Source organism: Diceros bicornis, unplaced genomic scaffold, assembly GCF_020826845.1.
Source record: "Diceros bicornis minor isolate mBicDic1 unplaced genomic scaffold, mDicBic1.mat.cur scaffold_100_ctg1, whole genome shotgun sequence".
NCBI classification, from domain to species: domain Eukaryota; kingdom Metazoa; phylum Chordata; class Mammalia; order Perissodactyla; family Rhinocerotidae; genus Diceros; species Diceros bicornis.
Window position 1 is genome coordinate 599,237 of NW_026690940.1, and position 131,286 is coordinate 730,522.

General features: G+C 36.9%; 1 long non-coding RNA gene across 2 annotated transcripts; it reads right to left on the minus strand.

Moving 5' to 3' along the window:
- Nucleotides 1–4,597: 4,597 nt before the first annotated feature.
- On the minus strand, nt 4,598–53,263 carry LOC131402401 (uncharacterized). Of its 2 annotated transcripts, XR_009218635.1 has the most exons (6): nt 53,128–53,263; nt 47,987–48,263; nt 42,945–43,079; nt 41,247–41,380; nt 32,174–32,337; nt 4,598–4,903 (listed from the first exon to the last, which is right to left on the minus strand). It is a non-coding gene; the product is annotated as an uncharacterized LOC131402401 (long non-coding RNA). The 2 variants fall into 2 exon arrangements; XR_009218634.1 differs by lacking the exon at nt 53,128–53,263 and having other exon boundaries at nt 4,599–4,903; nt 47,987–50,853.
- Nucleotides 53,264–131,286: the final 78,023 nt, after the last annotated feature.

The following is a 131,286-nucleotide window of genomic DNA, read 5'->3' on the forward strand; positions in this document are numbered from 1 at the left end:
AGTGATAGATTAGTTTTGTGGAATTAGGGAAGGGAGATGTCAAGGATCATTTCCAATGTTTTAAAATTTATTTTTATTGAGGTATAATTGACATAACATTATTAGTTTCAAGTATACAACGTAATGATTCAATATTGCAAAATGATCACCACAATAAGCCCAGTTAACGTCCATCACCATACATAGTTACAAAATTTCTTTTCTCATGATAACTTTCAAGATCCACTCTCCTAGCTACTTTCAAATACGCAATACAGTATTATTAACTATAGTCACCACCCTGTACAATACATCCCCATGGCTTATTCATTTTATAACTGGAAATTGTACATTTGGACCCCCTTCACTCATTTAGCCCACCTCCTACCCCCTATCTCAGGCAACCATCAGTCTATCCCAATTTTTTATTTCTGTGATAGGATGAGGGAGGAGAAGGTTTGAAGGGGGCCAGGGCAAAGACCAAGAAGTAGAGTAGAAGATCCTGGAGTTGGTTTAGTACAGGTTGAATTTGATAAGCCTTTGAGTCATCAGAGGATAAATGTCAGGTAGGCAACTGGATATACATTGAAAGTGTAACAGGAAAAAACATCAGCAGTGGAGCTTCATCTCTCATTAATCAGGACCTGCAACTTATACTCCAACAACACTGGTCTTTAAAATGTCCCTTAAGTTTTTTACATCTATGTCTTTTATCATGTTTTTCCCTCTTTCTGGAATGTTCTTACCCAATCTTCTTCATCTGAATGCCAGATTCACATCTTTAAAGTTCAGTTGAGATGAAATCCTCTCCAATAAGCTGTCATAAGCAATTAGTCAACAAACTTGTTTTTATTCCTCCTAATTCACAGCTTCCCTTGAGGTTAGATGCGGCCATGTGACTAAGCTGTGGTCACTAGACTATGTCCCACTTCCAGGCCTAGCCTATAAAAAAAAAAAAAAAGACCTACAGGCCTTCTTGTCCCCTGTTTCCTGCCTGATGCACAGGATCCAGCAGTGGACTCTGAGGCCCTAGGAGATGCCAGAGCCATAGGATGGGAGCATTTAAAACACCAAGTGAGAGGGGCCCCACCAAGTATATCAAATATATAGAAATACACGAGCTAGAGAAAATCCTACTGTGTTAAACCACAATAGTTTAGAATTATTATGGTAATTAGCCCACCCTTATGTCTTCCTAATTTTCCATGACCATATTGTGGCCCCCTATGTTCACAAAGCCCCATGGCACATTTGTATTATTATACATTCCATATAGGGTTCCACATTGACTTATATGCCTGTGTCTCAGAAACTAGAAGTTTTATGAGGGGAAAGTCCATGTCTTTCTCTTCTTTTTATCCCTAGAGCCTAACATCTTTCCTGAAATAGTTGGCTTGTGGTGAACATTTTTAGAATGAGAAAATGAATGAATTATTCATTTCATTTCGTTCATCCAAAATTTTCATGATGTTTCCCCCAAGACCAAGTTGGTGCCATAACACAAATTAACACCTATGCATTACTAGGGTTTCAATTCCTTAATCATATATTAATTTCTTATTTGTATTTGTCTTCCTTGATTCTGTCTCCTAATATCCAACTCCTCTTGAGTTGTTGGAAAAAAAATTTGAATTCTCTCCCAGTATATATTATTAAATGGATTTTGATATGTTAAAATTTTCTAAGACCATAACTCTTCCTTATGAAATATCTGCATTTCGTTGTTGTCTTTTTTTCTTTCCACATTAACATTCTTGCTTTGTTTCTATTTCAGCCAAAATAATGAGCTTTTGATTCTATCCTTTGGATAAAATTTATCCTCTGCTTTTAGATTTCTAAAAACATTCCAATCAATTTTAAAAAATGAACAACAAATACTTCCGTCATAAGTGCCGGAAACAAAAATTACGCTCTATTTTTCCTTAGCCCTAATGCCTTGCTGTTTTCTAAATTCAGCTTGGCATCTTAAAGTGCCATGAAATAATTAGAGAGATCACAGAAGGCTACTCCTCTCCTTGGCTAGGGAATAAAACCTGTCAGATCACCATATGCTACCCCTACACGTCAATGCAACCTTCTGAAAACTCATAAATTTCCCACTTCAGCGTTTCTAAGCAACCACTTTAATATTTTCAGCCACGAATTGGATGAAAGCCTCAGTGACAGCACACAAAGGAGAATTCACGGAAAGAACCCTAGGAAATGCCATGTGCACGCTCAGACAAAGGGGAAGGGAAAGTGCCTCCTCAAAGGATGTCTACGTGTTGCAGGTGCGTTCTAGGCATCACAATTAACGAGCGTTTTACTGTAACAGCAAATGCTGTAAACATCAATAGTTTTAAAGGAAGCTTAACGCTTAACGCTGAGTTTTTCTCATGTCCTCTTGGCATATTTATCGTTTTAGTACATTTAAGAGTATGAGTGACTTAAACATTTGTGTATAAAAGAATAACGTGGCCCCTAGAAGTAATATTTTTCAGAGATTCAATTTTTATAAGCATTTAAGTTTTGTTTATTTGTTTACTCATGGTGTCAGTATGGTGTAAAAATGTTTGAATTTCATGAAGCAGAAATTTACAATATAATAAGAAAGAACAGACATAGAATATCCAACTTGCAATTTTGTCACAAAGATTTATCAAACATAGAGTCATGCATTTCTCTGAAAGATGTTCAGTAAACCAAGGAAAATTTTGACATGAAGAAACACTGATCAAGGATTGGTGTTTGGGAATCAGAGATGCAGGCAAAGAACATGACATCTAGAATTAGAATCATCTAGATCTGAATTCTAATCCACCACCTACACGCTGTGCAACCCTAGTCTAGGTATTTAAACTCTCTCAGCTCTAAAATGAAGATTATGATACCTATATGGATTGTTGTAATGATTAAATAAAAATAAACATGAAGTCCTGAGCTACTATTAATTAATAGCTATCATTAGTATTTATATATGATTGACCTGTATCATCCCTCCTAATTATCTAACTGTTCTGTGGAGAAAACTGTGTGAAAATATTTTATTCCTCCAGGAAATGAACTCTCTGCCTTTCTGAAAAGGCCACTGTGAAATTCATCAAGCAGCCACAGAGCTTGTCAGGGCGTGTGCTAACCACTTCTTATCCCAGCCCCCTCAGATGGCTGTTTACTTTCTGCTGTCATTTATTGTACTCTAATATATCAAAGGTCTTTGGCCCATCTATTTCCTTTTTCTTTCCCAGACTATCTGGCCACAGCAGTAATCAAACCTAGCCAGTGAGTGAGTAATGAACAGAAATGTCACATATGCAGCAGGACTCTATACACAAGCAATCTCCTTATTCTCTGTCAAAATCCTGCGCCACTGTGGACTGCATGTGTTCCCAGAGGGACAGAGCAATGCCTCTGGTCCTAAGTGCTGTGCCTCTGGCTCCTGTATCATGCCTGCAATTGTTTTATTAGAAGTGTCCTCCAATTGATGTTCGCCTTACTCTATTTATTATCACCCAGAAGCCAAGAGTTTATCCATTCAAGAATGAGGGAATACTTTTATGGGTCTCTAATACAGTTTATATCTAGTTTGTAGCTTTTCTCTGAAAATTTCATAACTCAACTGAATATAGTCTGTGACTAACACCTATGACTTGCATAATGCTTTTGACTTTTCAATATGTTTTCACGTGAATTTCATTTGATCCTCAGAACCATCCTGCAAATTAGACTGGACAGGTACTATAATACGACCAGAGAATGTGATTGAAACTTAAATTGACTTACTCAAGGCCACAAAGTGAGTTAAAGTCTGACTTGGGTCTCCTCTGCCAGTGACTGTCTTTTCTAACACATTATTATTATAAATTTTCTTAATAAAATAGTATCTGATCAATAATGGACCGAGATATTTCATAACGTGCCTCGAACATTTGGTATGTTGTGAGTTTTGTTGTATAGATAGTTTCTAATAATTTGACTTTCTTTGTAATCTCAAATTGTATGTAAAGGTGGTAACAAATGGGTTGCAGCAGACAAATGTTAATTTTGATTGTTGTTATGAGAACTATATATCGTTGAAAACAATTGTAATGAATCACATAACCTTACGTCATGTGATATTGTGATTTTTTAATAGAGATATGTATTTAGTCTTCATCCCCATTTCCAGTACAGAGCTCCTAAAACCCTCGGAATTTCCTAAGTGATAAAAGCAATAAAAGTGTCTTGATATTTATAATAAGCCCCTTTCAACCACACCTGAGTTTGGTCTGTCAAATGTTAATGAGGTGACTTTTGGACTGCACCTAAAGATGGAGGCTGGTTGCTAGGGGAACCAACCATGTGATTAGAGGGTTGGAACTGTCAGTCCCACCCCCAGACTTCCGGAGAGGGGAGAGGGGCTGGAGATTGAGTTCAATCACTAATGGCCAGTGATTTAATCAACCATGCCTATGTAATAAAGCCTCCATAAAAACCAAAAGGAGGGGGTTCCGAGAGCTTCCAGGTTGGTGACCACGTGACTGTTTGGCAAGAGTGAAGAGTGTGGAAGCTCCACGTCCTTTCCCCATACCGTGGTCTATGCACCTCTGCCATCTGGTTGTTATAAACTAATAGTCTAATAAGTAAATGTTTCTCTGAGTTCTGTGAGCATTCTAGTGAAGTAATCAAACCCAAGGAGCGGTCACTGGAACCTCCGATCTATAGCCAGTCCGTCAGAAGCACAGGTGACAACCTGGACTTGCAGTTGGCATCTGAAAGGGGCGGGGTGCAGTCTTGTATCACTGAACCCTTAACCTGTGGGATCTGACACCATCTCCAGGTAGATAGTGTCAGAATTGAGTTGAAGTATATGACACCCAGCTGGTGTCCAAGAATTGCTTAGTGGTGTGGAAACCCTCCACACACATTGTAATTGGAGTCAGAATTTTGCATCTACACATTTTAATAGCTGTAAAAAAAAAACAAAAAAAATCTTTCACAATCATTATTGTTTCATTTGGAAAATCATCATAATATTATGAGGAAGGGAAAGCAAGTATTGTTCCCATGATGTGTGTTCAGTAAATCTATGTTGAATGAATGATTGTGAATGAGTGAACTCTTACCCCATGTTTGATGAGGGGGCTGACTGTTATGTAATGGACCTATTTCATCTTGAGACCAATTTTTTTGACTTTGTGTGAAAGATTCTTTTTACTACCCCATGCTTAAACACAGTCAAAATCTAACTCAGGCATTTAACACTGATTTTATTTTAATGACACTGTGCAAGGCTTTGCACAGAGAGAAAGATGTAGGTCTGGTTTTTGTCACCTAAGAACTTATATTCTAACTAGAGTGCATTGAGGCAGGCATATGAGTGCAAAAAACACAGAGGCATAAAAAATATTTAAAACAATGAATTTTTGAGATATATGGATGCCCAGTGGTTCTCTTTAGGGCTAGAAGTAAATATTTTCATATGGAATTCTGAAAAGTTAGAAGACTGATTGTCTATGAATATCCATCAATAGTTAACACAGAAAAGAAGTTGTGGGAAAACTATGGTCTGACCTGGCAGAGGGCAGCTGGCAGATCTCTATGTAATTTGGGAAGAGTTTGAAAGAGGTAAAAACTTGGAGCTACTCAAATAAAACTAGAGAAGTTAGAAGGGAAAAAGTGGAAGAAGCCAGAGTAGGAATAAACTGCTGTGATACTTCTAAAAGAATGGGGTAAGGAGCTTGGTTGACCTTCTCCCCAGAAAAATATCAATTCCACTGGTGAAAATTATAAAAAACAATCACTTAAAGTCTCTGGAAATTGTCACAAGAGTATATAGAAAATGCATAAAAATTCATTCAACAAAAGCTACTCAATATTGGTAAGAACACTGAGAGTCTGTGGAATTTGAGCCAACCTCATTTCATTACCTACCTCCACTCTCCAGCTCCACATTATAAAAGCTCTACCCTAGGGATGGGCAGCCAAGAAGACAGGGCTCCCTCTCCCCCAGATCCTAGGGTCTATGATATCATCCCAGGAGCGGCAACTGCTGGCATTTCTCATCCCTCCCTCAACTCCTCCCTCCCCCAGCCCCCACAGAACCTCTATTCCAAGCAGGTGTGGTAAAGGAGACCCTGGTCCCTCTTCCCCCATCTCATCCCCACTCTGCCCCAGGCGGAGGAGGTGGTGGATACTGGGGCCCATCACCTCTGCCCCAGCACCTGTTAGAGTGGAGATTCAATGCCCAGAAAGGCAAGCCAGGAAGACCAAGAGCTACCACACACACACACTCCGGTGCCTATAGTGGATTACAGATGTCACTTTGGGAAAAGCAGATTTCTGCCCCCAGCTCCGGTATGGTAGCACAGGAATTCTGTCCAGGGAGAAAGGCAGGTCATGAGGGTGAAGAGGTTCTCAGCCCTGCCTGAGGAGAATAACGTTATTTGTAACAGGAAATAGAGAACTCTAAGTGTCAGAAAGACTTTCTGCGTGCACCAGGCTGCACCCACTCAGGGGCAAACACAGCAGGATGTGGGGCAAGCTTGACAGCATTCCCAAATGATACACAGACCCATCAACACAGGGCGAAAGTCTGAATGGCAACAGAGGCTGACAAGTTTGAATTTTACTGGAACCCTCTCATCCTGGAAAACCGTCATGGTTAAAGAAATCCCCCACTCCTTGTGTTCTGGAAATAAGTTACTGCAAAGGAACACCCTTTCCCATATGACTTAGATAAGACTCACATATGTCCCCCTCATTGACCTATGACAAGACCAGACACAGACATTCCAAATTCCCATTCTTTGCCTCTTAAATATTTGCTGAACTGCTTGTCCCCACTGATCAATCTGAACAAAGTACTTGTTAACCAAACTTTGGTTAAGTTTCTCTCCTTCCTGCAGACCCCTGAACTTTGACCTACCCTCATTCTGAGCCAGCATACAACTTCTCCTAAACAGCCCCTCCTGAAAATAGGCTGACATCAAGATAAAATATTCGTTGATCCGCTATCCCATCACTCCACCCTTTCATTCCCCTTACCCACATCAAGTTCTTTCTAGCCTTGTTTACTCCTCCCTGTAAAAGAAAAACTCCTTTTGCCTAATGCTTGTTGCTAAAGTTGTTGCATCCTCCCTGTTACAATAGTCCCTTTCCTCCACTTTGCAATAATCTCTTCAATAAAGTCTCTCCTTACCTAAATCTGGATACCTTTATGGTGGTGCTTAAACACAACTTCTGACTAAACACGGAGTGAACAATACTCTCATCCAGGGTTGACACCTAAGAAGCCAGGATTTAAAATAATATCACAGTCATCCTGGAAGTCTGGAAGATTGTGTGACGCCCAGGCTGTGCTTTCCTGTGAGAAATCAGAGACTAAAGCTCAGAGAAATCAGAGAATAGTACCAGGCTGAAGAGGGGACAGAAAAGACATAGAAACTCCCTGAACTGATATAGCAGCCTTCAAGCACACACGTATACCAACAGTAAAGGATAAAAATCTAACTAAATAAGGAAGCTTAAGCAAAACTTTAATCAGTTAATTGTTATGCCAAACCAGAGGGTTCTCCTAGGTAGCTCGGATAAGAGAAAAACAAAAAGCAAAAGAATAGTCTTAGCAGGGATGTCAGAGGTTGCACATGGCAAGGGAAAAAGACATTACAGAATTTAGGTCAAGTCACTCAGCATATAAACAAATGACCAAGCAAAAGCAATAACTCCTTGGGAAGGTCAGTATCCAGAATTACTGCAATATACTATCTGAAATGTCTAGTTTTCAATAAAATCTGACAAGATATGCAAGGAAACAGGAAAGTGTGACCCATACTCAGGGGAAAAAAAGCAGGCAATAGAAATTGCCTTTGAAGAAGTCCAGATGGTAGACTTAGCAGACAAAGATTTTAAATGACCTATTATAAATATATAGAGAGAGTTTAGGGAAACCATGCTTAAAGAATGAAAAAGATATATAATGATAATGTATCATCATATAGAGAATATCAATGAAGAGACAAAAATTATTTTAAAAAACAAAAAAATTCTGGAGTTGAAAAGTACAGTAACTGAAATGAAAACTATTAAAGGGGCTCAAAAGCAGATTTGAACTGGTGGAAGAAACAACAAACTTGAAGAGAGATCAATAGAGATTATACAATCTGAAGAACAGAGAGTAAAAACAATGAAGAAAAATTAACACAGCTTCAGAGACATGTGGGATACAATTAAATACACTAACATATATCTAATGGGAATACCAAAAAAAAAAAAAGAGGAGAGAAAGAAAGGGACAGAAATAAAATTTGAAGAAATAATGGCTGAAAACTTCCCTAATTTGATGGAAAACGTTGCTTTACACATTCAAAAAAACGAAATTAATTCCAACTGGATAAATTCAAAGAGATCCATGGTTGAAGTGTTGAAAGATAAAGAGAAAATCTGGAAAGCAACAAGAGGAAAATGACTCATCTCGTACAAAGGAATCCCAATAAGGTTAATATCTGGCTTCTCATCAGAAACAGTGGAGAACCGAAGGCAATAGGATCACATTTTCAAAGTGCAGGAAGTGTCAACCAAGAATCTTATATCCAGTAAAATTATCATTAAAAAATGAGGGTGAAATAAAGGTATTCCCAAGTAAACAAAAACTGAGAGAATCTGTTTTTAGGACATCTTCTTTACAAGAAATACTAAATGAAGTTCTTCAAGCTGAAAGAAATTGGCACAAGACAGTAATTTGAATCAACACACATTAAAAAAAAATGTGTCAGTAAAGGTAATTATGTAGGTAATTACAAAAGACAATGTAATTGTATATTTCTTCACCTTTGTCCTTTAGACTAATTTAAGAAGTCTCATAAATCGATGCATATAAAATTGAATAGACTTTTAAACATGTCGTTCGAAGAATAACGTCCCCTTTCCCAAGATGTCCACATCATGATCCCTAAAACCTGTGAATATGTTACCTGACCTGGAGAAAGGGATTTTGCAAGTGTGATTAAGATGAAGGATTTGGAGACAGGAAGATTATCCTGGATTATCCAATGGGCCCAGCCTAATTATATGAGCCCTTAAAAGTAGAGACCCTTTCCCAGTTGAGGTCCATTAGAAGGAATGTGGAAAGAAAGTCTAAGGAATGCGATGTAAAAAAAAAAAAAAAAATGCGAAAGTCTAAGAAGAAAATATTTACTTCTAGCCCTAAAGAGAACCACTGGGCATTCATATATCTCAAAAATTCATTGTTTTAAATATTTTTTATGCCTCTGTATGCTAAGGCTGCTTTCAAAGATGGAGGAAGGGAACCATGAGAAAATGTGGGCATTCTCTAGGATCTGGAAAAGGCAAGGCAACTTATTCTGACCTAAAGCCTACAGAAAGGAACACTGCCCTGCCTATGGCTTGATTTTAGATCAATGAGACATGTCTCAAACTTCTTACATAAAGAACTGTGAGATAAAAATTTATTTTGTTTTAAGCCACTAAGTTCATGGTAATAAGTTATGACAGCAACAGATAACCATTACAAGTGGTGAAATCTAGCTAGTAATTTTTAAACTACCCGAAAAGAAAAGACTCAGGTAGAACTCAGTTAGACTGAGTGAAACTAGACTCAGCTTCATTCATGTATTCTTTCAAACATCCAAAGAAAATTCATATAAGTCCTTCTCAAACTCTTCCAAAAAATCAAGTAAAGGCAACACTTCACAATTCATTCTATGAGCCAGTATTACCCTGATACCAAAATGAGACAAAAATATCACAAGAAAATGTAACTACAGACCAATATCTCTTATGAATACAGATGGAAAAGTCCTCAAGAAAATACTAGCAAACCAAATTCTGCAACATATAAAAATTATATTATACACTATGACCAAGTGCGACTTGTCAGGAATGCAAGGGTGGTTCAACATAAAATCATTCACATTAATAGGAAAAAGGGAAAAGCCACATGATCATGTCAATTGAAGTAGAAAGAACATTTGACAAAATCCAACACCTTTTCATGATACACACACTCAACAAACTAAGAATAGAAGAGAACTTCTTCAATCTAAAAAAGGGCATCTATATGAAACTCACAGTTAACATCATACTTAATGGTGAAAGTCTCAATACTTTTTCCCTAAGGTCAGGAACAAAACCAAGTTGTCTGCTCTTGCTACTTCTATTAAAAATTGTCCTGTAAGTTTTAGAAAGAGAAATTAAGCAAGAAAAATAAATAAAGCTCATCCATATTGGACTGGAAGAATTACAGCTACCTCTATTTTCAAATTATATATATATTCTAAAGAGTCCATTAAAAAACTACTAGAGAGGACGTCAGGAACATGGTGGAGTCAGCTGTTCCCTGTGTCTCTCCCCTTTGAACTACAACTAAAAGGACATTCATCAACCATTGGAGGATACCCACACAGCACACCAGGGTGCCTGAGAGACCCAAGCAGCTGTACATCTGAAGGTGGATGGACTATCCCCCCAGGAGGTGATGAAGATAGGTGAGCACCCTCTGGACTCCAGGCAGCCCAGTGCACGTGTGTGACTACTTTCCTGGCTGGAGCAATCATAGCACTGCTGTGGCCCCAAGGGTGGGAGCATGCCTCAGCATGACTGTGGAAACAGGTGATGGCAGCCCTGGGCCCCCCATGTGATCACTTCCTCATGTAGAGGGGGAGCCCTCAGGGCCATGCAGTCCACAGAGAGCAGCACAGGCTTGCACCCAGTGGGGAAGCCCCACCCACCAAGCACAAAGACCAGTGCTACCAGGAGCAGAGGGCGGCTGAGCTGCTACTGAGGAGAACAAGCTCCCAGTTGCCATGAACACCCCTAGTATTGCTGCAGTTCCAAAGGGGGGAAAAGTGTCTCAGCAGGATTGTGAGAACAAGTGGCAATGGCCCTGAGCCCAGTGTGATCACTCGTTCATCTAGTGAGAAAAACCACAACCCCACCATGGTCCCAGGGAGGGGCTTCGGCTCGGTCCCAGAGGGGAGGTCCCACCCACGAAGCACAATGGTTGGTGCCACCTAGGTGTAGAGGGTGGCTGAGATCCCAGTCCGGGTGAACAAATTCCCAGCTGCCGTGAACACCCATGGTACTGCTGCAGCCCCAAAGGGGGAAGCGTGTCTCGATGTGACTGTTGGAGCTGGCGGCAGTAGCCCTGAGCCCCCATGTGATCACTCTCTCATCTGGTGGAAGAATCTACAATCCCACCTGGTCCCAGGGAGTGGCCTTGGCTCAGTCGTGGAGGGGAAGTCTCGCCCACCAAGCACAATGGCTGGTGTGACCTAGGAGCAGAGGGCGAGGGAGGCTGAGATCCCAATCTGGGCAAACAAGCTCCCAGCTGCTGTGAACACCCATAGTACCGCTGTGGCCCTGAAGCAGGGAGCACAGCTCTGTGAGTCTATGGGAGCAAGCGGCAGAAGCCCTGAGCCCCCCATGTGACTACTTCTCCATTTGGTGGGAGATCCCACAGGGCCACTGTGATCCCAAGGAGTGACCCAGGCTCAGACAGCCACACCTGACAGGGATCGCAGCAGTGGGCTCAGACTACACAGCTCCTGCACCCCCTCAAGTGGCAGCAGGTGGAACCTGCATCCAGAAACTATCACTATGCATCAGCACAAATCCACTCCATCAAATGGTTTAAAGAAATATATCAATACTCCTGACCAGAAGGAAAAAGACAAACACCCAGAAATCCCACCCTGAGGGCATGGAAATCTATGATCTAAATGACAAAGAATTCAAGACAGCCATCCTAAGATAACTCAACGAGCTACAAGACAATTCTGAAAGACAGTTCAATGAAATCAGGAACCAAATTACTGAACAGAGGGAATTCTTCACAAAAGAGATTAAAACTATAGAGAAAAACCAAACAGAACTGTTAGAGATGAAAAACAAAATGGATGAGATAAAGAAAAGTCTGGAGTCCTTAAACAATGGGGCTGATAATATGGAGGACAGAATTAGCAATCTGGAGGCTAGGAAGACAGAAATGCTTCAGATGGAGGAGGAGAGAACATAGACTAAAAAGAAATGAAGACATTCTCCAAGAAATATTTGACTCAATTAGGAAATGCAACATAAGGATTATAGGTATTCGAGAGGGAGAAGAGAGGGAAAAAGGAGCAGAGAGCTTGTTCAAAGAAATAACAACTGAGAACTTCCCAAACCTGGAGACGGAGCTGGAATTACACGTAAAAGAAGCCAACAGGACTCCTAAGTACACCAATGTAAAAAGACCTTCTCCAAGACATATGTTAGTAAAGCTGGCAAAAGTCAACAATAAAGAAAAAATATTAAGGGCAGCAAGGCAGAAGAGAATAACCTATAAAGGAAGCCCTATGAGGCTTTCAGCAGATTTTTCAACAGAAAGCTTGCAGGCGAGGAGAAAGTGGAATGATATATTCAAAATTTTGAAAGACAAAAACTTTCAGCCAAGAATACTATATCCAGTGAAAATATCCTTCAGATATGATGGAGAAATAAAAACTTTGCCAGATAAACAAAAGCTGAGGGAGTTCATTGCCACAAGACCCGCCCCACCCCACAAGTTTGATCAAGAAAGCCCTCGTACCTGAAAAGAAAAGAAGAAAGGGTTTACAAAGCCTTGAGCAAGCAGATAAATAGGCAGACAAAATCCAAAATTGCAACTCTCTATCAGAACAGATTAGCAAACACTTAATTATAACTCTAAAGATAAAGGAAAACAAAACATCAAAAATAAATATTATCACTTCATTTTAACCACAAATTCACAACACATAATGGAATAAGTTGTGACAACAACAACTTAGAAAGGGAAGAGGAAAGGGACGAAACCTACTTAGACTAAGGAAACAAGAGGCTATCAGGGAATGGACTATCTCATCTACGAGATCTTTTACACAAACTGTATGGTAACCACTAAACAAAAAATCAGAACAAAGACACAAATGATAAATAAAGAGAAAACCATCATAGACAGCCACCAAACTCAATTAGCAGTCCAAAATTCATGGGATGAGAAACAAGGAAAATACATAACAACTGAAAAACAAGAGATAAAATGGCAGCATTAAGCCCTCATATATCAATAATCACTCTAAATGTAAATGGATTGAATTCCCCTATCAAAAGACACAGTGGCTGGATGGATTGAAAAACCAGACCCAACAATTTGCTGCCTCCAGGAAACACATCTCAGCTCTAAAGACAAATACAGGCTCAGAGTAAAGGAATGGAAGATGATACTCCAAGCTAATGGCAAACAAAAGAAAGCAGGTGTGGCCATACTTATAACAGACAAAGTAGACTTCAAGATAAAAAAGGTAATGAGAGACAAAGAAGGGAAGTATATAATGATAAAAGGAACACTCCACCAAGAAGACATAACACTTGTAAATATATATGCACCCAACACAGGAACACCAAAGTACACAAAGCAGCTATTAACAAACCTAAAAGTAAATATCAACAACAACACAATAATAGTAGCGGACCTTAACACCCACATACATCAATGTATAGATCATCCAGATGGAAAGTCAATAAGGAAATAGTGGACTTAAATGAAAAACTAAACCAGATGGACTTAACAGATATATATAGAGCACTCCATCCAAAAAGAACAGATTACATATTCTTCTCAAGCACATGGAACATTCTCAAGGATAGACCATATCTTGGGAAACAAGTCAAACCTCTATAAATTTAAGAAGATTGAAATCATAACAGGCATCTTTCCTGACCATAATGCTATGAAACTATAAATCAACTATAAGAAAAAAGCTGGGAAAGTGACAGAGATGTGGAGACTAAACAACATGCTACTGAACAACCAATGGATCATTGAAGAAATTAAAGGAGAAATCAAAGAATATCTGGTGACAAATGAAAATGAAAATACACCATACCAATTCATATGGAATGCAGCAAAAGTGGTCCTGAGAGGGAAATTCATAGCAATACAGGCCCACCTTAGCAAACAAGAAAAATCCCAAAAAAGCAATCCCCAACTACACCTAACAGAATTAGGAAAAGAAGAACAAACAAAGCCCATAGTCAGCAGAAGGAGGGAAATAATAAAAATTAGAGCAGAAATAAACAAAATTGAAACCAAAAAAAACAGGAGAAAGGATCAATGAAACTAAGAGCTGGTTCTTTGAGAAGATAAACAAAATTGACAAACCCTTAGCTAGACTCACCAAGAAAAAAAGAGAGAAGGCTCAAATAAATAAAATTAGAAATGAAAGAGAAGAAATCACAATCACCACAGAAATACAAAGGATTATAAGAGAATACTATGAAAAACTATAGAAAAACTATATTCCAACAAAGTGGACAATCTAGAAGAAATGGATAAATTCTTAGACTCATATAGCCTCCCAAAACTGAATCAAGAAGAGATAGAGAACCTGAATAGACCAATCGCAAGTAAAGAGATTGAAACAGTGATCAAAAATCTCCCAAAAAATAAAAGTCCAGGACCAGATGGCTTCTTTGGAGAATTTTACCAAGTATTCAAAGAAGATTTAATACCTATCCTTCTCAAACTATTCCAAAAAATAGAGGAAGATGGAACATTTCCTAACACATTCTACAAGGCCAACATCACCCTGATACCAAAGCCAGACAAGGACAATACACAGAAGGCAAATTACAGGCCAATACCACTGATGAACATAGATGCAAAAATACTCCACAAAATATTGGCAAACCGAATACAGCAATACATTAGAAAGATCATACACCACGATCAAGTGGGATTTGTACCAGGGACACAGGGATGGTTCAACATCTGCAAATCAATCAATGTGATATACCACATTAACAAAATGAGGAATAAAAACCACATGATCATCTCAATAGATGCAAAAAAAGCATTTGAAAAGATCCAACATCCATTTACGATACAAACTCTCAACAAAATGGGTATAGAAAGTACCTCAACATGATAAAGGCCATATGTGACAAACCCACAGCCAACATCATACACAATGGGGAAAAACTGAAAGCCATCCCTCTGAGAACAGGAAAAAGATAAGAGTGCCCACTCTCGCCACTGTTATTCAACATAGTGTTGGAAGTTCTGGCCAGAGCAATTAGGCAAGAAAAAGGAATAAAAGGAATCCAAATAGGCGATGAAGAAGTGAAACTCTCACTGTTTGCAGATGACATGATTTTATATAGAGAAAACCCTAAAGAATCCATTAGAAAACTATTAGAAATAATCAACAACTACAGCAAAGTCGCAGGGTACAAAATCAACTTACAAAAATCAGTTGCATTTCTATACTCTAATGATGAACTAACAGAAAGAGAACTCAAGAATACAATCCCATTTACAATCGCAACAAAAAGGATAAAATATCTAGGAATAAATTTAACCAAGGAGGTGAAAGACCTATACAATGAAAACTTTATAGTTTTATAAATAATTTTATAAAACTATTATATAAAATTATAAAATAGTTTTATAAATAATGTCTATAAAACTTTATAGTCATTATTGAAAGAAATCAATGGTGACATAAAGAAATGGAAAGATATTCCATGCACATGGATTGGAAGAATAAACATAGTTAAAATGTCCATACTACCTAAAGCAATCTACAGATTCAATGCAATCCTAATCAGAATCTCAATGACATTCTTCATAGAAATAGTACAAAGAATCCTAAAATTCGTATGGGGCAAGAAAAGACCCCGAATAGCTAAAGCAAATCTGAGAAAAAAGAACAAAGCTGGAGGCATCACAATCCCTGACTTCAAAACATACTACAAAGCGATAGTAATCAAAACAGCATGGTACTGGTACAAAAACAGACACACATATCAATGGAACAGAATTGAAACCCCAGAAATAAAATTCACATCTATGGCAGCTAATCTTTGACAAAATAGCAAAGAACGTACAATGGAGAAAAGAAATTCTCTTCAATAAATGATGCTGGGAAAACTGGACAGTCACTTGCAAAAGAATGAAAGTAGACCGTCTGCTTTCGCCATACACAAAAATTAACTCAAAATGGATCAAAGACCTGAAAGTGAGACCTGAAACTATAAAACTCTTGGAAGAAACTGTAGGCAGTACACTATTCATCATTGGTCATAAAGGGATCTTCTTGAATTCCGCGTCTACTCGGACAAGGGAAACAAAAGAAAAAATAAAACAAGTGGGACTTCATCAGACTAAAGAGCTTCTGCAAGGCAAACAAAACCAGAATCAAAATGAAAAGACAACATACCAACTGGGAGAAAATATTTGCAAACCATATATCCGATAAGGGGTTAATCTCCATAATATGTAAAGAACTCACACATCTGAACAACAAAAAAACAAATAACCTGATCAAAAAATAGGCAGAGGATATGAACAGACATTTTTCCAAGGAAGATATACAGATGGCCAATAGGCATATGAAAAGATGTTCAACATCACTAATCATCAGGAAAATGCAAACTACACTAAGACATCACCTTACACCCATGAGAATGGCTATAATCATCAAGACAAAAAATAACAAATGTTGGAGAGCATGTGGAAAAAAGGGAACCCTCATTCACTGCTGGTGGGAATGCAAAGTGGTGCGGCCTCTATGGAAAACAGTATGGAGATTCATCAAAAAATTAAAAAGAGAAATACCTTATGATCCAGCTATCCCACGTCTGAGTATTTATCCAAAAAACTTGAAATCAACAATCCAAAAAGACTTATGCACCCCTATGTTCATTGCAGCATTATAGCCAAGACGTGGATGCACCCCAAGTGTCCCTTGAGTAATGACTGAATAAAGAAGATGTGGTATATATATATACCATGGAATACTACTCAGCCATAAAAAAAGACAAAATCATCCCATTTGCAACAACATGGATGGACCTAGAGGGTATTATGTTAAGTGAAATAAGCCAGACAGAGAAAGACAAACACTGTATGACCTGTCACATATGTGGAATATGATAACACACAGACAGAGAGAACAGTTTGGTGGTTACCAGGGGAAAAGGAGTTGGCGGGTGGGCACAAAGGGTGAAGGGGTGCCTTTATATGGTGACTGACAAATAATAATGTGCAACTGGAATCTCACAATGTTATAAACTATTATGACATCAACAAAAAATTTAAAAAAAAATAAAGTAGGCTTTAAAAAAAAAGTCACAACAACAAAAAAACTACTAGAACTATTGAACAAATTCATCAAGATTGCAGGATACAAGATCAATATACAAAATTTAATTGTATTTCTCTACACTAACAAAGAGCATTCCTAAAATAAAATTTAAGTAAACAATTCATTTAAAATAGCAACAAAAAAGAATAAAATATTTAGGTATAAATCTAACAAAATAAGTACAAAACCTGTATACTGAAAACTACAAAACATTGGTGAGAAAAATTAAGAATATCTAAATAAATGGAAAGACATCCCATGTTTATGGATGAGAAAACTTGTTATTGTTATGATGGCCATACTCCCCAAATTAATCTACTGATTCAAAGCAATCCCTATTAAAATCCCAGCTGATGTCTTTGCAAATTTATTTGGAAAAGAAAAGGACCCAGTACAGACAAAACAATACAGAAAAATAATCATAAAGTTGAAAGACTTAGACTTTCCAATATCAGAACTTATGGCAAAGCTACATTAATCAATACAGTGTGGTCTGGGCATAAAGACGGATGTATAGATCTGGAATAGAATTGAGTCCAGAAATAAACCCTTGAATTTATCATCAATTAATTTTTGAAACGGGTATGAAGACAATTCAATGGGGAAAGAATAGTCTTTTCAACAAATGGTACTGGAACAACATGATAGTCACATGCAAAAGAGTGAAATTGAACCTATTAAAATTAATAAAGGGAAACTTCATTTAAAATGGAATCAGGAAGCCCTGTAGGGGGAGTTCTCACACACACACCTTCCATTGCAGCTTACTTTACAATTTGGGGCAGGAAGTGCAACCACTTTACTACTCCAGAAGGAAGAGGGAAGATTTTCTCCCTGCCCAGGAACAGCCCAGCCAATGAGAAGCCATCACCACCCTGAACTCTTACCTTCCTTCAATGAACTTTCATTTAGAACAGCCCCTCCCACCTCCCACCTTTAATCTATAAAGGCAAGCTCTCCTGCTTTGTTCTCTGGACTTGCTTATGGTTCACCATAGTTTGCATTTCCTGAACTGCAATTCCTCTGCTATTCCTGAATAAACTCTTTTTGCTGGTAAAATAACTTGCTAACTTATTTTAAAGTTGACAGACCTCTACCTCACACCATATACAAAGTTACTCCAACTGGATCATAGACCTCAATGCAAAAGAAAGCAAAATCTAAAAACTCTCAGAAGAAGACACTAGAGTAAATCTTCATGAGCTTGGGTCAAGCAAGCTTTCTTAGATATAACACCTGAAGCACAGATGGCAAAAATAGATAAATAAAACCACATCAAAATTAAAATCTAAACTTCTTTGCTGCAAATGATACCATCAAGAAATAAAAAGATATCCCACAGAATGGGAGAAAATATTTGCAAATCATATATCTGATAAGAGACTTACATACAGAATATATAAAGTTTATACAATTCAATAATAAAAAGACAAATAATACAATTAAAAATGGGTAAAGAATTTGAATAGACATCTAAAAAAGTATACAAATGGCTAACACACATATGAAAAGATCATAAATGTTATTAATGGTCAGAGAAATACAAATCAAAACCACAATGAGATATTACTTCATGCTGACTAGGATGGATGTAATATAAAAGACTGACAATAACAAATGTTGATGAGGAAGTGGAGAAATTGAAACCCTCATGCATTGCTGGGTGAGAATGTAAAATGGTACCCCTACTGCGGAAAACAGTTGGTGGTTTCTTAAAAAGTTAACCATAGAGTTACCAAATGACCCAGCTATTCCACTCCTAGATGTATACCCAAGAGAAATGAAGACATATGTCCACCCAAAAACCTGTTCATGAATTTTCACAATAGCGTTATTCATAACAGCCAAAGTTTGAAAACAACCCAAATGTCCATCATGATGAATAGATTAAAAAAGATGTTATATACACGTAATGGAATATTATTCAATGATAAGAAGCAATGAAAGACTGACACATGTTACAACATGGATGAACCTTGAAAACATTAGGCTAAGTGAAAGAAGTCAATCACAAAAGACCAAACATTGTATGACTCCACATATATGAAATGTTCAGAATATGCAAATCTGAGGAGACAAAAGAGTAGTGGTTGCTTAGGGTTTGAGGTATGGGCAGCATAAAAAATTAATTACTAAGGGAGTTTCTTTTAGGGGAGACAAAAATATTTTAAAATTAGTTGTGGTTTAGTCAGAATCCTGTGATTAAAAAACAGTGAGGGGGCCGGCCTGGTGGTGTCGTGGTTAAGTTCGCGCACTCCGCTGTGACGGCCTGGGGTGTGCGGGTTCAGATCCCGGGCATGCACTTACACACTGCTCAGCAAGCCATGCTGCAGCGGCGTCCCACGTACAAAATAGAGGAAGATGGGCACAGATGCTAGCTCAGGACAAATCTTCCTCAATAAAAAGAGGAAGATTGGCAACAGATGTTAGCTCAGGGCTAATCTTCCTCACCAAAAAGAAAAGAAAAAAAAAACACATTTAATTACACACTTTACACGGGTGAATTGGATAGTATACAAATTACATCTCAAAGCTATTTTTAAACGGAATAAGCTGCTGCTTCCAGAACTGGTTAAGGATCTTTGAGTAAAAGAGAGAGAGATCAACTCTGTCTAAACTAAGCAAAAAAAAATGTTGGAAAAAATTGGGGCATTTTACTGAAACGAAGAATAGAATGCATAACCAAGGCTTCACTGAGCAACCACAGCATCCCTGAACTCGTTTATGGACTCCACCTACGTTCATGCACAGCATAACGACGTTTCAGTCAATGAGGGACATATACGATGGCGGTCCCATAAGATGAGTACCACATAGCCTAGGTGTGTAGTAGGCTACACCATCTAGGGTTGTGTAAGTACACTCTACGATGTTTGCACAACGAAATCGCCTAATGACGCACTTCTCAGAACATATCCCAGTTGTTAATTAGCACATGACTGTATTTAAAAGAGAAAACAACTTGTCTAGGACAGCATTGTCTTGAGTTTGCTGTCATATGTAGCTGAACCTAGCTCTAAGTAAACATGCATTTTATTAAATGAAGAAAACTCACTTCTCTTTTTAGCTTGCTAAGGGTTTTATCAGGAATAATTGTTAAATTTTACAAAATGCTTCTTACATATGGTTTTCTTTATTACCTTAACTTAGTGAATTTCTTAACGACTGTATTCTTGTCAAATCTGAATCCGTTGTTTATTTCTTCTTACTCTTCCTCATTGCGAAGCTTCCTCCTATTATTTCTATGATACCCTTGTTATGAGTTTATTTTTCTGGAACTTTATCTACCGGAATTTTTTGAGTCCTGCAATAAGGTCCAATCTTCCAGAGAGGATTTTCATTCGCCTCTGTCAACTAAAAAGCCAGGGCTACTTTACAATAAATTCTGAAGTTTGGGGTATTCAGCCATCCACTTTTTTTGAAATCCAGATCTATAGGCACCTTAGGGACAGCTTACATTTAGATCTGCTTAGGGAAAAATATTCCCCCCTCCACCTACAACCAATGGTTGTAAATGGCATGTTTCACTGACGGTGTTAAAAAACAAAATTTAACCGAGTAAATTTGAAGCTCTAATTGGCTTTACTAAATGATTCATGGAACAAGCACTGTCCCATCTAGCAAGTAAAAGTGTGCTGCAAGGAGTTGTACAAAATGGAAGGTTTTTATAGGCAAAGGGAGGGTGAGGTAAGGAAGTTATTAGCAAAAGAAAAGAAAGGATTGTTTCAGGCCAGGACATCTTTTGAGAGGAAGGGAACAGTGGGAGTTTTATCACACAGATTACCTCACTAGTGCTGATCAGAAAATTTCAGATTGACTACTTAAAATCACATTCTTGGGAGATGTTTAAAACTGAAATTATATCTTGGTTTGCTGTCCTGGAGGCAAATTACTCCATTTGGGGCCTGTTAGTTCTTTTCTAACAACAGCGTGAAATTTTTTATTTGTTTATTTATATATGAATATTTGTTTAGCTTTTCTATTTCATTAAGTTGACTTTATGCAGAAGTTTCCAATCTAATGGCTTATTGTGTTTGAGCCCTAGGCTTTGTCTTCTGTTCCTCGCAGAATAAAGACCCATTTGAAATGAAGCTCTGGGCGAACAGATATCGAGAGGCTTCTGTGTTCACTTACCCATCAGGATTTGTTCTGATCTCTTTTTGGTCTTCAGAATTTTCCACATTTTTTTGCCTTCTCCTCTGCTATGTTTGTAAAACGTGCTTTTAATGTTTATCCAACACCTTAAGAGATTTGTTCTTGCCCACTTTCTATTCATTTCCTAGACAATATAAATATTTTTCACTGGTTTTTGAACTTTATATAAAGCTCAACATTGTGATTGTAAGAATTCTGTTGCTGGTGGAGGTGTAGTTCATCCAGTTTCGTGGCTGTATAATAGTCCAATGTACAATTATATAAAAACATTTATTTTTTATATTGCACATGAATATTTTGATGTGGAGAGTTGTAGAGTATTTCAAAAAAAAGGTTGCTATGAAAAATTTTTTACACATATATCCTCCAGCATATGTGCATGCATTTCCTAAGTGGATATTCATAGGAGTTGAATTTTTAGATGTGTGTACATCTTCTGTGTTGGCAGATTGCTTACTGACGTGGATGTACCAATTTCTATTCCCACCAGCAGTGAATGAGAGTTTCTGTTGCTCCACATTTTCACCAGCATTTGATTGTGTCACAGATTTTTTAACGTTGCTAATTTGGGGGGTGTGTAACAATATCTCGTTATCACTCTAACTGGCGTTCCCTGATTGGTAATGTGGTTGAGTATCTTTTCTTCCATTGTCTCCTCTGCTTTTTTTTCTTCTGTTAATTGCATGTTTCAGTATCTTGCCCATTTTTCTATTGGATTATCTGAGGTTTTTTTTTTCAACACAGGTTTTCTTTATCTCTTAAAACTCACTAGGAAGGACACAAACTAGGCTGGGTTGGAAAGTTTTCTTTTCCTCTAGATATGTATTAGCTGACACTTCTAGGAAATATGCACAAAGGGAAAAATAAGGAGCTATCTGAGGAGCACAAACAGGAAAATTCTCAAGGAAAAAGAAAATATTAAAATTACGATGTAAAGAAGATAGATGAAGAAGTGTTATCACATATCTGGCAGCTCACATGGAAAGAAAAAAATAAAAGAAGAGGAGAGGAAATCATGATTAAGACTCCCCTAGAATTAAAAAAGGAAAAAGATGATGTAAGCCTACGGAATGAAAGTTTTCCTCACAAAACAAATAGGATAGATAAGGGGAAAAAAAATACAGTTTTTTAAGATCAGAAGCAAAGAGACAGCAAAAGAAATCAAAAGAAACAAATTATCTATAAAGGAACACAAATTGACTCTGGATACAAGATGACAATGGGGCGATATTCTCAAAGTGCTGAAGGAAAAAATATTTGAACCTAAAATTCTAACGTCCATTTAAACTTTCTTTAGATGCAAAAACAAGATAAAGTGGGTCTTCAGACACACTAGACCCAATTTAAAAATGGTTTTCAAGAAAAAAGTCAAAAGAATCCAGGAGGAAATACTATGGAATCTCTTATCATGGTGATATAGTTATTCATATTAAGTAAATTTAAGAGGCATTCATCAATAAGGAGAACAAAAATATAGATCTTTAAAGCATAGATGCATATCTCTGACTATATGTTAAATACATTAGACTGGCTGCCCATGGTGGAGGGAGGGGTCGGTGTAAGAATGGGAATGCAGAATGAAGAGGAAAAAAATACACAAAAATAAATAAAACAAGAACCAAGTTGCGTACACTGTTGAGGCTGATGTGCCATGATTTGTGTACCTGCAGTCCCCCCCCCACCAAAAAACTGAAGCAAAAATGTTACAATAGAACCACAAACAGCAAACAAGGAGACTTTGAATTACACAGTTATCGTTAGAGAATTTGTCACATTATTTTCAGAAACAGATGAAGCTGAACCCAAAATAGGGAAAGACAGAAAAGACTTAACTAAATCAAGAATTATGAGTTAATAGATATAAACATGCATATAAACAATGCATGTTTTCCAAGCATTCAAAACCACCACAAAAATTTTGACTATATTGAAATTAACATTTCAGTTCAATAAAGAACGCCATATACAAAGTTAACCGTTCCAGACAGGAAATGGCATTTCGAATGTCTATGCCCAACAATTAATTAATATCAGGAACATAAAAGGTTCTGCTGATAATATACAACAAACCGAAAATCTAACAGAAAAATGAGCAAAGGCCATAAATAGCCAACAAACAATAAAAGGAAATTCAAATGACTTAAAAATAGGAAAAGATGTACTCGGCCTCACAGATAATTAGAGAATAATTGAAACAATGGCATAGCACTTTCACCCTTAAGTTTGGCGAGAATATTATTAAGTAATTCCAAAGATTATCAGATGTGGGAAAGCAGAATCCTTCATGCTCTGTTGAGAGGAGGCCAAACTGGTGAGCCATCTGAAGAGCACTGTGAAGCATTTCAGGGAATTATGTAGGCATGTACACAATGAGTCAATAAGCCCCCCCTGAGTATATGAGTCAGAGAAACTATAAACAGATTCATTAGGGTACAGGTATGAGGCTGTTCCTCTCTGCACTGTTTGAGGTAAACGGGAGCTGAAGCAACTAAGGTGAACTTCACTTGGGAAACGGGAAAGTCAAAGATGATAGATGTATAAAGTAGAAAATCATACAGGAGTCAAAAGCAATGTAATACACACACACACGCGCACACACGCAGACAGACACCATTAGGGATATAATTCAAAATGCAGAACCGTAGCCTGCTCTCACCTGCTTCTGGTCTATCTCTCTCAATCCCCTCCTCTCAAAACTACTAGATCGGTTGGTCTAGAATTTCAGTTCTTGATTAATATGGGTTTTTTTTTTTCTTTTTTTTAGAGTGGGGTTAATCACGAAAAAATTGTTCATCTTTTTTACTTACCTTTATTTTCCATATTTCCTTTGGATCTTGTGGCAAAAAGAGGTTGTGTAGATCAAAGTTACAAATGATGAGATTCTGGACTAAGAAAGTGGTATTGTAAGGACTAAAACCCCTCTCTGGCTGGTCATGGAATTTCAGGGTCGCTGGAGTATCAGAAATGAAACATTTCAAAGGATTATCAGTTCAGCATTATTTGACGCCTGTTCTGCCCAAACTAGCACATCATGAGGAGCAGCACAGATTGCTACCCTACACAGAAAATGAACAGAGCCATTCTCATGACCACCCCCATTCTTAGGTAAAACTAATCTTGCCCCACCCAGTATTGCCATAAAATACCAGGACCAGCTGCTTCTCATAACCAATGCTTCTTAGCATAGAACTTTTTAATGTGTGTCATTATGTAGTAGTAATCCTTTCAGAGCAGAAGATGAAGACTGTGAATGCAAGAGTCTGAGCATCTGCGTTAGTTTTGCCACGGTGAATCCAGCACCGAAGTCAGTAGTGCAGCTTAACTAAACCAAAAATATTAACCAATTCAGTTGTTGCTGCTTTTAAAATTAGTTATTTGGTCACTTGTATACTCTTCACGTGGGAATAGATATTTTTGCCACACCCACCTGATTTAGCCACCTTTATCTCTTTTATTCTAGTACACATTATTAATCCCATCAACCAATCATCAACTGGAGGAGATAGAAATGGATAAGGCAAGTAAATATTGTTTTGATAGAGAAAGAAACATTTAATCTTGGTATTTACCAATTTAGGCATGGTAAATTTTAGCACGGTAAAAATAATTAAAAAATAAATTAGTGTACTATATGAGCATGCTAAGTGACAATTGTATGTGAACAGTTTTGCAGGCTGAGCTCTTTTATGGATCGCTATGTGGTTAAACCAGAAGCATCTTTGTACTTCAAGAGGGCTCCCCATCTTATCCCTGTTAATTCAAGAGTTCTGTCTTTGAGACTAGCATTCACACATTTTTTTAAAGGAAATTTACATATTCTGAAGCTGTAACACCTCCCAGCTTTTGTCCCACAACCACACACAGGCAATACTCTCAAAAACACCAAAATTCTGTTCCTTTGTGGAACATGTTGGACTATATCCCTTGTCCAGTGTCACATTTCCCTTGTAATAGATTTAAAGCACAAACCCAGCTCATTCCAGGCAGTTCCCGGTATCATCACTGTCTAGGCATACAAGATTTGTGTCTGATCTCCCAGTTTTCTGGACGTGCAGTAACTTCCCTCCTTTCCCAAAACTGTTCTGGAAGAAACTTCCCTAAGTGAAGTAAATCACTTTCTTCTCAGTCTAAACTTCACACTCATCAAGTCTTAGAAGCCATCAGAAAACGTCACTGGAAATGTCCCAGTTGAAAACAATCACATTTTCTGACCCTGACTTCTCAGTATCTGGGTTGCCTTATCATCACTTCTCACATTCTAGGAATCCACAAATCACAATGAATCTGCTGCCTGCCTGGCTGACTCTTTACCAGCACATAGGTCACCAGCTTGGTCTCAGCAATGGTTACCACGTGTCAGTGGTGGTATAATGGCTCCCCTCAGTATCCACCAATTTGCCTATATCTCTCAAACAGTTGGAGTTTCCTTTTTTAATTAAAATGCCATAAATTCTCTCTATTCAACATTTTATGTCCAACCCTTTCTATTACACACACACAGACACATAATTTAGAGAAATACGTATGTACATACAAGTAAGTACGTAATCATGAGTGCATTTACATATTTATAGTCAAAAAAATCCTAAATCATTTAATTCAACTCTACTTATATTGTGTGTATATAACTTCCTCTATCACATTTCAGGCAAGAGATCATTAAATCTCTTCTTAAATATCCTCAAAGATATAGAATTGGTTATCATTCAAAATTCTGACAACTGCAACCCTATAGAGTTAATTCCCATAATAAATTACTCTTTCTCTATATAACATGTACCCATTGGTTCTAGTTTTCCCTTCCGGAACCACACAATGTATTTAATCCACCATATGATTAATGACATGCAGTTTTTCATGGCTACTTTTTATGCGCATTTTAGTTTCCAAGACAAACTAAGGACAAATTAAAAGAAAAAATATTTGAACAAAAACTGGCCGGCCACCAAGCCAAGGTTCCTTGCTTTATGATTATTTGACTAATAATGATATGGGAATAAATTTGTGAAAAACTTATGATGGCACCAGTGGAACTATTTCTAGTACCAAAACAGCAGGAAGCCATTGAAAAGAGGATAAACATTCTAGCAGCTTCCTGAAAAATGTCTGAAAAAATGAAATCTAATAAGACAAATCCTTAAAAAGAAGAAAAACTTGAAAATAAAAGTTACTAACAGTAGGAAGCAACATGTAAAGACAGATGTGACTTCCGTTTTGCTTCAAAAGAGCATTTAAAAGTTACCTAACTCCTTAGATAACAAGAGTTCTAAGAAAGCTGGATTGAAAGCCGTGACAGAGGTTCTCACAAAATAAATTGCTAAATTATTCTTTTTCCCAAGAGAATGAGTAGTAGAAAGAAGAATATCATGTTTCCTTATATCGCCTGGGGATACATATCTTAGTGACATTTTAAAAACAGGTTTTGGTATAACATTTAAAAGAGGAACATTGTATCAAGGGTAGCAGCAGGGAATAGGGAGGTGAATTATAACTGCGACTCCATGACTTTTTCCCACTGGGGCTACTTTTACCTCAACTCTTAGTTATTCAAATAGACCTAATTGTGCTCTCAACTTTGAATTTTAGTGTACTAAAAAATGAACGAATAAAAGATGATTGGTGATGTCTTATGAAAAGAACAAAACTTAAAGGCTCAGAATAAAAATATATTTGGTCTGGCAACAACACAGTTGATAGAAAAAACCCCAAAGTATTATATAAACATTATTCCAACATCTCAGTGCTTAGTTCTGTGGATGGATTGTTTTATTTTCTCTTTTCCTTCAATTCTTTACGGTTCCCTCCACCATCATCCTGGGCCAGGAAAGCTGATTTTGTCCCATAGAATAACCAAATCTATTCTGTCTATCAAGAGTCCCAGACATATATCCAACAATTCCAAGAACAATACTGTTTACCAATATTCAGATCTTTTAACTCATTTTAACTAATATTATTTGAGCAGCTATGTGCCAGACAATTTAATTGTTGCTGGAGATATGAAAATCAATAAATATGACCACTACCCAACAATAGGCAAATATTTATTCAAACAATTATCAAGACATTTAAAATTCATCAGACAATTTTACAATATTCTGCCTCATTTTAGTTCTGCAAACATACTGTGTGTGTGTGTATGTATGCATGTGGGTACATGATCTCAAGACATATATGATCCTCAGCTCCACCATTTATGACTTGAGACTTGTTATGTCTCCTAGAAACTCATTTCATTCTCTCTAAAACAGAATAGTCATGATTCCCCGTGAGTTGTTGGGGAAGCACATGAGATAATCAATATACACATTGCCTAGGCCATAAGAAATACTCAATAAACATTAATTATATTTTGACTATTATTAAATAGAGTTATTTAAATGAATAAAATGTCCTGGAATCATATAATTTTAGAGTTCACATATTTCAACAGTTTCTTCATAGTGTTCAGATAAACTGGTTACTCTAGGCAACGAATCATTGACAACTCCAAAAACATAACCCAGGATTCTTTATCTCAAGATCTTTTTATTTATATTTTTATTTAGTCCTTTTACTTAAACCTTACCTCCTTACCTCTTCCTTCTCTAGGGTACTTGTATATTTTAAAGTAGATTATCTACAACTTAGGCTACATAGATAAATTGTTCAAGTTTTTATAAACATTTTTAGCAGAAGCAGGACAAGAATTCAGATCGTGACTCCTCATTAACTGCTTTTTTGTAGATACTACAGGCTCTAAGTAACCACCTACCTACCGAAGTAAGTACATATATATATACACACTACCATAGCAATGAGAACTGTGTTGCGGTGTGAATAGAATTTATGTTAAGATTTCTAAAAACATACACACTTTTGTTTTCCAGTTATTGTGGCAAAGACAAGGACATAAAACGTCATTGCCTATTAGTGACTTTTACTTAATACATGAAGGAAATGTCTCTTCTCCAGGGTGAGTATTTCACTATCACTACCAATATGGGTAAAATTATCACACTTTCCCTTAGGTGTGACCATTCCGAGGTAATATTCTAACGGCGCCATATATTCTTGTAAGATATACGCTTTCAGGAAAAAAGTACTGTGGCAACCTGGAGAAAGATTGCCTGGGAACGTTAGGTCAAGAGAAGATCGTGACGCTCGAGCAGCAAGAAGCCAGCACTGGCGGGGCCTTCCTGAAACCCTCAGTCGCCTTCACCACACACGTGAAATGGGTTTTTGCTCTTAAGCAAGCCCCCTACTTCCCCCTCCTCTCGATCACATCGCCAGAGCTTTGCTTCAGACGCTCGTCACGTCCTGGTTAGCGTATTACAGGCATCAACCTACTTCGGTCTCTCCACCCGGCAGGCCAGCCTTCATCATTTTGTCTCCGCAACACGATGTTTAAAACCCCCAAATCAAGTCACTCTGCTCCCCACTGGCCTCTCCTTTATTCTCCAGCCGCTCAGCTCTGCTTTCTCAAACAAATATCTATTCTTTTACTTTGTGTGTGTTTTAAAGATCACTGTCTATGATCTTCTCAAGAAGAAAAAATATCATCCTCTTTCCCTACTCCTTTAATCCAGTTGCATTGTACCTGTCTTCTCCACCAAAGTTCCTCGAGGACTGTAGGTCAACCTTGTATCCTCCTCTACATCCCAAACTCTGGCATAGTACCTGACACGCAATGTGCACTCAGGGAATGCTTGTTGAATGAATGATCGAATTGAATAATATGCTATATTTTGTATACTACAGAATAAAACTGTTATAACGTGCGCTAAGTATATGAGTATTAAATATGAGGTTTTTTCTGGATGAGTTGGTGTATTATCTTCTCTCTTCAAACTGTGATATGACTGTGGAACTATGTGCATAATGACTCAGAAATAATGGAAAGTGGCAAGAGAGGACAATTGCTCCTGCCTTGGGTTAGACTGAAGCATAGATGACTGTCTAGATTCTTTTATCTAAGGATCATTTGAAAGGAAAGTAATATGTAATTTTTAAATTAATTCTATATTTTTTTAATATTCAGAGGAGAAACTAGCCTCTTAAAAAATAAAAAGCATTACCTATCAGAAACCAAACAATAACAACAAAAAATGGGAAATATAAAACTTCAGTAAAGCATGGCTTTCACCCCTGAATGCTACTTAATAAATGCTGCCTAAGATCTTAGTTATCAATTATCTTTGCTTCAGTCTCCATTGGTTCATTCCTTTATTCAATAAACATCTATTAAAAGATAAGAGTGGAAATTTGGTAAGAGCTTAAGTTCAAGCTTGTAGTTTGCATCTCACTTCCCACCCTCTCACTTAAGGCGAGACTCAAGGTGTCATAATTCCAACACATGAAGTATTTCTCAAAAAGAGTGGGTCAGGGGCAGGAGGGAGAGAGGAGCTAGTCACTTGACCTAAGATCTTAGAGTAAGGATGTCAGTAACAGAAAAAAACAGACCAGGAAGGGAAGATGGCAGAATGCTAGAAATAACTAACCCACTTCATAAATACTTGCAAAATGTATGAATTAACTCTGAACTTGAAGCTTCCACACACATAACCTCAGGGGGGGAAAAAGTCATGAGAATGGTACCAAGGAAAATACGACATTTTTCACTATCATCGGCAAGAACTGACTTCTCAGCCACTAGAACTGTCCAAAGAATAGAGAAGATCCTGGATGAAAAATGTGAGAGAGGACTCCACTTAGAAAACCCAAGTCAGCCCACCAAAGATCCTATCCTCTTCAAAGATAAATCTGCACATTTCAACTTTTCATTCATGCAACATTTTTAAAAATAATTTTATTATGTACCAATCACTATATTCACCAGAGGGGATACAAATATTCACAACAGACATAACTTTTGCCCTCATGATGCTTACAGTAGAGTAATGGAAAAATATAAATTCATCAGTTAGCCAAAAACAAATATAAGATTACATTCTATTGTTGTTAATTGAACACATATTTAGTGAAGATACAATCAGCAGTTTGATGGATCAAACATAGAAAGTGGACTGAGTTAAATAGAGAAAACTTTTCATTTATTTAAAAGGATTAGTTAAATGTCTACTATATGTCAGGCACATCAATGGATCTGGTGGAAAGAGAAAAAGAGTATGTGTAAAACATAGTCCCTAGTCCTTCAAGAAGCATATGGCTTAACGGGGGAAACAAGTATGTAATCAAATAGATACCAACACACACATATACAATATGATGTAGCAGTAGAAATACATAATAATCATTTGTACATATATCTATTATATGCACATATAATCAGAACACAGAGAAGGAAATGATTATTACTTTAAGATACTATTATTTTGACATGTTTAAATTCACTATGAGAGAAAGCTGATACTAGCTCCGACCCTGCCAAACCTTCTGGGCTGCGTGCATTTCTTATTCTTACCTTCGTCCCTCACTGTAACCTCAGTCCTTCCCACTAATCCAGTTTTGACAAAAGTATATAATCTCACCTCAAACCAGATAATTCTCCATCTGAGACCAAACCCTAATCCTTAGCCCTGCCAAAAAATTAATCCGATTTAACCTCCACTAATTTGGCCATCCCTTTTACATCAGTCCCACCAGTACCCAGTGCTACCACTTCTGTATACTAAACCAAAGTCCTATAAACCTGTCCTCTCCTGCTGTAGTTAGCTTTTGGAAATGTACGTTGAGTCCATTCATTACACAAATACTCATGGAGTACCTACAATCAATTGAGCTTGGAAAGTAGTACAAAGGTGAGCAAAATAAAACTCCTATCCTCAATAATTTTCCATTCTAGTGAAACAGACTCTCAAAAAGGGTTAATTTCAGTAGCGCGTTAAAAGCATATAACATTGATAAGATACAAGGACAGAAAGGAGTACCTAACTCAAATTAGGAGAGATGAGGAGACAGGAAGACCTTCATCAATGGGGTGACCATGAGTCCCATATTGTCCTGAGCAGTGCTGGTTTACACTTGTCTTGACATAGCTTTTTAATAGTGTCTCATTTCACTTTAAAACGTTTCCTGCCTCAGATGAAAATCAATATTCATAAAGTGGTTATACCTTAATGTTATAAAGAAAAATGGGGTGAAACCAAGTGAAGTCAGAGAAGGATTCCAAAGATGTGTAAATGTGTACCATGTGTAAATCATGGAGGTAGGGAAGTGTGAAACGAGTAGTTGCAAGAAAATCAATGTGACTAGAATGTGGCATTCAAAGATTGGCAGCGTGTGAAGCCAGCAGGTAAAAAGGAACTACCTAAAAGGGAACTGAGCCTGATCCTTCAAGTAATGGGGAGGCTTGAAGGGTTTCAAACAGACAAATGATGAGGTGAGATGCGACACCATTTGCACTTCGAAAACTCAGTCTGTTGGACAAACAGAGGAGGATTGAAGTGGTGATTTTGAAGCAACGTGATGCAGAATAACCATTAACATATAGGTTTTGGAATCAGATCAATCCAGGTTTAAATTACCCTCTGATTTAAATCCTGATATTGCCACTTAGTAGCTTTGTTAACAAGCACAGACTCCAGCGTCAGACAGTCGGGTCTGAAATTTAGTTCAGATACTTAGCAACTCTATGACCTTTAGGAAGCTACTTAACCTTACTGTGCCTCAGTTTCATTACCTACATAATAAGGAAAATAATGCTTCTTACCTCACAGTATTTTAATTAAGGTTAAATATGTTAATACAGATACTTTCCTTAGAACAGCGCCTGAAACAGGGTAACCAACTTCTGTTCACATATATTTTGCTCAAGACTTATTCACAATGAAATACGTATTTGTTGAAAAATTTTATGACTATTGTAAGTTAAAAGTTTGATGACATAATATTTATAGAGGATCTAAGACATAGCTTAGTAGCAAAAAGAAAAGAAAAATTAGTTACTGTTCCAATGCCCAAGAGGAGCTCTGCTCTACCTACAACAAAAGGATGGATGGCAAAGATACTCTTTTAGATGTCAGAAGCATTTTTCCATTTTGTTAGCATGATCCCCTCAAAGAAAAACGTCTTGAAGAATTACAAGAAGAGATCTTCACTGAAATGATGTCTTCAGAATTACATAGAGCAAATTATCTCCAGCCTGTTAGTTAATAGCAACAACAAGATGTTAGAATGTACTTACCACATATGTGTCATGAGTGGCACATTATGACTTTTCCAAATTTGTTTCAAATTTTGCAAATTTTTAAGTACTGGGTTATTTTTGATCTCAGAGCAATTAAATTACAGAAATATACATCCTTATATTTAAAGTAGCTGCTTGAGAAATTATAAATTTAAGTGCAAATGCACATATACATTGGATACTGTTGGTGCCCCACACCACACGCTGCAGGACCAGCTCTACCTTCAGCTATAGCTGTGATGGACAGTTCTTGCACATACTGCAGGCTCCCCTCCTCAAGCTCCCAAAGTGTCCTACTCTAAAGGCACAGTCCATAAGTGCGGTAAACATACATCTCCAGGAGCAACCTTCAGTCAGTGAAAGATGGGTGTCAGTAGGTGGATGTCCCAGCCTCATATTCATTGGAGGGACTGTTCTGAGATTCATTCTACATAGTTCCCCAAAGGGTCCCCAGTAAGACTGAGCCCAGTTGCCTAGAGTTATAACCAGTTCAAGAACCCACTTTTGATTGGGTTTCCCTCCATCCCTGTCTCACTCCCCCCACTGTTTCACTCCAGCATTCTGAGATCACCACCCAAATAAATACTCTGTGCCTAAATCAAAATCTAAGAATCTTCTTTTGGGAGAACTCAATCTATGACAAGGATCCTATTACTTTAAATGTTCAATCTGATCATCTTTGTAATTCTTGATAAGTTGAGGGGATAATCACATCAGTTGGTCTCCATGTTAATAATTCTAAACTGTTTTCAATGTTATGGCTTCCTTCTGTTATCCCCTGAATCATACTGCTAATATGAAGATAATTGCCTGTATCTTACTATTTCTATCACCATACCTGACTCATCATTATTAGAAAGAGAAGAATCTTTTGTAACATCTATTTAAATGTTCTATTGTAGAAAAGGGGTTACTATTAATGACACTGGAATAATTTTCAAATTTCAAAGGAAATGTATCTCAACAACAAAAAAATATTTCATGTTGGAAATATGAACTCTTCACTTTGCACGGCCCTTACTCCATATCCATACAGTTCACACAATATTTTGCTCAAGATTTATTCAGCAAAATAGATATTTCTTGAAAAATATTGTTCACTTTCTTTCCCTGCCAGATTGTCTGTTGACATGCCAGTGAATTGTTTATAAAATGAATGCTGTGTCTTCCTTTCAGCTGACAGGTCTCTGTGGTTTGCTGTTTATTAGTTTTGTTTGTTGTGATCTAAAATGCACGAGCTATTTTTCCCCAGTGTTGTTGTCATTTTTTTTCCTTAGTGAACTAGAAGAAGATAAACAGAATGTTCTTATTTACAAGTAACTACTATGTCCTTCAAACCCACTTTGAATTTCCATTAATCCCTCCCTCCATGCCTCAAATCTTAAAAATATAAAAGAATCTAGTGCACAACTTGAGAAGTTTTTATAAGCTCTTTGTGTTGGAGTTGTAAAATATAGAAATTTATTTCTAGGGTCAGAAAAGTCATGTCATTGAAATCTCTTGAAACTGTTGGCATTGAAATGAGAGCAAGACTAATGATATATTCAAAGCAATTATTTTTGGAAAAAGGCAAATTTTTGTCATTCATCTCTCCATCCATCCATCTAACCATTCATCAAACTTGTAATAAATATCTAATAGGCCGGGCTTTGTGCTCAACGCTAGAAATAGCAGAAATGAATATCTCAGTCCCTGACTTGAATAAGCTCAATCTAGTTGAATAAACAAACATGTAAAAGATGATTGAATTTTAATGTGACAGGTGCTATAATAGAGGTATTTTCTAGAAGCTGAGGGCATGTGGGAGCATAGAGAAGAATCGAATTCTCTCAGGGAAGCCTCATTGAAGATGTTATGCTTGAGATGAGTCTTGAAGGCTGAGGTAGGCATACAAGAGTAGGTGGGCATTTCAGGTACATGCAAAGAACAATGTATAACATACAGTTTTTATTTTTATTTTGTGTTGTTTTGTTCACATTTTGTTGGAGAATACAAATCTTTGTCCTAGTACAAAAAAAGAGTAGGAAAGAATCCATGCTGGCACAGAAGGCAGAGGTCTGCCTTAAAGGAATTTGGATTTCACATCATAAGTAATTGGAGTCCTTAAATAAATTTGAGCACTTTAGCAATATTTGTGTTTAAAGACCTGTGTTAGAAAAAAAATAATCTGAAGTCACTGTGGAGAATGAATGATAGGAAGTAGCGTTGGAAGGGGGAGGAGATGTGAGAATAGTTTGGCTTCTGATCATCTTCCCATTATCATTGGCATAAATGTCACCATGTGAGAGGGCTTCCTTGACTACTATCTGAAGTAAGTCCCTGGCACAGTGACTAGCTCATAATAGATTCTCTGTAATGATTTTAAGAATATATAAATAGGTAAAAAGAAACACAATAAAGGATGCAAAAAGTAATAAAGACTTGAAAAGTGGAGGTCAGAATGGAATGGAATAAGAAGACATTTAAAAAATATCTTCAATACAAAATAATATGGTTTGGTCATAAATCTGAAGAAAGTAAGTTGTGATCATTTTTGAATTTTTTTTAAAAAAGTAAAAGTTGAAGTCAAAAAAAAAAAGAAAATTGAGACATTGACAAGACCCTGAATTTACTAGTTGAGAAACTGGTTTGATGATATTGCTAATAACCTGTCAGAAGTAGCAGATTCAGAGATTGTTGTTGGATGCAGTGGACATGTTGTACGGAGTAAACGGGGAACGTTTTTGAATAGAGAATGCTATAAATAAGCCTTCTCTTGGTTTGTAACCTGGTGAGTTTTAGATACCTCCCAGGACATTCAGGCAGACATCTCCAGTAAAATAGCTGTAAAAAAGCTGGGAATAGACAGGTAGGTAGGCAGGTAGATAGAAAGATAGACGATAGATGATAGGAGACAGAGAATTACAGTTTAGAAAATAGACTGGGCAGGATTCACAGGCGTGATAAATGTTAGTGTTTTGTGATGGTAGCTGAATGATTGTTGTGGATAAGTTTTCCTCAAAAAAAGGATATAGAGTAAGAAGATAATCAAAGGTATGAGAAGATCTAGCAATACAGACAATAAAAAAGTGGGAAAAGAAGCAAAATTGAGAGTTCAAAAAGAAGTTCTAAACAAAATGTTGTCAAATGTGACAAATGCTAAAGAGATCGTGTAAGGTATGAATAATGGAAGATTTCCAGTTCGTAAATTCATATATTTTCTGTAGCAATAGATAAATTATGTAACAATATTCATGCTTTCCAGATGAAAACTAAAAATTCTAAAATTCAGTAGCATGAAAGACAAAATGTTTTCAGTGCTACCATAGACCTGGTAATATGTTGTAGTAAGTCACAGCTCCCATAAGCTAAGATAATAACCTAGCATGTTTTGAATAGCAAAAATGAAATTCCAAGGGTGAACTGGCCACTGTTTGTATACTTACACATCCTTTTTTTCCTAATGTATTCCTAAACAGAACACATCTAGTTTGTATTTCTGATCTTTTTATTTAGTGTACAAAGTCTCAGAATTATTCCCAAGCACATAGTGATAAATGACTTAGAACTTCAAAGTGAAGCAATATTCTTCTACTCTCAAAGCTAATAATCATCCAGCATCCCATTAACTAGAATTAATTTTTGTCTGACCAAGGGAGCAGAGATATAGTGAATAACATGGCCCTTTGCCTAGGATATACGTATTTATTATTACATATAAAAATATAATACTTATTAGACTATATTTATATATATTAGAATTATTTTATTATATATACTAAAATAATTATGTAAGTTGTAAGCTACTTTCATATTTCAGATATATATTATATTCAACAGTGTTTCCTTTAAAAAATTATATAAATAAGAAATATATTTGTTTACCCATCGAAAAGAAACACAGAACCTAATTGAAATAATTTCTGTTAATGAAATATTTTACTATACATAAGCATTATAAAATTGGAACTATTTCCTCAAAGGAAGATCTTATACCATTATAAAAATAATACATAAGTATTACACACAACAACTATTTTTAATTATCTTTAGAGAAAAACAATTTTTTACCATTATATCTTTGTGTTCTCATTGCTTATGACATCATAGGTTTCAATCAATATTTGATAATGATAATGATCATACCAATGGTATAAACCAAATAACCCATATTACTTTGATCACACAGTTATTTCTCTGTCATTATCTTGCTATTATAGTAATTACTATTCATTGAGCACTTAACACGGGATAGACTCTGTTCTAAATGTCAATCCTGTGTTATCTCAACTAATAGTTTCAACCATTGTACTCTTGAGGTAACTGTGGTTAAATATTCAGTTAAATGGGGTACAGCTAGCAAGTGGTACAGCTGGTTTTAAACTGAAGTCTTTTTAAATTTGTGGTCTTAATCACTATGCTAAAATGAGCTAATTCAGAATATACTTAACCAATCCATCTATTTGTTAAAAAAAGTCATACTTTCACATCCAATCTAAGATGGAAGGCTGGAAACATGTATTTGCCTTTTATCTACCCCTACAACTACTCTTGGAAGATTTTGAAATACAAAATAAATAATTTCCTACCAAAGAAAAGAATGAGAGGTGCATCAGAGAATACAAGAGATTAGAACAAACTTTTCAAAGATGAAGGTATATGTGAGCAGATTGACAGATGAAACAGAGGGGAAAAAACTACAGGCCAGAATATACCATAAAAATACTGCTGAGTAGTTGTGAAAATATTCACTTGAAAGCAACCTGGGGAGGATTTGGGCTCAAAGTCAACTGATGCAACAAAGAACCAAAGTGAGAAATAACATTGAAAACAGGAAAATTCATTAAAAATATTATATAAAATAAATTTACCAGTCAGCAACCTAATTTCTCTTCCAGAGCCTCTGCATAGACAGCCAGGCTTTCCCCCAGGCATGACACTTGATAACATACTCCAAAAAAAATTGAAATCATCTGTTTAGAGAAAGTCGAAGTATGACTCTGAAGTAAGTACCCTCCAAAAATTCTTATTCTTACACTTTGGCCCACAGTTGATCAGATAGCTCTCTACCTGTGCTCCTCAAGGTCTATCAGTAAAATGCCCCATCTAGTCCCATACCTTGCCCCAAGGTGAAATTCTCAACCACCTAAAGAAACAGACCTATTTAAAAAGAGTCAAAGGAAACCCACTACACTCTCTCAATAACACTGTCTTCAATATGAACATAACGAAGAATCACTATATATAATTCCAGAAACATAAAAGCTAAAATTCAAAATAAACATAGTAAAAGTGACCACCAGAGAAAACAGGTAATTCAGAACACAGAAACCAACTTTTAAAAATCTTTAATTATGTAATAGTGAGTTCAAGAATATATTACACCATAAAACAATATCAGAATACCATTGCTTAAAAAATAAACAAGAAAAACCTCTTAGAAAAAAAATTAAATTTCTCCAAAAGAGAAGGAAATTGAAAAGAAAACAAAATCTCCTAAAATATAGAAGAAAAAGACAAAAAGATGGGAAATATGAAAGAAAACATAAACAATACCGAAGAGCATTCTACGAAATCCAACATGCGACAGTGGAAGGGAACAGAGAAAAATGAAGGGAGAGTGGACATGGTAGCCCCAGAATCCCAAATTTGACCCCGAAAATGGTAAATATGACAAGATATAATGAGATGTCACACCTGTGACTATGTTACGTTCCATGGCAAAAGGGATTTTACAGACGTAAGTAAGGTTGTCAATCAGGAGAGTTTAAGTTAATCTGGGTGGGCTTAATCTAACCATATGAGCCTTCTAAAAGCATAGGATTTTCTCTGGCTGGTAGCAGAAGAAAAAGTCGAGATTTGAAGCATAAAGGGAATTCAACATGTCATTGCTGGCTTTTAAGATGGAGTGGGGCCATGTGCCAAGGAATACAGGCAACTTTTAGGAGCTGAGAGTGGTGCCCGGATGAGAGTCAGCACGGTAACAGGAGACTCAGTTCTACAGTCACACGACAATGAATTCTGCCGTCAACCAGAATGAGCAAGGAAACAGATTCTCCCCTCCAGCCTAAAAGGAACATAGCCCTACTAACGCCTTGATTTCAGCTTTGTGAGACCCTAATCCAAGAACCCAGCTGAACCCACCTGAACTTCTGACGTAAAGAACTGAGAAATTGTAAATAGCCATTAGTCTGTCGTAATTTGTTACATAGCAACAGAAAACTAATGAGGAGGGAATGATGATAATGATGAGTGCTGATGAGGACTATGAAAGGGAATTCCACAGATTTGAACCGGCCATAGTTTTTAGATTGAAATGGCCTTTCTGGTGTTCAACAAAAAAGAACCACAACTGGATAAAATAGTGCAAAACTTCAGAATGCCAATTACAAAGAGAAGATACTAAAGTCTTCCAGTGGGAGAAGTAAAAGCTACTTAACAGAAATATTAAAAATGAACTGGTGGGCCGGCCGGGTGGCGCAGGCGGTTAAGTGCGCGCGCTCCGCTGCGGCGGCCCGGGGTTCGCTGGTTCGGATCCCGGGCGCGCACCGACGCACTGCTTGGCAAGCCATGCTGTGGCGGCGTCCCATATAAAGTGGAGGAAGATGGGCACAGATGTTAGCCCAGGGCCGTCTTCCTCAGCAAAAAAAGAGGAGGATTGGCGGATGTTAGCACAGGGCTGATCTCCTCACAAAAAAAAAAAAAAAAAAAAAAAAAAAAAAAAAAAAATGAACTGGTATCAGAGGCAGTCGATCCATGCCTCTGGTTTTTAATCTAGACATTCTAATTTGAATCCTGACATGGCCACTTACTAGCTCTGTGATCTTGAGAATGTTACTTGTCAGTCCCCAAGTTTGCTACCTGTAGAATGGGTATAATAATATTATCTCACAGGGCTGTTGTAAGGATTCAATGAATATATCCGTGTAGATATGCTATATAGCTATAGATAGACATAGGCACAGATAGAGCTAGGGTGCTAAGAATAGTTTCTGCACAAATAAAACACTTTTTCCGTCTTTCCTGGATCATTTCCGTTGACTTACAAACATGTAAGCTCTCTAGTCCCAATGAAACAAATGAAAACAAAAACCTTTCTTGACTGCACATCTCTGTCCAACTATAGACCCATTTTCCAATCCCCTTTAGAGCAAAACTCCACAGAATTGACAATTTTTGTTGTCTCTGACTCCTTTATGCCCGTTCTGTCTCAACCGGTCTAATTTTTGCCCCAATCTCAAATTTATACTCTCAAAATAATGTCTGAAAAATGACAGGTAAAATGAAAACGACTCTTTATAGTAAACAATCAATAGATATTTTATTAAGTTGGTAAAGCAGAAAATAGAGGCATGATCACATTATCTAGTTAAGAAGATCATAAACAGAACAACAATTTTAAAAGACTTCCTCTGGGCCGTGGGTCAGGGGGTAGGAGAGAAGAGGGTAGTGATTTTTACTTTGCATCACAAGCCCTTCTGATCTGCTTGATTGGTTACTACGTATATATATGATTTGAGAAAATAATTTAAATTTATAACAGCATAAGTCACTCATTTTCTGCTATTTATTAGCTACAGAACTTTCCACACGGGAACCTATGAGCTATCTTTTAAAAAACAATCATTGGTCTTTTTCATTTCTAAAAGTATAGACTTCTGTTATAGTTGAATACTTTTATTCAGGAAAACACTATTTCTGAATATTTGGGGATCTGATTTTTGCCATAGAGGCCCTACACAAAATGACAACCACGGCATTCTAAATGTAAGCAATTCTCAGTGACATAATCAGTACATTTCACTATCCTAATAATACAAAAACACATGATAACTTTGTAATAACAATAACAACCAATATTAGCCAATGAATGTCATATGGTAGGACCTGGATCAGAAAATGGCCTGAATGAGATATTGCACAGGCTCTCTGCTGGGGGTGGAGAGCAAGTGAGGGCCCACACCCCCAGATACATCAGCTGAAGCACAAGGAAGGATCGCTTAACTCACACACATGACCTAGGAACAGAGACAGTCCCTTTAGCCTGAATCAAATGCACGCTTGTGTGCTCACACACACACACACACACCCCTCCTATAGACTTCTGACCTGGGAAGATCTCATGTCTTTTCAAGATGAATCATAATCAAAAGGGATCCAGCATAGGACCTATGTCAAAAACCACTAGTACATAGAAGGAAAGGAACAGAAATAAAAAAGCAAATGACAAAAGTTTTGCTATAGAGCAGGTGAAAATGGAGACAAAGGATTTTCCCAATCACTCAAAAAAAATAAATTTGTAAGTGTCTTTATTTAAAAAGAGCTCTAAGCAGAAGGGGCCCAGCAAGGAATATGATGACAAAAAAAATAGACGAAATATGAGCTGGAGGAAAGAGTGAGCCTGGACACTACAGTTAAAATTGAGCATGTATAGAATTTTTTTTTCTACCCTCATCCTGGACATTGAGGACTCTACGGAGCAAGGCTCCTGCCCCATGGAAGAGTCCACAAAATGGCTTTCACTCCCTCATTTTCCTTGCTGTAAAATATATAAGAAATAAAATCAGAGTTCTCCTTTTGTAATCATATCCCAGAAGGGTTGAGCCAGCAATTTATGCAAACCTGTGTTTTTCTTGTCTGCAAAACTGCGCATGAGAACATTTCACCGTGTCTAGACAGCATTAGATGATATGACGATCAGCACCGGGTTATTTTAACCTTGACTCCAATTTGGGAGACAGGAATCCATGGGGAGGGAGATAAGTTTCCAATGCTCTTTCCAACGAATTATGTTACTTTTGAGTTGTGTGTGCTCTGAGAGCAAGCGGGACGATAAACAAATAAAAATGAAAATAAAAATAATTTTAAAAAAAGAAATAACTCACGATGTGACATAACTTTCACCTACTGGTTTTCTCTTGTCTGTCTGCTGGAGTGCTCACTTTGAGAAGGGGGGAGCCCCAAGTTGTCGTCCACACCAAGAGAAAAAGCAGAAGACCCTGCTTCTAGATTTTGTGGTCTAGAAAGAGAGAAGGAAATAAGCATTCATCCATTACTTTCACCCCGCTGCCTCAGCCTCCTCACTCGGACAGTGCTCAAGTGGATCCGTAATATTTTGAGATTTAAGTTTCTGGCGTACAGAATTTCTGAATCCTAAGGGAAATTGAAAATGGACGGCAGCAATTTCCTTCTGCTTTTTGCGCGGAAAAGGTGCTAAAACCAAAACATGAATATTGAAAAGGAAAGAACTCTTAAATGTAGACACATTAACCTAAATATGTAAAGGAAAAGACTCCTAAGTAAAACACTAGTTTTAAGCAACTTTAAAGGTAGAAATTATCTTCTCTCCATAGCAGTGTTTCTATATCCTCCCAAAATTCTAGAAAATATTCACATGGAAATGTGACTCGTCAATGGCTGATGTAATAGCGGTGGCCCTAACCCGGAATTCCACTACACTCATAATGCCCCATCATCATCTGTCCCTGTGCTGCTCCGGTCAGCAACAAATAGGAAAAAAGACATATAAAATTAAGTGCAAAGTATAGAAAATTGTTTAGATATTTAGTAATAGCAAAAACAACAAGATGTACATCAAGATACATGAATTCCACTGGAGATAAGCACATACTGACGCCAATAAAAACATTAGGCTTTTGGGGTCCGCCTGGTGGCACAAGCTGTTAAGTGCGCGCGCTCTGCTGCGGCGGCCTGGGGTTCGCAGGTTCGGATCCCCGGCGTGCACCGACGTATTGCTCGTTAAGCCATGCTGTGGCGGAGTCCCATATAAAGTGGAGGAAGATGGCCACGGTTGTTAGCTCAGGACCCATCTTCCTCAAGAAAAAAGGGGAGGATTGGCATCAGATGTTAGCTCAGGGTTAGTCCTCCTCACAAAAAAAAATAAAATAAAATACTAGGCTTTTTTTCTTTTATGTTCTTTCTTATTTGTGTTAAACAGTGAAATAATAATTATGGTACATTTTAATGAAGATGAGAAATAAATAAAAATATTTTCAAAATATAATACAGATAGTGATATCTTAAGGAAGTTTAAATTTTAAAGGATCAAGATGGATATGATAGATATTTGTCCAATGTCCAAATCATTATGTTACTTTTTCCAAATGAATACCCATTTTTTGGTCATCTCTACATAAGGAATAAAAATTAACTAAACGAGTAATCAGAGATATCATGGTATAGCGCAAAGAGCATGGCCTTTGGAGTGAGACAGTGTAAGTTTCCGCCCCTTACTTAGCCATGTAAACTTAGGCAAGGTATTTAACTCCTCTGAACCATAATTTCCTAGTATGTACCAGAGATTATGATCCCATTTTTTTAGGATCAAAGGAAAGATTCAGATTAGGAAAAAAGCTCCTAGCACAGAGCCTAGCACACAGTGAGTGACGGCTGCCTAGCTATTTATAAATGTGTATGTGTGCATATATGTAACAAGCAATAAAAAGATTCTCTCTACCTTCCTTTCTCTTTCTCCTCCTCACTTCATCTCTTCCTCACTTCCTTTTTTTCTGCAACAAGTGAAACTATCTGACGCATAAAGAGAAAGTATCGTGGGAAAGTACCTCCTTTTTCTCTTAAACTATACACGAGCTGTGGTTTGAAAAGCAACAGCCTCCCCAACTCTCTTTTTATCCTCTAGGAATGTAAACATATTTTTTGTTGCTAACATCTGGTCTTTCTCAATGTCTCACTAAGTCCTGTTGTGGAAAAAATAGGAGAAATTGAGCTTTGGCTCAGATGGGGTTAAGAAAGGGAAGTTAAAAGGATACCAGGATTCAAACCCCTGGAGTGTCACTCCCAAAACAGTTTCCAGAGTATAATCTTTGGAAAATTTCGCGGTGAAAGATTCTGGAGGAAGACTTTTTTAAGAGACACATTCAAATGCCTCGGACCCATAGGGGTGCCAGGGAACTGACGCAGCTGGTCATTTCATGAACCATTTAAGTGAGAACACTTGGTAGCTACATACAGATATTTCTGCCAACTCAATTCACCAACAGAAATATTTTCCTGACTTTATGCAGAAGCCTCTTCTGCCCATTAACCATAGGACGGATATGAGACTTCCCCTTCTATATCATTCAGCTGCTCAGTGCGACATCTCCCAGCAACACTCGAGACTTTTTAACACCAACAGAGATCACAAGACTGCCAACTGAATTCAGAGGAGAAACTCCTGAATCTGTATTTTGGGATAGGATTGGGGACACTAGGCTACTCTAGAGTGGACAACCATTTTTAATATATATTTTATATAATAGCTAACATCTATTTAGCACCATGTGCCAGGCACTGAGCTAAGTACTTTACAGGTACTGATTTTTCACAGTAACTCCATGGGGTAGGCACTATAATCTTCTCCATTTAACAGATGGCAAAATAGAAGCCTAAGAAGTTCAGTAAACTGCAAGAAGCTCTCATGTATCAGTAAGCAATAGAGTCAAAATTCTACTCCAGGTGTGTCCAACCCCAACATCCATTCTGTTAACCATTAGAAATGGATTAAGAGAGACCATTACTCCAGAAAGCCAAGAGTGAAGAAAGGATTGAGGTGGCGAGGTAGAGAGGTGGGGTAGTGATGCTTCCTTATCCTGAACTCAAACCAGTTATATAGTTGCTCATTGGGAAGCTAAATCTTTTATATTAAATGTATATGGTACAGATGAATGTAACCCCATCTTGTTGAAAGAGTACGACTGGACATATACACCTTTGACAGTAACTGGTGTGAGTGTACTTACTTCCGAAATGCATCCTTCTTTTTATTTAGTTGTTTGGTAGGCAGCTCCTGCCTCAGCTTCTATATTATCCAAATCACAGATACACATCGATGGGTCTCCATGAGGTTTCCATGCAGTGCCTCTAAATAGATTTGAGATGAGAAGAAAACAATCCACCACCCCAACACACGCACACACTTCTCTACCTTGGGGAGGGAGAAGAACACTGAGCATACCAATTCTGAAGAAATCTTCAATCTCATACTGCTTAGCCTCTCTGACTGTAATCACTTTATTGCTTTGGATGGGTGAGGGAATAAGTTTCGAGCACCAGATTCAGGCCATCTCCCTTGTAAGTCATGTCTCAGTTGTCTTTCCTACTTTGTGTGTGTGGGAGTAAATAGGATCTGTCTTCTTGGAGATTTGGCCAAACCTGAGATCACAAGAGTTCTATGTGAACATCAGTTGCTCCCCAAAAAAGAAAAGAAAACTTGAACTCTTTTATTCAACAATAAATCCATCTTCTTATCTCTACCATTTCATAAACTTCACTTTTTCCTTGCTGGTTATACAACAGTAGATCTGTGATGGGAGTAATGACTTCCATTGTAAACCTATGCAAATGAATTCCAAGTGTGCTGTCAGATGATGAAAGGAAAAATGATGACAATTTTATTCTACTTGTTCTAGAGTAAACAGTGGTAAACTAATTACACGATACACCTCAACTAAATATCTATGAATGGAGGAAAAGTCTCTGATTACTGGTTTTGTCTTTATTTCTATTTGATAAATTACATTTAATTATGGTGTAATTAGACAACACCTTTAGCATTAAAAATATAAGCCATGTAATAAGGTATAATTTCTGAGAACAGCATAAATTCTAATGACTGTAAATAAAGAGACCACATGATAACTCCGTGAATTCATCAGAACAGTTCGGTTTATATATTTTTTAAAAAGATTGTTTTGCATAATATGGAACTTTATTCAAAGTGTCAATTCTAGAATTCTTTATGAAAAAGCAATTGAAGAAATCAGTCTTACATGCAAATGCATTTTATAATAGATAGAATCTACCCACTAAATGAAGCCTTGGAAATTAAAAAAATTACCCACCAAATTCTCCTCTAATTGAAGCAACTAGTAATTAAATCAAGTGCTTAACTAGTTAATTACAATTAAACAGTAAATTTCAAAGCCTCTCGAAGTTGACATTGAGCCAGGAATTGCCTATGTCTCTTCAGTCCCCTCACAACCCCCCACTGCTTTCCTGCATTTCACGTCCAAGTCAGCAGGGTGAGATATCTGGAAACCACTTCCAGCAAGGTCCATTAGTCCAAGGATATTTCTATAAATCTTTTTGATCAAAATACAAGAAAATGACACTGACTGCTATTCATAACTCACTTTCATATTCTGTTATGTAAATATGTGCAGACTTGGCTGTTGGCAGTAACAATGGTGACTCCAAATCTTGCTACCTTACCAGATTAGAGGCAAAGGGGCAGAGGAGAGAAGGGCACCTTGGTACCTTTCATCCAACTGCTCATCTATACTTTTCCTACCTCTTATCTATTTGGAAGTGAAGAAAACATTTACTCAATGCCATGTAACATTTGGGGACCAAAGACAAAACTTCCAGAATACATCAGAAATTATATCTTCTTTTGCAAGTCTTGGCATGAAAGTTCTAACATTGCTCTCTTTGATCACTTTATAGTTATAAATTTCCTGTTGAATGCTAGCTCTAAAAAGCCTCTATACTATACTCTCTCCTTTCAATTTATTATTCTACAGTGATCAGAAAGTCTCTACTGAAAATGATATTTAAAATTCATGCCACTGCCATCTGGAATGCATGCCTCATTAACTGAAGATTCTGGATCATGGTCTCAATCTCCATTCCAACTCTTATGTTTGTCTTAGATGATTCCAAGGCAATGTCGCTGACCCAAATTACACAGCAGTCTTGCATCACCACCTTGCTGTCTCCAAGATCTCCACTTTACCTCATCTGTTGACTCCTCTGGGCGCCCTCTGGACACTGTCATCTACAAAACTTTCCCAGCTTTGCAATACTAAATTCAAATATCATCCTCCCTGAACACATCTGCCTATCCTTCTGTCTCGTTTCCTGAACCATTTCTGCTACATCTGTTCTCCTAACACACTGGGACTATTAATCCACCAACCCCTCTCTTTCTTCCTGTATATCAGTTCCCTGTTTCATAATATTGTTCCTGAATAAAGAAGGTAATGTGATATGGCAATAGTTCCTATTCAGACAAGACACTGAGGTAAGCATCTCCAGCTGTTGAGAGAAGTAACCAAGGAGAGAGAGAGAATGAGAAGAATAAAGACAAAAGGTGGATTTAACTGTCCTTTTCCCCCAACCAATTGGTATTGAACTCCTCTATCAACAAGCCATCTGAGAAAGATGAAGGCAAGACTCCTTGAGATGAAGAGAAACATTCACAAAAAGAATTCTGAACTTTGAATTCATGGGATATGTGTTCCCAAAGAGACTATTTTAAAGTACAAGATTCAGTTATCTTTAATCAGCAAATTTATTTTACTATCCTTAGTGGAAATGGGAGGTCCAGCTCAAGATGAGTTCAGGACTGAAAAATTCAGATACACTTTTTCACTTTGAAGTCATTGTGTGTAATTCCAGCCTACCAATTACAGTCTGTTGTCATTAGTTTAGTCATTCTTTTACTAATACTCTGACACAATTTCCCTGTTGTCCTTTAGTTACACCTCTCCCAACACCCGAATCCAGGACGCAGCCAACCATCTGTCTCTCCCGTGCAAGCTGTGGGGGCTGATGGGAAAGTTCACACATCTGAGATTAAAACCATTGCAAACTGATTGGGATTTCAGTCCTGCCCAGGAATCCTGCTAGGCTTCTCTTGTCGACGCTCTCTCACCTCCTGTCATTTCTCTCTCTCCCAAGAGGTTATCTCACTGCCTACATTTATCTATATATTTCACAGAGACTATAGAAGCCTTCAGAAGATAACCCAACTTTGCACCACCATACCCATAAGCCTACCTGAAATTGCTCTCTTCTTTTCCACTTTCTCTCCCATTACAATAGATGAGGTATCGTGGGAGGAGGTCATCAAGCGGATGTGAACAACTGGTTGACCTATCAGCTGGACCAGCAATCGGAGGCTCCTTACCCCCTCCTCTGCCCTTGGGATGTGTGTTCTGCCCACCGTTCCCACACTAGGAGTCATTTCAAGGACACAGCCTTGAGAGAGTAATATGTTGCTGAGACCATCTGGACAGCATACACGACTGAACCCTGTTAAGGCTTCTATATAAACTTTTAAGATTCTGGTGGGCAGTTGCAGGTATCTACTTGTCTTGGGGCCTCCCAAGACAAGCCTCATATGTAAGATTCCTTGCTTATTAAAACTGCCACCTACCAATCTGGAGTAGTCTGCCTCTTTCTTCAGGCTCTCCCTGCCCTCTGCATATGGGGGCCAGTTTTGAGTTTCATCTGGGGATCTCCTGAGGTTGTGAACCAACAGGTATCTCCATTCTCCAAGAAAAGAAATATTTCGATTTCAAAGAAAACTCCCGAATACTAACCTAGCTTCTCCTTCTCTTCGTAGGCAATCCTCTTTAAGGAGTTTTTTATTCTTAATAGTCTTCAGTGCTCTCCTTTCCTTTCTCTCCTATCTTCTCTAATCTGAAAATCTGTCCCATCACACAGTTGACAACCTCCCTGTGCTCTAGAACTTCAGGGACCAGGTATAAGGCAACTGAGAAAAGTATCAACTTCCGTTTTGTTCTCATACAGCTGCCATAACCATCCACGGGAAACCTTACAAGTTGAAGAGCACAGCACGAATGCCGAGTGTACACACATCTTGTACAATGACAGCTGCTTCTCTCCCCACACCTCCCCTCTCCATGCCTCCAACTTCTCCTCATTCCCCAACTCCTGCAAAATTTCCTTTGTGCTGATACAAGAACTTTCTTACTTGACTGTTGTCTTCATTGTGTTGTGGTTCTTCTCATCCACATATCCTTACCGTGATGGAAGAATACGTCTTCACACTTGGCAGAGTTCCAACATCAGACTTTGTGGGCCAAGCTATAATTTTGACTAGGTCTTTAACTATCCAAAAATGGGAATATTACCTGAAAAACATGTTAACTTGTGAATTTTACCTAGTCATAGATTAAATACAATTCGTTTAAGTCACACGTTTACAACGCTTACACATTGCACCACAGAGATCACCTCTCACTAGGGTCACCACCAACAAGCGTGTTCTAAATCCAGAAGGAACTTTTATTATTATTACTTGACTTGACTTTACAGAGGTATTTGACACAGTTCATTACGCGTTCTTATATACTCGTCATTTTACAAGCAAACAAAACACCTCAATTCTGTGACCATGTGACCACACCCTCCCCTGACATTCTCCTCTGTCCTAAGCCACTCTTTTCAGGCTCCTTTCTCAGCTCTTCCTCCTCAATTTGACTATTAATATTTGATTTGTACACGGCTCTAAAGTAAACCTCGTTTTCTTCTCACTCTGTGTTCTGTGCCCAGATTGTCTCACTCCGTCCACAGGCTTTAATTTTTATCTATGCATTGATTATTCCCAAATGTTTTATCTATAGCCCAAATTATTTTTCTGAGCTCAGATCCACACACAGACATCTAAAATTCACGATATGCAAAATCAAACTCATCATTCCCCCCTTCCCCCTCCAAAAACAGACTTCTCCATTATTCTTTATTTCAGTTATAGCACTAGCCTTTACCTAACTGTTAAGCCAGAAATCTGAGGTACTGTTTTATGAATACATGTGTGTATCTGAGAACATAAAATAGATTTCTTAACTTGAGTTGCATTCAGAAAAATGTTTGAAGGCCAAATTTAACATATAAAGTGCTTAGGAAAGTGTCTGACACACAGTAACTATTGTAAAATGTTAGTAATTATTTTAACTATTGTCATTAACCCCTCATTCTTCTTCACTGTCTCTTCACAGCCAATGCATCACCAAATCTTCTTGTTTTATTTCATAAACATACCTTTATCTCATCTACTTTCCTCCAAGCCTTCTGCACTGGCCTACTCTAAACTGCTATGTCTCTCACCCAGCCCACTATAACAGCCCCCTAACTGCTCTTCTGATGACCACTCTTGCCCCTCCTCAGATTCTTCCCCATCCGGCCTCCAGGTTGACCTGTTCGTGAAACCAATGTGATCCAGTCCACACCTCTCCCTCCTCCATTAGCATCTTTCAAAAAATTCATTATTAATATGGTCTATATAGCTTTGGTTTATATGCATATCGATTCACTCATCACTCTCCCACTCTGCCAATATATTCCAGCTATACCGTCCCTTCTCTCGGTTTCCTGATCTCACCAAATTCCTTTCCAATTCTGGGCTTCTGCACCTCTGTTTTCTCTGCCTAGAATACAACCATACACTGCCACCCATCCCCTACTTTTTGCCTAACTACGTTCTACTTATTTTCTTAGTCTAAGTTTATAGTTTAAAGTTTACATTCTCCAGGAAGCTTTACCTGATATCTTTCAATTAGTAAATTCCAAACCATACATCATGGCCCACAGTGTGTTATGGAATCAACTCAGTGTATCTACAACCAGTATTTTTCAAAAAGTGTTACGCTATGGTGTGAATTGGGAGGGGTGGGATGGATAGGATGGATACATAACGCATTACATGCAGTTAAGGTAAAGTACTATTTTAGAAATTTGTGTGTGTGTGTTGGTGATGAAAGAGAGTATATTTTTCTCACTGATTCACATTCAAAAATAAGTTTAAAAGCACAAGTTTGAAAACCACTCTTCTAAGTGATGTTCATCATTTATTTCTTTTTATAACACCAGCGTTTGCCTTTTAGTAAAATGAACACACTCAGGCTGTTATCTGTACATATCTGCAGCAGAAGTGTTTGTCTTACATAAAATTTAGGAAGTAAAGTATGCTAAGACTTAACCTCCATTAAATAATGTGTCAAAACATAACCTCCATTAAATAATAGATTATTTTCTAAAGTTGGGCCCTCATCACTGAGGGTTTCTTTTTTCAGCACCTATCATAAAGCCATAAAATGAGGAACATAAGGATGGATCTTTTGCTACAGGTGCTGCTACCCCTGCTAATTTCAGGTTCAGCAACCACATAAACCCGGGCCGGCAGGCAGACATGCCAGAGTTCCAATGCCTTCTCTGTTGGCTGCCAGTTTAAAACTTTTTGCAAGTTACATAACTCTTTGAAGTTTTTTGTTTCCTCATCTATTTTTTGGAGATGACACTCTGCCTTATTGAGTTATAAATGTTAAATGGGACAACATGCGCTTAGAATAGTGTCTTTCAAGTGTCAGGCCTTTAATAAATGTTGGTTCCATTCCTCTTCTCTATTTCTTTTCCTTCTCCAATCCCTAGATGTTGTTCCTTTTCTAAGTACAGTCAGCATCCTGAGACGACTGGCTTGGTCTCCTGACAATGGCTTTTCTAACATATAATATGTGATCCTATTTCACACTTATTTGCTAATGTAATTGTAATGTAATCAAATTAATTTCAATTACAATATAAGCCAAACTAATGACATCATGAAGTTTTTAATTTTTTTCATCTTATTCATATTCTCTTCTATTCTCCTATTTATAGCTGAGCAGGCCACCCGTTTGGACAATCTCTCTCAGTGATTCTACGATTCACATTCAAATATTCCAAGTCAGGTGTGGAAATGTGGAATCTCTTCTGTATAAATCGGACTGTTTGCTATACAATGTAGGTGTGCTGTCACTTTCTAGCAGATTATGCCCATGGGTTGAGGGAAAATAAAGTGTGTCTCAAAAGGAAGATCTTATTATGGCTCCACCAAAATGTGCTGTATGAAATAACTGAAATGGACATCATGATTTGATTGACCTAACAAAAGTTACTATTTTACTCATCCTCAGTTCAGGACTAAAGAATCTATCATCATTTCTTAGAGTGTCCATGAAATTCTATACAGATAACCTATTAAAGAAATAAGATGAGGAAAAAAAGATAGATATTTAACAACTCAATGGAAGTTGTAAGACAAGAAGCATTTCAAATACTAATAAAAGTCTCATTAAAATAACGATAACTGTAGTTAGTAATTTAAGGAAAGTGGGATTGAAAAAGCTTGATTCTCTTCTGTACACCTGGTTGCATTGATTTCACATGTCCCTCAACGTGGAAGACATACAGAAGAAATGAACAAAAGTGAATTAACCACAACTAATTCCCAAAATATCCCCAGAAATTCATATTAAAGCCTCAAGCATCAATACTAATTCTTTAAAGTTTGTTTCTTGCCTTTTAAATAAAACTCTTTTCATCCAGACATGCCTCTGTGTCTGGATGTCAAAAAGAAAAAGAAAATTGAACATAATAGTTTTAAGAGACATAACTTTGAAAGCAGCATCATCTTTTGAGCAATCTACTCCTCAATTTGTAACAACTCGGATTTTCTAAATGTGCTTATTTCATAAGATGTTGAAACATTTCTAAAGCCTGGTAACAATATTTATTCAAGTCTACATAGTCTTTATTTTAGAAAGTGTTAGGCAGTTTGCTCTTGAACAAGGTCACGCATTTTAAAAGCTGCTGTATAGAGAATAGGTAATAAGCATAACCACAATTTCTCTTTATGTTAGACATATTCATAAATAAAATAATGCTTCATAATTTAAAATATCTCCATTTTATTATTATTATTTGTTATATGTTATCACCAACAAATTCATGTGGGGTCCGGAATCCTCACTTTTTATAAGAAAAATATAAAGAGATATTCCTTGAGTGATTTTCCTAAGAGAGAAAACAAATCCTGGTCTCAATTTTTTAAGTCTGTAGTAACTAAGTAGGTGTCTGCTCTGTGAACTGAATACAGAATTCAGGTTTCTATAAACAAAAAGTTCTGTTAGAATTAGAAAAAAAAATTATGGTATTATTTCTAAGTTGACTTGCTAAATCGTTGTCATTATACACCTCCATCTGACTCATCTATTTTACGTACTTTATTTCAGTTTTCTCCTAAGTTCTGTTATCTAACTCCAGAAATCAGAAAGAGGCACCAGAATCATAATTCTAGATAGAAATTTGACAAAATTCTCTTTTGTAAAAATATTGAATTTGAATATATATATATATTCTATGTCTTTTATCTAATCCCAGGAACTGGAAAATCTCTTAATTTGTGAAAGACTGCATCCAGTTACACAAAACGAAAACATCGGTTTTGCTAAGTTTTGAATTAAATTTTCCCAGTGAAAAACTAAACTAATCAAGAGTGAATTTTTTAAATGATTTTTGCCACAATTCCTCATTTGGGGAATAAAAATCAGGTCTCTGAAATTTATACTTTAAAAACTATAATATGTCTGGGGCCAGCCCGGTGGCGCAAGCAGTTAAGTGCATGCACTCCGCTGTGGCGACCCGGGGTTCGCTGGTTTGGATCACGGCCACTCACCAACGCACAGCTTGGCAGGCCATGCTGTGGTGGCGTCCCATATAAAGTGGAGGAAGATGGGCATAGATGTTAGCCCAGGGCCAGTCTTCCTCAGCAGGAAAAAAAAGGGGAGGATTGGCAGATGTTAGCATAGGGCTGATCTGCCTCACACACACACACAAAAATATATATATATAATGTTTGAAAATTAATGATCAAACAATGTTTTTGTTTCCCAGATGGCTAACAGATAATTTTGGTTATTTTCTCTTGGGTCTGAACTGAACCATCTTTAACCACTATCAAAATTCTCACCTACTCCTTATACATCAATTATTAATATGGAAAGTAAAAAGGGGGAGAGAAAAACTAACATCATTGAAGTTTATAACTAGGAAGTTGTCATTATGCTGAACATTTTATATTTCTTATTATATTTATTATATATTACAGAAAATAAAAATTAATCAAGTAATATGTAATAATAGTAGTTTTAAGTCATTTGCAAAGAATTAGAGTTTCACCTTAGATTTCTAAAACATGATCTCTCTCTCAACATCACTTCCATCACCAGTGAAATATTTTGATGTTGTACTAGAATCATGTAACATAAGTCATTTTCACTTCTTGTCCTCAGTAGCATTGAAACATGTATATTTTAAATTAATTATATTTCAATTAATTTTGACTTGCAGCTTCTTTTCTATCATAATGAATTCAGAAAGTTAATTAACTTGATGACAAGATATAAAAACAGCATTAGGCAAAAGGCCCTTATCTAAAACCATAAAAGAAATAAAATGTCATCCGGCATTTCAATTCATTGTACCTTATCACTTAACTATCAAATGATATAGTTCTGACATTTAGAAGAAAGATGATGTGCATAATAAATGTCAGGGCTTTTTTCCCCTCCAAATACAACTTTATTTTCAAAAAGCATAACAACAAAATGCAGGTGTCATGTAATTTGTTCTTCTTTTCACATGGTAAGCTTTGCCTAGAAACAAGCATCAGCCAAACCTGATATCTGTTGCCTAGCAACCATCTGACAATTGTATGACTTAGATGACCTGGATATATTTCTGACTGTTAACGCTTACACAACTGAGTTACTTAAACACTTAAAAACTCTTAGGGTTCCCTGGTCAAGAATATTGAAATGAAATTTAATTTTAACCTGCAATTATTTAATTAGGTTAATTTTTCTTATTGAAGGAATTAAAGAATTAGAATAAACACAGTAAAGAGTTCTAAAAACAGCAATAAATTATTTAAAAAAACATTGAATAATGGCTTGAATTTTCTCATCTAGTAGGCTTAAGAATAAAAAGTACACTGAGTATCTCTTGTAATTAAAGCCTCGGTTTCTACCTTTATCATCTAATTTATATGCATCTATGTTTTCCCAAAATTTCAATGTCACAAAAAATTCTGAAAAATAAGATCATTGACATTAGTTCAGCTTTGTCAATAACAAACTTCTCCAGTGCTTAAAGCAAAAATTATAAAGCTAAACAAAGAGAAGTTAATCTGCCTGGCATTCAGGCAAACATATTAATCTCTAATATAAATATGAAGCAATAAAATTAAGGATTGCATCTGTTAAAAATAGTTAGACTTCCAAAAAATACATTTACTGCATATATTGTGTGAGCACTAGCAAATGAGGGATAAAGAGACAAAGAAGAAAAAGACTCAAAGTTTTTGCAAAACAGTGACATTTAAATAAGTACAATTTTCCCACTTCTTGAGGCTAAAAAGTACTCAAATGCTTTGCTGAACTCTCTGACAACACTGTGTCTTTAAAATGTTAATTTCCACTTGTAGGAACCAAGTGTTTAAAGTTCTTCCAACAAATTGAAGTAATTATAAACAAAATAATTTTTATCACATTAGTCAAACTACTATTAAATTTTATATGGATTGCAGTAGGCAAAAAAAAGTGTGTGTCTGTCTATATACAGTAATTAAGAACAAAACTAACTGGGTACTTGTATATTTAAATTTTAAAATTATTAATGCATAGGATATCTTCCTATTATAATTGAATAAATTCACTATAAAAATCAATTTATTAAACCCTGAAATAAAAAGCAGACTCATTTGTAAATGGGCCAAATGTTTGCAATATTGGAAGATGGCCCCTACTCATTGCAGAGAAACACTGATTCTCCAGGGATAATTTATAATACAGCTGATTGGAAATGCTTCTATGAATATATGAAGTATCACTTTAAAAACAAGAAATCAATTTGTATCATTCAGGCAATTTATAAAGTCGTAAATGTAATTCAATTGATGGTTTTTAACTCAATGATATATTTAACTCAATGAAATAGCTTAAATCGTAGAACTTGGAAGGTAATGGGAGAAAAATTAAGATAACCATATGTCCCAAGAGTTTTGCATCAAATGGAAAAAGAAAGGATGGTAATTAAAAGAAAAATCAGAATCAAATCAGGATATTTGTTGTTATTTTTATAGAGAGAAAAAAGAATATTCTCAAAGATAGAGATGAAGAATAAGGGCAATAATAACAATGAAGAAAAAGGCACCATTTATAGAATGAGAGGATGATTTTTGTGGAAGTAAATCTGAGAAAAATAAGGAAAGGAAAGGTTCCCTAGAGACGGAAGAACATCACCTGGTGTTGGGATTAAGGAGTGAAAGTTAGGGACTCCATTTATATACCGAGGTGAACATTGGGAAGGGAGGAGTATAGAGATGTAAGGTAAGTTTCATCTTTGCATTTCTCTTTACCCGGACATAGCGAGCTGGGTCTTTTCTGACCTTCTTAAAGATGAAGGAAAGACAAACAACCCTCCCATTACAAATGCTCCAGTGCCGTCTGACCAGTCTGTCCAGGAAAGACCTCTTCTGCAGCAGTCATGGCCGTGTTCCAGCTCTGCCCTGGGTATGAAAGCCCACCTGTGGGAGGGCAAGGAGGCCAATGCAACTGGGAAGGAGCCAAGAGCAGTTGGAGTGTCTTCACACAATCTGGTGGAAATGCCATTAAATTGTCCCTGCCTTGTTGCCGCAAACATCATACACTCTGTGCTTGTGCAAATCCAAAGGACACAGAACAGGAGGACGCTGATCCTGTAGGACAAGAAGGGAAAAGAAATTAACTTTAATGGATACAGACTTTATTCCAGCTGTTTGAAAATTGAACAGTTATGACCATTGAATTTTGGTATCAGATAAACCCAGATGCCAGTGTAGGCTTTCCAACCTGTGTGAACTTGGGCAAGTTATGGAATCTTTATGAGACAAGATATTCATTGCCAATTAAAAAGACCAATACCTTATTAAAATAAAATGAAATGATGTATGTAAAGCACTTAGGATACTGCCTGGCACATATTAAGTGCTTGAAAATAAAGGGGAAAAAATGTGTAATTGGGGGCTACAGGATGGAACAGATATTTTGCACTTATAAACACGTTCACAGATATTCCCATGATATGTAAATAAGAAATACAAGACTTTCATTTCACATCCACTCTGTACTCAATTTGAGTATATTAACTCATTTATAGTCTCAAAACTCTTTGTGAAGTAAACACAATTACTGTCACTTACTAAATGAGAAGCCTGTGATTAAAATATTTTTTGTAACTTATCAAAGTTGGCTCATCTAGCAATTTTTAGAATCTGTTTTGTGCCAAGTACTTCTCTAGATGTTCAGTATACAGAAGTCAATAACTAAGGCAAAATGAAGGCTGCCAGCACTAGTCTTCTAACCTGGGTCTTGTTATTCCAAATCCTCTGTTCCTTTCGTACACTTCTTTCTAATTTGAAACAGCTAAATTGAATGCCCTTTTCCCTGGTGGTGAGCAACCAAGAGAATTCTAAGGTAGCCACAGTTTTAATCAGCATGAAATATCTAAACCACAGATCGAGTGGGTTTAGTGTATAAATCCCAGAGGAAAGTTAATGAAACCAGAATGTTGAATATTGTTACACATATATAGTCAGCCATAATTGGCCAACAGTAAATGTTGGTTTTATATAAGCAATCAAGCTAAAATAAGTATATAGTTTTAATGTTAGTAAGGATTCAGCTTAAAGGTTAATAGAATAGCTCGTGCATTCAACGAATATTTATTGAACAATTCCTAAGTACCAAAGTGTAATTCCTAACTCCTAAATTAGGAATTACAGAGGTAAAGATGAGCAAGACTTAGAGTCCTGTATGGGATGTAAGTAAGCAGGGAATGACCATGTAGTGTGGTATGGGCTATGATGGAGGAAAGCAGGGTGTTATGGAAGCAGATAAGAGAGTAAGAATGCAATCTCATCAGGACTCGGGGGCCACGGAAATTTTTCTTGAGAAAAGAGTATCCAGAATGAGACTAGAAGGGTGTGACAGTTAATTTTATTTGTCGACTTGACTGTGCCACAGCGTGCCCAGATTTTTGGTTAGACATTATTCTGGGTGTGTCTATGAGGGTATTTGTGGATGAGATTAATGTTTGAATTGGTCGACTGAATAAAGCAGCTTGCTCTTCCCAGTGTGAGTGGGCCTCATCCAGTCCATTGAAGGCCTGAATAGAACAAAAGGGCAGAGTACAGGAGAATTCACTCTGTCTGTCTGTCTTTGGTCTAGGACATTGGACTTCTGCCTTTGGACCCTGACTCCAGCTAGAACTTACACCATCAGCTCTCCTGGGTCTCCAGCTTACTGACTACAGATCTTGGAACTTCTCAGCATCCAAAATCATGTGAGCAAATTCCTTATAACAAATCGTGTGTGTGTGTGTGTGTGTGTGTGTATCCTATTCATTCTGTTTCTCTGGAGAACCCTAACTAAGATAAAAAGTGAATCATAAAGATGGAGTAGAGAGAGAAGTGTCTCAGGGAAAGAAAACGGCAGGGCAGAATCGCTGAAGCAGGATAGTGAATGAGCTACTCCAGGAACCCGAAGAGGTTCAGTGGAGCTGTAGCAGGGAATGCTGGGAGGAAGAACACAGAGATGAGGCTGGAGAAGACAGCTGGAACAGGATCATAAAGGAAACTGTAACCCATGTTAAGGAGTTTTAACCTTAATTTTAGGGCAGGGAAATCCATCCACGTGTTTTAGGCATGGGAGTGAGGTGATATAAATAATTCTGTGACTGCATTTTTATCTACACAAGAAACAGGCTAACCAAATAGCATGCTGTTGCAGTAAAATGGGTAAATGATGCTGATGGCCCAAAAAGTGGTAGGACTGTGGGGATGGAGAGAAGGAAATAGATTAAGGAGGCAGAATTCAGAAAATGCAGTGATTGACTGGACATGGAGGTTGTTTATGGAGAAGGAGGCATTTGGATGACACTGTTTTCTCAAAAAATAAGCAACTATATGAGTGGTGGTAACTTTCTTTAAGATTTGTGAAGGAAACAGTGAGTTCAGCTCTTCATAACTGTAGTTTAAATGCCTGTAGCAATAAACAGCAGGCAGTTGAGAATGCAGGCATGGAGTTCAGGAGAAAGTCTTGGGTTAACTGCATAGACCCAGAAGTCTTTGGGACATTGCAATTGAAGCCCTTGGGGGAATGAGATCCTCCCAGAGAAAGCACCCCCATAGCATTCTTGTGTTGTAAATTGACTGAATATTAAAAATATGTAGAAGAGTCAATAACTTCATATAAGTGCTTTCCATTATTAATACAGCATTGCTAGTAAGGAGAGGATTTTATAGTAGACTGGAATCAAATGCTAAAAGTCATTGTATGACAACAGTTCATATAGAAAGAAACAATTAGAGAAGGGAAGAGCCAGCATTGATAAGAAGATATAAGAAATTATTATAACTAGTGTTACTTAGAGCAGGAGAATGTTGATATCAAATAAGATATATTTTCAAAGAAAGCGCCAACCTGTTAACCTCATATAATTTAATGAACACACAAGTGGCCATGGTTTGTTTCATTTTCTTCATAATGCGTTTGAACAATGTATCTAGCCACCTGTATCGAAACATGACTACAAATTTTATCTCAAGGTGAAATCTGAAATTCCCATTTCAAAAAACTTCATATCATTCATGAAACAAAATTGCATCTTGATGGTAATCACACAGCAGATTTCATGCATCATGTTACATTCAATTATTGTTAAATGGGTCAAACACCAGTATGCACTATTAATACAATGAATCACTCAAAGGCCAAGTAGTGAATCTAAAAATATCAATATCATAACAATTCATTTCTGAATGCACTTTGCTCTTCAAAAATTTTCTTTCTTAAATACTATCCAAATAAGACAAATATAGTTTCTTTTTTTTTTTTTCCTTTCCAACTTTTCCTTAGTATTTAATGATGTAGTTTTTCTTCCACTTTACCCTTTTTTCACTTTTCACCTTTAGGAACTCATCCTCCTGAGAAGGACATCAAAAAAAGCCAGTTCCTAGATAAGAGCATTCTCAGCATACATTTAGAGGAGAACAATATATATATGAGCAATTGGAAGCATAAAGAACTTTATTGGAGGGGCCGGCCCGGTGGTGCAAGAGGTTAAGTGCGCGTGCTCTGCTGCGGTGGCCCGGGGTTCGCCAGTTCGGATCCCGGGTGTGCACCCACGCACTGCTTGGCAAGCCATGCTGTGGCGGCGTCCCATATAAAGTGGAGGAAGATGTGCACGGATGTTAACCCAGGGCCAGTCTTCCTCGGCGAAAAAAGAGGAGGATTGGCAGATGTTAGCTCAGGGCTGATCTCCTCACACACACAAAAAAAGAACTTTATTGGAAATGGAGGCAGGAAATGTTGGGGTGGAAATATAAGGGTAATAATTTTAATGATGACTAATATTTGTTGAGTGATGTTATATGACAGACACTCTGCCAAATACTTTAAAATGCTACAAATGCTAATTAAAACCAAAAATGTAAATAATAAAGCACGTGGTACAAAAGAAATGGTGGCCAGAAATAAAGAGAAAGGATATAATGTTTGTTGAACACCAACACTGTGCCAGAATCTTTGCCCATATTACTAAATTTACTCTTCTCAGCAACCTTATTGGATGAAACTGAGATTCAAGATGGATCTGTTTGGCCACCGAATCCTCATGCTTTCCTCTGACTACGCTGCCTCTACCTGTGTCCTGTAGCCTCATGGAGGAGGGAGAGACCCCGGTCCTAGGGTCGCTCAAATTCATGCTGCTGGGGAAATTATCAAGAGAAAAAAAAAGGCTATGGAATTAAAAAGGAAGTTTGACTTTAAAAAATACAACAAACATGTCAGAACTGATGGTGTTTCTAAATAAAGGAAAACAAAAGAGGGCCTTGTCAACGGTACAGTCATTGGACACGCAAACTAAGAGCCAATGAGGCGTTTTCAGTAGTGAGAAATGAGGGGCTGCTGTTTTGAACAGAAAAGTAAATCTATTTACATAACTTGGGACATGGAAGTTCATCTTTTTTGACAAACAAGGGTCTTCAGAAGGAAAGCACCTAGAAGACACATTCTTAGTTAGCTACTTTCTAAAAGAGTAAAATTGTTAATGTTATGAAATACTGGACCTTTCAACACAATCTTTTTAAATGATATATTTTTTAAATGATCTGGGGGTAGTTTGAAATATGATATGTAACCATGGTTATTTTTAGTTGCATTTAAAGAGTAAATTATTGGAGAACTTGTCCTAAAATAAGAAAAAAATATCAGAGAAAGGCCAGATTTTACCTTGCATACATGCAGAAATAAACCACATAGCTATAATTCCAGGATTCCAGGGAAACAGGCCAAATCAGAGGGTCACAAACAGCCAATTTCTATTCCACAGATCAAGAAAAACTCAATCCTGAGATCTACTAAGTTGTGGAAGAATCTTTTAAGAGAAGACATGATTCTAACTCTATTTATTGTCACTGGATTTTTTAAAGATGCCCCATGGAATAAAAGTAGAGGCCAAGAACTCTCCTACAATAGATGTATACAGAAAAATGGCATTGAACATCGGGGCTAGGAAAAGAGATAATCAGTATTTCCTGTTAACGTCAGATATACAAGTCTGGAATTTTTGTCCGGGTATATTATTGAAAGGATATCTGGGAAAATACAGGCACTTTAATGAGTCATTATTCTTTCATTTGGGGGGGAAATAAAATTGTAACCCTAAACAGCATGTCTCGCATTCTAGTTAAAACAAGGTTGCCACTGGGATTTCATTTTAAATGACTATAAATTGACAAGTCAGAGGAGGAGATGAGAAACTGCTTGACTCTGATAGTGCAATGAGCTGGAGCACAATGTGACAGAAGCCCCGAAAGACAGGAGCGTTTGGAGTTGGTTCTCTCCGTTGACTTGTTAGCAAACATAAAAATCACGTCTGCACCACCGTCTGCTACCCCAGATACATCTGGTTGAAGAGAAGGAGGTCATTAATGGAGATACCATTAAATTGCAACATACTCTTTCATTATTCTATTAATTTCCCTTAAATTTGCAGGAATGTAATTCAGCTATCTTTAAACTTACAATCTTAATAAATATTAAAGACTTTTCAAAATGCAAACATAAAACTTGCCGTTTTTGTCAAAGTTGCCCTAGTTTGTTTTTCTTTAAATAAACACAAAGGAGAAAGTTACTTAAAACAGAGAAGAGAATTTAAAGAGCCATACCTCTCTACATCTGCAAATATCTAGACCTGCATATATTTTATATAATGAATTGATATTCACCCTAGCTTTTCCTTGTTTGAATATATTCCATGTTCCTTCCCCAGCAGTTAATTCAAATGTCTAGAGTTTTACCGTTTTTGTAGAAAAGATCTCTTGACATTGTGCCTCTGACAGAATAACATGCAGAGCACACGCCCACGCACTCACACACAATGGATGTCAAAGAACAGGACGTGACAAAACCAAAGCTTAATATCCTTTCGATCATTTCAAAATTTCAAACTCCATGGAATTTGCTGTGCTTCTGAGAGTTTAACCTTGTGAACTACAGCATGTTCTTTTTCTAATTATGTAAATTTTCAAATATATACAAATGTGAGAAAATAGTATAATGAATACACATTTTATCTACTATTTATCTTAACAAGTATTAACATTTACCAATCTCAGCATCTTTTAAAGTTGTATGCCCTTATAAAAGAAAATAAACTCTGAACCACAAAGCAATAAAACTACTACTATATTTTACATTATTCATTATAATTTGGGTTTAACTGGATCCCATAAACCCAAGAGTTTAATATACTTCCCTTTCATTAAACTATTGGGTTTATAAGATCCAGTTTAAATCTAAATTTTATATGTATATAAAATTTATATATATATATATCTCCTCTACCCTCTTTCTTAAGAAAGAAACACCTAGTGGATGCTAACTTCAACTGGAAAACATAGTATCAGAATTCTAGTTCTGGGTCTGTCGCAACAGATAAGATAAACATGTGCAGTCAGTTAGGTATTACATTTTCTGGTATCAGTTTCCTCCTTTTCAGACATAAGAGGTTAAAATCACTTCTAGCTCTAAGATCTTGTGATTTCAAGAGAGTACACTTCAGTTGCATGCATACTGAAATTATCATTATCATTTCAGGTCTTGCTCTAATTTACATGGCTTTACTACAAAATGTTGATTTTTCTTTTGTTAAAAGATGCCGATTTAAATCATTCAAGTGTGCAGGATGTATGTTCGACTAAAGGCAAACTTAAGTGATAAGCAGGAAATATGTTGTATACCCCATTAGAAATTAAATATTTTTTATTATTCTTATTTTTTCAGTATGTTATAAGGAGAATTTCACAAATGTCATAATTTTTGCAAATTCTTCCATCAGTAGTATGAGACTGCAAAAGAATATGTAAAAGAGTAAGATTGAAATTCATGACATGAAACAAACATGGAGTAAATGTTCACAAATCTAAGGACAGTAAAGAGCATTCTCCCCAGATTAAAAGGAAAGACTTTAACTCTGAAGACCCCATTGCAGCTCAGAACTGGATAGGAGTTTGTAGTAGTTTTCTATATTGCGGTAACCACAAATTTAGTGGCTTAAAACAACATGTATTTATTATCTTATAGTTCTCTAGGTCAAAAGACTGACATGGATCTCACAGTGCTAAAATCAAGGTGTCCACAGGCCTGCCTTCCTTTCTGTAGGCTCTAGGGGAGAATCCATTTCCTGCTCATTTTGGTGTTGGCAGAATTCAGTTCCATGCGGTTGTAGGACTGAAGACTTCAAGTCCTTCTGGCTGTCGACATCTGGGGCCATCATTAGCCCCTGGAGGCCTCTCTCCAGTATTTGCATAGAAGCCACTACATCTCAGAACCAGCAATGGGGTGTCAAGTCCTTCTCACACAGCCATCTCTTTCTTAATCAACCACAGAAGGTTCTCTGATTTTTAAGAACTCATATGCTAAGATTGGGCACACCTGGATAATCTCGCTATCTCAAGGTCCATAACCTTGATCTGCAATGTAGAATAATACATTCAGAGTTTACGGGGATTACGGCATGGACATGTTTGAGGAGCCATTATTCCACATACCACAGAATTACATCTTCAAAAACAACAGTAATTGGCCTGCTCTGCAAATTCCAAACTCAGGAAGAGCACCCTGCATTGCACACAAAACTTAAAATAGCCTCCCATAATGCTGAGCCTCCAAAGATTATAAAGAACAAATTAGGAAAAATTCTCTTTTCATGGAGAGATTTCCATTCATTCATTTGTCTGTTTATTTGTTCATTTATTCATCCATCTAGTAAATGTTTATTATGTGCCAGGCACTATACCAGGTGGTAAGGAAATACCTATAAATGAAACAGACATCATTCATCTGCCTTGGAACTTAAGTCTAGTGGTTGGTACACGCATGAGACAAATAACCATATAAATTCAAGTCCTGCGAGTAGGTGCTGTGAAGAAAACCACACTGTGGTTTCATTAGGGCCTGCTGCAGAGAGCTGACATAGCACGTGCTGGTGAGGAGAGCATCCCTGGGGAGGCAACCTTACGCTAAGAAATGAAAGATAAGTAGGAGTTTGCATGAAAGGTTGCTGGCCAGAGGAGTAGAGAAGCCGAGGATAAGAAGGCATGCAAGACAGAGAGAACAGCGTGTGAACAGGCTCTGAGGGGTGAAGAAGCATTGCCTATTTCAGGAATAAGTAAAGGACAAGAGAGAGAATACAAAGACCAGGCCTCCCTTAATATCTGCAGAGTCCAGGGAAGAGCAGCAGTGCAGGCTCCTGACTATCACCTCCCTCCACCCCGGACCCATCATGCCCTTTGCAGGCTTCACACACATATATATGGACAGCCCAGGCTACATGTCCAAATTTTTTCCACTGTCCTCCAAACAGCTACCTCTTGACCGATTATTGGGCAGAGGGGTGCACACACTGGTGACTTGACCAGTCATTGAAAAAACATACTTGGGAAAGAAGCCCCTAAAGACCTTAGAAGTGAGCTGGGTCCATTAGCTCAGAGAATTCTGGGGTCCTGGGAGGAGTGCAGCGTTCGACGTGGGAGCGTCTCTTGACCCTGCAGATTCCTCGCCCCATGAGGAGGGGAAAGGCTGAAGCAAAGCCATCATATATAATGAACATCAAAACTCTTGCAAATGCCAAGGTTAAATTTGGAACGCTATTAGCATTTTTCTGTTTTCATAAAGGGTAACTTCAATAAGGAAAACTTTCACTGTCAATACTGAACGTGAAATGCTAATTTGCTAAATCGAAGTTTTACTTTATCAGTTAATGATAAGGATTTTTTCTTTTCTGGAGTAGATGCTTATTAAATGGCTATTGATTGATTTGTTGATTAATGAAAATAAAAGAGACATGTGAGGCTGCATGAAGATAGTAGACTAAGCACTATGCACTGCTAAGGGGTATGTATCATGACCCGGTAACCTCTGTATTGCCATAGTAGCTATTCGAGTCCCCAGCAGGTAATACACAAGTAATAAATGTATGTCAAATACAATTGACTTAAACTATCCAACCAAAGGCAATTTTTCCCATTTCAATGCACTGTATTCAGAGGAAATTGCCTAGATACTAAGTATAGAATCATATAATCTTAAGTTTAGAGTCATCTACTTTCAGCATAGGAATCTCTTCTGCAGCTTCCTCTGGTTCTAAGGTCTTGCCTGTATCATCCCTTCACTTTGTCCCCCAAAGCTTCATTGTCTCCAGCTGATTTTAGCCTCCAAATCCCATAACTTTTTCTGTTTAAATGAATTCACACTAATTTCATATTGATAATTCTAAAAATTATTTAACCTTATAGAAAACAGAAAGATATATGTGAACACTGTCAAATTAGAGATCCTGATTTAATTACTCACACAATTCTCTACTATCATTCACCTTGTGTGCTCTCTCCCATAGTTTGAATATATACCCCAGAGTCGTCTTCATACCATTGTCAGGACAGTTAAGAATTATAAAAATCTTAATGTATTAACGAGGATTCTACACTTCTTTAATCATGTTAAGTGTCGTTTTTCTTATTTCAATCATTTCTCATGGAAATCAATCTATGATACATATCTTTATACTTCAATTATAAAGAATAATATATGCTTTTTGAAAAAAATTGTAAAATGGATAATTGCAAATAGTGAATACTTCTCATAATCACATCATCAAAGGAAAAATAAAACAACCTTTGTTTAAACTTTTATTAAATATTCTTTCAGAACTTTTCTATGTGTTTAGAAATAAAGGGTTTTATTTTGTTTGAATCAAAATAAGATTACATTAAACATATTCTCGAGGAAGAAGTCAAGATGGCAGCGTAGGCGGACTCTGAACCCACCTCCTCCCCCTGACACGGCCAATTTACAACTACTGGTGGAAAAATTACCCCTGAGACGGAACTGCAAACTGGATAAGAGGAACTCCTGCAACAAATGACAATCCTAATTGAGGTGGAAGAGGCAGAAACTCCCTTCTGGAGAGAGAAAACGCCGCCTTCACAAGCCGCAGCACCTCACGGCTGCGGGGAGCAGCCCACAGGTACACAGGCTCCCTGGAGGCGTGGGGCCCCCAGCCGGGGAGCGCCCCTGCCATGGGCATTTTGTCGACCCAGCACAATCAAGACGAGTGGCAGAATATCTGACTTTGCCTGCTACTAAAACATTGCGGAGAACCCCCAGAAAAGCTGGTTCACAAAGATATTAAAACCGGCTCTTAAAGGGCCCACACACAAACTCACCCATTTCAAAGAGCAACCTAAAATCACTAGAAAGAAAGGTGCACAACCCTTTGGGGAAAAGAGACTCATATGATAGGTCCTGAGCGCATCTGGGTGAGAGGTGAGACCTCTCCAGGGACTGGGACATTGGTGGCAGTCATTATTGTGATCTGGTGGGGGCATGCTGACATAGACACCAGCATATGCCATTGGAGTTCTCCCTGGGGCCTGCTAGCCCAGGGTCTGCCCCACTCACTAGAGCACCGATTTAATCCAGCTCAACCAGGGCAGGCAGCCCACCCTAGAGACTGGCCCCACCCAACAACAAGCCCTCAGGGAACTTGTGGGCCTGCATAGATTAGTGACTGGATTCTTTGCAGCCTGGTGACTGGGTCCACCTCTGTAGGGCAGGGTGTGTGCAAGGAGGGGGTGGAGAGTGTGGGGCAGTGGTAGAGAGTGTGGGGCTCCTGTCTTGGAGAGACAAGGTCCACCTCAAGAGGTCAGGGTGCACGCACGGGGCAGGACTGTGTTGACTGTATGTGTGGGCCTGTGGGCGGCAGGGCTTGTCAGCTGCAGAAGACTTGTGCTTCTCAAAGACCCACGTAGGAGGTTGGCCCCACCTTCCAAAGCCTGAAACAATTGGGAGCTCCCATGCCTGAGGCCAGCCCCACCCAGCTGCAATCCTCAGAGAGCTGACAAGAGACCTGAAGGATAGAGGCTTATAGCAATTGTAAGCTGCTGAGCCTAACAACCTGCCATGCTGGGGGCCTACTCACTTAATAGAAATACAGCAACAGGATTGTGCTATTAGACCTTGCAGCCAACTCTGCTGGGACACCCCACACTCGATAAAGAGACTGAAGGGCCCACAACAACTACACGCAGCTGAGTATTACAACAGCTGGCCAGGGGCATAGCTCAGCCTCCCTGGGCACCTATGGGAAGAACAACCCTGCCACAACAGAAGGACACACGTAGCCCACACAGGGGTCACTCCTGGAACATTTGCAACTGGAGAGGAGAGGGAAGCACACTGCCACTCCTCCTAAGGCATCACTTATATAGGGTCACCTCTTCGAGAGCAGGAGATGTGGCCAACCTACCTAATACATAGACACAAGCACAGGAAAAGAGGCAAAATGAGGAGGGAAAGTAATACATTCCAAGCAAGGGAACAGGACAAAACCCCAGAAAAGGAACTAAGCACAACAGAAATGAGCAAGCTACCCGACAGAAAGTTCAAACAAAGAGTGTTAAGGATGCTCACTGATCTGGGGAGAAGAATAGATGAACTCAGTGAGAATGTCAACAAAGAAAGGGAAGATATAAAAAAGAACCAACCAGAAATGAAGAATACAATACTGGAAATGAAAAATTCACTAGAAGAACTCAAAAGCAGAGTAGAGGATACAGAAGAATGGATCTGCAAGCTGGATGAAAGACTAGAAGAAATCACCCAAACTGAGCAGATAAAAGAAAAAAGAATTAAAAAGACTGAAGACAGTCTGAGACCTCCGGGACAACATCAAGTGCACTAACATCCATGTTATAGGTGTCCCAGAAAGAGAAGAGCGAGACAAAGGGGCAGAAAATATGTTTGAAGAAATAATAACTCAAAACTTCCCTAACCTAAGGAAGGAAACAGCCATCCAGGTACCGGAAGCACAGAGAGCACCAAACAAGATAAACCCAAAGAGGCCCACACCAAGACACATCATAATTAAAATGTCCATAATTAAAGATAAAGAGAGAACCTTAAAAGCCACAAGAGAAAGACAAGTTACATACAAAGGAAACTCCATAAGGCTATCAGCTGACTTCTCAGCAGAAACCTTACAGGCTAGAAGAGAGTTGCATGATATATTTAAAGTGCTAAAAGGAAAAAACCTACAGCCAAGAATACTCTACCTAGCAAGATTATCAGTCAAAATGGAAAGAGAGATAAAAAATTTCCCAGACAAGCAAAAATTAAAGGAGTTTGTCACCGAGAAACCAGTACTACAAGAAATGCTAAGGGGACTTATTTAAGGAGAAAAGAGAAGACCACAAATAGAAAAAATTATCTATTTCCATGATGAGGGGGTAATGGATACAAATGCACAAAAATTAGGTTAGATATTATATCAAAAACATAAAATGTGGGAGGAGGGAAGTTAAAGAGTAGACCTTTCAGCAGAAGTCAAATTAAAGAGACTATCAAGTTAATATAGATTGCTATATACATATGTTACTATATATGACCCCCATGGTAATCACAAACGAGAAGGCTATAATAAATACACAAAAAACTAAGAGGAAGGAACCCAAACATAATACTAAAGAAAGCCATCAAACCACAAGGAAGAGAGCAAGAGAAGAAGAAAGAAAGGAACAGAGAGAACTACTAAAACACCAAGAAAAAAAGTTTAAAAATGGCAGTAAGTACATACTTATCAATAGCTACTTTAAATGTTAATGGACTAAATGTTCCAATAAAAAGGCATAGGGTGGCTGACTGGATAAAAAAAAAAGACCCATATATATGCTGCATACAAGAGACACACTTCAGACCTAAAGACACTCACAAACTGAAAGTGAAGGGATGGGAAAAGATACTCCATGCTAATGGCAATAAAAAGAAAGCTGGGATAGCAATATTCATATCAGACAAAATAGACTTTAAAACAAAAACTGTAAAAAGAGACAAAGAAGCGCACTACATAATGATCAAGGAAACAAACCAACAAGAGGACATAACACTTGTAAATATCTATGCACCCAACACAGGAGCACCTAAATATATAAAGCAATTATTAACAGACATAAAAAGAGAAATAGACAGTAACACAATAATAGTCGGGGACTTCAACACTCCACTTACACCAACGGATAGATCATCCAAACAGAAGATCAATAAGGAAACATTGGCCTTAAATGACACTAGAAGAGATGGACCTAGTAGATATATACAGAACATTCCATCCAAAAACTGAAGAATACACATTCTTTTCAAATGCACATGAAACATTCTCCAGGACTGATCACATATTAGGCCACAAAAAAGTCTCCATAAATTTAAGATTGAAATAACACCAAGCATCTTTTCTGACCGCAACGGTATGAAACTAGAATCAACTATAGGAAGAAAATCAGGAAAGCCACAAATATGTGGAGATTAAACAAAATGCTACTGAGAAATGATTGGGTCAATGAAGAAATCAATGGATAAATCAAAAAATACTTGGAGACAAACGAAAATGAAAATACGACATGCCAGAATTTATGGGATACAGCAAAAGCGGTTCTAAGAGGGAAGTTTATAGCAATACAGGCCTATCTCAACAAACAAGAAAAATCTCAAATAAACAATTTAACAATGCACCTAAAGGAACTGGAAAAAGAAGAACAAACAAAGCCAAAATCAGTAGAAGAAGGGAAATAATAAAAATCAGAGCAGAAATAAATGAAATAGAGACAAAAAAAAATAGAAAAAATTAATAAGACCAAGAGCTGGTTCTTTGAAAAGATCAAAAAAATTGACAAACCTTTAGCTAGATTCAGCAAGAAAAAAAGAGAGAAGGCACAAATGAGTAAAATCAGACATGAAAGAAGATAAATTACAATGGACACCTCAGAAATACAAAAGAATATAACAGAATACTATGAAAAGCTATACGCCAACAGATTTGACAATGTGGAAGAAATGGATAAATTCTTAGAATCATACAATCTTCCAAAACTGGATCAAGAAGAAATAGAGAATTTGAATAGACCAATCACCAGTAAGGAGATCGAGAGTGTAATCAAAAACCTCCCCAAAAATAAAAGTCCAGGACCAGATGGCTTCCCAGTGAATTCTACCAAACATACAAAGAAGACTTAATACCTATCCTTCTCAAACTCTTCCAAAAAATTGAGGAGGCAGGGAAGATCCCTAACTCATTCTACGAAGCTGACATTACCCTGATACCAAAACCAGACAAGGACAACACACAAAAAAAAGAAAATTACAGGCCAATATCACTGATGAACATCGATGCAAAAATCCTCAACAAAATACTAGCAAATCACATACAACAATATTTTTAAAAGATTATACACCATGATCAGGTGGGATTTATTCCAGGGATGCGGGGAAGCTTCAACATTTGCAAATCAATCAACGTGATACACCACATTAATAAAATGAAGAATAAAAATCACATGATCATCTCAATAGATGCAGAGAAAGCATTTGACAAGATACAGCATCCATTTATGATAAAAACTCTGAATAAAATGGGTATAGAAGGAAAGTACTTCAACATAATAAAGGCCATATATGACAAACCCACAGCTAATATTATCCTCAATGGTGAAAAACTGAAAGCAATCCCTCTAAGCACAGGAATAACCAAAGAGGTGAAAGATCTGTACACTGAAATCTATAAAACATTGCTGAAAGAAATTGAAGAAGACACAAAGAAATGGAAAGATATTCCGTGCTCTTGGATTGGAAGAATTAACATAATTAAGATGTCCATACTTCCTAAAGCCATCTATAGATTCAATGCAATCCCTATCAAAGTTCCAACAACATTTTTCACAGAAATGGAACAAAGAATCCTAAAATTTATATGAACAACAAAAGACCCCGAATAGCTAAAAGAATCCTGAGAAAAAAGAACAAAGCTGGAGGTATCACACTCCCTGATTTCAAAACATACTACAAAGCTATAGTAACCAAAACAGCATGGTACTGGCACAAAAACAGACACACAGATCAATGGAATAGAATTGAAAGCCCAGAAATAAACCCACACATCTATGGACAGCTAATCTTCGACAAAGGAGCCAGGAACGTACAATGGAGAAAGGAAAGTCTCTTCAACAAATGGTGTTGGAAAAACTGGACAGCCACATGTAAAAATATGAAAATAGACCATTACCTTATACCATACACAAAAATTAACTCAAAATGGATTAAAGACTTGAATGTAAGACCTAAAACAATGAAACTTCTAGAAGAAAACATAGGCAATACGCTCTTCGACATTGGTCTTAGCAACATATTTTCAAGCACCATGTCTGACTGGGCAAGAGAAATGATAGAAAAAATAAACAAATGGGACTACATCAAACTAAAAAGCTTCTGCACAGCAAAGGAAACCATCAACAAAATGAAAAGACAACATAACAATTGGGAGAAGATATTTGCAAACCATTCATCTGATAAGGGATTAATCTCCAAAATATATAAAGAACTCATGCATCTCAACAACAACAAAACTAACAGCCCAATTGAAAAATGGGCAAAATACCTGAACAGAAATTTCTCCAAAGAAGATATACAGATGGCCATCAGGCACATGAAAAGATGTTCAGCATCATTAATTATCAGGGAAATGCAAATCAAAACTACAATGAGATATCACCTCACGCCCGTCAGAATGGCTATAATTAACAAGAGAGGAAACAACAACAAGTGTTGGAGAGGATGTGGAGAGAAGGGAACTCTCATACACTGCTGGTGGGAGTGCAAACTGGTGCACCCACAATGGAAAACAGTACGGATATTCCTCAAAAAATTAAGGGTAGAACTGCCATATGATCCAGCTATTCCACTGCTGAGTATTTATCCAAAGAACTTGAAAACACCAATGCGTAAAAATACATGCACCTCTCTGTTCATTGCAGCGTTATTCACAATAGCCGACATGTGGAAGCAACCTAAGCGCCCATCAAGGGAAGAATGGATAAAGAAGATGTGGTATATATACACACTGGAATACTACTCAGCCATAAGAAACGATGAAATCCAGCCATTTGTGACAACATGGATGGACATTGAGGGTATTATGCAAAGTGAAATAAGTCAGAGGGAGAAGATCAAATACCGTATGATCTCACTCAGTAAGTAGTAGATAATAACAACAAACAAACACATAGAGACAGAGCTTGGATTGGTGGTTACCAGAGGGGAAGGAGGGAGGGAGGAGGATGAAAGGGATGATTAGGTACATGTGTGTGGTGATGGATTGTAATTAGTATTTGGGTGGTGAACATGGGAACATGATGTAATACATGCAGAAATAGAAGTACAATGATGTACACCTGAAATTTATACAATGTTATAAAGCAATGTTACCACAATAAGCCAAAAAAAATTTTTTTAAACAAAAATAAATTAAAAAAAAAACATATTCTCTAGTAAGTTGCTTTGTTTCCCTCATCACTTGTATTAACATATATAACACGCAATTTTGCAGGTGCCTGTGCATTTGTGCATGCATAGAGGTAATGTATTTCCGTGTCTATATACGTAATGTTATCAGACTCAATTTAATAGCTATGATTCACTATTACAAACAGTGCTGTTACAAATCATTTTGTACAGTATAGTAAATGGTTGAGAGCATGAACTCTAAGGTCAAACTGCTTGGATTTAAACCCTGGTCTGGTCAAGTACTGGCTGTGTGTCCTTGGGCGTATTACTCAACATCTCTCTTCTTCAATTTCCTCTTATGTAAAAGGTAGATTATTATAGTACTTATATCAAAGGGCTGAAGAGAGGGTTATTTATATAAAAAGTATATAAACGGTGCATGGCATATGGTAACAATTTGCTACAATAGAGAATGAAAAAACAGAGGATGTCAATGAAGCCAAAAGTTTGTTCTTTGAAAAGATTAACAAAAGGGACAAAACTTTAGGTAAACTGACCAAGAGAAAAAGATAGAAGGCTCAAATTACAAATCAGTAATGAAAGAGGGAGCGACCCTAACGACCTCACATGACTAAAAAAGAGTATAAATGAATACTATTAACAACTGTATGCCAACAAACTAGATACCTTGCACGAAACGGACAAATTGTGGGGCCAGCCCAGTGGCATAGTGATTAGGTTTGTGTGCTCCACTTTGGCAGCCAGGGTTTGTGGGTTTGAATCTCAGGAGCGGACCAACACACTGATCAACAAGCCATGCTGTGGTGGCATCTCACATACAAGGTAGAGGAAGATGGACACAGAGGTTAGCTCAGAGCCAATCTTCATCAGCAAAAAGAGGAAGACTGGCAACAGATGTTATCTCAGGGACCAATCTTCCTCACAAAAATTAAAATAAAAAAATAAAGAAAAGGAAAAATTGCTAGAAAAACATACTACCAAACCTGACTCAAGAAAAACTAGAAAATCAGAATATACTATAACAAGTAAAGAAATAAAATAATCAAAAACATCTGAAAAAGTAAAGCTCATGCCCCACTGGCTTTACTGGTGAATTCTGCCAAATATTCAAAGAAGAATTAACTGCAATTCTTCATAAACTTTTCTAAAAAAAATAGAATAGGAGGTAACAGTTCCCAATTCATTGTATGAAGCCAGTATTATTCTGATACCAAAAAACAGACAAAGATATTACAAGAAAAGAAAACTATACAACAATATTTCTCATGAATACACACACAAACATCTCCAAGTTACTAGCAAACTGAATCCAGTTTATGAAAACTGTATATGAAAAAGATTATACATCATTACTAAGTGAGATTTCTCCCAGAAATCCAAAATTTATTCAACATCTGAAAATCAGTTAGTGTCACACATCATATCAATGGAAAACATGACAAAACCACACGATCTCAATAGACAGAAAAAAGCATTTCACAAAATCCAACACTCATTCATGATAAAAAACATTCAACAAACTAAGAAGAGAAGGAAATCTCCGCAACCTGATAAAGGATATCTACAAAAATCCCTACAGTTAACATTATATTTAATGGGCAAAGACTGAATGCCTTCCTCCTATGACTGGAGACAAGACAAAGATCTGCTTTCACCAATTCTGTTTAACACTGTACTGGAGGTTCTAACCAAGGCAATTGGGGAAGAAAAAGAAATTTGAAAATATCCAGATTGGAAAGGAAGAGGTAAAACTATCTCTATTCTCAGATGGCATAATCTTATGTATAGAAAATCCTAAGGAATCCACTAAAAAATTATTAGAACTAACAAATGGATTCATCAAGGTTACAGGACACAGATCAAAGTAAAAAAACCAATGGTATTTATATACAGTTGCAATGTACGATTAGAAAATAAAATTACGAAAACATTTTCATTAATAACATCCAAAGAATAAATGACAGGGATAAATTTAAGAAAAGATGCAAAACATACTCTAAAAACTATGAAACATTGTAGAAAGTAAATGCAATCTAAACAAATGGAAAGACATTCATGTGTAAGGATCAGAAGACTTAACATTGTCGAATGGCAATGCTCCCTAAATTGATTTTCAGATTCAACACAATTACCATCAAAATGCCAGCTAGTGGTTTTTGCAGAAATTGACAAGTTGATCTTAAAGTTCATATGGAAACACAAGGGACCCAGAGTAGCCAAAAAACTTAGAAAAAATAACAGAGTTAGAGGACTCACACTAGCAGATTTCACAATTTCCTACAAAACTACAGTTGTTAAGACACTGTGGTATTGCCATAAGTAGACATATAGCTCAATGGAAAAGATTTTAGGTCCAGAAATAAACCCTCGCATTTATGGCCAGATGATTTCGAGTACCAAGACAAATCAATGGGGAAAGAATCATCTTTTTAACAAATGATGCTGAGACAACTAGATATCCACACACAAAAAAATGAATTTGGACACCTTTCTCACATCATACACAAAAGTTAACTCAAAATGGATCAGAGAGCTAAATGTGAGAGCTAAAATGCTAAAACTTTTAGAAGAAAATATAGGAATAAATCTTCATGACTTTGGATTAGGTAATGGATTCTTAGATATGACACAAAAACACAAGCAACGAAAGAAAAAGTAGATAAATAGGACTTTATCAAAATTAAAAACTTTTGTTCTTTAAGGAACACAATTAAGAAAGTGAAAATACAACCCACAGGATAAGACAATATTTGCAAATCATATATCTGATAAGGGACTTGCATTCAGAACATACAAAGAGCTCTCACAAGTCAACAATAAAAAGATAAATAACCCAATTAAAGATAGGCAAAGGATTTGAATAGACATTTCTCATAAATAATATACAAATAGCTAACAACCACATGAAAACATGTGCCATCACCACTAGCCATCAGAGACACACAAACCAAAACCACGAGACACGCTTCACACCCAGCAGATTGGCAATAATCAGAAAGACAGATAAAAACAAGCGTTTGGTGAGCATGTAAAGAAACTGAAAACCTCATATACTGCTGGTGGGTAGAGAAAACAGTCTGTCAGTTCCTCAAACGGTTAGACGTAGAGTTGTCATATGACCCAGCAATCCCTCCTAGCCAAGAGAAATAGAACACACATCCACACAAAAACTTGTACGTGAATGTTTACAGCAGCATAATTTATAACAGCCACAATGTGGAAGCAACCCAAATGTCTATTAAATGATGAATGGATTTATCTATTTATCAATAGATAATAATATTTGACTTATCTATATAGTGGAATATTATTTGGCAATAAAGAATAAAACGTAATTAAGTGTTGATCTATACTACAACATGGATGAAGCTCCAAAACATCATCCTTAATGAAAGAAGTCAGTCACAACAGACCACATGTTGTAAGATTCCATTCATATGAAACGTCTGGAATAGACAAATTTTGTGTGGGACGAGGGTATGGGGTTTCTTTTTTTATTAACGGTACAGGGTTTCTTTTTTGATTGATGAAAATGTTCTAAAATTACATTATGATGATAGCTGTACAACTGTGAGTATACTAAAATTAATATAAAAATTCAATTGTATACTTTAAATAAAGGGTGAATTGCACAGTATGTGAATTATATCTCATTAAAGCTTTTTCAGAAAGCATCTGCTATAGATTTGTGCCCAGCAACTTGGCTGTTTTGTATATTGCTTTCAAATTCTCATTCTTTCATTGCTTTTTGTTATCTTAATATGTTTACTAGGATCACTAGCCTAATGTTAAATAGAAACAATCATCAATGGTCTTTCTTCAGTCCTCATTTTAAAGGAAAATTTCTAACCCTTCACTGTTAACTACTATGTTTGCCGTAGATTTTAGGAGATACCCAACTCATATCTTACATCCTCCATAAAGAATTTTCAGCGCATTCCAGCCTTGAATCATGTCTTCCTCTTTGTGTGCCTTTGGTATTTATTGTCTGCCTCATGGATGTAAAGATAAAAATCTTTTGTGTTCTAATATTGCTTAACATGAAACAACCTTCGAAGAGTAAACCAAATGCTTGTAAAACTTCTCAGATCATAACAGCATAGAATGAGCTACTTCCCTTTAAATGCCCACACCAGTCACTTAGGATATAGCACTGCACAGATTTAAAACAGCTTTTGCATGATTATCAATTATATTTTATGTATCTTTTATGACTGGATCTTATTTCTCTGATCAAGCTCCTAGTGGGCATGGACTATATTTGTTTGTATTTCCATGAAGTTTTACAATAAGTCCTCAATAAATATTGGTCAAGTTGATGTAATATAGTCCTTTGAAGGCTGGTATTACCATTACCACCCCAGTGTTTTCTATCATATCCAGCACTTCCTCCATGTCTCTACAGGACACACATTATTTTCGAAGGTGAGGGAATATGGATTGAAAGCATTGGATGAATCAGTGTGAGCCTGGGAAGGGAGACTCTGCTGTACTTAACAATTCGTACAACTTCAAAGTCAGCAGCAAAACAGTCTTGGAGACAAGGGCCTGTAGAACGCCCATTTGGAAATGGGACACATCTTTGTTTTCCTTTTGTGGTTCTTTTTTAAATTTGACCGTTCTGTTTTAATGGTCAACAGCTTCAGCTCCAATTTTGTGCAGCAACAGAATCAAAGCAATGTTAAGAAGCTATTCTTGAGGTGATTCAGGCCTATACTTCTCATTTTGAAGGTGAACAAAGGAAAGAATAAATCATCCACCGAGCTCTTGTAGTGAACTACTGCAGCTAAACCACCCCAATTGTGCTCTACTGAATGAGCGACAAAACTACTACCCACCCGCTTTACTTTCCCTCTCCCACTCAAGACGTTTCACTTAATGAACTGGTTGAGGAGATTTGAATTGTTGCCATTCCCTGGGCTGCTGAGTTAAAAATACCCAGGCTTTATGAATAAGAATTATACAGCTAGATTTTCTCAAGTCTGCCAGTATCACCATAAAAATGTGAATAACATCTTCAGATCAAATAGTACATAAAGGAAACTTTAGCAATAAAAATTAATAGTGTATCCACTCACTGCTTTATGGTCTGCTGCTTACTGAATTAGTCCAGTTGCCGAGGATAAAATCATAAAGCTTACTAAAGAAAAATAACATAAAAACGTATTTGTTTATGATCTTTCAATACCAAGAGAGGAATCAAATCTGTGATTTGAAAACCATTTTTCAGAAATATAGTGGAATATGGAATAAAAGGCAATTTACCCTTCCTCAGTAGGGTATAAGGTATTAAGACTGCAGGAATAAGGCCAAGAAACTCTCCACCATGTGCAGTTTTTCAAGGTGAAAGAAAATCCTTGTCAAACTCCAGCAGTGAAAAGAAATGAGGAAGGATGATTAATAACACTGTTGGCAGGGCAAAATAAACCTTGAAATCTAAACAATCTTCCATCATACCGAAAGAGCATGCATCTATTGTCTCTCTGCATTTTAATTGTTGGTTTGTTATTCCTAAAGTACTGTGGCATCCTGTTTAAATGTGTGCAAATATTTCTCAGCGTGAAAGCAGAAACATGGAAATTGTTAGTGAGCCATATAAATATCCGATAGTTCATATTGCTCTCAAGTACATATAAATCCTTTAGCTTCTCCAGCGTCATTTAGCAATTCCTAAAATCTACATTGCTCACCCACTGTCTCACATAGTTATAGGTGTGAGTAAAGTTTCTAGCTACATAAACTAAATATCATGGCTGTGTGGAATGCTCTCCTCTGCAGCATTACTTGGATTACTATGCCTATCCTTAAACAAACAAACACAATCACAAACATCCTCCCCTGAAATAGTTCACTGATTAACAAACTCTTAAAAATTATTTTTCTTTTTTATTTTTGATTTATAGATTTTGAGGGATGATAAATTGTGTCTTCTCTGAAATAGGATACTTCTGTTCCATTTGAGATTGCTCAAATTTGAACATTTATTTTTCCTAGTAAGAAAATTATAAATAGCCAAAACTTGGAAGCAACCCAAGTGCTCATCAACAGATGAATGGATAAAGAAGATGTTTTATATATATGCAGTGGAATACTACTCAGCCATAAAAAAGATGAAATTGTGACATTTGTGACAACATGGATGGACCTTGAGGGTATTTTGCTAAGCAAAATAATTCAGATGGAGAAAGCCAAATACCATATGATTTCACTCATATGTGGAAGATAAAAAACGATCAAACACACACACACATAGATAAGGAGAGTAGATGGGTGGTTACCAGAGGGGAAGTGGATGGGGGGAGGGCAAAAGGGGTAAAGGGGCACATATGTATAGTGATGGATGGAAACTAGACATTTGGTGGTGAACACAATGCAGTCTATACAGAAGTTGAAATATAATAACATACATCTGAAATTTATACAATGTTATAAACCAGTGTAACCTCAATAAAATAATTTTAAAAAAAGAAAATTATAGTAATAGTAGGAGAGAACTCTCACCCTCTCTAATTGTACAAGTTAGGGTAACACTAGCTGTTGTTAACAGGTGTATCCCCAAATGATCTAAACGCATTAGATTATTGTGTTTTTCACACCACATTACCGGACAGGGGAATGTGTTGGCGGGGCAACTTTCATCCACACAATAATTCAGGGACTCATGTTCTCAGCAGCTCAGCAGTCTTCAAGGTCACCATTGATTGTCTCCAACCCAGCCAGCCTGAAGAGGAACAAAACAAGGAGGACTGCATGGAAGAGGCCTTTAGGAACCAGCACTAGAAGAGGCATGCAATTCTCCTCTCGCATTGTACTGGCTAGAATTCAGTCACATAGCCACAAATACCTCCAAGGAAGGCTGAGAAATAGCCTTCCTATGTACCCAGAGAGCAAAGGGAATGCATATTTTGATGAACAACTAACTAGTTTCTTCTTTCACAGTTAAATAACTTAAACCCTTGATACTTTTTAACTTGATGAAAAATGAATGTTTATATTCCATTAAAACCCAACCAATTAGGTCATTTATAAATTAGGCATAAATTCAGAATACTTTATCTGATGTAACACATTTTATGATGCATTATATCTATTTTTTAGGTAAGAAAACTTGGGCTCAAATGAGTCTCATGACTAAATCTAAGGTTACAAGTTGCCTCATCTTTAGGTCTAGCTCTTTGACTGGAAGATTTCAGCATCTTCAGTGAAAAATCAAGAATACTAACAAAGTAGTGTCTACTTTGCATCAAACCTACTTATTCATTTTTCTTTCCATCGATACCTTGTGCTAACTTAAGCCAAAACTCACTGTAGAGGTAATAAATGTATTATAGAAATTGAGAATATATGTGAGAAAGTGACCAATATTTCAGATACATAATATGCGCTCAATTACATGTTTTAAACATTATTCTGACATTTTAACAAGGGAAAATCCAGACTCAGATTATTTCAATGGTGAATTCTTCAAAACACTTAAGGAAGAAACAATATCAATTACACATAATATCTTTCCAAAAATATAAGAGGATAGAACACTTTCCTCTTATACTTTTGTGGGGCCAGCATAACGTCAATACCAAAAGCAGACAAAGATATCACAAGAAAAGAAAACTACAGACTACTATCCCTCTTGAACACAGACACAAAAATTATTAACAAACTATAACAAATTAAATACAGTAATGTATATAAAAAGGATAATATGTCATAATCGAGTGGGTGTATGGGTATATCTTGGAAATGCAAGGCTGATTCAACATATAATCACTCAATATAGTTCATCACATAAACACACTAGAGAATAAAAACCATAAGATCTTTTCAAATAATGCAGAAAAAGCATTTTATAAAATTCCACATCCATTCATAGTAAAAACAAACAAACAAAACCCTCTCAGCAAACTAGAAATGTACAGGAACTTCCATTAACCTAAGTAGCATTTAAAAAAATTTACAGCAAACATCATATATAATGGTAAAAGACTGAATGTTTCCCCCCAAACTTGGGGAAGGCAAAGATCTTCACCTACTCCTATTCAACATCAAACCACTAAGACAAGGAAAAGAAATAGGCATACACAATAGAAGGGAAGAAATAAAACTATCACTATTCATAAACTACCTGATTATCTACTTAGAAAATCCTTATAGAATCTACAAAAAAAAAAAAAAAAAAAGAGAGAGGGGACTCTTGAAACTCTCAGTGAGTTTACAAAGTCAAAATTATAGAGTCAATATACAAAGTTCAATTTTTTTATATACTAGCAATAAACAATTGGAAATTAAAATTTAAAAAGTAACAAAATGAAATACATAGTTATAAATTTAACAAAATATGTGCAGCACTTGTATGCTGAAAACACAAAATATTGATCAAAAAAATCAAAGGGAACCTAAATAAGAGAAATAATGTGTTCACGGATTAAGAGATTTTATATAATAAAGATGAAGATTCACCTCAAATAGATAGACAGATTCAATACAATCTCAGTCAAAATCCCAGCAGGATTTTTTGTTTTTTTGTCAGCAAGCTAACTCTAAAATTTATATGGAAAGACAAAGTAATTAGAATTTCCAAAACAATTTTGAAAAAAAGAACAAAGTTGGAGGACTCACGATACCTAATCTCAAGGCTTAATATAAAGCTACACTAATCAGTGTGGTATTAGAGAAAAGAATGACACACAGATCAATGAAACAGAATCAAGTCCATAAGTAGATCCACACCTATATGGTTAATTTATATTTTACAAAGATGCAAGAGCAATTCAATGAAGAAATGATAGTCTTTCAACAAATGATTCTGAAACAACTGGACATTTTATTTATTTATCTGTACTTCAATTTATATCTCACACCTTGTACAAAAACTAATTCAAAATGCATCATGGACCTAAATGTAAAATATAAAACTATAAAATTTCTAGAAAAAAAGTAAGAGAAAATCTGTATTACTTGATGTTATACAAAAAGATTTTAGATCTAACACTAAAAGCATGACTCATAAAAGAAAAAATTAATAAATTAGACTTTGTCAAAATTTAAAATATTTGCTATGCCAAAGATATTCTTAAGAGAATGAAGAGACAAGCCATACCCTAGGAGGAAACATTTGCAAATCACATATCTGACAAAGGATTTACATCCAGAATACTATAGAAAGAACTCTTGAAACACAGCCATAAGAAGTCAAACAACACAATTTTTAATAAATGAGCAAAATATTTGAACAGAAATATCTTCACCAAAGAAGATATAAGGATGAAATATAAGTAGACGAAAAGATGTTCAGTGTAATTAGCCATTAAGGAAATGTTAATTATAACCACAATGAGATTCCACTACATATCTATCAGAATAGCTAAAATCAGAAAAGCTGACAATACTAATTACTGTGAGGGAGTGGGCAGCTGGAACTCTCACTCATTGCTGGTGAGAATGCAAAATGGTACAGTGACTCTGGAAAACAGTTTGGCATTTTCTTATAAAGTTAAACATACACTCACCGTATGGTACAATAATACAATCAATTCTCCTTATTCACAGATTCCACATTTGTGAATTTGCCCACTTGCTGAAATTCATTTGTAACTCCCAAATCGATACTTATGAGGCTTTTGTGGTCATTCCTTGGCGTGTACAGAGCAGTAAAAAATTTGAGTCACTCAACATGCACATTCCCAGGTGAGATTGAACAAGGCAATGCTCTGGCTTCTTGTTTTAACTCTCATATTGTAAATGTGTCCTTTTCTCAGTCTATTTAGTTTTCTATGGTTTTTTTTTTTTTGCATTTTTGTTCTTTTTGTTGGTGACTTTGCTGTTTAAAATGGCCCCTAGGTGTGTAGTGCTGAAGTGCTGTCTAGTGTTTTTAAACTCAAGAAGGCTGTAAAGTGCCTTATGGAAAAAATGTGTGTTAGATGAGTTTTGTTGAGCCACAAGTTACAGTGCTGTTAGCCATGAGTTCAGTGTTAATGAAGCAACAATGTGTATTAAATACGGTGTTCATTAAACAGAAAACACATGTAAAACAAAGTTACGTATTGATCAGTTGACAAAAACATTGCGGCTAGAGGCTCACAGAAACTTAACCCTGCATTTCTCCTAGGAACAATGTCTCATTACTCGCTAACTCAGTGTTCAAGGTGACTTTATAGAACATAACTACCACAAATAACAAGAATTGATTGTGACACCCCGAGATATTTACCCAAAATAAATGAAAATTTGTGTTTAAAAAAATCTATATTTAAGTTTTATAACAGTTTTTTTCATAATTGTCCCAAACTAGAAACTATCTATATTAATTTTCTGTTACTATCATAACAAATTACCACAAATGTAGCCACTTTCAACAACGCAAATTTTTATTTCACAGTTTCCATAGATCAGAAGTCCAGTCGACTCAGCTTAGAATCTCACAAGGCTGAAATCAAGGTGTTGATAAAGCTAAGTTCCTTTCTGAAAGTTCTCGGTGGCAGTCCATTTCCTTGCTCGTTTTTCCATTTTCTTTCCTGGCTGTTGACCTGAAATTTATCATTACCATTACATCTGGTTAAAGATTAGGGAGATTAGGGCAGTTTAGTCTTTGCATTGGCTAAAGACCCATGGGATCTGATGAATGCAGGATGATCACTACCAAAATGAGGATGGGGCTCTATATGCTGAGTCTGGATGAGATGGTGACCAACGCGAACAGAGTTGAGATGGCACTGAGCTGAGAATTCAATGAAGAGATATGAATGATGCAGATCTCCTTCTGACTCCAGGTATTTCATAGCTGCAGCTCCCAGGTCTGTAGAAAACTACTCGGAGCGCTGAGGTCTCACCTCTCTATTCTTGGGTATGTTCCCCTCCCACTATGGAGAAATTAATGTAAAAATACTCATTTCCCTATCTCTTCCCCTCCAGGTCCTCCCAATCTCTCTAAGAACTTAGTCTCTACCTAGACAATTCCATTTGCTTCACTCGCAAGAAAAGTAAAAGAAGCATTATGGAGCTGCGTTTTTTCTTCTGTTGTGGATCCATTTTTATTAGGCAAGCTTGAGGAGCTCAGAAAGGGGAAGTGCTCAGTCTAAACTCTGGGATGGGCATAAACTTTGCCTCCTAGGTAAGATAAACCTTCGCCTCATACCTGCAATTATATCACTCTTGTCCAGGGATATAAGTAGGTACCAAAATAAATCATAGAAAACTAAGACGAAAGGTTCATCATTGAATCTATGTGGTTATTTGTATATGTACATTTATGTATGTATGAACTACTAAACCTTGATCACCTCACTAAATTCCCAGACATTTACCACAATGTAATAGTAGTTATCACAAAGTAGTTCTTGAATATAGGATATTTAACTCAAAACTCACTTATTTATATCAATCTCAACAACAGGAACTTGAGAGAGAAACTTCAATTTTCCTGCCCTATATCTTTCTCCATCCAACTAGATGATCCCCTGGCCACTACATTAATCTACCCATTCCTCTGCATAGCCCCAAATGCCAATGAACCCCTGCAACTGGAAGTCTCTACCATAACCTTCATATTTTTTAGAATCAAAGCCTTGGTCTTTCTCTACTTATCATCTGCCCCTTTGGATTTATTATTTCTAGCAGTTTCACTGTTTTTCATTTAATGACACAAACTAAAATTCTTGAATCTTATTTCATTTATCTCTTTCTCTTGCCTATACCACCTATATACACTCAGTCAACTTTTTAAAATATTTCTCAATTCATTCCTTTATTTTTATTCCCATTGCCACTGCCTTGGTCTAGCTCCTTTGCAGTCCATTCTTTGGCTATTGAATTACCTCTAAATCAGTCTCCCTGGCTTCAGTTTTATTTCATTCACCCATCAATCATCCCAGGTACCACAGGCAGATTGACCTACCTAATAAATGGAAGAGATTTAGTTTTTAGCTTATTGAAAGCTACCAGTGATTCACAGTATAAAAAACTCAATATATATTTGTGAAATGAAAGAATAAATATTACTCAGATTGTCTATCATGGAACTTTGCATATGAGAGGCACTCAAGAATTGGAATAAATTTCCAATTGATATTAATTTTTAATAGATCTTGAAAGAGAAAGTCTGAATGCATAGAAATCTAAATATTTTCCTCATAAAGAAGATAATCAGAATTGTCTCCTAAAATATGTCTCAACAATATTCCAGCAACACTCCCAGATCTTTAAAATGATCCTTTTAGCAACTTTAGTGCTAACTTCATCATCTTAGTGAGCTCCTGGTATGCTTAGTTTCACGTAAGGGTCTTCACAAAGTGAAATTTCCCATAGATTCAAACATTTCTCCCAAACTTCTGATTTTTTTCTGTAATATTTCAGGTATGTCACTATCATAGCCTTTGTTAAATACAAACACACACACTTATGCACACACACATGCATTTAATAAATGAATTAATTTTTGAAACATAAAAGTAAAGCTTTATGCCAATTGCAATATTTCATTTCTTAAGTATTCCTTCAAGTTCAAAATTAGAGTAGTTTTATTTATTTTCAGTGTAAATAGAACAACTGAAATCCCTCATTAGAATTCTAAATACCTAAAAGTCAAAACATATATCAATTATACTAAACCATTTAGTCTATCAGGCAGTTTAATAATTCCCAAAGGAAATGAGAAAGCTAATTACTTGGGTAATATAAATCCCCAAAAAGCTAGTCTCAAGCATAAAAATAGAGGAAACAATAACACTATACAGCAAGGATAGAAAGTAATTTTTTCTAGAAAATCCCTTTTCTTCAATTTTCATGGTTCAGGTTATGCCAGTCGTATTCAATAGCTATGTAATTTTCTCTCTCTAACCAGTGACGACTATTTTTACAGTGGAGAATGAGTTCTGTACAAGGTCAAAAACAGTGTGAATGATTCTATAAGGAAAGTTCTTTGAACAAAGTTCATTTAAGACCATTTACTAGCAGAGGCAGAAAACTGTTTCCATTATCCACATGAACCAGCATTACTGCTGTAAGTCGGAAGCACGGTTGCCAAGAGTGATGTGAGTCATTAAGCTTCAAGCAGACGCCAAGACTCAAAGGTCCAGGGTGTTGCACGCTGTTCCAGTATAGTGCAGCCCTTATCATCTAGGCAATCAGAGGTCAAATGAAGAAAGCATGAGTCTACTATTACAGAAGATTATTTGGCATACACTCTCAATTTTTTACTGTCTTCCCTGGTGGTCAATAGCGTTAACCTGAAATGCCATAAATTTTATACAGAACTTGCCATAAGAAGCATCATTCCTTTAGATAAAACTTGAAAGTGAATTGCCTACATCATGAATAACTTGCTACTGCATGCCAATTTACTGCTTTGGGATGACCACTGATGCTCTATTTTTAGTGAAAAGAAACCTAATAATTTCACTAGTCCCAATCTTCTCATCACCACACTCTGATCTCTGCCCAGTCAGCATTAACACAGAGAATGTTCAGTCGGGAGGAAGCACCTGGTATTGCCTCCTTATGCATACAGCCGGAGGGATGGGATATGGAAGGAAGAACCACAGACTTCTCTTTGTAAGCTGCATCCTAAATATGAGCCAGAAGAATGAATATTTATTACACTGACTTTCAAAAGGAAATATTTAAAATTGAAGACATAATGAGACAGAAACAGAACACCAAACATACTAAAATTCATCAGATAATTTAATGGTTTTCCAGTATTCTCAGTCTCTCCCTCTATGACTTCTCCTTTTCTGCCTTCAAACATGTTCATTACTACTTTATTAAAAATCGATTTTTAACTCATGCTACCCATCGTGCCAACTAATGTTCTTTCTGTTTCTAACACTCAAATTCCCCTTGTTTTATGCCTTCATCCCTCTCTGTTCTCTCTTAGAACTCCATGCTCCAGCCGTACCAGACTAGGGACAATTTCCCAATGGGACCCGATCTTTCGTTCCTGGCCTTTGCCAATGCTGCTCTCCACTTCAAAAGTTTTCCATGCTTACCTTCCTTTCTTAACAAATTCATACTCTAATCACCTCCTCTTCCAGACCTGTTATGACAGTCCAATAGGTTCAACTTCCCTATGCTCCATTTGTATCCAATTTTTATTTCTATTTCATCACTTTTCATGCTGTGTTTTACTTGTCATATTATTTGACTCAAGAGTATATTCTCCTTGAATATAGGAACTGTGTCTTTTATCTCTCTAGTCCCGGCCTAAGCACAGTCCCCAGCACTCAACAAGTACTGAATATTTATTGAATAAATAAATACAAATAAACAAAATGTATTCAAAACAATGATTTCACTGTGCTTTTGATCCACAAATTCAGTCTCTAGGAATTTATCTGAAGTAGTCTATTAGACAACTGTGTAAAGATGTCAACACATACAGGGGACACAACTCTATGGTATTGTCTTAAGTCTTGAGCTTAGTGGTGAGTATATGTACGTCCATTTTATTTTCCTTTATATATTTTTGTTATGTCTGAACTATATCCTAATGAACTTTAAAAATATAAAGATACATATAAAAGCCACACAAGAAAATATTATTTATAATAGTGAATAACTCGGAAAAACTAAAGTATATTTCAATAGGATACTGGTAAAATTAATTATAGTACACGGATATAAGTTGAAGTCTACATAAGCATCGAAAATCTTAGATCATCTTTTTCATGGAAAAATGACCATGATATATTATTCAGTGGGAAAAACAAGCAGATTGCAAAACACAAATTATATTATGACCCTATTTATTTTAAACTGTGTATTAATACAAAAGGTACCTTAAAGGTAAAAGGTTCATTGTGGTTAATTCTGGGTGGTAAGATTTTAGGATATATACATATTCTGCTTTAAGTATGATTTAAATGTTTCTAAAATAATTGATTAATATTCAGAAAAAAATGTTGTTTTCATTTGAAAAACAATTTCCTCAAAATATTAGGTAATTTGTTTTTTATATTTCTTTCAAAATCAAAAGGAATCCAGAGGGTGTTTTGTTGCTGTTTTTGTTTTTATTTTGATTTTTTATTTGTTTGCTTCAAAACAGGTAATGATCTATAGTTAAATAATAAACCAAGGAACACACAACAAAACAAATTTATTTTTTAAGATAATATATAAAACATCTCATTCTTTCCTCTTTATGTTATAATTAGAAAGCACAGTTTTCCTATGTTCCTATTTTCTACCCATATTGTGGAAGGAGAAACAGGGGAGGGACAGGAAAGGGGAAAATGAAGACTTGATGAGACAAAATAAGGCTGACATATAAAGATAGAATAAGAATTCTCAAATTTATTCAGTCCCATTCCTCTTTGAAAATCTCATGAAAAATGTGTATCCTCACCGAAAAAAAAGTCTATTCACGCAGCCTTTGCATATAACTTGAGTGGATTCATAGATTCTGTGAAGCAGATGCACACCTCAGGACACAAGACGTGATCTAGAGAGACAGAAAAAGCAGAACACCACACAGAGCTAGACGCAAAAAACTGGAGAAGCAAAGTCTAGATGCAGATTATCTGTACGGCAAACCTTTCTCATCTCCGTTAGTTATAGTTGCTACAAACGCATTTTAAAACCAGAGAGTCTTTATCACTTCAGACAGGAGTAGGCAGTAACATTTCTTATCACTTGTCTTAAAAAGAAGATTTTCTTTTGAAAAGGGTGGATTCCAGCTCTAGATGCAGAAATGCGGAAGTGAACATCTGCACCCATGCTTTAACAACTAGAAAAGATATGAGCATAGTAGGTTCATAACAGGTGACACTCTGAATGGAATTTCATCAAGCCAAGCTTTGTGATCTTGAAAGTCTGGTTTCCCATAATCCAAATCTAGAAACCTTGGAAGGAGAAGATGCATGAGGTAGGGGTTGGGGATTGAGTGTGGGGAAAACATGGAAGAACAAAGGAGGCTTAATCAGAATTTAATTTAAAAAAACAGTTGAATGGGAAATTAGACAATTTTGCAGAATGATATCTGTGGGCTAATTTCAATAATTTACATCTGAGGAGCAGTTGCCAATTTTTATTCATACTGTAACCTAAGGAACTAAAAGTTTGTTATATAACAAACTTTTTAATATAGGATAGAGTTTGTTATTTTGTCTACAACTAATCTATTCTTCCTACTGTGCCCCCCGTTGTTTGTGAAGTAAATACCCAATCTAATCTAAAGTTTAGTCTGATAGCAAAAAAGAGCCCCTCAGGACAAGTTCAGTCTCTTAGATAAAAACGCTCAGTCTTGCAGACAACATCCCTCCAGCCGCTTCTCTCCCTAAGATGAGACAGCTGTACTGCTCACATGCTCTAGACTAGAGGCAGAGGGGAGCAATTTACGATTCTTGAATACAGGTTGCTTCCCAACCTGTCGTCAGGCTCCTCTAGTCTCCAGCACAGAAGTTGGCCCTGGTAAACTTTTGGTCCATTCTTCTTTGGTTGGACCCATGTTTCTGCTCAGGGTTCAGGGACAGAAGGTCTCGTCGTATCTCCTGCTGGCACTAAAGATAGTTCTAAGGCCTGACTTTGATCCTACCACTTCCTGGCACAGATGATCCATCCTATGGCCATGGCTAAAGGGCCATGCTGCTAGTCCAGTGCTTTCTGTCAAGTTCTCCCAGCATGTGGTGTGGGTCAGTCTGCAAAGTGCACATCTACCTTCCTCCCAGAGTTGCAAAGAAGGGCTTGAAGAAGTCCCACCTCTCTTTACTATGTGATATACATATATATATATATATATATATATTTTTTTTTTTGCTGAGGAAGATTCACCCTGAGCTAACGTCTGTGCCAGTCTTCCTCTATTTTGTATGTGGATTGTCATCACAGCACGACTGATGAGAGGTGTAGGTCCGCCCCTGGGATCTGAACCCATGAACCTGGGCTGCCGAAGCAGAGCGCGAGAACTTAACCACTAGGCCACGGGCTGGCCCTTACTTTGTGATATTTTTATCTATCTGACACATTACCTGCTCTAGATTGAAGTCTGGAGAATAGAAATTGAGACCCCTGTGGGGTTTTTTTTTTTTCTTTTGGTGAGGAAGCTTGGCCCTGAGCTAATATCTGTTGCCAATCTTTCTCTTTTTGCTTGAGGAAGATGGTCACTGAACTAACATCTGTGCCTATCTTCTTCTATTTTTTGCATGTGGGACCCCGCAACAGCATGGCTTGATGAGCAAGTGTGAGTCTGTGCCTCAGATCCGAACCCAAGAACCTGGGCCACGGAAGTGGAGCACGAGAACTTAACCACTACACCACCGGGCCAGCCCTAGAGACCCCTGCTTTTGACCACTTCACACGATACTTTGTCTCTTTCATCTTTCTCCTTCCCACAATCCCTCAAGACTGGAAAAGTGAACTTTCCCCTTTTCCTCTTCTACCTATCAAAATTTCTTCTATTGAAAACCCAGTGTTCTAACCTGCTGAACAAGATTTCTCCCATGTTTAAAGAGAAATAAACTTTAAACAGTTCATCAACCACCAGCCTGGTTTGCAAAGCAAAGGATAGAAGCGAAAACTCTCCTTTTGAATTTCAGAACCTAAGATCTCTTCCTGGATTCATGGATGCTCAAGTGAACAAGAGTGAAGGAAGGCTCAGGAGGTCTTCAAAAAGGGAATCACGTTAAAAATTTAAGCTATTAACGTTGCTCTATATCCCACGTCATCCCTCTGTTGCCCCTGTGCACACTCAGATAAATTAAGCATCCCTTAACAGCAAAAGTTAATTTACAGGAAGCATTGACAGAAAAGTAATAGATAGAAATACCAGCGCCTGCCCCCTCCTCTACTTTCCCACTTCTGGCCCCAAGGCATGCTGGGATGGCTGTGGTGCACAGCTAAAGCAAAGATCATTGTTCCTCCTAAACCATGGTTCGGCTTCCAGCACTCAGTTCCGGGAGGAGATTCAGTGGAATTGCACTGAGTCTCAGGGCATCACCTTGACTGAAAGCAGGGAAGCACTTAACACTATGTGAATTAGCCTCCGCCAATGAACAAAACTATATAGTTCCTTTCCCAATGTCCGTCCATCAGAGTGGAACCTGTTTTATAATTCTCTCTCTCCCAAGGCTCTCATAGCAGAATTATTTCCTCCTGAGACTCCGAAAGAAGAGACTCGAATTGTCTATTAGCTCAACTACTTTATCTTACTTAAAAAGACAAGTTTAATAAATCAGAACATGCTTATGGCTGAATCCTGTCTGCCAGTATCATGCTATCTTTAATTCATGAGTGTACGGACGACACGAAATTTCAACAGTAGTATGGCCTTGAGTCTTTTTTTAATCTCTGGGGGAAAATTCCCAGGTACAAATTAAAATCTTATTTCACATTTTTCATCCCTACTTCCAAGTTGATATATTCACATCCAGAATCTTTAGAAATAAAAGAAGGTAAAAGCGATTCATGGTGAGAAGCAGAGGAAAAGAGGGCAAAGTTCAAGTCTACTTTTCTAACCACCCTAGAAAAACCAGATGTTCTCTGAAAAACCACATTTGAGAACATGGTGAGAAGGACATAACAATTTGCAGATGTTGGGGATTGGGGCTGGGACATGGTCCCATACAGAGTTAATAGTTAATGGGGAGAGGAAAAATTTGTTCCTTGTCAGGGTAAGCTGGAAAACACTTCCAGGGGATATGCCTTAGTCCATTTGAGCTGCTATAACAAAATGCCATAGACTGGGTGGCCTATAAACAATGCAAAGTTATTTCTCACAGCCCTGGAGACTGGGAATCCAAGATCAAGTCCACTGGAAGATTTGGTGTCAGGTGAGAATCTGCTTCCCCCCAGAGGGCTGTCTTGTTTGCTGTAACCTCACATGGGGAAAGGAGCAAGGGAGCTCTCTGGGGTCTCTTTTATAAAGGAACTAATCCCATTCACGAGGTCTCTGCTCTCATGACCTAATCCCCTCCCAAAGGCCCCACCTCCCAATACCATTACACTGGGGATTTTTTTTCAACATGTGAATTTTGGGGAAACACAAACATTCAGTCCATAGCAGGAAATTGGAAAAAAGAATTCAAATTTGTTAGGCTAGAGTTTTCAAATTCATCATCATTCCAAGAGGTTTTGCTCTGTATTAACAGGGTTGTCACATTGTGAGGCAAGTTGCCCGGCTTCTGTTGAAGTATTCTGTCAAAACATTTAAGCTTCTCACCATCTTTCTCACTAAATCCTTGTGAGAATTATTCAATTTAACCCTTGCAAAGTATTGATTTCATAAAATTTTTGAAAACACAAAACATTTTTAAAGGAAAAATTCTACTTTAATTACCACATATCTCCCCAAGTAACTGAGCTCATTGAAGGCAAGTAAAGAGGTTTGATCATCGCTGGTCAACACTATGTTACACCTGGCATATGGCAGGCACTTGAGAGAAGAAGAAGGGAGAGAGAGAGAGAGAAAAACAAAAGAAAGAACAAAAGAATGGAGAGAAGGAAGCAAGGAGAAAGGAAATAAAGAACAAAGGAACACAGAGGGAAGATGAATAAGTAAATATTAGACAGACATAGCAATGTTTCCTGACTTATACAAAATAGTAAATCTTGTATCAGTTGCTGACAGAGAATACCTCAGGGAGTAACTGAAGGAAAACTGAAAAAAAATAAATATCTTTTAGGCCAGTAGTATTCTGAATATTTGAGAACGGTCAGGTCTGGGCCTGAGGAAAAGTCCTCAGATAGCAGATTTGGCCACGGCAGATCAAATCTCTATACCACGCAGTCACAGGGGTCTTCAACGCCTCGTGTAACTGGGGAACACACGCTGAGAATGTCCAAATAGTCCGCCTGTGCCACAGACACTACAGCTCTGGAAGCTTTATTAATTCACAGCTGCTCTCAGAGCTGATGCTGTAAAACAAAGAGATCTGTACTCTGGGAGGGGTGTGTGTGTAAATATGTGCTCACATAAGTGTATGCAAGCAGAAGGATCAGTCTTGTTTCATTACCTTTTGTGTATAATATTCAGTAACTTTGGATAGCTTTCTTCTGGTTACAAAACTAAAATAATGATTAAGAAATTTTGGAAAATCACACCAAAAAAGAAATAAAAATTATTTATAATGTCTCAAATAAGCACTATTAATATTTTGGTATATATCTCCCAGGATATTTTCTACTAGGATTATACTATGCATAACATTTTATAAAATATTCACATAATATTAATCATCCTGAATATTATTGCCTGCCATGAAGTATATATTCTTCTGCCATGCATTATTAATGCCTATAAGTATTCCCATCATATAGATTCGAGGTCCTTCAATAATACTCTATGGTTGTAAATGTGAGTAGTTTAGATTTTATTTTATGTTTGCTGTTAAATATTAGTGCTCTAATTCACATCCATGATTATTTCCTTAGGGTAAATTTTAGGAGAAAAAATTACTTGATCAAAAGATATTATCACTTAAAATATTCTGATACATATTACCAAATTGTTCCACACAAATGTGTCACTTATTCCCTTCTATAACATGTAAGTCACATTTACCTGAACTATTGCCAACACTGGCTATCATTTTTCCTCAATTTTTCATATTTTAAAATGAAAAAGGTATAGATTTTTATTTTCTTCAATTAATTGTGAGGTTAAATAAATCCTGTTCTTTTTTCATTTTGTATTGCTTTGTTAGCTCATGTCCTAATCACTTTTTTGTTATTTGTGTTTTCATTACTCATTCTTTCATTATTTTTTGTAAAGGCTCTTTATTTCATGAGAATATTCACTTTTTGTTTTTTTTTTTAATACTTTATCAAGTTGTTTTTTATTGTGGTAAGAACATTTCACATGAGCTCTACCCTTTTAACAAAATTTTAAGTGTACAATACAGTATTGTTAACGATAGGCATAATGTTGTGTAGTAGGTCTCTAGAACTTACTTATTTTGCATAACTGAAACTTACTTTTTTTAATTTTTATTCATAATACGTTGACATTCAAGAATTTTGAGTTTTTTGTAGACAAATGTACCAATTACCATTGTTTTTACTTTTAACGGATCATGATTTGAGGTAGAGATCTTATTTTCTTATATTTGATAATGCTTTCAGCTTCACTGTTTAAATAAACTGTTATTTTCCTACTGATTTGAAATTTTACTTTGCCATATATCAAATTCTGATTACAATTAAAGCCTGTGGCTGACATTTTTATTCAGTTCCATTAATCTGATTGTTGGGATTTGGTGGTAATCACATGCTGTTTTGATTACCATGGTCCAGTTTTGATATCAACTACTTGGTAGTGCTATTACACCTTACCCTTCATTTTAAAAAAAGAAATGTATACCCTTCTCCCCTTTTTTGTTCTTCCATTAAACTTTTGTATGACTTTAAGTTCCAAAAAATTCTTTGGAAGTACATAATGGAATTGAATTAAGCCTTTAAATTAATAGGATAAAATTAACATCTTTACAATATTCATACTTCCCATCCTGGAACATGATATACATTTATCTAATCAAGGCTTTTATTGTGTCTCAAGTAAAGTGTATTAGCTCTATTTATATAGGTTCTACACTCTTCTTGTTCATTTTATTAGTCCTTGATCATCCAGAAAATATTTTGGGGGGAGCCTTTCATGAACCAGGCAATGTGTTAACTTATTCCTGAAATTCTGCTACTAATGTGAATGAAAACTGTTCTCCACAACGTTTCGTGATCATTGATGATAAATAATATAGCTCTTTATTTTTCTACGTGTATTTTATAAATATCTAATTTCTTGTTAACCTCAATAATTTTGAGTTATCTGGATAGCAAGTCACATTATCTACAAATAATGATAATTTTGCACCATCTTTTTGAATATTTTTACTTCAAATTTGTGTTTCTTTATAGTATTTGGTAATGGATTCCAGAATAGTATAAAGAAGGACATATTAGTAAGCCTAGAATTAATCATAATAATCTTTGTCCCTATGATCAATTTTCATTCTTCATTTTGTGTATGTTTTCTCTGTTTTACTTCATTTTTAATTATGAGAGCTTTGTCAATTTTGTTAGACTTTTTAAGGAAGCAATTTTTGATATTAATCTATAACATGTGAAGATTTTTCAAATTATTAAAGTCTCCCTTTTGCCCTATTATTCGTGCCTATGTTCTCCTTAATTTTTATTTTTGGGATTAAAAAACATATTTTTAATAGAACACAATTATTTCATTTTCTTTCTTCCTACTTTAATAAGGAAGGTTTCAAGGTATAAGTTTTTCTATTATTATATGTATGGATGCATTTTCTAAACGGGACAAAATTTTAATTTAAATTTAATTTAATTTTAATTATTTAATTTTTTCATTTAATTAATTAAAAATTAATTTTTTTAATTTAAAGTAGATTTAATTTCTGACCATGAGCTACCAGCCTGTTTGGTGCAAAGAACTTTCTCAAGTCTTTTCTGTGTTAGACTTTACACCGGTGGTTCACAAGGAGTCCACTCCCGGTACTGGGGCCTGTGGAGTTCTCTCCCATATTAATTTTGAGCTCGGACATGAGACTGGCTTTGGCCCCGCGTCAGCAGCCATGATGCGAGCCGAGGGTTGATAAGCATTTGTACACTGGGATTGTCTTCCTGGAACCCAGTCTCCATGCTATGAGGAATTCCAGGCTATTCTCCTAGGAGAGAAGACACACGAAAATCTTATGGAGGATAAGACACCACGTGGAGAACCGAGGTGATCTGGCCAAGCTCCCAGCTTCAAGCAGCTGACACTACATGGAGTAATACACCACCCGGTCAACCAAAAGGATCGTGAGAAAAAAATAAATGCTGTTATTTTAAGCCACTAAGTGTTGAGAATGTTTGCTATGCAACAAGAGAAAACTGACAGTTTTTCTGTTTAAACTTGATCTGACTCACTGATTTTTCTCTTTAGCCAAGTTTCAGAGAAAGCTGCCGAGCAGGAAGATATCTCAGTCTCCACATGTCAAGTACGCCACCACACCAAGAAGGCAGGAATGTCCACAACTAAATGTGGATTGAAGAACCATTTTTTTCTCTTCTGTTTTCTGGTGCTGATGAATCCTTGCATCATTTCTGTATCATTTTGTTAGGGATCCAACAGAAACACAGGGGATGACTTCCTAAATATCGATACTTTCAAAATCCTTGAATGTAATTCTAAATCATATCTCCTTTTGAAAATGTAAGATGTCATGCATAACATTTGACCAAAGATGATTTGCTGTGAGTTATAGATCTCTCTAAATAAATGAGAAATTTGTGTGCCCTCTCCTCAGAAAAATATGTCTGTATGAAGAAAGGAATTATTACAAACAGTTTCAGCAGGTTCATGGATCACCTGATGCAAAATCATGGACTCATTAAGGAAAATATGCGGTGATTTTCAAATATATTTTAGCCAACTAATCTGCCCTCACATAAAAGCTTACTGGGAAGAAAAACAAATAAAACAGAAAAAAACAGAGCTATCATAGTTGAAACCAAGGTGGTGTCTGACAACCCTCCTGTTGCCTCTATCCCTCCATCTACTAACCACCACCACACGTCCCTCACAGAGGGACCACTGTTTTAAAATGACACGATAGAATTTAATACATGCAAGAAAGAGGTAAATACGTGATGGGATGAGAGCCAGGGAAGTTCTGACCCAAGCTAAGGGCAAGTATAGAACAAGAAGAGATTGAATTCATTCAAGTAAACGTAAAAGAAAATACTGTATGAATCACTGTGGACAGAGGTTCAACATGGAATTAAATCATCTGCTGCTTTCAAATAAGTTGGATGACCATTGCACTTACAAATTTTATGTGTCAACTTGACTGGGCCATGGGGTGCCCACATATTTGGTCATACATTATTCTGGGTGTATCCGTGAGGGTGATTTTGAATGAGATTAAAATTTAGGGCCCGGCCCGGTGGCTTAGCGGTTAAGTGAGCGCGATCCACTGCTGGCAGCCCGGGTTCGGATCCTGGGTGTGCACCGACGCACTGCTTCTCCAGCCATGCTGAGGCCGCATCCCACATACAGCAACTGGAAGGATGTGCAACTATGACTTACAACTGTCTACTGGGGCTTTGGGGAAGGAAAAAAAAAAATGAGGAGGATTGGCAATAGATGTTAGCTCAGAACCGGTCTTCCTCAGCAAGGAGAGGAGGATTAGCATGGATGTTAGCTCAGGGCTGATCTCCCTCACAAACAAACAAACAAACAAATTTAAATTGGTGGACTAAGTAAAGCAGATTGCCCTCCATAATGTGAGTGGGCCTCATCCAATCAGTTGAAGTTCTAAATAGAACAAAAGGCTGGCCCACCCGGAGTAAGAGAATTCTCTTGCCGAACGACCTTCAAACCAGGACATCAGCTCTTCTTGGTTCTACAGCACTTCCAGCCTTCAGACTAGAACTGGGATATGAGCTCTATAGATTTTGGATTTTCCAGCTTTCATAAGCTCATGAGACAATTCCTTATAATAAATCTCTTTATATATATAATACATATAAAGAACCCTGGAGAACCCTGACTAATACAACCACATGTCCCAGTGTGTCCAGGACAGACTAGGTTTATGCCTGTGGTCCAACTGTGAACATGAATAGCTCCCCTTTTCACTCACATATGCATCCAGTGTTTTGTTTTTGTTTTTGCAAAGCAGGGAGAGGTTGTGTTTGCCTGAAACGCATCACAGGCAAGACTGGTGGTGGCCCCAGCTCAGTTTAGAGGGCAGGAGTTGCACCGAGTAAGGCAACCAGCGGACCTTCTGGGGCCCTGGGGATGAAAGCCCCCACGGGTGGCAGTGTGGGCAGGTGACAGGGTTGGCTGGCTGGGAAGAGGCGGCTGTTGGCCCTACCCAGGCTGTTTTTTCCAGGGCCAGTGGAGGCTAGTGGCAGTGTGGCCTGATTTAATGCTCCCTCCCAGCCCTGCCCTGCCCCTCGGGCATCTACAGAAGACCCTGGTTCTTACCAGGTTGTTCTAGTGGACGCAGCGGTATCGAGGTGTCTTTGCTCCTCCTCAGGGCAGTATGTTACAGCTTAAGCAAACCCTGCAGCACCAGCAACCCAAGAGGAGAGACACCAGTGAGACGGGACACGCTACTTAAATAACCAAAAAAGAAAAAGATAAGAGTTCTCGTGAACAAAATTCTCAAAATTTTTTTTTTCTCAAAGTTTACAACAATGGCTTAATGGAAATGCTATACCTTAGGTAGAAGGAAACACAAATAGGTTTCACATTCACCTTTTCCTCCACACAAGTGAATCGAAAGTTCTAAAGCCTTAAAATATATCACCATTTTAAGTTCCATCCTATAGGATTATATCTTCACACTTTGGTTCTTTTTCCAATTAATGGTCCATTTGCGGAATGCATATGTAGTTATTTCAGTTCTGTACAACTCATTAGAGAGCCCTCTCAGTAACGGGCTTCACTCCCCTCGGTCTGATGTGAATGTATTCATTAAGGACATACCATAAAATAACTAATAAAGTAAATTTGGAACATTTAAAAAGAATAAAGCACAACTTACTTTCCTTAAAGAAATAATTTAATCTGTTGTGACTGTTTTAAATATTTGAAATAGGGAAGAAATTCTTTACAGGTGGTTTTTATTGTAACTTGGAACTGACTCCTCATTCAAATGTGCATATTAATGTCTAATGCATATCAGAGCAACTCCTGTGGGAAGAATAAACGTGTTAGACTGTGCAAGTATAAAGAATAAACATGAAACCTGGCAGAAGGTCAGATGGGTGGAACTTCCATTCTGTTTCTCTTGCCCTGAGTAATTGCCCAGTTTGCAAGAAACCGTTGTCCCATTTAAATAGCAGGGTTGATCATGATGTAGTCTGACTTGTAGATGAAACCCTATGTAACTGTGTTGCTCATGCAATTCTACTCAATCATTTTTTACTTTTACTTTTCTATTGTTTCAAGGAGGGGCCAGTTTGCACCTTCTTGATTAAAGAATGATTTCTTCAGCAAAACTCTCCTACCTCAGACACGTTGACAGTTATATATTGAGAATAAAAACCCTAGATTTTTCACTGGCAACCAAAAATTAGATGTTTTTTCCTTCTCTACTGACAACAGGAAGTTAACAATAATTAAAAGGAAAATATTGAATAAAACAGTAACTATCCTAGATGCATCCTATAATATGAATTGTATATGACATATTAAAAGCAAGACTAAGTTGTTAATTGACAAATTGTGAGACTGTTCATTTGACCACAAGTACTGTCACTTACAAATAAATAATTCAACTGTGAACCAAGATCTAGAGATACCCTTCACTGCTTTAGACATAACATGGTTACCAAGAAGGTGTCATTTGTAAGGCAAGTTCCCTCAAATTCACACGTGTGCTGTTCCATTAAACTCCCTGTCAATCTAGTCTTATACCCACATTTAACATTCAAATTCAAACCATACAGACAACAGTAAACAAAACCAGTGTACTATCCTTAACGTGCAATGCTAACAAACTTTTGAAGAAACAACCATTTTCAACTTATCTCTTTCTGGTGTATTGCTCCTGAGCTAAGATAGGTATTTTTTAAATGAGTATTTCAGTATCAGTGATAGGTGATACCACAGCTCTCTTGTTTTCAATATTGCCCAACTCATATATAATTGAAAGAGAGACAGGACATGGAGTTGAAAAAATGATGATGTTATTCTTAGCTACACATTATGATGGTCATAGATAACTGTAATAGTAAAATACCAAAATATATTAAGAATTCTATTAGTTTTATGAAATACACATCGAAACTCAGACTTCAAAAGGTCTGAAGTAGACTATAAATAAATGACATGAAGTAGTTTTCATAGGGAACATATAAATTTGTTTAGGTGAAATTAGGTCTTTAATTGACAGGATGGCAAGTTATAAATAGTCAATTCAAGAGGGTGGAAAGTAATAGGCCATTTAAGACCATTCTCAGACTTTTGAATCTCTAAATTTCTGTTTTCTCTGTCTTACCTCTCCCATCTCCTGCTTCAGCCATTTATAGCAAGGCATCTAGCCTCAAATAGGCTGGCTGGTCATGAATAAACCATCCATCTAGCAATGCATTACACAACCCTCGTATGGAAGCATATTCGTTAAATATTTAAGATATTTATATTCTGTTCTGGCAAGAAGGCTGATTCCTGGATGCAAGATTCAGGGTCACTGGATAAAGGGGAGCCACTCCTGTTATTAGCCAACCGAGGCAAGACAGAATGCAATGGAGAGGCCTTTGTTTAAAAGTAAAAATGATGCATACTAACTTGATAGACTCCTTCCAACCTGTGCTTTAATTCAGTGCATTTGCATCTCAGCCCAAACCAAGTAAGACAACTTATCAAAGCCCTTGCCTCATCAAACGGCAAATTTTAAAAAATTTTTGTACCTCCTTGGTACTGTTTCTCTAAATTTCTAAAACCATTTGTATGTCTCCCATGGGGAAGACAGGTCACTTACTTGATCCCTACTTTCTGTGCTTCTTAGACACCCAAGCCTTCTCTATTTTCTTTGACCCTCAGAGTCCTGAAGTTCTAATAGTCCAATGGCCCTGTGCAGCTTCTGAAGCCAATTTACTAGCACATTCCACCCCCCCCATCATCTTAGGTGAATTTTCCTAAATTTAAAGCTCCTTCATCTCACAAAGCCGTACCATTCCCCTGTCCCACCTACTGCTTTCCCCTTGAGTCTCAACATCCACTAGAAAAAGATTGGATTTGTAAAACCCCTGACTGAAGTTGGTCTATGAAAATTTTGGCCCACTGAAAGAGCCAAATTCACTTCACCTCATCTCTCCTGTACACTTTTTATTGCTTTCCCTTAACTTTCCTTCCTTACTTGGTCCACATTTGTTTACAGCATATGAGCTAGCAGTGATATAAATGTGTTACCAACAAAGAACACATTTCTTTTCATTATTAACATTATCTGCCCCATAGGATTAGGCTCAGATAACTATAAAGTAGAATTATGATATATTCAAGTTTTCAAAAATTATCACCACACTTCTCCTCTTTTGACAAGGGATTGAGTAGAGAGTTTGGCAATTTAAGACTTATATCCAATTAGAGTAGAAACACAGGTATTGCCATACATCAGTGCTGCAAAATACCATTTTTGCAGCCCTATGAGTAATATTATTTTCTAGTAAGCAATCATTTCTTCACTTAATCCCATATTAGATCGTACCTCTGTCAATGTTTGTAATGAAGGTGAGCAGTTTGTTTTTGGCCCCAGGACATGCTGTTAGAAATAAAATGTGCAACTTCCACTGTGCCTTTGGGAAGCATTTAGACATCTGTACACTTTACATCGTCTTTCCTATGTTGCCATAGAGAGTATCATCTTGTCTTCTTCTTTGGCAGCTCTGAGATAACATACAAAGCTGGTGTTGAGTTATGGAATGCCATTTGGAGACCCCTCAAAGCGTTCTCAAATATAATTCACTTCCTTTGGAAATATGTATTATCCGTTCTTCCAAAATACAATTTAATTATGCACTTTCATAAAATGTCATCATCCTAGTACACTTGACATTTTTAACACATATTCTATTCCTGTCATCTCTATCAATGACAAATGACAGAATAAAGGCCTCGTTAAAAAATTATATCATCCAAGGCATTTTATATAATTAGGGGCAATTAGAATTTATAAAACATTTAAATGAATTTAGCTTTTCTTTTAAAGCCGATGAAGCTCATAAGAAAGTCAAAGCAAGCACTGGACACTCAATCTATCAATCAAAAGGCGCGATTTGAAGCAGGTGCCAGATGGCATCCTGGCAGCATCACTACCTCACCTTTGACCTTAGACGAGCACCTCATCCTTCCCAAGATTGTTTCTTCATTTGCAAGACTAGAGAACTAAATTACAAGCTTTCTAAGATTCGTTCAGGCAACGAATTCATAACCTCTTAATATTTACTGGGTATCTATATGTCCAGAACTTACTAGATGCTATAAGAGATCTAGACATAGCTCTTATCTTGAGTTGCTAATAGTCTATTTTTGTAAGAAATAGGGAAAACATTAAAGCACAATAAAAGACAATTAATAAACAATTACCGGAGTATTTACTAGAGATTGTGTGGTAGCTAACCTGTGTTATAGAAACTAAGAAAAGGGAGAGATAAGTAACGGAAATCTCTGCATTTAAGTTTAATAAGAGCATCCAGATTCTCTTCAGGTGAACTATAGCCCGCTTTTCTTAGAAAATCTACACCAGATGAAATTATATCCAATTCAACTTGTATCTATTGAATACTTTCTACATAACTAGTTAACTTATTTCAACACAAAATTTTCCTTTCCTATTTTGTTTCATCACTGTTAGTTCTTCTACTAAACTTTGAATCCTCAAAAGCTCTTTGGAATTGTTTTTAGTCCTTTCTCCCTTAATCTAGGAAGTCACTCAGTGTCACCCAGCAACAAAGTAGTGTAGACAGAGTTAGGATTCAGGTTTTCTACTATTTAATTCTCCCCTATGCCCAGTGCCTCTATTACCACACTCTTCTGGGCGAGCTCCCTCTTAACAGTGCTTCCTGCACACTGCCACAACAAGCATCCTCAAATCACCCCTTTCCTGCAAATCCCATCAGACTATACCAGGCAACTCAGGCAGTGAGAAACCTTAGAAATCATCTAGTCTTCTTTCTCTCCACCACCCACAGGCACATCCTGTAGCAACTACAGAATGGCAGCGTCCAGTGCTATTAAGTGATTACTTAGTGCACTGACACTGTCAGGATTTCATCCCAAATTGGGACTTTTCCCACAATCAACCAACATAAATTTTCTCATTTATGAAAATCAAAACCTAATTCCTACCTTAAGAGTTACCATGAGAAATAAATGAGATAGTTTGTGCCTAGTATACAGTAAGTGCTTCATGCTGTATTAACCATGAATTTTTATTCTCTATATGCTGATGCTTTGACATCTGGGGCCCTAATGACCTGGGAGGGACTGCCCTTCTCAGGGTTAGCTAATTCCTAGTGATATCGAACAACTTGCCCATGAGCACAACTTTCACATGCAAATCAGTCAATGCAGAGCCCACACACCCAACCCTCTCTTCATCAGCCTCTCACATTGCAGGCCACTATCCATCTGCCCTAATCACCCTAGGGCCAGGTACCAAACTATTGGGGAAGCTCCTATACCCCATAGCCCACTGAAATCATTCAAACTAGCCAAAGCTAGTCTGCTTACCCTGCCTTGCCTATTCCTTCTCATGGAAACCACAACAAAGGATCTTGCCCATATTTTCCCCTCAGCGTGAGCAACTGACCCTTCTGACTGACACTGGTGCTTCCCTGTGAGGCCCTGTGTTGCGTGCCATGCCTCCTGATTCTAGGGGTCTGGGAATACAATAAACTTCTTCCTTTATGACAATCACTCCCATGTCTCAGCTTCCCATAAAACAAATACATATTAATTTTCCCCTTTCTGACCCTCCCCAAATAATGGATATCCCATCCTTAAACTTCAGCATCCCCAACTGTGACTCCTAGAATTCTCTCCTGCCTAGTAAACTCATAACCAAGACATATTATGTTCTATTTACCTATGGCCTGGCTATCTCCCCTGTCCCTCTTTCAATAGACACATCCAGTCGTGGGTAGAGTTCTACATTTTTCAAATGGTTTTCCCATGTCTCAGGTCGTTTTCCTCCTAGATCTGATGTTCTAACCTACCTTCTAGATTTTTTCCTATGTAGTTTTTCTTTTCTTAGAATAAACAAAACTTGGTTTTAGTCTCAAGTCTAGAAACTTTGTCTGTGTAGGTACTCCAGAACCCTCGTCTTACCTCTCAACACACTCAAAAATGAAAAGGCAGGATTGTGTCAAGAGTGAGAACAATGGATTAAGAAAGACTTGATTTTAAAAACTGAATCCACTGTCTGCAGTTCTTGGACAAACTGCCTCTCCGAGGCTCAATTTTTCACATGTAAAGTGCAGACAATCATACCACCTATATCATAGAGTGCTTATAAACATTAAATGAGATTAACGTATGTAAAGTATCTGATATACAGTATGCTCTAAAAATGGTAGCTCGTATTGCTGGGATTTTAATTGTGGTTGGTATGATGGTAATGTCAGTAGTAGTGATTATTACAAAAATAAGGTCATCACTGAAAATAAACTTTGTAAGCGCCTTTAAAATGTTTATATCTGTCACCTTGGAAAAGTATGGTTCAATATTTGGTTTTAAAATAATGGGCTTTTTTGCATACCTCCATGTAAATTTTTTTTTTAATTTTTTGTTTATTGCAGTAACATTGGTTTATAACATTGTAAAAATTTCAGGTGTACATCATTGTACTTCTATTTCTGCATAGATTACATCATGTTCACCACCAAAATACTAATTACAACCCATCACCACACACATGTACCGAATTATCCCTTTCACCCTCCTCCCTCCCCACTTCCCCTCTGGTAACCACCAATCCAATCTCTGTCCCTATGTGTTTGTTTACTGTTGTTATTATCTACTACTTAATGAAGGAAATCATATGGTATTTGACCTTCTCCCTCTGACTTATTTCACTTTGCATTATACCCTCAATGTTCATCCATGTTGTCACAAATGCCTGGATTTCATCGTTTCTTATGGCTGAGTAGTATTCCATTGTGTATATATACCACATCTTCTGTAAATTTAAAAACAAGTCCAACCATTTAAACATCTATCGTGTGGAGGCAATTCTTTTTGGATCAAACTTATTTTTTAAAGGAAGAGCATCAATTCGTTGGATGTATGCGTTCAGTGTTCATTTGCTTAAAACATGTCTACCTCCAAATATACAACAGAAAAATAAAGATTAAGTTTACATTTGTGTAACTCTGCATAGGTTGACTTTTCTCATGCGTTGTCATTGGATCCTTACAAAAATCTAGTGATATGAGCATAAAAAGAGTGTCATGAGCATAAAAGCATCATTATCACCATTTCACACATGAAGAAGCTGAAGGAGGGAAAAGTAATTAAAATTAGTAGAATGTCTAACTTCATATATAAATGATTTTCATAATAACCGTGACTACTCCACTAAAATGGCTCTTGTCAAGGCCACTTAATACCTCCAAATTAACCAATCCATCAGTTACTTCTACGTCTTTATTTTATTAAAGCATTTGACAAAGTTGACCCCTTCTCTTTTCTTGAAATATTTTCTTCACTTAGCTTATTTGACACTGAATTACATGATTTCTGTTCCCACTTTCTCTTGCTCCTTCTTGGTCTCTTTTTGCTGGATGCATCCCTTAGTCCTGACTTTAAATTATGGAGTAGCTCCGATTTTTCTCTTCTTTTTCTATAATTTCCATTTAGATGACCTCCTGCAGTCCTACTGCCTTAAATATCATCTAAATGTTGGTGACACCCAGACTCATGCTGTAGCCCCAGACCCGAACCCCATGAACTGCAGGCCTGAATATTTACTAACTTACAGTACATCTCCATGGAGGTCTTACAGACACCTCAAAACCTAACTTAGCCAAAACAAGTATATTTATTTCTGACCCCAACTCTAATACCATCTCCTCTCCCAATCTTCTCATGTCTAAAATGATTCCTATCATCCACCCAAAGTCAGAAACAGAGTCCTCATTTTTCCTAACTTCACAGAGCCAATCCTTCAGAAAATCTTGCCTGCTCCAACTGCACAGTATATCCCCAATCTACAACTTCTTCTTTCCACAGCTATCTCTCAGGTTCAAGTTTAATTATTTCTTACTTGGACTACTGAAATACCTTTTCACTAAGGTCTCAGCTTTTATTTTTGCTCTCCTACATTCCATTCCCTATGAAAGAGCTACAGTAACCTTTATAAAACATACATAGATTGTATCACTTATCTGTTTAAACCCTCTAAAGACTTCCCATTATTGGCAGAATAAAGCTGAGCTCATTATTGTGGCTCCAAAGCTCCTACATAATCAGTTCCTTGCCTACCTTTCTGATCACTTCTGGTACAATACTCCTCATTTATCACATTCCAACCATACGAGACACCTTTCTCCGTTCCTTGATCTTGTCAAAATTCTTCCCACCTCAGGGCTTTTTTACAAAAATTCCTCTGCCTGAAATGCTTTCCCCCTATATTTTCAAATGGTTGAGGGCCTCTCATCATTCAGGTCTTTGTTCAAATATATACCCAGGACCTAGTAAGAGCTCAATCAATGTGGGCTGAATCAGTGGCATGAATGAATGAAGTGGCACCCCCTCAGAGAGACTCTGCCTGAGTATCTGAAGTACACCCATCTAGGTATCTGTCTCAGTCATTCTTTAACATTACTATGTTTTATTTTTCTCACAGAACTTATCACTCTCTAGAATTATTTATTTTCAGATTACCTGTTGATTAGCTGCATATGCCACAAAAATGAAATGTCATGAGTGCAGGGATCTTCCCTGTCCTATGCTCGACTGCATCTCCAGTGCCTGGAACAGTGCCCAGTTAAAGGAATATCACAATGATAGCCACTTTGTTGAATGAATAACGAGTGAATAAATAAATGAACCCATTTTGCAGGTGAAGAAAATGTGACTCAGAGAGGTTAAATAAATTTCCTAAGATCATATAGGGCATATAGATTTGTGGCTAAACAAGGATTCCACGCCGAAACTGTTGGACATCAAATTCCTTTCCATTTCCAATATGCCATGGTAGGTGGAACTTGAGATCTGGACAAGATGTGTAGACTCATTTCTCCCTGTTTCTCCTACTAACTATAACTATAAATTCCAGAAATAACACAAGAGGCAATCAAAAGAAAACTCTGAAAGGCGACAAAAGGAAGAAGAACTGGTTTCGGATCCCAGGACTAGAAAAAATAACACAAGGGCAATTTACATGCACACTCTTCTCAACCTAGCAACAGCAGACAGGCTCATTCTTTCCCTCGGTCGTTTGGAAGTCTCTCCGACAGCACCAGGTGAGCTCAGCAACACCCATAAGGGGACGGATAGGGAACCACACTAACAATAAGCTGCCAGAGGAAGTGCTCTCCTCTGCACAGGGCCCGACATGCCCCTCCTTCACCAAGAGATATGGGTAGCTGGAAAGAGGGATCCCGCCACAACCCCACTTGGACCTGGAAGACTCATAGTCCCTGTGGGCTGAGGCTCCTCCCCTCCACCCAGAGACGCCAGCTCCCCAGCCCCAGAAAACCCCTTGAGTCCTCTTGGGCAGCACCAGCAGGGCCCAATAGCAACCACATCAGTAACCGATTAACCAAGTAGACTAGAATAACACTGCAAATGCTCTGAAAGTTAAACTGAACCATAGACCAAAACTGTAGCTAAGGCCTGTGTACTAATCAACAGGGTAACTGCCTGATAAATATGAGATTTAAATAGGATCCAGAGTGTCCTATCAAAATAGATGAGATGTTCAGGATACAATCAAACATCACTCATCATGTCAAGAATCTAGAAATCACAACTTGAAAGAGGAAAGACAATCAAGTGACGCTAACAGCAAGATGAAGCAGATATTGGAATTATCTGACAAGGATTTGAAAGCAGCCATCATAAAAATGCTTTAACGATCAATTACAAATTCTCTTAAAAAACAGATGGAAAAAATAGAAAATCCCAGCAAAGAAAGGTAAATAATAAATATTAACTAAATGAAAATCACAGAACTAAAAATACGATAATAGGAATAATAAACTTGCTGGATGGTCTCAGTAATAGTGGAGACGACAGAGGGTTGAATCAGTGAACTTGAGGAAAGATCAATAGAATTTAGTCAGTATGAAAAAGAGAGAAAAAAAAACAGGAAAAAAAAATGAACAGAGACTAGAAGACTTGTGGGAATATAACAAAAAGTTTCAACATTCATATCATTGGAGCCTCGGAAATCAAGGAGAAAGACAGTAGGGTTGAAAGGGTATTCAAATAAATAGTAGCTGAAAGCTTCCCAAATTTGGCAAAAGACACAAACCTACAGATTCAAGAAGCTACATAAACCTTAAACAGGATAAACCCAAAGGCATTCTTGGCAAAATCCATCATAATTAAACTTCTGAAGTCTAAGACAAAAAGAAAATTTTGAAAGCACTCAGAGAGAAATGATGAGTTACTTATAGGAGAACGCTCATTCTAATGACAGCAGATTCCTCCTATGAAACCATAGAGGCCAGAAGGAAGTAGCTAAATTTCAATATTATGTTTTTTTCCTAAACAAATAGGAAGAATCATTAACTATCACAAACATGTAGATAAATCTCTAGCGCTACTTACCTGGAAGCAATCTAGATCAAGTTGCAGTGTGAGAAGCAGCTCTGTGCAAATCAATGCCTGGAGTTCCACTGGAGGCATCTCTTTGAGGGTCTCCTGGGTCTTCTCTACATGAATTTCTTATTTAATGCATAGCCTACGTGTTATGTCCTTAGCAGGATTTCTAAATTTGAGAAAATCTATCCAACCACTTTCGCTATATGCAGTAACCATCAGAGAGAAACTTAATTTTATTTACATAGATTAGCCAGGAGAGCAAACTCTAGCTTGGTACTTCATGCATTTTATAGATGCACACTCAATTTTCAACATTGTACTAAAAGCTTAAGTTTAGTCTGACCGTGCCTTGCCTCTAAAAATGGACAGGCACTCTAGAAATGGACACGGTATTTATTTTTGTGGATATATATCAAATACAGTTTTCAAATTTCCTTATAAGATTAGAAACCCCATTGAAAGATTGCAAAGGCTCAGTATTTAAATGGTAGGGAACTACTAGGAAAGATAGAGGGGAAAATAAGATTGCTGATTATAGCTTCTTTAAAAGTTACTTCATTGTTTGACCTTAGCATACCATTTTATTTAAAATATGCTTGTTTTATATATACAAAACTTCTTTTGAAATGATTATTAGACAGTTAATAAGTCTTTTGAAGACTAAAGGCAGTCTGTTAAGTATTTAAGGTATTTCAGCTTTGCCTCTGATAGTATATATCCTCAATGAAATGTAACTTGAAAATGGATTTTCTTATCATCCATGAAAAAGTATAAACTTAATCTAGTTTCAATTTCTTTATCTCAATACCCTTTTAATTGACACTTTGCCTCACCTAATGAAAAAGCACTCTCTCCACAATCACAACTATTAGAATCTTATTTTGCCCTTGTCAAGACTAACAGACAGCAAGTTGAAGCTTAAACACTGATAGCTGAAAATCTTCTCATCCAAAAGCCTGTAAAAATCTTCAGTATCTTGACTGAATATATATCTATTATTCTTTATACCTAACTTCAAGAGGATTTAGAATGACAGATAACAAGATTCAAGAAAGTCTTAATGTACTTTAATTCCAGCTTTAGAAGTATTAGGTACTGCGATTTTTTTTCCTTTAAAACATATTTAAATATACAAGAGGAGCTAAAGGTAAGTTATACAGACTTCTTAAAATATACCATTTACTGTCTGTCTTTTTAAAAATAATTCAATTTGTTCACCATCCACGAAAAAAAGTATATCCGCTGGGATATAGCTGAGTGTAACTCTACATTAGCAGCCAAAAGTAATGTAAATCCACAAACAGAGTCCATAAGTTTCTGAAATTCTCAATCTTCCTTTGTTAAATAGCATAAATTATGATACTGGTAGTGAAATCAGAGTTCTACGTGTGATTAGAGAACTTATTAAATAATACGTAACTCATCTATATGATGCAATACCATGCATATATTAAAAATCAGGTCCTCACAGTATACACAAAAGTGGGAAAATGCTTACTCTTTATTGTTAAGGAAAAACAGAATATGAATTGTATTTCTGGAGCATCCAGATTTTTTATATATTTCTTACTCTTGTTTATTGTTTTGTATTCACATAAATTTCAAATATATGCATGTAAACTCTGATAGTAAGTCACAGCTGAGTTTGTATCAGTTTACCCAACTCACCAGCTGCTTTATTTTCATTGAATCTATCTGACACTACTCTCGCCTCTAGGAGCGATGATTTGCTTTTAGTCAATTAAGAAGACACACAGAGTTTATTCGTGATGTCACCAAGATGGACAAGTAGGAGATCCCACAAACAGCAACAATTAGACAGCTATCCACAAACAAAAAGAGCTTTGAGAGAGCTCTGTGGTCCACTTAAGAAATTTCAGCAGCACAGTGGAACAAAGGGCTTGAGAATAACTGCCCAGAAAGGGAAGGAAGACAGCTTCGTTTTGCCTGTATCATCCCATCTCCCAAGCTGCATGGCTCAGCAGCAAGACGGAACTTCCCAGCTAGAAAGAGTTCCCTTTGCAGGGGAAGGAAGAGCAGGGTGAGCGACCAGCTTCCTCAGCCTTTCAGGGCACTGCATGAAGGTCCCGCCTTGTTTCCACCCCACCCGGAGACCTGCAAAGCTGAGACATACAGAGATGGCTCAGAACAAGGAAGAAAAGCAGGGGCTACCAGTAGCAGCCACACAGCGGAGCAATCCGGGTTCCCGGTAACCTACTCTGCACACAAACCCAGCTGCTTTTGCCACGGAAGAAAACAAACCCAGCACAAGCTGTCATCACCGGCCTCCTCTGCCACGAGCCTGCAATGAACCAGCAGCCAGGGTTGTGCACACTGACAGCCAGGGGCACTGGCTGGTTGGTGGGAATGTAAATTTGTACAGCCACTATGGAAAACAGCATGGAAGTTCCTTAAAAAATTCAAAATAGAACTACCTATGATCCAGCAATCCTACTTATAGGTATATATCCAAAGATGATGAAATCACTATCTCAAAGAGATATCTGGACTCCCACATTCATCGCAGCATTATTCACAATAGCCAAGACATGGAAACAACCTAAGTGTCTTTGAATGGATGAATGGATTTCAAAATGTGATATATATATATATATATATATATATATATATATATATAAACACAATGGAATATTGTTCAGCCATAAAAAAGAAGGAAATCCTGCCATTTGAGACAACATAAATGGACTTCGAGGGAATTATGCTAAATGAAATAAATCAGACAGAGAAAGAGAAATACTGTACGATCTCACTTGTATGCGGAATCTAAAAACATCGAACTCATAGAAACAGTAGAATAGTGGTTGTGATGGGCTGAGGAGTGTGGGAAATGGGGAGAAGTTGGTCAAAGGATACAAACTTTCAGTTATAAGATGAATAAGTTCCAGGGATCTAATGTACAGCATGATGACTATAATTAACAGTACCTGTATTGTATACTTGAAAGTTGCTTTGAGAGTAGAGCTTTAATGTTCTCACCATAATGACAACAATTATGGTAATTATGTGATGGGAAGGATGTATTAACTAACGTTATTGTGGTAAATATTTCACAATACATACATGTATCTAATCATTGCATTATACACCTTAAACTTACACAATGTTACATGTCAACTACGTCTCAATAAAGCTGGAAAAAAATAAAAGAAGACATACAACTTTGCAAGGTCAGAAGAACAAATAGTTTTCCAATATGGTCATGTTGTGAGTCGATAAATATAGAAACACTTGTTCTTAAGAAGTAAATTCAAATGGTAGCTACAGTTTCAGATATACTTATCTTCAAACAGATGCAACAAAAATCTTCAGAATCCTCCACCATTTCAGATAAAAACTACTAAAATGAGCATGAGTGACAACCTTGACTAGCGGCATCTAAATCATAAGAATCATGTTCTGTAGTAAGAGAATAGAATACAGCTGGGGAAAGTTTGAATTTATGTAAAGAATGGTGCCCTTTTTATGTACAGGTCCTCTGTTACGCACATTCATGATCTTGAAGCTGGGTACCTGAGTGTTACTGTAAATATTCCATACGAGCATGGTTACCCTCCAACTTTGCTCCCAACACAGACACAGATGAAAAGAATAAACTAACTTAGTTCCCATTAGATGTATATGTTGTGTCCAAATGCTTGCTTCACAGAACATGCATAATTATAGCTTATTAACTTGTTGTTTACTTGTCTAACCAAAGGGGTCACTCAAGGTTCACAAGGATTTATGAGCTTGTTTTGCAGGAGAAAAAGAATGCCTTTAAGGAAGTTACAACTACCAGATAACCAGCCCCCCTCCCCCCCTGCACCCCCCACCCCCACCACTGCCACTGCCGCCAAGAAGTCTGGTTGCCCAAGGTCTTATCTAAAGTGAAAGAAACACAGATTTCCCCTTTGTTTCCCCAAAACTCCACCTCCCAAACCCCTTAGCCCTATGAAGACCCCCTGCTTTCTTCCTTTGTTAAGGCAGCTCTGAGAAAGCCTATTCTCCCGCCTTCTCATTTTGGCCAATTCAAATAAACCTTTCTCTACCTCCAAGCACCAAGTGTCTCAGTGACTCGCTTACTGTGCACATTGATCTGAGCTTAAGAGGTTCAGTATAAATCTCATCTAAAGTTTTGATCACAAATGAGAAATTTGTGTTCACAAAATCTAAGTAAATTTCTCACTGCCCAAAGCTGGCAAAAGGCAGAGCTTAGATGTCTCAATATCAATTCTTTTTACTACATAAGACATATTGTGGGATCCAAAATGCCTGAGAGAGTTATAAAGAAAGAATGGGTAGGTGATAGGCTACTCCAGTCATCTACGTATTAGATGAGTAAATAGCACCACCATTCCCCCAGTTGCTCAAGACATAAGTTTTTTATGCTTCTCTTTCCCTCAATACCTTTATCAATCTATGAGCAAGTCTTGTCTACTCTACCTTGAAATCGTATTTCAAATCCTTGCACTTTGCTCTGTCCTTACTACCATCACTCTAGTCCAAGGCATAACCATATCTTTGCTTGGCCAATGCAAGAGACCTGTGACTGGGCTTCCTGAGTTTACTTATGGCCCCTTCTAGTACATTCTTCACATGACAGTCAAAAAATATAAATTAAATAAAATATTGCCACTTCCTACTTACAACTTCTTATTTTGGCTCATACGTAATTCTTATTACTACAAGATTTATCCCCACTTGTGTCACTTCTCAATTTTCTCACCTATTATCTACTTCTCTCCTGACACGCTGACCTTTTTTTGGCTCCTCACATGCAACAAGCTCATCTGTAGATTTAGGGTGTTTGCAATAAACTGCCCCCTCCTCTCAGCATGTTCTTCTACCTGATCTTTGTATAGTTGCCTTCTGATCAATCAATTCCATGCTTCAATGTTACTTTTTCAAAGAGGCCTTTCCTAGCCTCCCAATTCAAAGTGACCACACAAACACTTTCTATCACATCATCCCATTAAATTTTTCTTTGTAACACTTACCACCATCTATTTTAATATTAGTATGTACTTATTACTGACTGAGTCTTGATTGTCTCTCTGTTTCCCCATCAGCATGAGTCTAATCCAGATGAGCAAGGACCTGGCCTCTTTTGTTCACCCCTGTGTCATCAGAACAGCCTGATGTAGAATGAGTGCCCCATAAATAATTGTTGACTGAATCAATGACCTCAATTACCTTTCAGCAACAGAGCCTTCTTTTCTTTTCATCCTATAGTCCCCTTAAAACATGTAAAACTCAGAGGTAGTTCTGATATCTAATGTTTTATCTATCACAATACTTCCTATCATCAGAGTTAGCCAAACTACAATAGTTTTATTCTTGTTATCATTTTAGTATTTTCTTTTCTATGTCTGTTCAGGAAATCCATTTAATCCTCATTAAGGAAAAGTCATCCACAGTCAATGAATAATAATAACTGAGATCAAAGTAGATATATTCAATAACTTAAGCTCATAAATTAATAGATAGTAACTCAATATAGCAATGGCATTTTGAATGTGGGAAGCCGAAATATGGTAAAACAGCTTTAGACACAACACACGCCATCAGCACAATAACACTGCATTCACGGCTCAAAATAAATTAGCAAACAGAATGAATAGCAAGCCAAATGCAAAATAATGAGGAGGAGGGGAGAGGAAAAGGAAGAGAGGAAGAAGGGGAAAGATATTACAAAAAAAATTCAACTATAAATGAAAAAGAAAAAATCGTCATGGGCAGTTGGAATGTGTCCAAGTATCATAATCCCTGTTCCAATGGTTTCCAAATCAGAAACACCAGGGAAGCATTTTAGAAATACAGTCTCAAGTCCGAGTCACCGATATTCATATTTCAAAGGCTTGGAGTGGAGACCTAGAATCTATACTTTTAACAACTATCCCATGCTATTCTGAGTTTGAAAACCACTGATTTAGTCCTACAACCTGCATTTTGCAGATGAAGAAGCAAAGATCCACAAAAATTCTTGATACCTATCCCACTAACCAGCGAAGATTAAGTTCCCATACATTTTTTTGGATACTAAAAGATCACTCTATAAGAGTTTTAAATACTCCAGAAAAATAGATGAAGGAACTGGGCCGGTGGTGTGATTAATAAGCACACCTGAATGTATCCTATGGACATACTCCCCAAGGAGTGCTTCACTGTTTAAAAGCACCTCACATGAAGCAAGTGCCATTCTATAACTTAAATTTTCGTTTTGATTACTTGGGCTCAAAGTAGAAAATCAAGTAGAGAGAAATCATAGAGGCTAGTTGTAGAGCTATTGTAGAAATTAAGAAAGAAGTGGCCGTATCTTGGATTCATGGGAGCGCTGTGTGAGGTCACAGAGGTGAGTCCAGCATAACTCCAGTGGGATCCAGTCACATAGACTGCAGCATGAATGGTGCACCTGAAATGGTAAGGTGAAACAAACCTGTGGGCTAAGGTGATGGAGGGAGGAAGGGAGAAAGAGAAAGAGGTAAAGAGTTGAAATTAAGATATATTTAGACATAAAATGCATCTAACAGAAATATAAGTAAATCATGAGTTTATGTGAATTTTTAGTTACATAGTTGACATTTCTAATATTACATATTCTTAGGATTATATTCTCTAAATTTCTGTTATCCTTTACACACATCATATCTTGCATACTTGATTTGCAGACCATGAAATAAAGAAAGAAGAGAACGTCTACTTATTAAAAGGATTTATGCTCCTTTTTGAATAAATGTCCTACACATTTTCCAGTGATTCCTATAAAAATAAAGATACTCTACCATCTTAATTTCTAAAATAGCTCAAAAAGAAAGAAGTTCTTAGTCATGAACAAATACACTGATGAGTAAACAGTATAAAATGATCAAATATTTCAGAAAAATATCTTTCTTAAAGACTTTTTTTATCAGAAAAGTACTATTTGCCATTTATCTCTTTGCTTAATTCCAAATCACCATTAAGTGTTTTTTTTTCTACTTAACTTGATTTGACAAAGAAAAGAAACTAATAATATGAATAACAGTCTCCTTAAAAAAATAAAATCTTAAGAATCTGGTATCAGTGTTCAGAAAGTCAGAAAAGCAAGAAAAAAAGTTGTTACATTGAAACCAACACCTAAGTTAATTTTGTTTATGGTCTCTCTGCTAATTAGACTAGCTAAAAGAGAAGCTCCAAATTTAGTATACACAATGCAGCATTTGCAGTGTCTAATTTAGTATCTGTAGGAAAAACAACAATCAAGTTTGCATGCATTGATTTTTTTTCCACTAAAATCTCATGTAGTTTATTGTTCATGACTTAATTTTCCATAGTTCTATAACTTTAATAAAACCTAACTCAATTAAGGAAGTTTAAATTTATTCCAAATCAGCTTGCAACACTTGCAAAAAAAAACTTTAGCAGAAAAAAGCTAACAAGGGCAAAAGTTACCTTGTAAGAAGACCTTTTGGTTGTTAATTTAAACTTTTTAATAGGCAAATTAAAGGTCATTTGTAAAATAAAGGACCAAGTAAAATTTTTGATGCTTGTGAGAATGAGCAAGTGTTATAAACAACTAGTTAATGAAACATTCTTATGGAAAGAATGGATTAAGTTCACACTTTATGCTAACAACTACAGGTTCAAAGAGGGGCCCTACTAGTTATACATTTGACAGTATTATTATCCACCCAGTCGGCCAACCACAAACCCAGGTCAGAGTTCACTCAAAAGAACACTAACTGGACTCTGGACCAAGATTGCAACATAAGAACATCCTGAATGTCCCTCTTCCCATGCACGCAGGAAATGTACAATTCCCTCTGAGAGAAACCAGAAATTAGCTGAGGGACTCCTACTCACCAGGCAAAAAAGAAAATATGTATATCAAAATGGTTAGGAAAGGCTGAGATCATCTCTAGCCATCACCCCACCCCTGGGGACAACCCCATACAATCTGGATGGAACCCTCAACTCCCAGCTTCTCCCAGAGGAGAGAGTTTGGACCACACATCTAGTGCCTCGGTGTCAACTGCCCCACCTGAGGGATGGACCCCTAAGCACCTAGCTCGGAAAGCCAGTGAGACTTGTGCTCACAAGTCCCACAGGACTACAGCAAACAAAGATGCAGTCCTTAATGGGCCTGCAAGCAGGGCTGCAGCTATCCCTACAGGGCTCAGCGCAGAGGGAGCAGGCAAAAGTCCACATCTTCCCGTTTCTCCCTGGAAGAGGTTTGACTGCATACTTTACAAGCTGCTGCCTGAAGGTCTGACTTCTAATTAGCATGCATCAGGGCTGACTACAATCTCCCCTGAGCCTGGAGGAGCCAGTGGGGACTTCCCCTGCCTTCTTCCCTCAGCTGATGCCAACAATAAAACCAAGTCACCAGCATCCCCCTGGAAGTAGCTTGTTCAAACATCTAGGGCCCTAACTATTAAAGCTGCTGCCTGAGGAACAAGCCCCCAGATCACTTAGCTCTAATAGCTAAGAGGGCTCAGCATTCAGGAGTCTCACGAGACAATAGCAAACGAAGAAATACTTGCTAATGAGCAAGCAAGCAAGCTCTTGGCCACAGTGGCTATTCCTCCAGGGCTCAGCACAGAGGGAGCAGGCAAAAACTCTTCTCTGACTTTCCCCCCTGTAAGGGACTTAACTACATTCCTGTAGACGGCCGTCTTCTTCCGGTGTCTTCACAGTCTTCCCTCTGTGTCTGTCTGTGTCCTAATCTCTTCTTATAAAGACATGGGTCATGGTCATAATGGATTAGGGCCCATCCTACCAACCTCATTTAATTTTAGTTACCTCTTTAAACACCCTATCTCCAAATACAGTCACATTCTGAGACACTAGGGTTTAGGACTTCAACATGTGAATTTGAGAAGGGACGCATTTCAGCCTATAACACCATCTGAAGCTCTCTTCCATGCTCCTACTCCCACCGTCCTAGTTGAGACCTGTCTCCTGAGGTCTATCCTGGAATCTCAACCCCAGTCTGCCTGCACTCTATCTCCTACACTGCCCTCATTCTTGCTTTAGCTCTACCAAGATTTTAAAATAGGATAAAATTAGACCCCTTCGAATATGTTGCCCAAGGGTCAGCTCTTGTCTGGAAAACAAATATGTTGATAAAGTATGCTCTAAAAGCTTTTAAAAGTCTGCAAGCCAAAACAAAACAAAATCATTAGTCCTAGGGGTTAGTGCAGGAAAATATAATAAATGTACTTTTATTAAACGCTAGTTGAGACATTAGAAAAATTTCATATATACCAAACACCACACCTATGCTTATGTTGATGCTTTGTACTCAGTAGACATTTCATTTCTTACCTATGAAATTTGTAAAAATGTAAACAAATTATATTACCCGCTACAGATAAGGATGAGCTCGTCTATTTTGCTTACTGCTATATCCCAGGGCCCAGAATCTACATAAAATTATCAAACACTACATTCCTGATAGGAGTGATAATGATATAGCACTTTGGAAAGTAATTTCTTCACATAAATTCAAAGCTTTAAAAATATTTATTGAGCCAGTAATTCCAATAAGATTCTAACTTAAGGACATTATTCTAAATATGGAAATCTTCTGCAGGAAGATATTTCTTTCTGCACAAAAGTGTAACCCTGAGAAGATCATTTACATGTGTTTATAAGCGGGTCAAATCTTGAATAAAATAACAATAAAAATAATGGCTTAATAATGGGCCACTTACTATGTGTCACACATTAAGCTGAGTGTTTTACAAATATTACCCAATTTAATCACCACAACACCATAAATTAAATATTATTATTCCTATTTTTATAGATGGAGAAACTGAGACTTAAGATTAAGTAGCTTGTCCAAATTTAAGCCACTATTCAGTGATAGAGCCAATGTACAAACTGCAAAATGTAATTGATATTAGGATTCATTGCCCCCATTTCTGATATTTTTCAAGTCTGTATTCCCTTCAAGTCTACATTATTCTCATTCTTTCCCTCTCTCTCACTCAGAACTTAAGAATTTAAGTGTAGTATCCTTTCCAAGAGTCTTTCAATTTAAAAGAAGACAGCTGAAAGAAACAACGATTAACCAATATCAGTGGCTCTCAAAGTGTCAGCTAGGAACCCATGAGAGTCCCTGAGATCTTTTCAGGAGACCTATGAGGTCAAAACTTATTTCATAACAAATCCAAGATATTCATTGCTTGTTTCACTCTCATTATTTTACAATTGTATAATAGAGTTTTCCAGAAGCTACCTGATAGGTGTTATCTCAACAGACTGAATGCAGAAACAGATAAGAGAATCTAGCTGTCTTCTATGAAGCCAGACATTAATCAGATTTACAAAAATGGGGGTGGGGTGGGGATGCCACTGTTCTCATTATTATTATTATTATTATTATTTTAGTCTTGGAAAATGTAGTTCTTTTCATGATAGCATTATGTTAACATGTAATGGTCTTATTATAATATTTAAAATTTTTTTCTTTTAAATTTTAATACAGCAATATCAATAGATATAACTCACATAAACCAGAGCTCTCTGGGGTCCCCAGTCATTTTTAAAAGTGTGAAAGTGTCCTGAGACCAAAAAGTTTGAAAATCATTGACATAAATTAGTAATAATGAAATCCCTGTTAGTGGCTCCAGGTCAGCCAAGAAAACATTTTGGAGGATGTGACATTTCTAGCAGGTTCGATCTGTTCCACAGACGTGGAAAGCTACTCGACCCAAGTTTGCTTTTTAAAATTATATCCACCTCCAATATACAGCGACTAACAACTCATTTGTCTTTAAACCTAATAAACATTTTTTGGGCACCTACATGAATCAAGTATTTAACACAATCAATATTTGGCAGTGCTGAGACATCAACCTAAGTTTTCTTATTCCAGGTCAATTGCTCTTTCCCCTAGGTTGCCACTAAATAATGTTTTAAAGCAATCGATATAAACACACCCAAGAAGGAACATCACCACCCACTGTGCCAGTATGCTCTCTGTCTCTCTCTGTCTCTCTCACACACAAACACACAAACAACAGTCACACACAAACACACACACACCCTTCCTTAATAGGAACTGACAGAGTTAGATTCACATTTTCTGAGATAAAAAGAGAAATCACTGTTCAACTTTTGTTCTCCTGTGGCAAAACAGTCCCTTGATTATAACAATGACAGAAAAGGCTCTTGCTTCATTTCCATTGATAATAGCATTATTGAGCTATTAAGCTCTCCCCTGCATCACTTACTATTCTTGATGTTTTCCATTCAGTATCTCAATCCTTGCAATAACCTGTGAGCTAAGTATTACTATCTCCATTTTACAAATGAGGAGACTAATGCTCAGAAAGAGTAAATAACTTGTCCAGGTCACACAGCTATTACATTACAGATATGGGATTCATACCGAAATTTCTCTATGTGTAATGCCTCAGATTCTTAACCAGCTCTTTACTCTCCTTTGTAATCTTTATTCTTATTAATTCTCTATGTGATGTGTGAAAAGGGATTACTTGCTTGGCTGTCACATGGTTTGATAGCCCAGAGTAAAGGTAGTGGCTGGATATGGTGATATGGTGCACAAAGGCATGGGGAAAACCAAGTTTTATTCCTATTATCTACTTGCTGACTTTTCGGATAGTTTTAGTTCCTACTGTGTTATGGTTCCTCAAAGGTTTAAACAACAGGTCATGAAGCAAACGAAATGATTCATAGCAGTACTTATTCACCCAGCTATTCTGAGTTCAGTAAAAAATAATAAACTGACTCTCTTTTTTTAATGTTAACTTAGACACTAGAGAGAGCTTGTGCAATGTAGAGAGTATGGAAAGAAACATGGACACTGGCAAGTACAGTTAATTGAACATTTTATAGAACATTGAGAGAGTTCAGGGAAAGTGCATTTCCCATTTTTTATCTTCCCATGTTTAATGAAAATCCACCTATTATGACTGCATAGAAAAAGAGGAAATAGAAGAGAATTATCATTTTTATTTCTACTTAGTAGCTCATCCAAGCATTTGAATCTACTGGATCTACAGGCAATACATGCAGAGAGTCCACTGAAAGAGACAGGAGAAAGCATATACATCTGCCTTCAACCTTCCTCTCCCAGACTAAAACCTTCCCTTCCCTGACCACACAGTCTAGCCTTAAAGTAAATTTTGAAATAGACAAAAATTTCCTTCAACTCCAGGGACTCCTGTTTTGTGCTTTATCCCTCTTACCTTTCCAGTGGGGCGCCCCACCCCATTCTCCCTTGGGTACCTGGTGCCCAAATGAACTAAAAAATGTACTTGATCAGCTTTGGTGGAATATGGTACCAGTGTCTGATACCATTTATATTTCATTGATGACAAAAATCCATAAGTTAGAAGAATAAAGCCTTAGGATGAAATTTCAGGAAACGTGATTATTGATTAGCAGCTGCATTTTTGAAAAGCAAGTCCAGCCATATTGCTACCTTTTAAACCTAATCATTACATTTTTAAACCAAATTTTCAGTAGCAAAGTGTTTATAAATCCTGATGTTACTTTCTGCATATTCACTTTCTGATAATTATATGTCTTCCATGAAACGTTTTAAAGGACATTTTGTTTAAATTTTTTATAGCTTATACATATAGGAAAAAGGGAAAGAAAACGGAAGGAACAGGAGTCGTCCAAGGGAAGGAAGAGAGAAAAACTGAGTTTTTATAAAGAAATGATGCTTTCAAGGGATTTCACTATTAGAACATCGAAGGCTACCACTCTTCCTCCATGGGGCCCCATGTCCTAAAAGAAAAACAAGGGTAAAAACCCAATAGGCAGAGCTCCTATTGGGTAGAATAATATTCTGGATGTCAGACCATAATGCAAGAGCACACGTATAAAATTATGGAAAAGGCATATTATACTGACAGGACTCTGGCAACCAACATGCATGAAATGTTACACATAAAAGGAATCTCAGAGAGTATTATAAGGGAGGAAGAAATTTTCCTCTACCCTTTTAGATTTTTCTGGCTGGTCTAAGAATTAAATTGACATGAGACCGAATAACAGGAGAAAAATCAAACAAAGTTTATCCTAATAGCAACTGAAACCAAAAGACACAAGATCCAGAAAATTCACTCACAAAAATAGTCTAAGGAAGCAAAGACCTTCATTGCACAGGCGGTAAGGATGGTTTTGTGCTCCAGTCTCCCACAGGGTTTTTTCCAGCACTAACAAGCAACAAGGGTTGAGACAGCAAAGGTCCCTTATGGAATGGGACCCTTTATGACAAACTTCACTGACAGCTGACACAGCAGGACAAAGACAGTGCATCTCGGAACCCCAGTCAATTCAACTGGTCACCAAGATGCATGCCGGTGTGTGCATCCTCTGGATGGCGGAGATCAGAAAGGATATTCTCACAAAGCCAAGCTCTCAAGACCTATAATAAGACAAAAGAAAACCTCATCCTTTTTTTTTTTTTTCTTATTTGCACATAACAGCTTTAGCTAAGCTTTGGGTCTCTTGGTGCCAAATTAATACCTAAGAGGGATGTGCTGTGGAGTGGGAGATTGTGTATGGGTTTTACAGTGTACCTCATTCCACAGATGTTTCCTTGAGGTTAGTGGGTGACCTAGTGTCCATCTAACCTATTCCATGACCAACTTATCCTATCATGGGAGTCTTCTCAAGGTGGTGAGCACCCTAATGGCTCTTAAATGCTCCACCCATGCCCACCAACTTTGCAGCCTTGGCTTTCAAGATGTCCCTCAGCAATATCTTTTACCTCGTGTGCATATTAACCCACAACAAAGTTTCTGACCGCAGGGCTGGCCCAAACCACAGGTTTATAGGGCCTATGCCTGTGTCCTGCCCTATGGTTTTTCCTTTCTATGACAAATGACACAAAAGACAGAGACAAGGAAAAACGGTGACCATCTCTGGGAGGAGAAGGATCAATAAAAACCAAAAAGTACTCTACCAAATTTCCCAGTCACTAAGTCCAAAAAATTGTCTTCACAAATATTTTCTCCTGCTAATCCAAATTTAGAAAAGGAAAAAACCCACCACTCTCACTTCCATTGGACCCTGCAGGCAGAGATCTGGGAGACTGACATGGTAAGAACTTTTACCTCTTACCAGTTCTTGTCAGAGGTCCAGCATCTCTCAGCTGCAGCAGTTCCAGAGCAAGCTGTGTCCAGCCAGTTAAGTTGTCTCCCATCCTCATCGCAACTGTAGAAGAGGAAGAAATTTTCCTCTACACTTCTAGGTTCTTCTGGCTAGTCTAAGAATTAAATTGACATGAGACAGAATAACAGGAGAAAATAAAACAAGTTTAGTAACATGTATACTTGGGAGAAACTCAGGAAAACTGAGTAGCTCACCAAAATGGCCAAAGCCACCACCTTAAATACCCTCTTTAGTTAAAGACAAAAGAGGATGCTGGGGGTAGTGATTTGGGACTTCAAAAGGGAGTAAGGCAATTCACATGGAGATAGAAAAGCAAATGATTGGTAAACAGATGGTTGCCCTGCCTTGTAAAGACAATGGGACATGGAGAGGACTTTGATCAAATGGGCCTTGCTAGGTTCCTCCCTGTTGACTATACCTAGTTCATATTGTACTATAGATATCTATGGTGATAGCTCCTACGTGGAACAGGCCTTCTATCTTAAATTCTTTTAAGTAGTTAAGGGGAAGGCCAAACTTTCTTCCTGAGTCTTTTGTTCTTAAAAATAAGCCAAAGAGACACATTTTGGGGTAGCAAATTCTGCTCTCCTACAGTATTCTTATCCCATCCTCAAAATTACCATTGAAAGGAGGAAGAAAGGAAGGAATGGAAGGTGAGAGAGAGGAGGGAGTAGAAAGGAAGGAAGGGAGGGAGGGAGGGAGGGAGGGAAAGACAGAAAGAAAGACAAGAAAGAAAGACAGAAAGAGAAAGAAAGAAGTCAAAGGCAGGAAGGCAGAAAGAAAGAAAGAGAAAGAAAGAAAGGGAGGGAGGGAGGGAGGGAAGAAAAGAAAAAAGAAAGAAAGAAAGAAAAGAAGGAAGGAAGGAAAGAGAGAGAGAGGGAGAGAGGGAGGGAGGGAGGGAGAGAGGGAGGGAGGGAGGGAGGGAGGGAGAGAAAGAGGGAGGAAGGAGGGAGGGAGGGGGAGAGAGAGAGAGAAAGAGAGAAAGAAAGAAAGGAAGAAAGGAAAGAACGAAAAAGAAAGAAAAGAGTAAACTAACTAAAGCTGAAAATGCTAAAGATTTGTTCAAGAACAAAGAGCTAGAGAGTTGCTGAGTCAATTCTAGAATCTCCATTTCATTCCCAGTTCAGAAATTTTTTTCCACAGCTCCACTAGGATTCACTCTGTTTCAGTGACTTGGATTTAAACCCACTCATTTCTAGATGCATTCTCTGGAGACGTTTAGTAGGCACCATGTCCCCATATGTTCTCTTACTACCTTTTTTTTTTTCGTAACCAAATAAGGCATCTGCATCTCTGTGATGTTTGATTTCCAAGTAGAAATTAAACATTCAATACTACATGATCTGGTCATTCTTTTGCTTACTCTCAGATCCATTTTCTGCCCTTCTGTTTCTCTGTTCTGCGTATTGGGGGAATTAACCCCATAAACAACACAGACACCCTTCCCAACTGATTTCCACCTAAAGTTGACTAACGGAAGGCAAATGCAGGAGAATGGAGAGTGAGAGGAAGGGAGAAACAACCTTGTTTCCACTGGTGCCCTCCTTCCCACAGCCTAGAGTGGCATCTATAACTACATCTCCCTATGGCTCCAGCCCACTCAGAACAGCTCATTCCTTCACAGACCCAGCTCCCACGGGACAGCCCTCACCACAGCTCTAGCTTTCACCTAGATCCCCAGGTTTGGGAGCTCTTGTAACAACATCTCCTCCTGTTGTCCCCTAGGCATCGTTGGTAATGATTTCTTCCTGTTGCTAATATTAACTGACTTGCCATCTCTTGTTTGGCTTCTCAGATCATCATCGTCTGTGTGACTATTTTCTTGTATCAAACTCTCTGAAATGCCTAGAGAGTTTGCTGCTTCTTGACTGGACCCTCATGCATCTCAGTTGCAGAGCTAAAGTCTTCTCCCTTTAAAAGATACTTCTTTCTTAGCCACTGATGTCCTCTCATTCTTGCATACTCTTTCCTAGCCCATCAGTCCCCAAAGCCAAGAACTCACATAAGAGGAGGTTTGTGGACAAAGAAGGAAGATGGATACTTGATTTGAGCAGCATGGTGCTCCTCTATTTCTTTTATGGGCTACTTTATAAATGACTACAGCCCAAGAAGAGCTCGATGTAATCAGAATAATTGATGAAAGTTAATATTTAGTCTACTAGTGTCTCCAATGCTCCCCTCGACACACACATACACATTCCCATATCCATTTAGAATAATCACTATTTCACAAAGTTGGAAAAAACTCTGACTTTGCATTCATATCTTATTTTATTTGAAACTAGCACCATATACCTGGTGTTTGACAAACTACAAGCCAGAAAATCGTATACATATGCCAACTTTAAGATGATATACGTAAACTAAGACTATACAGTAAGATTGATTACGCATTGATTATTTGTCTTACAAAATGATTCATCATGTTACTCCTTCAAGTATCAAACATCTCTAGCGTATTTAAAATGTGATTTGATTACCAAAACTTATATTATGCTAGCAAACATTTCTTACCATGAGAAAAAAAAATCAACATACGAAATTTCACTATATTTCAATTTATTAGGGCCCAGTTTCCTTCAGCTCAGAGTGCTGAAGTCTACAATGGAGACTGTTCTGCTGAAAATATTACGCAAGTTAATATAGACTAAATAGTTGAGTATTTGGATTTTGTTCTACTTTGGAGCATTTGCTTTATGGGGTTTCCTTTAAAATAATGGAGATTTACACCATGGAAGTTTAAAGGAGGAGGTGCTTTAGAATATTTGGGGTGCCATGAAATCTGGAGAGCAAAGATAGGACCTAAAGATCAGATTCAGGGAACCCCATTAGAAAAGTGTTTTCCTTTGCACCAAGAAGGCAGTCATAGGAAGCTACAGCTGAAAATATTTGCCTTCTCATTATAATAAGCTTCCAGAAACCCTCCACTCCTGCATGCCAGAGTGGCACAGCTTGGGGTTACTTATTCTGAACCCCTACAGCATCAGTATTTGAGGTGCATTCAAAAGTGAAAGAGCTATGGCTTGGAGAATAATTTATTCTAATTCCGTTGGTTCACCAGAGAAAGATGCGCTTACTGAATGATGACTCAGCAAGTCTGTGGACACACGTAGAGATCTATGTTCTTTTTGTTTGTTTGTTTGTCACTTTATAAGTTACAGAGTTTTTAAAGGTTTGAATTCACAAACACACATATACAGACATACACAATTATTCTATAAGTCAGTTCAACTTTCTGATGAAATTTACCTAGGTCAAAATTTGGTTTACAAAATACAAGATATAATTTTATTTTTTATTGCTTTTACTACCCTGTCAATATTTAAGCGCTAAAAACTCTGTGATTTTGGTTATTTCTGCATCATTTTCCACTTACTTTTCAAAGGTTAATAACTTTGTTAATTATTTTCAAATAGAAAGATGCAACACTAGAAATAGTAACATTAGAGAGCAGGCTTGGCACTCGGAGATATTCATGATAGTAAGAGAGATCTAATCATTCTCTAGTTTTAACCCTACAGCTCTATCAATGAATTTAACAGCAAAAGAGGTGATAGTCCTAACCCAACCACAATTTGTAAGTTGATAGTAAGTAAATTTAAACCCAGCAAGATTTCTTTACAAGCTTATTTATAGCATTGATTTTATTGACTTCAGGGGAAGTCAAATGAGCCTAAATCTTGTGTCTTTTACGTGAAAGCCCTGCACCATAACTACAGAGGGCCAACTTACAACAATATTTACAATCCAAAAGAAGGAAATTTTAAAATCAAATCACCAGAGTGCTTTTGCCAACAGCTAAGGGGAGGAGGTGCGACCAGGGAACCAGGCAAAGAAAGGGTCACTGAGGGTCTGGTCAACAACTAACATGGTCTGTCAAATGTTTTTCAGACAAGAAGAAACTATGTGTTCTCTTTTGCAGAGGTTGCTGCCTCCATTTTGCAGATGTTGCTATCTTGCAGAGAAACTTACATGTTTGCACCAAGACCCTTGCAAAACGTTCCAGGCCCAAGTGTCCTAAAGTTAGTTTAAATTCATTAGCATCTAAAATTCGCCTCCTCTGGGAGGGTCCAAACAGCCATTTTTAGATCATGCAATGTATGTAATAGCATGTTTACCTGCTACACCTGTGCCCTAAATGAATACAGTTGTTACACAGTTGTTACAAATAAACCTTGTATCTTCTGCTCTGTTGTGTATAAAGTCTCCATCAGCCCTGAGCTCAGAGAGACACTGCATTGGGAGCTATCACAGGTGTTCTCCTTGCTTGTGCAAGCAATAAAACTTTTCTTCACCTACCTCTGCTTTGGCTGAGATTTTCGGCTCCATGCTCACCAACAGACAAACCCACTGAGTTCAGTTACAGAGGAGTTTGGAGTAATACAATGAAAATTACAATCAAGTAAATAAAGTAAAATTGCTTAAAGTTTCCTTCGAAGTCAACTTCAAAATTATCTTGGAAAGTAGAATTCACGTAGTAGGAGGAAATGGTTAAAGATCTCAGATGAGGAATAGCCAATCTGATGACTTATCAGATGTCCCAGGCATGTTAATATTCTTACTATATATATTAAAACAATTTGTTAGGCAAGAATACAGAATGATGAAACAATTATGTAGATCATGGTACACTATTTCTAGTGATGATGTCTATAAAAACGTAGAATTTTAAGGTAATCAACAGTAAAATAAGTGTTAAACAACTTTTCAACAATCCATCTGATGGTTTTTCCGAGAAGGAACACTATTGACTGGGAAAAAATAATAGGCGAATTTGAATGGAGTCAAATTTATGACAGTCACAACCACAGGAAAGTTAGCTTGGATCAAATTCATGAGACACCCAGCAGCTACAATGTCATATACTGAGAACTATGAACAATTTAACTCAAATAATTTGCTTCTAGATCATCTCACTGTGTTCAATAACGTGGTAGAGATGGTAAATATGAGAGCAAAGAACTGATTTAAATACTCTATGAATGTTCATCTATATATAAAACATAAGAGGTGAATACTAAGGATTGTTCTACTACACAGATTTTTCCTAGGATTCACAAAGGCAGTGTTCAGAGGCTTCTAATTTATTGCTAAAGTGTACTATTTTTTCTGTTGGAGGAAACAAAAAATGTAATGACAAAGTTATTAACTCATTTATATCCTTAATAATAGAGTAATTCTTAAAGCCAGTGTAGCAATCAAATATTCTCCCAAGACTGAATGCTTAAACATTGCCATGCAAAACTATGAATATTTTTACTGCAAAACACATGATTACTAGAGCAAAAATGAAGTTAAAGAATTTGACAAAGTTGATTGCAGGCACTGTAAGTTGTTTGACCCAGTATTAATGATAAAATTAAGAATCTTATTTTCATTAAAAAATCTCCTTGACATTATTTTTCCTAGAACAAAAAAAAAGCTAGAGCTCAAATAATTTTTCAGTTCACCATATAAAAAGTTGGTCTAATGTCTCAATCAGATGATAAGTATATAGAAATTTCCACTAAGAATAGTTTTAAAACTTTGCACCACACCACCTTTTTAGGAGCATTCTGGGTGTGTCCTCTTCAGTGACCTAAGGGTGAACCAGTTGTTATTTGTATCTGTACTTTTATGGAAGTCTAGATTAATGTAAAAAAAATTGCATCAATGGTGAATTTAAAATGTGGCTTCGTCTCTTTATAATTCAGCCTAACAATCATAATGTGATAGATCAGCATAGAATTGGATCTACAATGAAGTATCAAAACTAGGTAAAGGATGATTATTTATCCTAATGGAGAATAATAAAATATTGCTTTATATTGAAACATATATGAATATATTTTAGAGTAGAACTAAACTAATGATGCTTAATATGAAAGAAAGCACTTCAAATAAGTATGTCCTTGTGTTGAGCTATTTCAGGCTATGCCCTCAGATGCTGCCTTCCACCCTTACATTTCTTTGACCGTGAGGAGATATTTTTGTCAAAGCTTGTGAAACATTAGTGCAGTAGATACAAATTTGGATTAATTAATATCCTACATTATTGACTAGTTCTGTGACTTTGGAAATATGATTTAACTTCTCAGATTCTCAATTTATTCATCTTCAAAAATAGATAACAACATTTAATTCATAGAAGTACTTTAACAACTAAATGTAACAGTAATATAAAAATCAAGATGACTTGTTCTGTGTGTTTATCAACATTCAACTGTGGGAGACAAGCATGGAGGGAAATCATGCCTGCAGAATATGGTGAGTGCTATATCAGAATGGCTTCTAAACTCTCTGAGAGCACCCAGGAGAAACGGCTGAATTTGACCGAGGATAAAGGAGAAGTTATACAGAAGATGCTACACACAACAAAGGATATGACCAGAGAAGTTGAGGAAAAGCATAAGTAACCAAATAAAGGGAGTCACACAATATAAATGGTGAGAGGATTTTCAGGAGGTGTTGGGGACAAAATGGCAGATGAGAATTACAGGTGAAGGTTGGGGCTAAATTAAAGAGGTCCTAATAAGGATGTTGACTTTACAGCATATAAAGTAGAGAGCGGAGAAAAGAGTGTATTGCTTTTGTTTTTTTTAGTGATATATAATTGACATATAACACTGTGTCAATTTAAGGTGTACAATGTGTTAATTTGATATATTTATGTATCACAACATAATTACCACCATCGTGTTAGCTAACGTCTGACACCTAACACCTAATCCTGTCACATAATTATCATTTCTTTTTTGTAGTGAGAACAATTATGATCTAGTCTCTTACCAACTTTGAATTTTATAATGCAGATTGTTGACTATAATGACTATGCTGTGCATCCTATTTCCAGGATTTATTTATCTACTACTTGGAAGTTTGTACCCTTAAACAACATTTATTGGGAAGAATATATTGCTTTTAGAAAGATACTCCTAGCAGCAGTCTGGAGCGTGGTGTGACAAGAAGACACAGATGAAGGAAACTGCCACAGTAGTTCAAAAGCCAAGAGAAGAAACGATGAGAAAATTATAACAGCACAATTTACATAATATTAGAGTCAAAAAGACACTTTTCTAAAATTTAGGAACATACAAAACATGAGTAAAAAAAGAAAAATGTATGAAAAAATGCACTAAATGCAAGCAAAGCTATATTCAGAGACAAATTTATAATAAGTATATTGTCTAACTTTTTAAAAATAAGCTAATCATTGACCTGGAGAAATTACAAAAATAATTAAGTTTTAAAAAATAAGAGTAAAAGTAAATTTGAAACAAAAGGAAAACAATAAATGAATCAAAGGGCTTATATTTTCTGTAAAAAAATATTGTTAATAAATCTCTAGAAAATCTGCTCAAGAATAAAAGATTGAAGTAAATAACTTAAACATGGAAAAAGGGATCTGCTAATAAATAAAAGGGCTGTTATTTTAAATTACCAGTGAATTAAATGCAAAATTATATGTTAAGATATTTGAAAAGAAATTTGTGAAATAGATAATTTTCTGCAAAAAAAAATATTAAATTACAAAATTTACTCAAAGAAAAACAGCAACCTAAATAGAATAATATTCAGGTAAGAAAAGAAAAAAATCTATCAAAATATAAATTTTTGAAAAAGCTTGGAAACAATTTTACTGAGATACCCCTTATGTATTAAAGTAATATGTAGTTTCAATTATTACTAAAAGTATAGCAAATTTTCAGTGGATAGATATCTAAAGATCAACAACTGGCAAACAAATAACAAGCATATTGAAAAGTGCAATGGAGAAGAAAGATTTCACTTATAATAGCTATCAAAAACAATATAAAATATCTGAGAATAATCCTAACAATAAATATGTGGTCCCATAGGAAGGAAGCTCCCAAACTTTCCTGAGAATAATCAAAGACCTAAATAAATCTTTCTAGAAGCATCTGATCTAGTACGACTAAAGATAACAAAGAATGAGTTAATTTTGCCAAATCTAACCAAGTAAAAATATTATTAGATTATTTGAAATGCATAGATTATTGAAAATGGAAAATAATTAGAAATAATAACGGTTAATACTTATGTAGTGTTTACTATGCGCCACGGCACTTTTACATAGATAACCCATATAATCTTCATATCTATCCCTGAGATGCATAATATGCTTTTCTGCACTTTATGCAGGAGGGAAAAAAGAGCTCAGAAAAGGAAATTGCCTGAGATCACATAGCTCGTAGATTTTGGAACCAAGAATTGAATCCAGACAGCATGACTCCAAAATTCAAGCTCTAACCTGCTATGGTATTCAGCCTTTCAATCCCAAATGTCCAAAAATTGGAAACTGGTCAAATAAATTAGGATAGACATATATGTCTTTTAAAAATGGGAAATGCTTAGATACAATATTAAGTGAAAAAAAGGAATAAATAGAACATTATAATAATATAATCCCAGTTATATTATTTTCGCCTATGTGTGTAGGCCTGTATGTAGAAAGAATGCATTAAACGAAAAAAACTGGACAAAAATATACCAAATATGTTAACTGTGATTTGAGGTAAAATTATGTATTATTTTTATTTTTAATACATTCCAATTTTTCTGTAAGCAGCAAGTGCTACCTGTATAAGAAAATAAACAACAAAACTGAATTTTAAAAATAGGCATAAATAGTGACCATAGATTTAAAAAGATAAAAATTTGAATTAAAATAATATTTTACTTAACTGAGACATTGAGACATAGAAAGTTTCCCTCCTTTAACCTTTCCAAATTACATGAAATCAACTAAGAGCCAATGATGAAGCAAAGCTAAAATACCCCTCCTGCCTGATCCAACTCCCAACCATACCCCTCCCTCCTGCCCCCAAGCATATATGATACTACAGGCTAACAGGAATTAAAGTTTGATATATAAACAAGAAAATTGGAGGAAGTCACACATTTCAAATAGTATAAAAAGTTTGAGTCTTTTATTATTCAATTAGTATATAAGGATCAGCAAATTATGCTCCAATCTGTCCGATTAGACACTGTGTAATCCTAGACTCCATTGCAGGCTTTTTCTAGTACATTTCTCTAATGCAAGACATGAAAGAAAATAAAGCAAGCCAAAATCTTTTAGATTATTTTATACCTAAATGAAAATAACAAATAAGCTAAAATATTTTACCTTTTTATTCGAATACTAGAATCTCTTACTTTTTTTTGTTAAAAGTGCAATATTACTGAAATTCTTATCGAATGAACCGTCCAGGATGATGATTGATTTCAGCTCCCTTTCAGTATCCTTTCTGCCTCAGAAAACAACACCCCTCAAAAAAACATGGATGTTTAACCAAATAATGATCTGTTTGAGTATCTCTCTCAAAGTCCACATCTCCTAACTCAACAGGTCTCAAGTTGCACCTGGAAACACAAATTGTATTGCAGTAATGAAAATGTCAGCACAGGCCTCTATCTGCAGCCACAGCCACTTTCAGCTTTCAATTTTTATTTAAAAGGCTTAATTGGAAGTTTTATTACTCCCAATTAGGCTTTTTAATTAAAAAGAAAGGTTGAAAGAGGCTGCAGGCAAATACTGCTGAAACCCATATCAGCATAAAATCAAAGGAAATAAAAACAAAATTACGCCGTTGTAAAACAGCAGTTAGAGGCACAGTTTTCAATAATGTTTACCTCTGGTCATATTTAATGTTGACGATGAAGCGGACGTGACTGATTGGAAAAACCAGACTGTGTCTAATGTAACAATAAAATTCATCAAAATGATACTTAAAAGACCACATTAGCATTCAAGGCAAAAATCTACCAAAATGCACAGTTGGCAATTCAAGTAGTTAGCAACTCTAATTCACCAACACTGCACTAACTCTACACACTAATGTAGACTCTTAAAATCTCTTTAACAAGCAGAATACTATGTATAAACAATGTGGGTAAGTGTTTATTGTTGTAAGATGATTAGCTTTTTAATTTCCTAAAGAATTTTTTTTCTTCTGTATAAAGACTTAGCTTGTCATTATTGTCGAGTTTGGCACTAGTGATGGTTTTTTAACTCAAAAACGAAAT